The 144,179-nt window shown below is 46.2% G+C and overlaps 1 protein-coding gene across 1 annotated transcript; it reads left to right on the top strand.

The window, feature by feature from the left end:
• The first annotated feature begins 38,122 nt into the window (after positions 1–38,122).
• On the top strand, positions 38,123–40,016 carry LOC123112102 (CBL-interacting protein kinase 16). Its single transcript, XM_044533022.1, has one exon. The coding sequence runs from the start codon at positions 38,387–38,389 to the stop codon at positions 39,728–39,730; it is 1,344 nt and encodes a 447-aa protein (XP_044388957.1). The 5' UTR covers positions 38,123–38,386; the 3' UTR covers positions 39,731–40,016.
• Positions 40,017–144,179: the final 104,163 nt, after the last annotated feature.

Raw genomic sequence — 144,179 nt, forward strand, 5'->3', positions numbered from 1 at the left:
GAGCGAGAGGGTTGCTCTTCACTCGGTAGGATTTTTATAACTTAGGCGAGTGCTTGGACTGCAGCTAAGCCCCCGAGTGAGAGGGTTGCTCTTCACTCGGTAGGATTTTTATAACTTAGGCGAGCACGAGGCTGCAGCTAAGCCTCCGAGCGGGAGGATTGCTCTTCACTCGGTAGGATTTTCACAACTTAGGCGAGTGCTTGGACTGCAGCTAAGCCCCCGAGTGAGAGGGTTGCTCTTCACTCGGTAGGATTTTCACAACTTAGGCGAGTGCTTGGACTGCAGCTAAGCCCCCGAGTGAGAGGGTTGCTCTTCACTCGGTAGGATTTTCACAACTTAGGCGAGTGCTTGGACTGCAGCTAAGCCCCCGAGTGAGAGGGTTGCTCTTCACTCGGTAGGATTTTTATAACTTAGGCGAGCACGAGGCTGCAGCTAAGCCTCCGAGTGAGAGGATTGCTCTTCACTCGGTAGGATTTTCACAACTTAGGCGAGTGCTTGGACTGCAGCTAAGCCCCCGAGTGAGAGGGTTGCTCTTCACTCGGTAGGATTTTCACAACTTAGGCGAGTGCTTGGACTGCAGCTAAGCCCCCGAGTGAGAGGGTTGCTCTTCACTCGGTAGGATTTTCACAACTTAGGCGAGTGCTTGGACTGCAGCTAAGCCCCCGAGTGAGAGGGTTGCTCTTCACTCGGTAGGATTTTCACAACTTAGGCGAGTACTTGGACTGCAGCTAAGCCCCCGAGTGAGAGGGTTGCTCTTCACTCGGTAGGATTTTTATAACTTAGGCGAGCACGAGGCTGCAGCTAAGCCTCCGAGTGAGAGGATTGCTCTTCACTCGGTAGGATTTTCACAACTTAGGCGAGTGCTTGGACTGCAGCTAAGCCCCCGAGTGAGAGGGTTGCTCTTCACTCGGTAGGATTTTCACAACTTAGGCGAGTGCTTGGACTGCAGCTAAGCCCCCGAGTGAGAGGGTTGCTCTTCACTCGGTAGGATTTTTATAACTTAGGCGAGCACAGGGCTGCAGCTAAGCCTCCGAGTGAAAGTCTGGCTTACCACTCGGTAGGATTTTTATAACTTAGGCGAGCACAGGGCTGCAGCTAAGCCTCCGAGTGAAAGTCTGGCTTACCACTCGGTAGGATTTTTATAGCTTAGGCGAAACGGATTCGCAGCTAAGCCTCCGAGTGAGAGTCTGGCTCACCACTCGGTAGGATTTTTACAAACTTAGGCGAAAGGGATTCGCGGCTAAGTCACCCACTGAGGGGGAATTTTATTGTGGACAAAAATAAAAAGTGACAGAAATTATGGAGGAACTATGACACTATTATTTTGAGGTCCATGAACTACAGAAGTACTTTATTGCAACTCATCCGAGTGATAAAGCTTAAGAGTAAAATGGGCGGAGTAGCTCCGCGTTCCAAGCTCGGGGCTCGTCGATATTATGCTCGACGTTGTAAAGACGGTACGCCCCGTTGTGGAGAACCTTGGTGACGATGAAGGGGACTTCCCAAGAAGGAGCAAGCTTGTGTGGTTTGTGCTGATCCACTCGGAGAACCAAATCCCCTTCCTGGAAGGCTCGACCTCTCACATTTCGGGCGTGGAAACGGCGCAGATCTTGTTGGTAGATGGTCGACCGGATCAGAGCCATCTCCCTTTCTTCCTCTAAAAGGTCGACTGCGTCCTGCCGCGCTTGTTCAGCTTCTGCTTCGTTGTAGATTTCAACTCGAGGAGTATTGTGGAGAAGATCACTCGGCAAGACTGCTTCAGCTCCATAGACCAAGAAGAATGGAGTTCTTCCGGTCGACCGATTAGGCGTGGTCCGCAGTCCCCAGAGTACAGATGGAAGTTCGTCGACCCAAGCTCCAGCCGCGTGTTTGAGATCACGCATCAGCCGAGGCTTCAGTCCCTTGAGAATCAGTCCATTAGCTCGCTCTGCTTGTCCATTCGACTGCGGATGGGCGACTGATGCGTAGTCGACCCGTGTGCCCTGGGAGTCGCAGAAAGCTCTGAATTCCTCTGAGTCAAAGTTCGACCCATTATCCGTAATGATGCTGTGCGGGACTCCATATCTGAATATTAGTTCCCTGATGAAGCTAACAACAGTACCGGTGTCAAGGCTCTTGATTGGTTTAGCCTCGATCCACTTGGTGAACTTGTCGACTGCCACCAGTACATGCGTGAAACCGCTTCGTCCTGTTCTCAAAGGACCGACCATGTCCAGCCCCCAAACTGCAAAAGGCCAGACGAGTGGGATGGTCTTCAAAGCTGACGCAGGCTTGTGCGACATATTCGAGTAGAACTGACATCCCTCGCACTTATCTACTATCTCTTTTGCCATCTCATTCGCCTTGGGCCAGTAAAATCCGGCTCGGTATGCTTTGGCCACGATGGTCCGAGAGGACGCATGATGACCACAGGTCCCCGAGTGAATATCATTGAGGATGAGTCGACCTTCTTCTGGTGTTATGCACTTCTGACCGACTCCAGTCGCGCTTTCTCTGTATAATTGTCCTTTGATTACGGTAAAGGCCTTAGATCGACGGACGATCTGTCGAGCCTCTTCCTCATCCTCCGGAAGCTCTTTCCTCAAGATATATGCAACATACGGAATCGTCCAGTCGGGAATGACCACCAAAACCTCCATGATCAAGTCGACCACCGCTGGGACTTCAACTTCAGTCGGATCTGTGGCGCTCTTGGGCTGCGGAGTTTCTTCGGTGAAAGGATCTTCTTTGACTGACGGAGTGTGTGTATATGCTCCAAGAACACACCACTCGGAATGGCTTCTCTCTTGGAACCTATCTTTGCTAGATCATCAGCTGCTTGATTTTTCAGTCGGGGTATATGATGGAGCTCCAACCCCTCGAACTTCTTCTCCAGCTTCCTCACTGCACTGCAGTATCCAGTCATGGCTGGGCTTCTCACGTCCCACTCTTTCATCACCTGATTGACCACTAAATCCAAGTCGCCATAGACCATTAGGCGACGGACGCCGAGTGAAATGGCCATGCGCAACCCATATAGGAGGGCCTCATATTCTGCCTCATTGTTGGAGGAATCAAAGTGAATCTGGAGCACATATCTGAGCTTATCTCCTCTGGGGGAAACCAGGACAACCCCAGCACCGGAACCATTCAACATCTTAGAGCCATCGAAAAACATGGTCCAATGCTCCGAGTGGACTTCAGTCGGCTGCTGTTGTTCAATCCACTCGGCGAGGAAATCTGCTATCGCCTGGGACTTAATGGCTTTCTTTGCCTCAAACTTGATATCAAGGGGAAGAAGTTCAATCGCCCATTTGGCCACTCGACCAGTTGCATCTCTGTTGTGCAAAATCTCTGATAGTGGACCGTCGCTGACGACTGTGATGGAATGGTCAGAGAAATAATGAGCAACCTTCTTTGTGGTCATGTATATTCCATACACAAGCTTCTGATAATGAGGATATCTCTGCTTGGATGGAGTCAAGACTTCAGACAAATAATACACTGGGCGCTGAACTTTGAGAGCTTTTCCTTCTTCTTCCCGCTCGACCATTAGCACAGTACTGACGACTTGTCCTGTGGCTGCGATGTAGAGCAACAGAGGCTCTTTGCTGACTGGAGCAGCAAGCACCGGCTGGGTGGAGAGCAGAGCTTTTAGCTCGGCAAACGCTGCATCAGCTTCTGGAGTCCACTCGAACTTGTCAGCCTTCTTCATCAGTCGGTAAAGAGACAGTGCCTTTTCACCGAGTCGTGAGATGAATCGACTTAATGCGGCCAAGCATCCAGTAAGCTTCTGGACATCGTGCACTCGCACAGGGCGTTTCATTCGGAGAATAGTGCCAATCTTCTCTGGGTTAGCGTCGATTCCCTTCTTTATCCTTTACCTTCTTGGGGTTCCAGGATCCTTTTGGTTTCCCCTTAAACTTTCCTTGAGTCACGGCCAGAGCCTCTCCAGGAGCTGCCGGTTCAGCCTTCCGCTTCTGTTTCCGACTGGTGTTTCCTTTTTCCGACTGACTCGGCTTGTGCTTGCCGCTTCGGAGTCGGTCTTCTTCTTCGCCGTTGGCGTACTTGGTAGCAATCTCCATCATCCGACTCAAGGTCATGTCACCGGTTCGACCAAATTTCAAACTCAGTTCTCTGTTCTTGACGCCGTCTTTGAAGGCACATACTGCCTGATGATCAGAGACATTTTCCACAGTGTGGTGCAAAGTGATCCACCTCTGAATATACTCTCTGAGAGTCTCATTAGTTTTCTGCATGCAGACTTGCAACTCTGTCAATCCCGCTGGTCGCTTGCAAGTCCCTTCAAACGTTCTGACGAACACTCGGGACAGATCTTCCCAAGTGTAAATGCTGCTAGGAGGTAATTGAGTCAACCATGCCCTGGCAGAACCTTCTAACATGAGGGGCAAATGCTTCATGGCCACCTCGTCGTTCCCACCACCGATCTGAACTGCCACTCGGTAGTCTTCAAGCCAAGTTTCAGGCTTAGACTCACCAGTGAACTTGCTGACTCCTGTTGCCAACCTGAAATTGGGGGGGATAACCGCGGCTCTGATAGCTCTGCTGAAACATTCAGGACCAGAAACATGTACTCGACTGCTCGTGGGTACATCTCTGTCGAGTGCGCCTCGATGGGCTCTGTTCCGGTCGACCAATCCTTGCACGATAATGGATCGCGCGTCGAAGCCTGGCCCTTTGGGGTCAACTGGAACCCTACGCCCTGTACTGCACTGACGCCTATCATCTGGCTGTCGAGGAGCGTAAGACCCACCCCTCGGAGGGGAATAGGGCACTCGACGCCTATCATCTCGGTCGAGTCTGTCGCCATATTGATCTCGCCGATTCTCACGCCCTTCACGCCGCGGAGGCGATCTGGGGCTGTGAGCCGACTGAACCGTATTCACAGTGACAGATCGACTGTGAATTCTGTTGCGCGACTGAGACACGGCTGAATTCTGATCTCCTGCTGCCCGGAGCAGATCCCTGATCTGCAGCAAACCTCTGCCAGCTTCCGACTGCGAAGGCTGAATGGACTCTGCTATACGGGTCGCAGCTGCTAAATTCTGAATTGGGGTTCGATATACCTGAGTCGGCGGGAAGAGTTGACGTCGACTGGTGTCGGGAACTCGTTGCCGCGCGCGCTCGTCGAGTGCTCGCTGAAGGTTCTCCAGTCGAGTGCGTTCGGCCAAATTGGCCAGACGCGCCTCCTCCAAGGCACGAGCTTCGGGGGTTTCTCCTGCGATGGGAATACGCAGGGGATCCTCGTTCCTGCGGCGAAGCTCTTCTCTTTGCAGAGAGTCGAGTGGCTCAGGCTGGTACTCTTCGTAGTCTCGTGCAGGGTCGCCGCCGTCACCTGCTCCACCACCACGGGCGAAGCCAGGAGGGCTGTGGGGCCCGTTGACCATCAAGATTTCCGCCGCTGGATCACTGCTTCCGCACTCGGATGCAGTCTCTCCGGAGCCAGTCGACTGATCGAACAAGCCGTAGAGAGATTCGTTGGGCTCGATCGCCGCAACTTGTGTAGTGGCCGATTGGCGAGCCACCGCGTGACTCACCCATCGCTGAAGCCTCGACCGGCCTGAGCGCTTGCGCTGGCGGGAGACCGGGAGGGTGGACGATGGAGGAGCCGACCGATACTGGGTCGACGGTTGCCGCAGCAGAACGCCGCGGACACATGCGCGAAAATGCGTCGCACCGCGGACGGGGAGAGCGTCTACGTCGAGTGGAGCCTCCTGGAGCCATGCGGAGTCGTCGGCGATGAAGGTGAGAGTGCCGAGACGGATCTCTTGACCCTTGACCAAAACTCCAGCAGACACCATGACGAGAGTACTCGGAAGAATCGCAACTTCTCCACAAAATCGCTAAAACACCTGCCCCACGGTGGGCGCCAACTGTCGTGGTTCTAAGCCTGACAGTAGAGTGGGGGGTAGGTATGGAGAGGCAAGGTCCTAGCTATGGAGAGGTTGTAAGCACAAAGGATGTACGAGTTCAGGCCCTTCTCGGAAGAAGTAACAGCCCTACGTCTCGGAGCCCGGAGGCGGTCGAGTGGATTATGAATGTATGAATTACAAGGTGCCGAGCCCCTCTGCCTGTGGAGGAGGGTGGCTTATATAGAGTGCGCCAGGACCCTAGCCAGCCCATGCAGGAGAGGGTTTAAGGTGAGTTAAGTCTGGGGCGTTACTGGTAACGCCCCACATAAAGTGCCTTTACTATCATAAAGTCTACTTGATTACAGGCCGTTGCAGTGCAGAGTGCCTCTTGACCTCCTGGTGGTCGAGTGAGTCTTCGTGGTCGAGTCCTTCAGGCCAGTCGAGTGAATCCTCATTGGTCGACTGGAAGGCGACCTCTTCTAAGGATGTCCTGGGATGTCCTGGGGTAAGTTACTTGGATCAGGTCCATGACCCTACCCTAGGTACATAACCCCATCATATGCACCGTTGCGAAAGTTCTTCGTGCCGAGACACCACGTGATGATCGGGTGTGATAAGCTCTACGTTCAAATACAATAGGTGTAAGACAGTTTTGCACACGCATAATACTCAGGTTAAACTTGACGAGCCTAGCATATGCAGATATGGCCTCGGAACACTGGAGACCGAAAGGTCGAGCATGAATCATATAGTAGATATGATCAACATAGTGATGTTCACCATTGAAACTACTCCATCTCGGACATGGTTTAGTTGATTTGGATCACGTGATCATTTAGATGACTAGAGGGATGTCTATCTAAGTGGGAGTTCTTAAGTAATTTGATTAACTAAACTTGAATTTATCATGAACTTAGTCCTGATAGTATTTTGCAAATAATATTGTAGATCAATAGCTCGCGTTGTTGCTTCCCTATGTTTTATATGTGTTCCTAGAGAAAACTAAGTTGAAAGATGATAGTAGCAATAATGCGGACTGGGTCCGTGATCTGAGGTTTATCCTTATTGCTGCACAGAAGAATTACGTCCTTGATGCACCGCTAGGTGACAGACCTATTGCAAGAGCAGATGCAGACGTTATGAACGTTTGGCTAACTCAATATGATGACTACTTGATAGTTTAGTGCACCATGCTTAACGGCTTAGAATCGACTTCAAAGAAGTTTTGAACGTCATGGACCATATGAGATGTTTCAGGAGTTGAAGTTAATATTTCAAGCAAAAACCCGAATTGAGAGCTGTGAAGTCTCCAACAAGTTCTATAGCTAAAAGATGGAGGAGAATTGCTCAACTAGTGAGCATGTGCTCAGATTGTCTGGGTACTACAATTGCTTGAATCAAGTGGGAGTTAATATTCCAGATAAGATAGTGATTGACAGAGTTCTCTAGTCACCATCACCAAGTTAGTAGAACTTCGTGATGAACTATAGTATGCAAGGGATGACGAAAACGAGTCCCGAGCTCTTCGTGATGCTGAAATCGACGAAGGTAGAAATCAAGAAAGAGCATCAAGTGTTGATGATTGACAAGACCACTAGTTTCAAGAAAAGGGCAAAGGGAAAAAAAGGGAACTTCAAGTAGAATGGCAAGCAAGTTGTCACTCCCATGAAGGAGCCCAAAGCTGGACCAAAACCTGAAACTAAGTGCTTCTACTGCAAAGGAAATGGTCACTACAAGCGGAAATACCCTGAATATTTGGTAGATAAGAAGGATGGCAAAGTGAACAAGGGTATATTTTGTTGGAAATATGCCCTAGAGGCAATAATAAATTAGTTATTATTATATTTCCTTGTTCATGATAATCGTTTATTATCCATGCTATAATTGTATTGATAGGAAACTCAGATACATGTGTGGATACATAGACAACACCATGTCCCTAGTAAGCCTCTAGTTGACTAGCTCGTTGATCAATAGATGGTTACGGTTTCCTGACCAGGACATTGGATGTCGTTGATAACGGGATCACATCATTAGGAGAATGATGTGATGGACAAGACCCAATCCTAAGCCTAGCACAAAGATCGTAGTTCGTATGCTAAAGCTTTTCTAGTGTCAAGTATCATTTCCTTAGACCATGAGATTGTGCAACTCCTGGATACCGTAGGAATGCTTTGGGTGTACCAAACGTCACAACGTAACTGGGTGGCTATAAAGGTGCACTACAGGTATCTCCGAAAGTGTCTGTTGGGTTGGCACGAATCGAGACTGGGATTTGTCACTCCGTGTGACGGAGAGGTATCTCTGGGCCCACTCGGTAGGACATCATCATAATGTGCACAATGTGACCAAGGGGTTGATCACGGGATGATGTGTTACGGAACGAGTAAAAAGACTTGTCCGTAACGAGATTGAACAAGGTATCGGGATACCGACGATCGAATCTCGGGCAAGTACTATACCGCTAGACAAAGGGAATTGTATACGTGATCGATTGAGTCCTTGACATCGTGGTTCATCCGATGAGATCATCGTGGAACATGTGGGAGCCAACATGGGTATCCAGATCCCGCTGTTGGTTATTGACCGGAGAACGTCTCGGTCATGTCTGCATGGTTCCCGAACCCGTAGGGTCTACACACTTAAGGTTTGATGACGCTAGGGTTATAAGGGAAGTTTGTATGTGGTTACCGAATGTTGTTCGGAGTCCCGGATGAGATCCCGGACGTCACGAGGAGTTCCGGAATGGTCCGGAGGTAAAGATTTATATATGGGAAGTCTTATTTTGGTCGCCGGAAAAGTTTCGCACTTTATTGGTGTTGTACCAGGAGTGCCGAAAGGGGTCCGGGGGTTCACCGGGGGGGGGTCCACCTGCCCGGGGGGGCCACATGGCCTGTAGGGGGTGCGCCTTGGCCTACAGGGCCAAGGGCACCAGCCCCAAGAGGCCCATGCGCCAAGGAGACTTGGGGGGGGGGGAGAGTCCTAAAAGGGGAAGGCACCTCCGAGGTGCCTTGGGGAGGATGGACTCCTCCCCCCCCTTGGCCGCACCCCTTCCTTGGAGGAAGGGGCAAGGCTGAGCCCTCCCCCTCTCCCTTGCCCCTATATATAGTGGAGGTGAGGGAGGGCAGCCGCACCTGAAGCCCTGGCGCCTCCCTCCCTCCCGTGACACCTCCTCCTCTCCCGCAGGTGCTTGGCGAAGCCCTGCAGGATTGCCACGCTCCTCCACCACCACCACGCCGTTGTGCTGCTGCTGGATGGAGTCTTCCTCAACCTCTCCCTCTCTCCTTGCTGGATCAAGGCATGGGAGACGTCACCGGGCTGTACGTGTTGAACGCGGAGGTGCCGTCCGTTCGGCACTAGGATCTCCGGTGATTTGGATCACGACGAGTACGACTCCTTCAACCCCGTTCTCTTGAACGCTTTCGCTTAGCGATCTACAAGGGTATGTAGATGCACTCTCCTTCCCCTCGTTGCTGGTTTCTCCATAGATAGATCTTGGTGACACGTAGGAAAATTTTGAATTTCTGCTACGTTCCCCAACAGTGGCATCATGAGCTAGGTCTATTGCGTAGATTCTTTGCACGAGTAGAACACAAAGTAGTTGTGGGTGTTGATTTTGTTTAATATGCTTACCGTTACTAGTCCAATCTTGTTTCGATGGTATTGTGGGATGAAGCGGCCCGGACCGACCTTACATGTACTCTTACGTGAGACAGGTTCCACCGACTGACATGCACTTGGTGCATAAGGTGGCTAGCGGGTGCCAGTCTCTCCCACTTTAGTCGAAACAGATTCGATGAAAAGGGTCCTTATGAAGGGTAAATAGCAATTGGCATATCACGTTGTGGTTTTGCGTAGGTAAGAAACGTTCTTGCTAGAAACCCATAGCAGCCACGTAAAACATGCAAACAACAATTAGAGGACGTCTAACTTGTTTTTGCAGGGTATGCTATGTGATGTGATATGGCCAAGAAGAATGTGATGAATGATATGTGATGTATGAGATTGATCATGTTCTTGTAATAGGAATCACGACTTGCATGTCGATGAGTATGACAACCGGCAGGAGCCATAGGAGTTGTCTTTATTTATTGTATGACCTGCGTGTCATTAAACAACACCATGTAATTACTTTACTTTATTGCTAACCGGTAGCCATAGTAGTAGAAGTAATAGTTGGCGAGACAACTTCATGAAGACACGATGATGGAGATCATGATGATGGAGATCACGGTGTCATGCCGGTGACGATGATGATCATGGAGCCCCGAAGATGGAGATCAAAAGGAGCAAAATGATATTGGCCATATCATGTCACTATTTGATTGCATGTGATGTTTACCATGTTTATGCATCTTATTTGCTTAGAACGACGGTAGTAAATAAGATGATCCCTCATTAAAATTTCAAGAAAGTGTTCCCCCTAACTGTGCACCGTTGCGAAAGTTCGTCGTTTCGAAGCACCACGTGATGATCGGGTGTGATAGATTCTTACGTTCACATACAACGGGTGTAAGCCAGATTTACACACGCGAAACACTTAGGTTAACTTGACGAGCCTAGCATGTACAGACATGGCCTCAGAACACAAGAGACCGAAAGGTCGAGCATGAGTCGTATGGAGGATACGATCAACATGAAGATGTTCACCGATGATGACTAGTCCGTCTCACTTGATGATCGAACACGGCCTAGTTGACTCGGATCATGTAATCACTTAGATGACTAGAGGGATGTCTATCTGAGTGGGAGTTCATAAGATGAACTTAATTATCCTGAACATAGTCAAAAGTCTTTTGCAAATTATGTCGTAAGCTCGCGCTTTAGTTCCACTGTTTCGATATGTTCCTAGAGAAAATATACTTGAAAGTTGACAGTAGCGATTATGCGGACGGTAGAAAGCTTATGTCCTTAATGCACCGCTCAGTGTGCTGAACCCCAAACGTCGTTTGTGGATGTTGCGAACATCGGACATACACGTTTTGATAACTACATGATAGTTCAGTTAAACGGTTTAGAATTGAGGCACCAAAGACGGTTTCAAAACGTCGCGGAACATATGAGATGTTTCGAGGGCTGAAATTGGGATTTCAGGCTCGTGCCCACGTCAAGAGGTATAAGACCTCCGACGATTTTCTTAGCCTGCATACTAAGGGAGAAATGGCTCAATCGTTGAGCTTGTGCTCAGATTGTTTGAGTGCAACAATCACTTGAATCGAGTGGGAGTTGATCTTCCAGATGAGATAGTGATGTTTCTCCAAAGTCATTGCCACCAAGCTGCTAGAGCTTCATGATGAACTATAACATATCAGGGATAGATATGATGATCCTTGAGATATTCGCGATGTTTGAGACCGCGAAAGTAGAAATCAAGAAGGAGCATCAATTGTTGATGGTTAGTAAAACCACTAGTTTCGAAGAAGGGCAAGGGCAAGAAGGGATACTTCATGAAACAGCAAATCAGCTGCTGCTCTAGTGAAGAAACCCAAGGTTGAACCCAAACCCGAGACTAAGTGCTTCTGTAATAAGGGGAACAGCCACTGGAGCAGAATTACCCTAGATACTTGGTAGATGAGAAGGCTGGCAAGGTCGATAGAAGTATACTGGATATACATTATGTTAATGTGTACTTTACTAGTACTCCTAGTAGCACCAGGGTATTAGATACCGGTTCGGTTGCTAAGTGTTAGTAACTCGAAATAAAAGCTACAGAATAAACGGAGACTAGCTAAAGGTGAGCTGACGATATGTGTTGGAAGTGTTTCCAAGTTTGATGTGATCAAACATCGCACGCTCCCTCTACCATCAAGATTAGTATTAAACCTAAATAATTGTTATTTGGTGTTTGCGTTGAGCATAGACATGATTGGATTATGTCTATCACAATACGGTTATTCATTTAAGGAGAATAATGGTTACTCTATTTATTTGAATAATACCTTCAATGGTCTTGCACCTAAAGGAATGGTTTATTGAATCTCGATCGTAGTGATACACATTTTCATGCCAAAAGATATAAAGATTGTAATGATGGTACCACTTACTTGTGGCACTGCCATGTAAGTCATATTGGTGTAAAACGCATGATGAAGCTCCATGTTGATGGATCTTTGGACTCACTCGTTTTGAAAAGTTTGAGACATGCAAACCATGTCTATTGGTGTATACGCATGAAGAAACTCCATGCAGATGGATCGTTTGGACTCACTTGATTTTGAATCACTTGAGATATGCAAATCATACCACATAGGCAAGATGACTGAAAAGCCTCGGTTTCAGTAAGATGGAACAAGATAGAAACTTGTTGGAAGTAACACACTTTGATGTGTGCAGTCCAATGAGTGCTGAGGCATGCAGTGAATATCGTTATGTTTTACTTCACAGATGATTTAAGTAGATACTGTATATTTACTTGATGAAACACAAGTCTGAATTATTGAAGGGTTCAAGTAATTTCAGAGTGAAGTTGAAGGTCATTGTGACAAGAGGATAAAATGTCTATGATATGATCATAGAGATGAGTATCTGAGTTACGAGCTTTGGCACACAATTAAGACATTGTGGAAATTGTTTCACAATTAATACCGCCTGGAACACCATAGTGTGATGGTGTGTCCGAACATCATAGTTGCACCCTATTGGATATGGTGCGTACCATGATATCTCTTATCGAATTACCACTATCGTTCATGGGTTAGGCATTAGAGACAAGCGCACTCACTTTAATAGGGCACCACGTAATTCCGTTGAGACGACACCGAACTATGGTTTGGAAAAACCTAAGTTGTTGTTTCTTAAAAGTTTGGGGCTGCGACGCTGATGTGAAAAAGTTTCAGGTTGATCAGCTCGAACCCAAAGCGGATAAAATGCATCTTCATAGGACACCCAAAACAGTTGGGTATACCTCCTAATTCAGATCCGAAAGCAATAGGGATTGTTTCTTGAATCGGGTCCTTTCTCTAGGAAAGGTTTGTCTCGAGAATCTAGTAGGAGGATAGTGGAGACTTGATGAGGTTATTGAACCATCACTTCAACCAGTGTGTAGCAGGGCAGAGGAAGTTGTTCCCGTGGCACCTACACCAATTGAAGTGGAAGCTTATGATATTGATCATGAAGCTTCAGATCAAGTCACTACCGAACCTCGTAGGATGACAAGGACGCGTACTGCTTCGGAGTGGTACGGTGATCCTGTCTTGAAGGTCATGTTGCTAGACAACAATGAACCTACGAGCTATGGAGAAGCGATGGTGGGCCCAAATTCCGACAAATGGTTAGGAGCCATGAAATCCGAGATAGGATCCATGTATCAGAACAAAGCATGGACTTTGGTGGACTTGCCCAATGATCGACAAGCCATTGAGATAAATGGATCTTTAAGAAGAAGACGGACGTGGACGGTAATGTCACCATCTATGAAGCTCGACTTGTGGCAAAGAGTTTTTCACAAGTTCAAGGAGTTGGCTACGATGAGATTTTCTCATCCATAGCGATGCTTAAGTCCGTCGGAATCATGTTAGCATTAGCTGCATTTATGAAATCTGGCAGATGGATGTCAAAACGAGTTTCCTTACCAGTTTTCGTAAGGAAAATTGTATGTGATACAATCAGAAAGTTTTTGTCGATCCTAAGGATGCTAAAAGGTATGCTGGCTCCAGCGATCCTTCTAAGGACTGGAGTAAGCATCTCGGAGTTGGAATGTGCACTTTGATGAGATGATCAAAGATTTTGGGTTTATACAAAGTTCATGAGAAACTTGTATTTCCAAAGAAGTGAGTGGGAGCACTATGGAATTTCTGATGAGTATATGTTGTTGACATATTGATGATCGGAAATGATGTAGAATTTCTGAAAAGCATACAGGGTTATTTGAAAAGTGTTTTTCAATAGAAAACATGAATTAAGCTGTTTGAACATTGAGCATCAAGATCTATGAGGATAGATCAAAACGCTAAATGGTACTTTCAAATGAGCACATACCTTGACATGATATTGAAGGTGTTCAAGATGGATCAGTCAAAGGAGTTCTTGCCTGAGTTGTAAGGTATAAAGTTAAGAGTTAAAGCTCGACCACGGCAGAAGAGAGAGGAAGGACGAAGGTCGTCCCCTATGCTTCAGACATAGGCTCTATAGTATGCTATGCTGTGTATCGCACCGTAAGTGTGCCTTGCCATGAGTCAGTCAAGGGGTACAAGAATGATCCAGGAATGGATCATTGGACAGCGGTCAAAATTGTCCTTGGAGTAAATAAGGACATGTTTCTCGATTATGGAGGTGATAAAGAGTTTGGCGTAAAGGGTTACATCGATGCAAGCTTTAACACCTATCCGAATGACTCGAGTAGCAAACCGGATACGTATAGTGGAGCAACCATTTGGAATAGCTTCAAGTGGAACTTGGAAGCAGCATTTACAATATGACATAGAGAATTGTGAAGTACATACGGATCTGAATACTGCAGACCCGTTGACTAAAAGTTCTCTCACAAGGAAAACATGATCAAACCCCAGAACTCATTGAGTCTTAATCACATGGTGATGTGAACTAGTTTAGTGACACTAGTAAACTCTTTGGATGTTGGTCACATGGTGATGTGACATATCAGTGTTAATCACATAGCGATGTGAACTAGATTATTGACTCTAGTGCAAGTGGGAGACTATTGGAAATATGCCCTAGAGGCAATAATAAATTAGTTATTATTATATTTCCTTTTTCATGATAATCATTTATTATCCATGCTATGATTGTATTGATAGGAAACTCAGATACATGTGTGGATACATAGACAACACCATGTCCCTAGTAAGCCTCTAGTTGACTAGCTCGTTGATCAATAGATGGTTACAGTTTCCTGACCATGGACATTGGATGTTGTTGATAACGGGATCACATCATTAGGAGAATGATGTGATGGACAAGACCCAATCCTAAGCCTAGCACAAAGATCGTAGTTCGTATGCTAAAGCTTTTCTAATGTCAAGTATCATTTCCTTAGACCATGAGATTGTGCAACTCCCGGATACTGTAGGAATGCTTTGGGTGTACCAAACGTCACAACGTAACTGGGTGGCTATAAAGGTGCACTACAGGTATCTCCGAAAGTGTCTGTTGGGTTGGCACGAATTGAGACTGGGATTTGTCACTCCGTGTGACGGAGAGGTATCTCTGGGCCCACTCGGTAGGACATCATCATAATGTGCACAATGTGACCAAGGGGTTGATCACGGGATGATGTGTTACGGAACGAGTAAAAAGACTTGTCCGTAACGAGATTGAACAAGGTATCGGGATACCGACGATCGAATCTCGGGCAAGTACTATACCGCTAGACAAAGGGAATTGTATACGTGATCGATTGAGTCCTTGACATCGTGGTTCATCCGATGAGATCATCGTGGAACATGTGGGAGCCAACATGGGTATCCAGATCCCGCTGTTGGTTATTGACCGGAGAACGTCTCGGTCATGTCTGCATGGTTCCCGAACCCGTAGGGTCTACACACTTAAGGTTTGATGACGCTAGGGTTATAAGGGAAGTTTGTATGTGGTTACCGAATGTTGTTCGGAGTCCCGGATGAGATCCCGGACGTCACGAGGAGTTCCGGAATGGTCCGGAGGTAAAGATTTATATATGGGAAGTCTTATTTTGGTCGCCGGAAAAGTTTCACACTTTATCGGTATTGTACCGGGAGTGCCGAAAGGGGTCCGGGGGTCCACCGGGGGGGGAGTCCACCTGCCCCGGGGGGGCACATGGGCTGTAGGGGGTGTGCCTTGGCCTATATGGGCCAAGGGAACCAGCCCCAAGAGGCCGATGCGCCAAGGAGACTTGGGGAGGGGAGAGTCCTAAAAGGGGAAGGCACCTACGAGGTGCCTTGGGGAGGATGGACTCCTCCCCCCCCCCCCTTGGCCGCACCCCTTCCTTGGAGGAAGGGGCAAGGCTGAGCCCTCCCCCTCTCCCTTGCCCCTATATATAGTGGAGGGGAGGGAGGGCAGCCGCACCTGAAGCCCTGGCGCCTCCCTCCCTCCCGTGACACCTCCTCCTCTCCCGCAGGTGCTTGGCGAAGCCCTGCAGGATTGCCATGCTCCTCCACCACCACCACGCCGTTGTGCTGCTGCTGGATGGAGTCTTCCTCAACCTCTCCCTCTCTCCTTGCTGGATCAAGGCATGGGAGACGTCACCGGGCTGTACGTGTGTTGAATGCAGAGGTGCCGTCCATTCGGCACTAGGATCTCCGATGATTTGGATCACGACGAGTACGACTCCTTCAACCCCGTTCTCTTGAACGCTTCCGCTAAGCGATCTACAAGGGTATGTAGATGCACTCTCCTTCCCCGTGTTGCTGGTTTCTCCATAGATAGATCTTGGTGACACGTAGGAAAATTTTGAATTTCTGCTATGTTCCCCAACATATTTGATATACAGGTTATTGATGTGTACCTTACTAGTGTTTATAGTAACCCCTGGGTATTTTATACTTGTTCGGTTGCTAAGATTAGTAACTCGAAACAGGAGTTACAGAATAAACAGAGACTAGTTGAGGGTGAAGTGACGATGTGTGTCGGAAGTGGTTCCAAGATTGATATGATCATCATCGCACACTCCCTATATTTTCGAGATTAGTGTTGAACATAAATAAATGTTATTTGGTGTTTGTGTTGAGCATAAATATGATTATATCATGTTTATTGCAATGCGATTATTCATCTAACACACAGAATAAATTGTTATTCTGTTTACATAAATAAAACCTTCTATGGTCATACACCCAATGTTGATGGTTTATTGAATCTTGATTATAGTGATACACATATTCATAATATGATGCCAAAAGATGCAAAGTTGATAATGATAGTGCAACATATTTGTGGCATTGCCGTTTGGGTCATATCGGTGTAAAGCGCATGAAGAGACTCCATAAAGATGGACTTTTGGAATCACTTGATTATGAATCATTTGATGCTTACGAACCGTTCCTTATGGGCAAGATGACTAAAACTCCGTTCTCCGGAACAATGGAACGAGCTACTGACTTATTGGAAATAATATATACCGATGTATGCGATCCAATGAGTGTTGATGCTCATGGCGAGTATCGTTATTTTCTGACCTTCACAGATGATTTGAGCAGATATGGGTATATCTACTTAATGAAACATAAGTATGAAACATTTGAAAAGTTCAAATAATTTCAGAGTGAAGTGAAAAATCATCATAACAAGAAAATAAAGTTTCTACGATCTGATCGTGAAGGAGAATATTTGAGTTACGAGTTTGGTCTACATTTGAAACAATGCGGAATAGTTTTGCAACTCACGCCACCTGGAACACCACAACGTAATGGTGTGTCCGAACATCGTAATCGTACTTTACTAGATATGGTGCGATCTATGATGTCTCTTGCTGATTTACCGCTATGGTTTTGGGGTTATGCATTAGAGACAACTGCATTCACTTTAAATAGGGCACCATCAAAATCCATTGAGACAACGCCTTATGAACTGTGGTTTGGCAAGAAACCAAAGTTGTCGTTTCTTAAAGTTTGGGGCTGCGATGCTTATGTGAAAAAGTTTCAACCTGATAAGCTCGAACCCAAATCGGAGAAGTGTGTCTTCATAGAATACCCAAAGGAAACTGTTGGGTACACCTTCTATCATAGATCCGAAGGCAAGATATTCATTGCTAAGATGGATCCTTTCTAGAGAAGGAGTTTCTCTTGAAAGAAGTGAGTGGGAGGAAAGTAGAGCTTGATAAGGTAATTGTACCTTCTCCTGAATTGGAAAGTAGTTCATCACAGAAATCAGTTCCAGTGATTCCTACACCAATTAGTGAGGAAGCTAATGATGATGATCATGAAACTTCAGAATAAGTTACTACAGAACCTCGTAGGTCTTCCAAAGTACAGTCCGCACCAGAGTGGTACGGTAATCCTGTTCTGGAAATCATGTTACTAGACCATGATGAACCTACAAACTATGAGGAAGCGATGGTGAGCCCAGATTCTGCGAAATGGCTTGAAGGCCATGAAATCTGAGATAGGATCCATGTATGAGAACAAAGTGTGGACTTTGGTGGACTTGCCCGATGATCAGCAAGCCATAGAAAATAAATGGATCTTCAAGAGGAAGACAAACGCTGATAGTAGTGTTACTATCTACAAAGCTCGACTTGTCACAAAAGTTTTTCGACAAGTTCAAGGTGTTGAATACGATGAGATTTTCTCACTCATATCAATGCTTAAGTCTGTCCGAATCATGTTAGCAATTGCCGCATTTTATGATTATGAAATTTGGCAAATGGATGTCAAAAATGCATTCCCTAATGGATTTATTAAAGAAGAGTTGTATATGATGCAACCAGAAGGTTTTGTCAATCCTAAAGGTACTAAAAAAGTGTGCAAGGTCCAGTGATCCATCTATGGACTGGTGCAAGCATCTCGGACTTGGAATACACGCTTTGATGAGTTGATCAAAGCATATAGTTTTATACAGACTTGCGGGGAAGCCTGTATTTATAGGAAAGTGAGTGGGAGCACTACAACATTTCTGATAAAGTATATGTGAATGACATATTGTTGATCAGAAATAATGTAGAATCTTCTGGAAAGCATAAAGGAGTATTTGAAAGGAGTTTTTCAAAGAAAGACCTCGGTGAAGCTGCTTACACATTGAGCATCAAGATCTATAGAGATAGATCAAGACGCTTGATAAGTTTATCAATGAGTACATACCTTGATAAGATTTTGAAGTAATTCAAAATGGAATAGTCAAAGAAGGAGTTCTTGCCTGTGTTGCAAGGTGTGAAGTTGAGTAAGACTCAAAACCCGACTATGGCAGAAAATAGAAAGATAACGAAAAGTCATTCCCTATGCCTTAGTCATAGGTTCTATAAAGTATGATATGCTGTGTACCAGACCTATTTATACCTTGCTCTGAGTTTGGCAAGGGAGTACAATTTTGATCTAATAGTAGATCACTGGACAGCGGTCAAGAATATCCTTAGTGAGGACTAAGGAAATATTTCTTGATTATGGAGGTGCTAAAAGAGCCTGTCGTAAAGAGTTACATCGGTGCAAGCTTTTACACCGATCCAGATGACTCTAAGTCTCAATCTGGATACATATTGAAAGTGGGAGCAATTAGCTAGAGTAGCTCCATGCAGAGAATTGTAGACATAGAATATTTGCAAAATACATACGACTCTGAATGTGACAGACCCATTGACTAAACTTCTCTCACGAGCAAAACATGACCATACCTTAGTACTCTTTGGGTGTTAATCACATAGCGACGTGAACTAGATTATTGACTATAGTAAACCCTTTGGGTGTTGATCACATGACGATGTGAACTATGGGTATTAATCACATACAGATGTGAATATTGGTGTTAAATCACATGGTGGTGTGAACAAGATTATTGACTCTAGTGCAAGTGGGAGACTGAAGGAAATATGCCCTAGAGGCAATAATAAAGTTATTATTTATTTCCTTATTTCATGATAAATGTTTATTATTCATGCTAGAATTGTATTAACCAGAAACTTAGTACATGTGTGAATACATAGACAAACAAAGTGTCACTAGTATGCCTCTACTTAACTAGCTCGTTGAATCAAAGATGGTTAAGTTTCCTAGCCAAAGACATGAGTTGTCATTTGATTAACGGGATCACATCATTAGAGAATGATGTGATTGAGTTGACCCATTCTGTTAGCTTAGCACTTGATCGTTTAGTATGTTGCTATTGCTTTCTTCATGACTTAGACATGTTCCTATGACTATGAGATTATGCAACTCCCGTTTACCGGAGGAACACTTTGTGTGCTACCAAATGTCACAACGTAACTGGGTGATTATAAAGGTGCTCTACAGGTGTCTCCGAAGGTACTTGTTGAGTTGGCGTATTTCGAGATTAGGATTTGTCACTCCAATTGTCGGAGAGGTGTCTCTGGGCCCTCTCGGTAATGCACATCACTATAAGCCTTGCAAGCAATGTGACTAATAAGTTAATTGCAGGATGATGCATTACGTAACGAGTAAAGAGACTTGCCGGTAACGAGATTGAACTAGGTATTGAGATACTGATGATCGAATCTCGGGCAAGTAACATATCAATGACAAAGGGAACAAGGTATGTTGTTATGCGGTTTGACCGATAAAGATCTTCGTAGAATATGTAGGAGCCAATATGAGCATCCAGGTTCCGCTATTGGTTATTGACCGAAGACGTGTCTCAGTCATGCCTACTTAGTTCTCGAAGGTAGTTCGGAGTCCTGGATATGATCACGGACATGACGAGGAGTCTCAAAATGGTCGAGAAATAAATATCGATATATTGGATGACTATGTTCGGACACAGGAAGTGTTTCGGGAGGTTTCGGGCATATACCGGACTACCGGGGGGTTACCGGAACCCCCCGGGGGATTTAGTGGGCCTAATGGGCCCTAGTGGAGAAGAGGAGGGCGGCCAGGGCAGCCGCCCGCCCCCTCCCCCTCTAGTCCGAGTAGGACAAGGAGGGGAGCGGCGCCCCCCTTTCCTTCCTGTCCTCTCTCCCTTCCTACCCCTCTCCTACTTGGACTAGGAAAGGAGGGAGTCCTACTCCCGATGGGAGTAGGAATCCTCCCTGGCGCACCTCCTCCTGGCCGGCCGTCCCCCTCCCCCTTGATCCTTTATATACGGGGGTAGGGGGCACCTGTAGAAACAACAATTGATCTCTTAGCCGTGTGCGGTGCCCCCCTCCACCAGATTCCACCTCGGTAATATCGTAGCAGTGCTTAGGCGAAGCCCTGTGTTGGTAGCATCATCAACACCGTCATCATGCCGTCGTGCTGACGGAACTCTCCTGCAAAACTATGCTAGATCGGAGTTCATGGGACGTCATCGAGCTGAATGTGTGCTGAACTCGGAGGTGACGTACGTTTGGTGCTTGATCGGTCGGATCGTGAAGACGTACGACTACATCAACCGCGTTGTGCTAACACTTACGCTTTCGGTCTACGAGGGTACGTGGACAACACTCTCCCCTCTCGTTGCTATGCATCACCATGATCTTGCGTGTGCGTAGGAAAATTTTGAAATTACTACATTCCCCAACATGCATCATGTACCGTGGTGCGTACGAGGATTTGAACGCATGCCCGATATGCGGTGCATTGCGGTATAAGATCAGACGAGATGACCCTGGTGATGTTAACGGTGAGCACCCCGGAAGAGGGTTCCTGCCAAGGTGATGTGGTATGCTCCTATAATACCACAATTGAAATGCCTGTTCAGAAACAAAGAGCATGCCAAGTCGATTCAATGGCACAGAGATGACCGTAAGAAAGATGGGAAGTTGAGAGCACTCGTTGAAGGGTCGTAGTGGAGAAAAATTGAGAGAAAGTACTGGGAAGAGTTTGCAGGTGACGCAAGGAACGTATGGTTTGGTTTAAGCGCGGATGGCATTAATCCTTTCGGGGAGCAGATCAGCAATCACAACACCTGGCCCGTGACTCTATGTATCTATAACCTTCCTCCTTGGTCGTGCATGAAGCGGAAGTTCATTATGATGCCAGTTCTCATCCGAGGCCCTAAGCAACCCGGCAACGACATTGATGTGTACCTAAGGCCATTAGTTGAAGAACTTTTACAGCTGTGGACTGGAAAAGGTGTACATGTGTGGGATTAGCACAAACAAGAGGAATTTGACCTGCATGCGTTGCTGTTTGTTACCATCAAGGATTGGCCTGCTCTCAGTAACCTTTTAGGACAGACAAACAAGGGATACCACGCATGCACACACTGTTTAGATGACACTGAAAGTATATACCTGGACAAATGCAGGAAGAATGTTTACCTGGGGCATCATCGATTCCTTCCGACCAACCATCAATGTCGAAAGAAAGGCAAGCACTTCAAAGGCGAGGCAGATCACCGGAAGAAGACCGCCATGTGTACCGGTGATCACGTACTTGCTATGGTAAATGATTTAAAAGTAATCTTTAGAAAGGGTCCCGGCGGACTATCTGTTCCGAATGACGCTGAGGGACACACACCCATGTGGAAGAAGAAATCTATATTTTGGGACCTACCCTACTAGAAAGACCTAGAGGTCCGCTCTTCCATCGACGTGATGCACGTGACAAAGAACCTTTGCATGAACCTGCTAGGCTTCTTGGGCGTGTATGGGAAGACAAAAGATACATCGTAGGCACGGGAGGACCTGCAACATTTGCACGAAAAAGACGGCTTGCCTCCAAAGCAGTATGAAGGTCCTGCCAGCTATGCTCTTACCAAAGAAGAGAAGGAAATCTTCTTTGAATGCCTGCTCAGTATGAAGGTCCCGTCTGGCTTCTCGTCAAATATAAAGGGAATAATAAATATGCCATAGAAAAATTTCCAGAACCTAAAGTCTCATGACTGCCACGTGATTATGACGCAACTGCTTCTGGTTGCATTGAGGGGGCTTCTATCGGAAAACGTTCGATTAGCCATTGTGAAGCTATGTTCATTCCTCAATGCAATCTCTCAGAAGGTGATCAATCCAGAAATCCTACCAAGGTTAAGGAGTGATGTGGCGCAATGTCTTGTCGGTTTCGAGATGGTGTTCCCACCATCTTTCTTCAATATCATGACGGATGTCCTAGTTCATCTAGTTGACGAGATTGTCATTTTGGGCCCTGTATTTCTACACAATATGTTCCCCTTTGAGAGGTTCACGGGAGTCCTATAGAAATATGTCCGAAACCACGCTAGGCCAGAAGGAAGCATCTCCATGGGCCATCAAACAAAGGATGTCATTGGGTTTTGTGTTGACTTCATTCCTGACCTTGAGAAGATAGGTCTCTCTCAATCGCGGTATGAGGGGAGACTGGGTGGAGAAGGCACGCTAGGAGGGGACTCAATAGTATGTAGGGACGGGCATTCTTGGTCTCAAGCACACTACACGGTTCTACAGAATTCTACCTTGGTGACCCCGTATGTGGATGAACACAAGAACATTCTGCGCTCCAAACACCCGGACCAGTGTGAGGACTGGATTACATGTGAACACATCAGGAGTTTCGACAGTTGGTTCCAAACACGTCTCAGGTGTGACAACACTGTTTCGGATGACCTGTACTCGTTGGCGAAGGAACCATCTTTGACTGTAATGACCTACAAAGGGTACGAGATAAATGGGAATACATTTTACACGATCGCCCAAGATCAAAAGAGCACCAACCAAAACAGTGTTGTACGCTTTGATGCAGCAACCAATAGGGGAAAGGACACATATTATGGTTACATAGTGGACATATGGGAACTTGACTATGGAAATGATATTAAGGTCCCTTTGTTTAAGTGCAAATGGGTCAATCTGTCAGGAGGCAGGGTACAGGTAGACCCACAGTACAGAATGACATCAGTGGATCTGAACAATCTGGGGTACACAGAAGGGCCACTCGTCCTAGCCAATGATGTGGCGCATGTTTTCTATATGAAGGACATGTCTACCAAACCGAGAAAAAGAAAATATAAGGAAGCGGATACATCATACGATGAGCCAAAGCGCCACATAGTTCTTTCAAGAAAAAGAGACATCATGGGATTGGAGGGCAAGACAGACGTGTTTGAATATTATGAAAAGTTTCATCAAATTCCTCCCTTCAAAGTCAAGGCTGACCCAAGCATCCTATTAAACGATGAAGATTATCCATGGTTACGGCGCAATAAGCAAAGAACACAAGCGAAGAAAAAGTGAAGACTTTCTATCAACAACTATTATGATGCCTTTGATGTAGAATATCAATGTAGTTACATTTGAACAAATGAAATCCCTTTGTAACAGATGAGTTTTCGTCTGAAACCCTGATACTTCCAAAGAAATTGTCTGTTTTGTATCCAATTTTTGCCGTAACCCTCTCAACTTTTTACATGCTATGTGGGTGAAATGATGATACCATGCCAACTTTCAACCTTTTCAGAGTTCATTTGTAGTGCTTTTCAATTTAAGGGTCATTTAGCTCAAATAATGAACTATAATAGTAAAAAGAATGAACTAATAGCAAAAAGAATGAACTAAAAGCAAAAAAGAATGAACTAATAGCAAAAACATTGAACTAAAAATAATCAATTAAAATATTCTGTTATGATCAACTAAAACAAAACTATAATATCCTTCAATAGCAAAAAGAATCAACTAAAAAGTTTTTATAAAACTCCAATAGCAAAAGGAATCAACTAAAAAACTTTTACAAACCTCTAGTATTATTGAAACTAAAATTATATAAAATAGCAAAAAGAATTTTCATAAAGAATTTTTTTGTTAGAAAATTTAATAGCAAAAAGAATTATCATAAAGAAGTTTTGTGTTAGAAACTAAAATAACAAAAATTTGTTTTTGAATATAATGATAAAACACGGTAATATTAAATAGGAGGAAAAAGAATCACTCAAAAATCTATGTTTATAGTAAAGTTATTCAAAAACTAGTGATTCACACAAATTTCAAAAAAAAGTTCAAATTTAAACTATTCAAATTGGAAAAGAAATAGCACTAACAGAAAGTTCATGTTTTTTATTACCTAAAAGCAAAAGGAACTAAAAAATAAAGCAAAAAACAAAAGAAAATAAACAATGCAAAAAACAGAAAAAAAAACTAGAAAAAAAATGAAAAAATGCCACCTACTGGGCCACTACAGCCTGAATACGACTAGTAACCCTACCATGGGCCAGGATTCAGGCCCGCAGAAGGCCTAGTAGGCCCATCTGGCATAGCAGTGACAATTAGGCCCATAAGCCTGCGATAGAGAGGAACTTCAGAGGGGTGCGACAGTGGGGCTTATAAATCACTGCCCGCCCCTCTCAACTAGCGAGGTGGGACTAAAGTTTTGGCCACGGGCAGCACGAGGCCTTTGGTCCCGGTTGGTGGCACCAACCGGTACCAAAGGGGGGCATTCGTACCGGTTGTTGGCACCAACCAGGACCAATGCCTACCTTTAGTCTCGGTTGGTGCCACCAACCGGGACCAAAGGCCTCTTCTTCTCGCCCTTTGGGCTGCTGAAAAGAGGCCTTTGGTCCCGGTTGGTAGCACCAACCGGGACTAAAGGGGTCTTTGGTCCCGGTTGGTGCAACCAACCGGTACCAATGCTTTGCCTAGATAAACAGCACTTGTCAAATTTTCGTTTCAGTTCCTCATTCTCCCGCCGCCGACGCCGCCCTCTGCCCCGTCGCCCGTGCCCGTCGCCGTCGTAGCCGTCGCCCGCGCCCGTCTTCTCCACCCACCCCCGCACCATCGCCGTCACCCCCAACACCGTCGCTGCCCCGCGCCACCGCTGCCCCGACCTCGCCGCCTCGACACCGACCTCGAGCCCACCGTCCTCGTCGCCGACCTCTACCCCGACGCGGCCCTGCCTGCCCGACGCACCCCTGCCCCCCCGCAGGCGCCCTCGGCCCCGCCGTGCGCCCCCTGCCCCGACACCTCCCTCTGTGAGCACCACTCTGCCCCTGCCCCGCCGCCGCCGCCTCGTTCAATTTTTCTTTTTTTATATATGCTTTTTCATATATGTATGTATTTTCATATGTATGTATGTATTTTTAGATGTTCATATATGTATGCATGTATTTTTTAGATATATGTAGTTTTTAGATGTATTTTTTTGTATGCATGTATGTACTTTTTATATGTATGGAAAAGAAGAAGAAGGAAGAAAAAGAAGGAGAGGAAAAAGGGAAATAAGAAGAGGAAGAAGGAGAAGAGGAAGAAGGAGAAGAAGAAGAGAAGAAGAAGAAGAAGAGAGGAAGAAGAGGAGAGAAAAAATAAGAAGAGAAAGAAGAAGGAAAAAAAGAGGAGGAGAAGAAGGAATATAGGAGAAGAATTCTATTTTTCTTCTTCTCCTCTATTCCTTCTTCTTCGCCTCTTTTTTTTCTTCTTTTTTTCTTCTATTTTTTCTTCTTCTTCTCCTCTATTTATTCTTCTTCTTCTTCTTCTTTTTATCAGGAACGAGGGTGTCGAGGATCGCTGAGGGGTCGAGGGTCGAAAAACTAGGCTAGAGGGTCACGAGGGTCACGGAGGGGGTCGAGGGTCGCGAACTAGGGTAGAGGGTTGTGGATCGTCGAGCGGTTGAGGGTCGTCAACTAGCTAGGGTCGAGGGGTCGAGGGGTGGCCTAGTGTCAAAGTATTGGAGAAATCCATGGCTTCATCATTAGCCGGAAGTAACCGGGGCATGATGGTATGAATTTCTCCAAAGTTGTTTTGGAATGGAGTCCCGAATAGGATGATCCGCCTTTTGGTACAAATTTCAGCAAAAGCCTTCCAAATAGCGATATTCGGAAGGCTCTTGCTGTACTTTGTACCAAAAAGCGAATTATCCTATCTGGGACTCCGTTCCAAAACAACTTTGGAGAGCTTCATACCATCATGCGCCTGTTACTTTCACCTAATGATGAAGACATGGTTTTGTTTGAATCCTTTGACACTACACAAACGTTGGACAATCATGAGAGAGAGGCGGTCGATATACCCCCTCTCCGATAACTTCGACAAGAGGGGGGTCGATATATATACCCCCTCCCCGATAACATATTTTCTATGTATATGTCGTCATTGTCGATATACCCCCTCCCCGATAACTTTGATATATCCGTCTCTCATGTTTGTATATTAATTGCCATGTTGTAATATTTGCAGAAACTATGGATCATCAAAGAGACTTCAATCAATAAGGGATATTGGGGGACATAATCCGCGATGGAGGTGATGTAGTCGCGTTGTTTCTCAACGACATTGAAGAAGGTCTACAAGGAGAGGAAGCAGGCTGCGTTGATCAAACACTGGAGGGGGGTTATGATCGTGATGGTGGCTCCGGCGACCGTGATGACGGCTTCGGTGACCGAACGGAGTCGGGATCAACTGTTGCAAAGTCCAGCGACGTATATATATTAATTAATCCTGTGTTGACTAGCTAATTGTGCATTAATTGTTTTGGTATGTACATATATTAACTTTTCTTTCTTCTTTTATATAGCCCTCAGGATCAAGCAATACTTCAGTAAAGAAATGAGGCCCGAAGAAAAAGTTGCGCCAGGATGAAAGGTTCACGATCACAGAAATCGCGCACGATGGCCAACCAATTAAACCCCTCCGGAGCAAGGAAGCATTTTCTGCTCAATGCGGGGTTCTTGTTAGGGACATGATCCCGATTAGCATCGAGCTATGGAATGAGCCTAAGAAGGAAGAGCTTCTTCAAGTTTCTTTTTTCGAAGATAGACAGAAAGAAGATCTTTGGAAAGCGCTAAAGGTAAATTTCATCCTACCGGAAGAGGAGGATTCGGAGAATCCAGTTATAGAGCTATTGATCAAGTCCTATGCTCTCAGGAAGATGGCACATCTATTCAGGAGGTGGAAGAATGAGTTGAAAACAACGTATGTCGACCAAGACAAGACTCCAGAATTCACCGGCCGATTTGAGAAGATAAGATATCACTGGCCCGCATTTGTGGCCAACAAGACATCAGAGAGGAGTAAGAAGATGTCAGCGGCTAATAAGATAAATGATGCAAAGAAGGAGCATTACCATCGCATGGGGTCAGGTGGCTACCTCAAAGCCCGGCCGCTATGGGACAAGGCTGAGGAGGACCTGATTGCTAAAGGGGTCGAACTAGAGACGTCGCACTGGCCAGACCATTGTAGGACTTGGTTCTTCGGGGCTGGTGGAACATTGGACCCTGAAACAGGGAAGTGCTGCTGGACGGACGAGCAACATGCAACACCAGTCACTAAGCTTCGGAAAGCAATCAACGAAGTGCGGGAAGGGAAGTTCGTTCCCGACAGAGAGAAAGACGAGCTCACAAGGGCCCTCGGGAATCCTGAGCACCCTGGACGAACACGAGGCACGCCAGGCTCTGTTCCGTGGAAGGTTGGGTTTCCCGACGCAGGCGGTTACAAAACCCAAGAGAGGAGGAGGAAAGTGGAGCAGAGCGAACTGCAGGAGCATAAGGCAAGGGTAAGAAAGCTAGAGGAACGAGATGCTGAGAACCAGCAGCTGCAAGATCCTGCCCAAGATGCTACCCCAGAAGCTACCCTGCCATCTCAGCGGAGAAGCAGCGTGGCTTCCACCGAGCTCGTTCAACAGCCTGACTTGACGGGTCCTAGCTACCCCGTGGATTTTATCACGGATTCACACCAGTGCCACCTTATGACGCAATGGGATCAGCTCGAAGTCAAGGCGGTTGTCGGCTCTGTGTTCTCTCCTTCACCCGGAGCAACTTTTCACTGTCGTCCGATTCCACAAGGCTATGCTTTTGTGATGGTGGACGAAATAACGGAGGGATTTGAGGAGCTCCAGCTTGACCACCCTACAGGTGATGGGGAGACTCAGCTAGGTCTTGCTATGCATACTCCGTGTCTATGGTGGAAGGAGCACATCAAGCTTCTGAACTTCATGGCTCCTGCTAGTCAGCTGAGCACTTCACCTCCTCCTCCTCCTCCTCCTCCTCCTTCTCCAGCGAGTGATCACGGCAGTCTGCCTCCTGCTCCAGCGCGTGAGGATGGCAGTACTTCGCCTCCTTCTCCGCCTGCTCCAGCCCGTCCGAGCAGCCGCCTCCTCCCTCGCCGCCTCGTAAGCGACGGAGGAACACGGACGCCGCTGGTCTGGCTGCTCCGGTGCGTCGTCGCAGTCCGCCTTCGGCTGCTCCACCTCTTAACGAACGAAAGAAGACAGCCACAACCGCTCTGGCTGCTCCGGCGTCTAGCAGTACAGCCAGAGGCGAGAGGCAATACAGATACGGTCCATCATTTGTCAAGCCTCTAGAAAGGGAGGCAGTACAGCCAGAAGCAGAACGAAAAAAAGGGAAACAAATTCCCCAGCTCGGCGAACAAGCGAAGCAATCATGCCCCCCGCTCGATGTGTCTAGTGATATCATCGCTAATCTTCCGGGGGTGTTGCTTGGTACCAACCCTGGAGATTACATGGCCGACGATGATGCAATAATTTTTGGAACAATGGAGGTGGACATATCCAGATTCGAGCACGGGAAACCTCTCGTCAGACCTGATACTTCCCTAACAACAATGATGCGAAGATTCCATGATAGGTACATGGACATCTGCACGAAGTTTGGGAAAAATACTTTGTCGCTATCGGTTAAAGAGGAGCACGAGCTCGTTGGAATTGATCTGTTGTCAGTTCGATTTAAGGAGTTCTTCCAGTTCTACAATCAAATGGCCCTCGATAAAATAATCATCACTTGCTACTATCTGTAAGTACTACTTCTCTGTAATTAGTTAAGTCTCTATATATAGCTCAGCTCTTTCATTGCATGTATATATAATTATCCTCACTATATTATGTAGATTGAAGATCGCCGAATTGAAGAAAAGACAAGTAGGTGATATTGGGTTCATTAACACAAATCTCATGGATGAATGGAGTGTTAAACATGATGCCAGACAAACCGAGGCCAAGTTGCTCGCATCGTTACTTCAAAATCAAAACAAAGCTACAATACTCTTTCCTTACGAATACAAGTGAGTGTTACTGTCTTGTGCATATTCGGTTTCCCTTATTACTCGAGGTTATAGTAATGTAATCGATGAGTTATGCATGCATGCGCAGGTACCACTTTATTCTGCTAGAGATTAAGCTTGAGCAGGGACTAGTAACCGTCATAGACTCCAAACGAAAAAATCCGGAGGAGTATGCGACCATGACTAAAATGCTCGAGAAGTAAGTTCAATCGATCATTATCGCACCATATCGGCAACTTTGTTCAGTTCCTGATATCAAGTACTTGTTTTCTTTGTCTGGCAGGGTTTGGAAAAAGTTCACCGCACAAGCTCCGGGACTGCCGGCGCAACTGCGATTTGACCACCCGAAAGTAAGTACTAGCTACTAGCTAGTTCCGCGCATCTTCCATTGATTCTAGCTAGTTTCATCAATACCATTTAGCATGCTTGCTTATCAGTTTGATTGACCTCTATTTCTTGTAAAGTGGTTGTGGCAGGAACCCGTGAATGATTTGTGTGGATACTACATTTGCGAGTTCATCGACCACACCACCTGTAAGCGGGGCTACTCTAAACAACAATATGAAGTGCGTAAGCAATAATATTCACAATTTTATTTTATTACCATCATTTGTGTCCAATTTCATTCATATATATGTATTGACCCCCTTCTTGAAATTAGATGTGGCAGATGGGGGATGAAGTACTACCACAAGATCGCATACGAGCAATTCAAGAGGAATTGGTGGGATTCTTTCTTGACCACGTCATCAACAAACACGGATAATACCATGTGGAAGTTGAGTTCAGATGTTAGGGGACGTAAGAGATCTTATATTGTGTGTGTGTGTGTGTGTGTCTATATATATATATATATATATATATAGGTAAAATGGTGTCTATCATAGCTTGCCACAGAACTAGTTAAGGCTTGCTAAACATTTAAAAATATGAAATAAATAGGGTAGCCTCACTCTAATACAATAAGATGATCCAACGGTGTGATTGTAAAAATATGCATTTATGTGGCCTCAGCGAAAAAGACAAGCATTTCAGCTCACTACATGATCAATATATATTGAAACATTTATTCTTTTTGTCCAGGACACATACAGTCATATTTCTTTAATCCCTCCGTTGGATCATGTTATATTATAGGTGTGTTGGTTCAGTATTTTTTACAGAATTTTTGAGAACTTTACACCGTCAAAAACCTTAACTAGTTCTGTGGCAAGCTATTGTAGAAAATCCTACTCCTATATATATATATATAGGCAAAATTGTGTCTACCATAGCTCGCTAGGGAAATAGCTATCATAGCCACACAATGCATGCGTTGTGATCCGTGCTGGCCATGTGGGGGTTAAACTAAAGAGGTGTTTGTGGTCTGCTTTGCAGCCCATGTGTCATAGAAAAGCTATGCCACTGTCAGCATGCAGCGGTCCATGCTGTTGTACGTGAGTAGAAAGGAGGGGGCAAGGCTCCATGTGCAATGATGCTAGCAGCATCTTTGGAACCTGAAGCCAAAACGGAGAAAGCCCGGGACGTTTATAAAGTCTCTGCATGTGGAGCACATGTGGTCTCGTCCATTTTTGCTGAAGTTTCCACGCGGTACAAGTGCCATCCATTCTTCAGAGCAAGTTTAGGTGCTTCACTGCTAGTTTTTACTAAATAAATTGCAGATTTTCTTTTCACTTTTTTAGTTGCGTTTGTGGTGCTACGCCTAATCATTGCGAGCTGCCGTGTTTTGACCAATCATTGCAAGTTGTGGTTGCAGCAGCCAAATAGCAATGGACAGAGATACGACAACCATCACTCATTCTGAAGTTACCGCTTTTCTGCAGTTTCTGCACTACACAAACACGTTTATGTGAACAGAAGTAATACGGACACCGGTGGGCGTGGAGTACTAGCTAGCTATAAGTTACTGTATCAGCTAGGTAAGTTCATGTACCGGCTAGTTTAGCTAGTCAAACTTCGTGTATTCGCACAGAGACACTACGACCATCACTCCTTGTCAAAGCGACCGGGGGAGCTATTTGTCTGAACCCTGGAATCTAAAGGTAGTCAGTCTCAAAATACCAATCTGTCTATTGTCAGAGTTCTGCTCTTTATTGGATCTCCAAAGTTATATTCTCCAAAGTTCTGAACCATCATTTTTTTCCAAGATGGAGACAAGTGCATAGATGAGGTGGAAAGGTATGCATAATATTTGTTTCCCCTTGCTCTTGCGCCATCCAATCTGGACACAGGTGACTACCTGTTTCTAGAACGACACCCTTCAAACAAGACTTAGATGATTTCTGATGGGCCCGGTATGGGAACCGCCAAAAATCAGTGATGGGTCCGTCGAAGTTAACCTCGATTCATGTGCACCAGTTCGTTCGTGGAACCGATATCTGTTACGGAGGACGCCAACCGCCTTATCACACACTCGGAACCGATGAGGCAAACCATCTCAGGTTGAACCGAGGATATCAACCATGGAGCCGATGGATTTAGGGCAAGGGGGGTCGGCAACCCCGATATGGGAACCGCCAAAAATCAGTGATGGGTCCGTCGAAGTTAACCTCAATTCATGTGCACCAGTTCGTTCGTGGAACCGATATCTGTTACGGAGGACGCCAACCGCCTTATCACACACTCGGAACCGACGAGGCAAACCATCTCAGGTGGAACTGACGATATCAACCATGGAGCCGATGGATTTAGGGCGAGGGGGGCCGGTAACCCCGGTATGGGAACCGCCAAAAATCAGTGATCGGTCCGTCGAAGTTAACCTCGATGCATGTGCACCAGTTCGTTCGTGGAACCGGTATCTATTACAGAGGACGCCAACCGCCTTATCACACACTCGGAACCGACGAGGCAAACCATCTCAGGTGGAACCGACGATATCAACCATGGAGCCGATGGATATAGGGGGAGGGGGATGGTAACCCCGGTACGGGAACCGCCAAAAATCAGTGATGGGTCCGTCAAAGTTAACCTCGATGCATGTGCACCAGTTTGTTCATGGAACCGATAACTGTTTACATGTATTCAAAGACCAACCCAATCTCATGAAACTGAAGCCACAATAGAACTGATACGTACAGGCGTGTGACAAGTACAACTCTATTACACACACGTACGACTTTTTCAAACCAACAAGACCATATCACATGAGCCGTATGATGGCAGACCACATGTGTTGCACAACATGCGAGCGACGTGGACGTGTTGCACGCGAGAAGACATTCATGTGTACGTATACATAGTGTAGCAGCTTCAACACGTGGCTCACATAGGTTCCTTCCGGGCATATGCATGGACCCGTCGCGGATATCAGACAGAACCTGCGCCCGTCTCATGGTGGGCGTCACGTGCGAGAAAAACGGGACGTAACGGCGCGCCTTACACATAAGAACCTGCACGAAATGCTGCCCAGTAGTTGGAACCTGATATATACAACGCTACTGATGGCCACCCTTTCGTACGCACGCGCCCAGACAGGCTTTTCGTCAGCCAATTAGGCATAAAGCAGCCAGAACCGGCCTGCCAACAAAGCTAAATCTCAGAGCACATGGGCTTCAAATAGTATTACAACAAACAACTAGTACGAATCACAAAGCACAACCAATGGTACTGATAGCTATTTCTAGGGCAAGCTATATATACAGACGGTCTATTCTGCTTATTAGCAGAATAACTATTCTGCACGCCACTTCCGCACTGCACGCTGAACGCAAGTGCACTGCATCTTCTTGACGACGAGCACTGTAATATAGACTAGTGAACTTCGCGTCGGGAAAAACTGCACGCGTTATTATTTCGGTACTGTTTTCGCTCTAATTTTTTGATTGTTTATCGGAATGAGGCGTGTAATATACTGTTGAAAAGCTATGGATTAGGCGCAACTTCGATATGTTGAACACTTTTCGAGATTCCACACGGTTTAAGAGCAGTTTTGAAATTGGCGCGTCCCATGACGAGTGGCAGCGAGCGTTTTTTCGCGATTTCTTCTAAACCGCTCGTCGGAACGAAGCAAACGATACGCCTTGGATAGATATCGTCGAGGCGCATCTTTTTCATATATAAATTTTTCTCTAATTCGTTACGGTTTAAGAACAATTTCAAATTTTACTTAATCGCGGAACTCTGTTTTTCAAATTTTTTGAAATTTTCAGTACAGTTTTTGCTCCAGTTTTCTAACCGTTTGTCGGAACGAGACGTATAATACGCCATTGGAAAGCTATGGACAAGGCACAACTTTCATATGTTGAAATGGTTTTGAGATTCCTTACGGTTTTTAGTTAATTTTGAAAATCGTGCGGCTGACTTTGAGAGACAGCGGCTGTTTTTTCGTGAATTTTTACGAATGGCTGGTCGGCATAATTCAAATCATACGCCGTTGGAAAGATATCGACGAGACACAACTTTTTCATGTAGAACACTCTCTCTAATTCCTTACGGTTTAAGAGCAATTTCGATTTTACCGAAAAGCGGACACTTTGTTCTTCGCGAGACCAAAATCGTCGTATTTACTGCATCGGACAGAAGAACGCATTGCTTCAGACAAAATACTGCACTGCATCAGATGGGAAAGTGCACTGCATGGTTTCTTTTTGTTTAGGCATATTTTTTCTCGGACGAGGAAAGAAGAACGCACTGCTTCAGATGAAATACCGCACTTCATTAGATGGGCAAGTGCACTGCATGGTTTCTTTTTGTTTAGACGTATTTTTTCTCGGACGGGGAAAGAAGAACGCACTGCTTCAGACGAAATACCGTACTTCATTAGATGGGCAAGTGCACTGTATGGTTTTTTTTGTGGGACGTAAATTTTTCCAAACGAGGTGGAGTGCACTGCTTCAGACGAAAAACCACACTGCATCGGACGAGCAAGCGCACTTCATGATTTCTTTTGTCGGACGTAAAAAATTTCAAGAGTGTGCCATGTTTCGCTGCAATCAAACGAGTCCCTGTAATCTTTATACAAACAAAATATGCAAACACAAAAAGCAGCGTTTGCACTGCATGTGCAGATACTCCAAACTGCATTCTGAAGACATGTCTCCCCACAAACTTCATTCAGATTAGCCCCTGCAATTTTTATACATAAACTCCTCAAACACAAAATTCACCATTTTGCACTGCATACTAACATGCTCCAAACTGCACTGTAATTCACATGAACCGCAACAAAGAAAGTCGTGCAACGGCGACCACCAGGGAGGGTTGAGGACTGCATCAAGAGTCGTCGTGGTCCTCCTAGCGGAAACTGGTGAACTGCAAGCCTGAAAAATAAATCAAACACCACACATCAGATTAGCGAACTACAAGATGTCGGCAGTGAGGAAGAGATGGCTGATCTCGGATTGGGCATGTTTCCAGTGAATCCACGCAAGAGAAGAGGAGGTAGCTGCGTCGGGACCAAGGAGCAGCACCGGATCGGGAGGTGGTGGAGGAACGGGGAGGCAAGAGTCGCCGGTAACCTCCCCTAGCTTGCCGGATTCGGTGGATGGTGGTCGGTGGAGGGCGGCGAGGCGGATCCGGCAGCTAGCTGACGCAGGGCCCGACATGGACTGCGACACAGATCGGGCGACCGGAGGATGAAGGGGAGGAGGGAGAAGTGGCTGCTGTCCAGGACGGCATCGGAATCTGGCGATGCAGCGGTAGTCAGGGGTGTTGGCGGATCCAACCAGAGTAGCAGAGGAGGTGTCGTCGCGGTGCCAGAGGGCGGGGGGCGGGGTTTGCTAGACCTTGCGGACGAGGTTGGCGGAGGGGAGGGGAGGCTAGCAGGCACCGGAGAAGGTGGGGAGGGTGGGGCTGCCGGTGGGCGGGGAAGAAGGAAGTGGATCCAGGAGGTGGCGGCGATTCGGGGAGGAAGAGGAGGCGCGGCGGCGTCGGCTTGGAGGAAGTGGAGGCTTGGTGACCCCGGCCGGGAGGAAGAGGAGGCGCGGGGAGGGAGGCGACGCGGCGGAGGAGGGAGGCGGCGCTGCGGCGCGGGAGTTGGGCCGACGGTGCAGGGGGTGGGGGTTGCCCGACAGCGCGGGAAGGAAGGTGGAGGTCGTGCGGGAGTGGGAGGTGGTGCTCGACCACAGGATAAGGTGGGAGGGGAGGACTTTTTTTTCTGACCCACGCAGTTCGGTCGGGTGTTTAGCATGGTTAGTCTGTAGCTATGGGATGGGTGGAGGTGTTAGCAGAATAAGGTTCGGGTGTGCAGAATAAGGTCTTAAGGGGTGTTATCATAATAGACCCACCATATATATATATATATATATATATATATATATATATATATATATATATATATATAGCCAGTAGCATCGGATAGATATACGAAAACTTGTTGTTCGACCAATCTATCGGAGAAGGAGAGGTCGATCACTTCTCTGTGTTCATGACGATCTTTTGTACTTAATGGTTTCCTTCATTTGCTTACTAGCTAGCTAGTGTGTCGAGTCCTCTCTATATGTAGCGTCGACCAAGCACGAAGATAAGAGAGGACACTCCTCTCTATTAGCTAGCTAACACAATATATGAAACCCCTAAATTAACCCTACAAAACCCCCCAAACCCCCCTCCCTTTCAGAAAAAAACAAACCCAGACCGTGAACTGCTGACGCGTGGAGGCCTTTTGGTCCCGGTTGGTGGCACCAACCGGGACAAAAGGTCCCCCTGCCTGGGCAAGCCGCTACGGCCACGTGGAGCCCTATCTGTCCCGGTTCCCGATCGAACCAGGACTAAAGGTGGAGGGCTTTAGATACGACCCTTTAGTCCCAGTTTGTGAACCAGGACAAATGGCCCTCACAAACCAGTTCGAATAGCCCTTTTTCTCCTAGTGGCAGATAGGGCCCCGGATATAACACCAAGAACACAATTGGTAATAACACATACAATGACCTCATTGGAGACACTTAGGCCACCGTCTCTTCCCTTAAAACCTGTTGAACCTTGTAAGGGCCTTAGTTTAAGGCCGGGCGATAACCTTTTGCTAAAACATATGGCATTTCATAGCCAAATTTTGACAAAATTGCATACAATACCCTAAAAACAGAAATTGTAGCTAGGTCCCTCCTTTTTGCAGATAGGGCCCCGAATATATCACCAAGACCACAATTGGGTAGTAACACATACAATGACCTCATTAGAGACACTAAGGCCACCGACTCTGATGCAAACCTTGATGGCGACGAGTAAGGGAACAAAGGCCTCCCCGCAGGGTTGAACAAGGCACTCGGAAAGCTACCTCAAACAACACTTGATCGATGATAATAGAACCCACACCCATCGCCACCTTGACGGTGGGAGGAGCGATTATGACTCTGGGTTTAGCTACACTGGTGGCATAGTGAGCTTACTGAATAAACTCGTGTCGGATCTACAGCCCATGCCAATCCCAACCATGGACGACAACCAAAATAAACAACCCGACGTCGATCAAGTGTAGCTCACAAATGCTAAGATGAAGTGTTGACATGACATGTCGCCAAACATCATGGAGTCAAATGAAAACCTAGACCTAAACTACCTCTACTAACCACAATGATGTCCCAACCACCTCTCCCATTCCCACCATGACCATCGTCGAGGGAGGAGTGGATAGGTTTGGACGAGAAACTCGTTGCTTGAGAGCTTACCTATCAATCTCAAGCTCGACTCATTTGATCTTGTGTTCGTTTGCTAATGAACCAAGCCGAACAACAAATGTAACTTGCTAAGATTAACAAACGTAACGAGCGAGCTCGCAAGTTTCATGAGCAACTCGTTTTGCTTGTTAAAATTCACCGGGGGGGGGGGACCCATTAAGCCATTATTGCTATTAATTGCCAAGGCTCAGCCGCTTAGCCTAGTAACCCCAATTTCATGTTGCCCATCGGCCACCTTATCCCTCTTTTACACTTGGCTTGCCTAGTCGAAGTCGAATGAGTAGCCCATTATAAATTGTGTGTAATATTGTTGAGTCGTGCACTTCTATAACGAGTGCTCACGTGCTTAACGAGCATTAAAATAATCGAGTTGATCATGAATTTTATCTTGTTATAAGTACCGAGCTTTACAAACCGAGCCTTGACAATCGCGAGCTTAAAGAGTTGAGCCTTAACGAGTCGAACACCTCAGTAAAGAGGGATCATTGGACTCAAGGTGACTCTTGAAAAAGGGTTGGAGAGAGAAGCGGAAATGAAAGCATCCGTTTGAAAAATAGTTTGACCATAGCCTAGCAACCATAGAGGGGGCCATAGGAGGTCAACGATGTGCCTCCTCGGTCAAGGGATCCTCAAAGGGCAGTTAGGGGAGGAGGGTCAACAGTGGCTTCAATAGAATTGGCAAGGAAAACATTGTGTTTTTTTCCTGAGAACTAGGAAAAGAGTGGTTAAGAGGTTCGCGAAGATGAAGATTCATTGGACGTTGGACCGTTGACGCCGCGGAAGGCTGCCGGGTGTTTCGTGCAAAGCAAATGCCCGGTCCAACCAAGTTCACATGTCTGGCCGCATTCGTTAAACGTTGAACGGGTATAGTAATCGGCCCAATTAGCCGGCAGACACGCCCCCTTCACCACCTTCCGTGCTGCTGCAACCTGAAGCAACAAACCCCCCTCCACCACTGATGGGCCGTCACCGGGCTACTCTTCCTCCACCACTCCCAACCTCGCACCTCGACGCCTTCACATTTGTCCCCTCTCGCCTGCACCGCCCGGCGCGTCGTCCACCCGACCCCACACGCCCCTGACCCAGCTAGCCTGCTAGCCACCTGCACACCTCTCCTTCTCCACCGCCCCGCACCACACCGCCCTCGGCCATCACGCCAGTACAAATAAGCGACCGGCTGCGGCGTACCCCACGGTGCCGAACCAGTGTGCCGCCCTCCTCAAACCAGCAACGCCCGCGTCAAACCCATGTGCCCGCTCCCATCTACGCGCCACATCTCTGCGTGCCGAGCGCCACTAGCCACCATGACGCGTGCCAACCCCGCCTAGTTAAATCCCAGACGAGTAGCAGCAGCAGCAGCAGTGGTAGTGATTAGTGAACTTCCAAAACAAGTTAACAACTTCCGAGCAATCCTCGTGGCAGAGCAGCCGGCAATGGCGAGAGGGCGGGAGGGCGAGGTGAGGAACCTGGTGCTGGGCAAGTACGAGCTGGGGCGGATGCTGGGGCAGGGCTCATTCGCCAAGGTCTACTACGGCCGCGACCTGCGCGACGGCCAGAGCGTGGCCATCAAGGTCATCGACAAGGCCCGCCTCCGCCAGACGGACGGCATGGTGGAGCAGCTGCGCCGGGAGATCTCCATCATGCGCATGGTGCGCCACCCCAACGTCGTCGGCATCCGGGAGGTGCTCGCCAGCCGCCAGCGCGTCTTCGTCGTCATGGAGTACGCGCGCGGCGGGGAGCTCTTCGCCAAGGTCGCCCGCGGCCGCCTCACGGAGGACGCCGCCCGCAAGTACTTCCAGCAGCTCGTCGCCGCCGTCGCCTTCTGCCACAGCCGCGGCGTCGCGCACCGGGACCTCAAGCCCGAGAACCTGCTGCTGGACGAGGAGGGCCGCCTCAAGGTCACCGACTTCGGCCTCGCCGCGCTGCCCGAGCAGCTGCGCCACGACGGCCTGCTCCACACGCAGTGCGGCACCCCGGCCTACGTCGCGCCGGAGGTGCTCCGGAAGCGCGGCTACGACGGCGCGCGCGCCGACATGTGGTCCTGCGGCGTCGTGCTCTACGTCCTGCTCTGCGGCTTCCTCCCCTTCCAGCACGACAACTACGTCAAGATGTACCAGAAGATCTTCAAGGGCGAGTACCAGATGCCGCCCTGGGTCTCCGGCGAGGCACGCCGCCTCATCGGCCGCCTGCTCGCCGTCGACCCCGCCAAGCGCATCTCCATCCCGGAGATCATGCTCACGCCCTGGTTCAAGAGGGGGTTCGTGCCGCCCGTCCCCTCCTCCCCCGCCACGCCCAGGAAGTGGGACGACGACAACGCCGCCGCCCTCATCGACGGCAGCGAGGACAGCTCCGGCAACATCTCGCCGCGGACGTGCAATGCGTTCCAGCTCATATCCTCCATGTCCTCCGGGTTCGACCTGTCGGGGCTGTTCGAGAGCGAGCAGAAGGCCGCGACGGTGTTCACGTCCCGCGCGCCGGCGGCCACCGTGTTCCACAAGCTGGAGTCCGCGGGCAAGGCGCTGAGGTACAACACGACCAGAGGGAAAGGATGGAGGATCAGAATGGAGGCCAAGGCCGACGGCGCGAACGGGCGGCTCGCGGTCACCGCGGAGGTGTTCGAGGTGGCCGCCGACGTGACCGTGGTCGAGTTCGCGCACGACGGCGGCGACGCGCTCGATTTCAACAAGTTCTGCGCCGAGGACGTGCGCCCTGGGCTCGCGGACATCGTCTGGGCGTGGCAGGGCGACGTGCCCGCCTTGCCGGGCGCCGTCGCGTGATCCCAGGCCGTTCCGGCGTTCGTTTTGTCTGTGCATACAAATGGGGCAAATTAGTGATGCTGTGTAGGACTTGCCCGATCGGTGCACCAGCTTGGGCTGTAAATTTTAGTGCTACTAGTTTCTTCGGGGCAGCCAACTCTGACTAGAGTGCTAAGGCTCGGTGTAACGTGCAGAGCAACTTGAAGAGAGAGGTGTTTGTAGATGACGATACTTGCGAGGATTTGTGCGTGATGTATACGTCCGGCGATCGATGTGTACATATATGCAAAGTTTTGTTCCTGATCAATTCAGCTTTTGTTCCCGGGGATTCGATTCGATGATCACATGGTCGATGGTCCTCTCTATATTTCAGATTCTTATCAGTTGAGTTGATGTGACGAAAATGAACTGCTAGGAATCGTGCTGCGTACTGCCTTTTTGTTCTGCTATAAGTGGAGTGCATCTATGATTACTCAGCTTAGAGCATCTTCAGCCACGTGCCTCTAATTCGACCCTCCAAACATCGCGGACACGTCTGGTTAGTGATGGGGCATGTCCATTTTGAGTCCCTGTTTATTCGTCCGCGCAGCCACAATCCTCATTTCTTTCTCATATATCCGGTCACTTGCACACGATTGATAGAGATAAAGAGAGAAATAAAAGAATGAATAACGAAAGAGAAAATGTGGTCTGGGATGGGGCCCCGTCCTATGTGGCGGATTGTCCGGGCGCTTCCGGGCGTGTCCGCGAGCCCTCATATCCTTTCCATATTTGAGATGGATATTAGGGTTCGCGGACAACCCGGACATATAGGACGTGTTTGGTTACCTGGATGGCTCTAGTCTGCATGGCATGGGGGATCCTGGGTGAGCGTGGCATGTTTGAGCCGATGCAAAGACGAGTTGAGATGTGTGTTTGGTAAGCTGCATGATATGTATGCATGAGAGATGCCATATACAACAGATGTTGTTTGGTAAGCTGCATTTGAGCTTAATTATATATGAACTTTTCTCTTACAATTTCAAGCATTCCAATTGAATCTGGATGGTTCCATGGACAAAAAACAACAAGTAAAATAAGCCCGGACTTAAATCTGAAGCAGAGCTCAAGTTGTAATTTTATTTACAGTTTTGCTAGAACTCATCTACTCCCTCCTTTCCGGTTTATAAGGCTCAATTCAAAAATCTCACCAACCAAGGTAGATGGTGAGTGGTGAAATACTTTTTGTAGTTTGCAAAAGCACCCAATTAATGCTCTTGTTATCCTCAAAAAAGTATGTTTACCAATGCATTAATTGCAATGCATGCATGCATAAATTACATGCATTGATCAATTTTTTCTTAATACTTGCATGCAATGATTTAATGCACCTTGGAATCTGAACATGTGATGAGAAACAACCAAATTGAGCCTTATAAAATGGAAAAACTAAAATTTTGAGATAAGCCCTATAAATCGGAAAGAAGGGAGTAGATGAGATATAGTTTGGTCTCATTCACCTTTTATAGCCATTGGATGTGATGCTATAAGATGCGTGTATGCTGATGTGGGTTGTATTTGTTCTTGTTTTCAAAGTGAATGAGACCAAATTATATCTCATCTAGATGAGTTCTAGGCACTCCCTTTTATTTATCACAAATTTCTGAAGCCAATCAAAGCCTAAACTGAAATCTGAACCAACAAAGCTCAAACGGCGGAGAAAAGCGGCGCCCGATGGGAACTCGATGGTAGTTGCGGCTCACGGCGCTAGATGCTCCCCTCACCCCTATTTCCTCTCGATCGGTGGAGGGTAGGCTGACGAGCTCCAGCGAGCTCATCCACAGGGCAGGCCGCACGCGGCTATTGAGGAGTTCAACGGCGGAAACCGATGATGTCGAGGCAGGAAGGCGAGCCCCCGGCATGGGTGTGGAGGAGCGCCGACGGCAGAGATTGGGCCGGTGCCGGGACGAGCTCCGTCGAGCTCGTCCGCAGGGCTAGGCGCGCACGGCTATGGCGGAGTTCGGCGGTGTTGAGGCGACTACGGAAACCAACGATGTCGAGGCGGGGAGGCGAGCGCCCGCTTTGGACGTGGAGGAGCGCCGGCGACAGGGATTGGACCGGCGGCGGGCAAGGGAGCTCCGAGCTACGATGCGGGGCTTAGACGACGTCGGCGGTGGTTGGTTTCTCGAGTCGATGCGTGAGAGAAAGAAAAAGGAAAGAGAATGAGAGGTTGCGGTTGAGGCATGGATGCAGGCACAGGCCTGGCCCCCGAATATGCTGGATTCTTGCGTTCCCCTCAGCCTGGCTGAGAGGGCTCATTTTGCATGTATCAGGCCAGGCTGAGGAGGCCGCACAGGTAACCAATCACGCTGAAATTTGCATCGCGGATGCGAGCCAAGTGCGAGGCAGTCATCCAAACACGCCCATAGGGAACATATGAGGGGCCTAGTTGGGCCATGTTTTTCTTCTCTCTCCTGTCCGGTGACTGACCGGGCGCGTCCGCGGGCATAAGGGAGATGGTTTAAGGCTTCCGGCTGTAGATGCTCTTGCCTAAGCCATTTTGTATGGGTCAAGAGGATTAGGCTATTCATAATGGGAGTAACTTATAGCAAGTAAATAACTTTACTCCAAGATAAATTTGTTTATGTGGCAGCTAGTTAACAAAGCTATGTTTGTGATAACATATTATGTTACATCACATGGGACTTCCTGAAAAAATTGAGTCTACATGCTAATAGATGATAGTAACACTTTGCACTACGAAGTTAGTAGTAATATAGACTAGTGTTATATCCATTAATTAATGAGTTTGGAGTTGCTTTCACAAACAAAAGTGAAATGAAATCACAATGCATCTACTATCGTGGCATGATGTTTCCCAAGTGCTTCGCGACGACGGTGACCCAAAGCGATGCCTCATTCTTGATGTTGGAGTGAATGATAGACAGTAGCGTGGACTTGTGTTGGAGCACCCTAACATTTCACTCACACCAAAATGTCCAACAAATAAGCATTAAAACCCTAATTTTAAATATAGAACCATTTTTTGTGGTCCTCGATCTTGAAAGCCAATCCTTCTGCAATAGATTTCTTTGCCTCCTTGCTAGGCCCCAAGGCTTGTTTTTGATTTGGTGAAGATGCCCAACAAACCATGACTAAAAGAAAGTGCCCAACAAACACGGGCGGAAAAAAATGCCCAACAACTGATATGAAGTCTTCCCTTTTGTCGTTTCAAAGTGCCTGGCCTCCATACTCCTTTTAATTAAGGGCAAAGGGACCCTAATAGTTGTATTTCTAATTGCAATCATTTTGCTACTTTTTAAAGGGGCCCTAATAATTGTACTCATTGTGTATTTTTGCCTAAGGAAAACATAGGCTTGTACGCGGTCGGTATCAGCAGAATAGATACTTATATTTATGTTAGAATTATGGAGTACTATTGAACTATGCCAAAATAAATTATCAGATAAAATATTACATTATTAAGCCAGACATGATGACAAGGGCCGAAGACCGGCGGGAGCAGCACACCTTTCTCACTAACCACTTATTTATTTTTGTATGTTTGGCGATTAGCTCAAATGCTGTGGGTAGAATATGAGCCAACTCTCTTGATTAGCCATCAATTCGATTCCAGTCGAGTCGAGCTCGCTTAGTTTTAGAACACTCGTTTTAGAATAGGTGTCCCGGGAAGCATTTGGACCTTATTAGTGTTTGAGTTTTCCTTTCAAGCACGTTAATCACAGAAAAAAGGATCTCTGAGAGCTCAGACGCCCGAGTACACTCCACGAAATGACGATCAAAATTACCAAGCGGTCAGCTTGATAAGCTACCAACGAAAATTATACTCAATGAAATTACCAAGCGGCCAGCTTGGTAAGCTACCAACAAAAAATGCAATCAATGAAATGACGATTAAATTTCATTGCTCCACTGTTGCAAGCTGTTCATTCACCTCTTTGGCGCTCCCATGTCACCACCATGCGTTGCGTGCCACTGGTGAACTCCCAGCGACCGTGACACCAAATGCTGCACCAACACGTACCTGAACGGCGCCAACGTCGTCAAAGCTCCACGCAGGAGGGGAGAAAATGTGCCAAGAAAAAGGTGAACGGACGTGTTTTAGTTTTATTGGACTCCCCTTGACTGCTGCTATGTGTGCTGTTCGGGCTCTTGAAGCTTCTGTCTTGTCATTTTCACCTACGTGGTTCTGGCGGTGCTGCTGACTCTGCACTCCCAGTTTCCAGCGACGCTCCCGATCGATAGATCTCGGGGTTAACTTGCTTTGTCAGTGTCACCGGGTCGTCTCCGGTTGCTATGTTCCGGATAAGCGTTAATCCCGATTTGCATCCGAGATTGGCCAAACACTTCCGCCGCCTAATCCTAATCCTAATCCTGTTCGTCGTATCTAGCGGGGAAAGGTCGAAATGCATGTGCAGCTCGTCGTCGATTTTGACATCTTCCTAATGAATTGCAGTAGGGTGCATTGTATTTGAGCAAAGTGATGCACCACTGGCACTGGCAGGCATCTTCCGCGGATAAGGACGATGCAGTTTGGGCATGGAATGGGCGCTGCTCCGGGAGCTTTTGTCCGGCCGAGCAGGTTCAGGATGTGGGCATTTCTTGCAGGAGAGAAACTGCGTGTGGGCTCTTTTCAGACGGAGAGAGAGATGTACCTAAATCAGGGAAAACTCAAAACGGTGCCCGGGCTCATCTGCACCCACGCTTAGAAAAAAATTCAAAAAAAAATACTAGAAAAATTTAAAAAATTTAAATTTTTTGTGGTGGTAGATAATTTGATGCGTGAGGTGCGCCCCAAAATTCAACTCATTTGGACATCTGAGCAGCTCTCGGCAAATGAGTTGAATTTTGGGGCGCACCTCACGCGTCAAATTATCTACCACCACAAAAAAATTTGGAATTTTTTGAATTTTTTTAATATTTCTTTTGAATTTTTTTCTAAGCGTGGGTGCAGATGAGCCCGGGTGCAGATTAGCCGCACTCCTAAATCAGCCCCAATGCAGTTACGGCTAACGTTCGAATGCGTATGTATGGCCGCTACTGCACCGAGAATCTTTCAGTTTCAGGTGTGTCGTGTGAGCTTCAACTGGCGAGTGTCTTGTTTGCACAGGAACATTGGGATCACATTGAGATCAGGTGGCTTTGGGCATTGTGATCGGGAACCATCATGCATCGCGGGAAGGGCTCTCGCTTTGGTGGATCCGATCGGATTGGTTGTTTAGGCGAAGGAAAAGGTCCTGTCAGTGCATGCTTATCCGGTTATCCTGAGATCCTTCGCCCATGCGGTCGGAGATATGGTCCATTTTTTATGGAATGTGGCCGCTAACCACTGCTGCTATTTTTTTGCATACTGGCGAAAAGTACAGGGTAGGAACAAAAGAGCGCATGTAATGACATCGCCCCAGGAGATAAGATTAGCATGCATGTACGTAGTTCCAACACGGTTATCTCCAAATGAGTGACTTCTGTTCGTCCTAATCCATCTTTTTGGTTGATCCATAGTGCAAGATAAAACATAGTGCACATGTATTCCTGGTCACGGTGAGAGAGCGCGTATCTAATCTAGTACTCCCTTCGTAAACTAATATAAGAGCATTTGGATTACTATTTTAGTTATCTGAACACTCTAATATTAGTTTACAGAGGGAGTAATAATAATAATATAACATTTCAAGACAGGGATTCGGCGACGTGTACAGATGACCCGTCCCGTCCGTCACACAAATGGTTTCACCGTGTGCAAAAAGGAAGATGAACGGATGAACATGCCGCAAGAGGGCCACACTTTCTGTTACAAAAACGGCAGGTGCTGAACTGCTGATGCTTCCATCCAACCAGAATAAGATAAGATATGCAGATGCTCCGGAAAATATCTGGACCCCTAGCCGTTTAACAAAGCTAATAAGCTATGCGCTGACGCGAGCAGGAACCGGGAGCCGGAACGTCAACTTGGACGATTATTTAGCGGGCGGGGATGGTTAGGCCGGCACTCGTTTTCGTTAATCATCCTGCGCCTGCAGCATGATTCCATTTGGCTTGGCAGAGAGCAGCAAATTCCGGTGTCCTTTTGTTTTTGGGAATCAACAAATTCCGGTGTCTTGCGGGAACGTCGGCAACCGGCGACGCCCAAGGGCACAGGCGCAGGCACCTGATACGTGCGGGTCGCGCCCAGGGAGTCCGTGCAAGCAGAAGCAAAGCAGCTGTAACGAGTGACGGCAGCGGTCGCGTCGGAGAAGACGGATGCCGGCCGGAGTGGACGCTGGCCGGGTCGCTGGCACAGTGACAGGTAGGGATGACGTTGTTCCTGACAGGTAGGGATGATTGTAACTCAGTGGCACATCTTCTGGCTACCCATGGTGTCCATATGTCCGAGGGAGGTACCATGTATTGGCATGACGTTGTTCCTGGCATTGTATCTTCTGTGGTAGCCATCGATCTAGCTGCTTCTGCTTTTGTATGTTAATAAAGCTAGGTTATTGTTTAAAGAAAAGATCTCTCCTGTAGGTCAATACCATCAAAATTCCCAGCTTCACGGTACGTGCTACCCGTGGGCTCTCAGCTAGGTTTCTTTTTGCCTCTTGTCGGCGCCCCTGCCAGTCTGCCTCTTCTCCTATGGTCCTAGAACCATAGAGGCGCGGTGGATATCGGCCCTTGTCGGTGAGAGGACTCTGTTTTTAGATGTTTTTTTTAGTTTTGTTAGGGTATGTGTCATGCTCAGGAAGACGATGCGGAGGCGACTTCTTGAATATGTAATAAGGTTCTCCCCACCTCCTGAATCCCAATATCTGATTTTCCTCCTCTAATCGACACCTAATCGACCCCTCAAAAGCTTTAGAGCATCTACAGACGGGCACCCAAACCCGCTTCAAATGCCCGGGCGAACGTCCCGGTTACTGACCAGTCACAAAAATGCGGCCTAGACGGGCGCCTCAAACATGCCTCAAACGCCAGGGCTGACCGGCGCCCCTCATATACGGCCCAAGTATGGGCGAATAAAGGAGCGCCCGGGCGCGTCGTCCATGTCGGACCCGACAGCCCTACCCCACCTCAAAATGCACCAAATCCACCCCTCGACCTACCGAATCCATTTGCTCTCTCCTCTCTTCTTCCTCCTCCGTGACAGCTGTCTCGCCGCTCCGCCGCTGCGTGCACTCCGCAACCGCTCTTAGCCTCTACACCACCAGCACAGGCACAACAGTCCTCTCCCCCATCCTCGTCACCAGCCCGGACGCCACCGCGATACGTCCGACAACTCCCTGACTCCGCCTTGCGTTCTATGTGTTCAACACACTGTCGGACCTAGTTTTTTCTAATTTTATTAGGCAAAACGATGAATTTTGACCCTTCACCGGACAAGGAGTATGGTTGACGGAGCTTGATCAAAAGATTCAAGATGAGTTCTTCGAATCCTTGAATTTGGACGAAGAAGTGGACATGATCATGCTCATGAGCATGCAAGAGGAAATGGACTGGCAGGTGGAGCATATTCTCAACTTTAAGGGCTCAATCAAAGGAAGAAGAGTGATCAATTGGGATAGGGTATCCGGAGCACGGCTACTGCAGAGAGACTACTCTGCTCCGAACCCAACTTTCCCGGATGATCCATGGTTTCGTCGCCGTTTTCACGTGCACAAACCATTGTTTTTGCACATCGTGGAGGGAGTGGAGTGTGCAACTCCCCTTTATAATCACGCACTAACCATACACGCATCATGCACGATCACGATGACTCACGTCTAGGGATGTAAACGGATCGGATCGAATCGGATAATGCTTTTACCATATCCATTACCATATTTTTTGGTCGGATTCGGAGCGGAGCGGATAATGACCGGATGCGGATTCGAATGCGGATTATGTCGGACTACGGATTCAGAGCGGAAGCGGATAAATTCGAATCGGAAACGGACTAAAATTATCGGATGATACGCGCAAAGACATGATTTATTTCTACTAAGCAAACAATATGAAAACACTTTTTCGTCCAAGCGCATAACAGTAGAGAGTGGCATTTTAAAGTTATAAATCACCAGTATAGCAATAATATGTAGTGCCGATAAGATGTGGATAGCATTACACATAGAGTCCAAGACAAAGGTCGTACTTAAGAAATACTTAATTCAATCGAAGTTTTTATTTATTATGAAAGGCAAGTATCCGATCAAGTAGAAGCCGGTAATCATCCTTGATTTCTCTTCAACATGGTGTTCTTCCAATCCATTGGCATCACCCTGTGGGAATGATAAGAGATATTAGATGCTACACTTGACAATCAGATAAATTATTGATACTTAGCTGTGGACAATTAAGTAGTTCGAATGCACATGCGTCAATTCTGAGGTGTATATATCCACATGATTAATCTGTAACTTCTTAGTGTGTGTGTATATATAGAGAAGAGAAACATCAAGCACCAGATATTGCATTGATGCACGTACTATACATACATGACTAATTCAATTATATTGATATCTGATCGGTAACTAGCAACATACATATTCAATCATGAGTACAAATGTATATATAAATGTAAATCTAACCTGATCGGCATGTGATTCGTAACTAGCAAGTAGCAACACACATATAGAAGGCATATATTAGTAAAACTAATCCATATGTGTAAAGAGGATACATGCTGGCAATATATACTAACATACATCAGAGAATTGCCGGTATAACTGCATACCTAAACTTCTTGCTCCTGATGCAGTTTATCAGCCTCCTATTCAAGATCCGTTCCTTGATTATCCTATGTATCAGCAGCATAAAATTTAAGGAAAATATTGTTATTACTTAAAAGAAATAAAATAGCAGTAATGTTCAAGAGGCAATCAGACATACTTGCACAGCTAGCCTCTCCCCTAAAGTTGAAGTACTCATGGTATAATGGAAATTGTCATCATCACTGCCAGCTTCTGCTTGTGACTACAAAGTCCAGGAAATATATTAGCATTAGATGATGTATAGGGAATTAATGATCATGAAGGCAAGTCCCTTGAAAAATTAGTAAGAGCGGTAGAGAGGGCAGGGCCTTACCTTTTCGTCAAGCTGTTCCTCAAGACTCATATTAGCAATAAGTGTTTCCACAACCTCCAGATCGTTCACAATAGAACCAAGTCTATCCCCTCTTTTATTGTCATTTTTCCTAGATGCAGCAACCCAGTCCTTTGTACATATTAATGCTTCTACCACATGGGGGTCGAGACGACTGTGGAATGGATCAATAACATGACCACCGACACTGAAAGTTGCTTCCGAGGCAACAGTGGACACTTGTATGGCCAAAACATCACGAGCAAGCATTGATAACACAGGATATACATCTTGATGTGTTTTCCACCATGATAAGATATCAAAGTTCTCAAAAGCAACCTTTGAAAGCCTTACTGTAGCTTCTGCCATGTACTTATCCAAGTCAGTGTCGCCATCATTAGACCCATGAGTGCCCTGCTGAGACAGAAAATAATCATCTTCATCTTCTACCATAAGATCAGTCACACCTTCTTGGGAAGTGGTAGTACAGCTAGGTCCATCATTGCTCTGTGAATACTTAGAAGCATATGCTTGGTACATCTGCTTCACAGCAATAATCAACTCTTCTACTTTACCACGATACATTAGTTCCCCATGAACCTTTCTCATGTAATGTTCAATTCCACTTCTCTTGTATCTAGGGTCAAGAAAGAAGACAACCGCAAGAGCAAGATTTGACTTCCTCCAGTACTTATCAAATTTAGTTTGCATAGAAGCTGCCATCTTTTTAATAGTAGTATCACTACTTTTACGCCAACCAGAAATTAAAGCCTTGATCTCGCAGAAGCCTTTATAGAATAAGTTTGATGTTGGATATTGATTACCTGATAGTAGAGTAGTGAGATCATCAAACTTCTTCAAGCATCTACAAATAGTAAGCGCCTTGTCCCAATCATCAGCTGTTGGAGCAAACTTATTAAACTTCTTTTTGTCAATCTCATGCAACCTATCAAAGGCCTTCTTATAATGTAGGGCATCACTCAACATGTGGTATGTAGAATTCCACCTCGTTTGGACATCCAGCCGTAGACCTTTTTCTGTGGACAACCCACACTCGGATGCACACTTATAGAATTCCTCCTATTTTACTGCCAAAACAAATGCCTTAACACCCCAAACTGCATTTGAAATTTGATCAAGACCATCTCTAGCAACCAAATTAAGAACATGATTTGCACATCTCACATGAAAGAATTCACCGTCACATACTAGAGGGGAATACTCTTTCAGTTTACTAATGACATGTTTAACACAAACTTCATTTGAAGATGCATTGTCCAAAGTAAGAGAAAACATTTTTTTCTCAATAAACCAGCGCAAAATGCTAACAATAAATTCTCCAGACATGTTAAGACCAGTATGGCACCCTTCTACATGCATAAATTTGATGATCCTTTTCTGAATAATCCGTTCATCATCAATCCAATGCAAAGTGACACACATGTACCCTTTATTCTGATTTAATGTCCACATGTCCATTGTGGTGCTAAAATGACAGTTAATTGTTTTGAAATACTCATACAGCTTATCCTTTTCTGTTTCAAACATAGCCACTATTTCATTTCTAACAGTAAGGATTTGATGAAGTCATGGAAGTATTCATGCTCAACAATATTAAAGGGATATTCATGCATGATTATTGCCAAGTGGAGCTTTCTCAAGGAAGACTCTTGGTCGTACTTATAAGCCTCAACAGCAACAGAACCATGTTCCTTCTTCTCTACTTTGAGCAACTGTTAGCCTGACTTCACACTATGCATCTTAATATGGTTCAAGAAGACTGATGTCCCATTCCTGCTATTTCTCTTTGCATCATAAGTGCAGTACTTGCATTTAGCCCATGCTTCCTTAACTTTCTTGCTATCTACCACCACTATCTTGAAAAACTTATCAAAATGGTCTCAACATTCTGATGTGGTCTTCTTTTGTTTCTTCCCTACAGGCTCATCGACTCCTGCATCCTGAATATCGCCCTCCAGATCAATCACTTCATTTGCAACTTCATTTTCACTGCCAATATTCAGCGGCTCTTCATCTTGACTTTCAGCTGGGGGTGATACAACCATACTGTGAACTGAACCTGCACTTGTTCTTTCAGATGTTGATCTTTTCCCCAATATCTTATTCAGACGATCTATAAAAAGAATAACAATACAAAAGTAATCAGTCACTTTTTAATGATCAAAGGAATTAATATATGAGAAGGATTGGCAAGAAAGACATTAAACATCATAAATTCAGTGTTTTGTAGTCTATTAAGATAAAGCCTACTTGACTACTACAAACTTGCCATTGTCATGTATGGGTATCGATCATGGCCGTGAGCAACACTGATTTTGCTCCGCGCGAATCTAAACTGAATAGTACGTGGGTGCCGAAGTGAAGTGGCATGCTGCAGTTTGCCTGCAACTGAAGCCAACTTACACATGTGCCAGAATGTTTTTCTATCCTGATAAGTTGAACTAGTTGGGTGTGTCGGTTCAGTGTTTAAGTCAGGTTTGTGTTGCCAAGTGGATCTTGCATAAATGTTCAGGAATTTGTTCTACAGAAAAGGTTGGCTGAAAATTGAAGAAGAAAAGGGCAAGTGTTGGCCGGAACCAAATACTACTGTCTCTTTATGTCTCCTCTATTTTTCAGTTACTTTGTTTTTCTCTGGAAGTCTGAAGCATACATCTTTCTGAAATACAACATGTGTGTGAGTCCACAAACAGCAGACAGAGGCAAGAGAGATTGTGAGGGTCTGACCATAAATACATTGATTCAGCAAGACGTGTAAGTGCAAGAAGCTAACCCAAGGCCCAAGCAAGCAAGAAATCAGATTGATTTCTAGAGCTAGCTACTGTATTCATTGCTTCCAACCTGGTGAGTTTAGAGGAGTATGTGCGTACGTGCTAATGGTCACGTTCTATTGGCGTATTACTGATGGCGAACTGCGTCGATGCGAACCCACGTCGGATCCATGGAGACCGCCATCAAGACGGCGGACGTTGACCATCGTCGCTTCCGGGCTGCCGATCATGGCCGTGAGAAGCGCCGGCCACGCCCATCGAGGCTCTACGACGCTGGCGTGCATTTTGGCGTGGTGTGGGCGTGCAGCAGCGCATGGCGTCCATTGACAGATGACAGCCGGAAATGATCATAGATCATCGGTGCTTTACCTTGCACGGGACTATGTGCATCTACGAATTCACTTACCTCCGTTTTTGGCACCAACTGACTGGCCACGGCCACGGGCATCTTTCACCATGTTAAACCACCGGACTATCGGAGAGATCAGATATGCAGTCGGTGGCCGGGGAGAAGCAACAATGCAAGATGGCGATGGAGAGACCGAGAGAGGGATAAGTATGCGCTATCGCCGTTGTGCTACCAATTTTACAAGCGGTGATTGCGTACGAGATTATGGTAGAGTATATCCTAGGGGCGACTGCAAATCAACAATTACTAACTTAAGTTGGCATATGGACCGGGTCGTCTTGTCTGGGTCTGGGCTTATTTTATCGGATATAATCCGGTTTTCTTTCCTCGGATAATCCACAAAAAATAGCGGATAATCCACATCCGTCGGATACTAGGGATACCATATCCGCTACCATATCCGTCGGATATCCGATTGATCGAAATCCGTATCCGCATCCATATCCTGCGGATACACATAATTGCATACCATATCCTCAAAAATGGATGCGGATGCGGATTCGGCACGGAAATTATACGTACCATTTACATCCCTACTCACGTCAATATCACAACACAACTCTCTGACACGAATTAAACATAAAACTTTATATTACAAACCAGGGTCATGAGGACCCATAATATATCAGTCAAGAAAGCAAATATTATTTGAGTACACACATAGTTAGACAAGTTTTGCCTTAAGAAAGCTGAGCAAAACAATGACACTAGATCGAAAGGCAATGCCTCCTACCTGGGACCTCCGGACTACTCCTAGTCGCCGGTCTCCATGTAGTAGGCACCGTCGGGGTAACCAGCATCTGGGTCGAATGAAAAGAGTAGCAAAGCAACAGTGAGTACTCATCTGAAGTACTCGCAAGACTTACATCATATCTATACTAGACATGCATCGATATCAAAGGAAAGGGGTAATATATGTGGACTAAACTGTAGAAATGCCAGAATAAGGGGGGAGAAGCTCATCATATCAAAGACTACATCTTTCAGCAGTAGAAGATGTAGGGAAACATAGCATGCAATTTCAAAAAAAAATCCTACGCTCACACAAGATCTATCTAGGAGATGCATAGCAACGAGAGGGGGAGAGTGTGTCTACGTACCCTCGTAGACCGAAAGCGGAAGCGTTTGACAACGCGGTTGATGTAGTCAAAATTCTTCTAGTTCCGACCGATCAAGCACCGAACGTACGACACCTCCGAGTTCTGCACACATTCAGCTCGATGACGTCCCTCAAACTCTTGATCCAACAAAGTGTCGAGGGAGTGGATGAGTTCCATCAGCACGACGGCATGGTGATGGTGATGGTGTAGTGATTCACGCAGGGCTTCGCCTAAGTACCGCAAGAATATGACCGAGGGTGTAATCTGTGGATGGGGGCTCCGCACACGGCTAACAATTGTTGGTGTGTCTTCTAGGCGCCCCCTCCCCACACATGTATAGGTGGGAGGGGAGGAGAGGCAGCCAGGGGAGCCCCAAGTAGAATCCGAATCGTACTTGGGCTCCTACCCTAGTTCCCCCCCTTCCTTATATAGGCTCCAGGGGAAGGAAGGGAGAGGTGGCGCCCCCCTTTCCTTTCTCCCTTGAGGGGGGGGGGGGGGGCGAAGAAGAAGGGACTTGCCCCCCCCCCTTTTCCTTCTCTAGGGATGGCTGGCCTGGTGGAGGGGCGCACCAGCCCCTTATGGGCTGGTCTGTCCCTTCCTTGGCCCATTAAGCCCATTCTTTGCCAGGGTTGCCCCAAATCCTTTCCGGTTACTCGATAAGTACCCGGTACCCTCCGGAACATTTCCGGTGTCCGAATACCATCGTCCTATATATTGATATTTACCTCTCAACCATTTCAAGACTCCTCGTCATGTCCGTGATCTCATCTGGGGCTCCAAACAACACGCAGTCACCAAATCACATAACTCATATAATACTAAATCGTCATCGAACGTTAAGCGTGCGGACCCTACGGGTTCGAGAACTATGTAGACATGACGAAGACACCTCTCTGGTCAATAACCAATAGTGGAACCTGGATGCTCATATTGGTTCCTACATATTCTATGAATATCTTTATCGGTCGAACCGTTATGACAACATACGTTATCCCCTTTGTCCATCGGTATGTTACTTGCCCGAAATTTGATCGTCGGTATCTTTATACCTAGTTCAATCTCGTTACCGGAAAGTCTCTTTACTCGTTCCGTAATACATCATCCTGAAACTAACTCATTAGTCACTTTGCTTGCAAGGCTTCTTATGATGTGTATTACTGAGAGGGCCTAGAGATACCTCTCGGATACCCGGAGTGACAAATCCAAATCTCGATCTATGCCAACCAAACAAACACCTTCGGAGATACATGCAGAGAATCTTTATAATCACCTAGTTACGTTGTGACGTTTAATATCACACAAGACATTCCTCCGGTATCCGGGAGTTGCGTAATCTCATAGTCGAAGGAATATGTATTTGACATGAAGAAAGCAATAATAATAAAACTGAACGATCAATATGCTATGCTAACGGATGGGTCTTGTCCATCACATCATTCTCCTAATGATGTGATCCCGTTCATCAAATGACAACACATATCTATGGTTAGGAAACTTAACCATCTTTGATTAACGAGCTAGTCTAGTAGAGGCTTACTAGGGACATGGTGTTTTGTCTATGTATCCACACATGTATCAAGTTTCCGGTTAATACAATTCTAGCATGAATAATAAACCTTTATCACGAATAAGGAAATATAAAATAACAACTTTATTATTGCCTCTAGGGCATATTTCCTTCAATCTCCCACTTGCACTAGAGTCAATAATCTAGTTCACATCGTCATGTGATTAACACCCATAGTTCACATCGCCATGTGACCAATACCCAAAGAGTTTACTAGAGTCAATAATCTAGTTCACATGGCTATGTGATTAACACCCAAAGAGTACTAGGGTGTGATCATGTTTTGCTTGTGAGAGAGGTTTAGTCAACGGGTCTTCCACATTCAGATCTGTATGTATTTCACAAATTTTTATGTCTACAATGCTCTACATGGATCTACTCTAGCTAATTGCTCCCACTTTCAATACGTATCCAGATTGAGACTCAGAGTCATCTGGATCGGTGTAAAAGCTTGCATCGACGTAACTATTTATGACGAACTCTTTATCACCTCCATAACCGAGAAATATTTCCTTAGTCCTCTTAGGTAACTAATGATAACTTTGACCGTTGTCCAGTGATCCACTCCTGGATCACTATCGTACCCCCTTGCCAAACTCATGGCAAGGTACACAATAGGTCTGGTACACAACATAGCATACTTTACAAAACATATGGCTGAGGCATAGGGAATGACTTTCATTCTCTTTCTGTTTTCTACCGTGGTCGGGTTTTGAGTCTTACTCAACTTCACACCTTAAAATACAGGCAAGAACTCCTTCTTTGACTGATCCATTTTGAACTCCTTCAAAATCTTGTCAAGGTATGTACTCATTGAAAGTCTTAACAAGCTTCTTGATCTATTTCTATAGATCTTGATGCCCAATATGTAAGCAGCTTCACCGAGGTCTTTCATTGAAAAACTCTTATTCAAGTATCCTTTTATGCTATCCAGAAATTCTATATCATTTCCAATCAACAATATGTCATCCACATGTAATATTAGAAATGCTACAGAGCTCCCACTCACTTTTTTTGTAAATACACGCTTCTCCGAAAGTTTGTATAAAACCATATGCTTTGATCACCTCATGAAAGCGTATATTCCAACTTTGAGATGCTTGCACCAGTCCATAGATGGATCGCTGGAGCTTCCACACCTTGTTAGCACCTTTAGGATCGACAAAACCTTCTGGTTGCATCATATACAACTCTTCTTTAAGGAATCCATTAAGGAATGCAGTTTTGACGTCTATTTGCCAGATTTCATAATCATAAAATGCGGCAATTGCTAACATGATTCGGACAGACTTAAGCATCGCTACGGGTGAGAAGATCTCATCGTAGTCAACCCTTTGAACTTGTCAAAAACCTTTCGCGACAAGTCGAGCTTTGTAGACAGTAGCGTTACCATCAACGTCCGTCTTCCTCTTAAAGATCCATTTATTCTTAATGGCTTTCCGATCATCGGGCAAGTCCATCAAAGTCCACACTTTGTTCTCATACATGGATCCTATCACAGATTTCATGGCCTCAAGCCATCTGTCGGAATCTGGGTTCATCATAGCTTCTTCATAGTTCATAGGTTTGTCATGGTCTAGTAACATGACTTCCAGAACAGGATTACCATACCACTCTCGTGCGGATCATGTTCTGGTTGGCCTACAAGGTTCTGTAGTAACTTGATCTGAGGTTTCATGATCATCATCATTAGCTTCCTCTCTAGTTGGTGTAGGCATCACGGGAATAGTTTTCTCTGATGTACTACTTTTCAATTCGAGAGAAAGTACAATTACCTCATCAAGTTCTACTTTCCTCCCACTGACTTATTTCGAGAGAAGCTCCTTCTCTAGAAAGCACTCATTCTTAGCAACAAAGATTTTTGCCTTCGAATTTGTGGTAGAAGATAATACCCAATAGTTTCTTTCGGGTATCCTATGAAGACCCACTTCTCTGCTTTGGGTTCGAGCTGAAGGAAATATGCCCTAGAGGCAATAATAAAGTTATTATTTATTTCCTTATTTCATGATAAATGTTTATTATTCATGCCAGAATTGTATTAACCGGAAACTTAGTACATGTGTGAATACATAGACAAAACATATTGTCCCTAGTATGCCTCTACTTGACTAACTCGTTAATCAAAGATGGTTATGTTTTCTAACCATAGACATGTGTTGTCATTTGATGAACGGGATCACATCATTAGGAGAATGATGTGATGGACATGACCCATCTGTTAGCTTAGCATTATTATCATTACAGTTTCATTGCTACTACTTTCTTCACGACTTATACATGTTCCTCAGAGTATGAGATTATGCAACTCCCGAATACCGGAGGAACACCTTGTGTGCTATCAAACGTCACAACATAAATGGGTGATTATAAAGATGCTCTATAGGTGTCTTCAAAGGTGTTTTTTGGGTTGTCATAGATCGAGATTAGGATTTGTCACTCTGTGTTTCGGGGAGGTATCTCTGGGCCCTCTCGGTAATGCTCATCACTATAAGCCTTGCATGCAATGTGAGTAATGAGTTAGTTGTGGGATGAAGCATTAAGGAACGAGTAAAGAGACTTACTGGTAACGAGATTGAACTAGGTATGATGATACCGACGATCGAATCTTGGGCAAGTAACATACCGATGACAAAGGGAACAACGTATGTTGTTATGCGGTTTGACCGATAAAGATCTTCATAGAATATGTAGGAACCATATGAGCATCCAGGTTCCGCTATTGGTTAGATATGTCTCGGTCATGTCTACATAGTTCTCAAACCCGTAGGGTCCGCACACTTAAACATTCGACGACGATTGGTATTATGAGTTTATGTGATTTGATGTACCGAAGGTTGTTCGGAGTCCCGAATGAGATCATGGACATGACGAGGAGTCTCGAAATGGTCGAGACGTAAAGATTGATATATTGGAAGGCTATATTCGGCATCGAAAAGGTTCCAAGTGATTTGGGTATTTTTTGGAGTACCAGGGAGTTACGGGAATTCACCGAGAGAAGTAATGGGCCTTATTGGGATTTAGTGGAGAGAGGGGAGAAGTGCCAAGAGGTGGCGCGCGCCTCCCCCTGCCCAAACCGAATTGGACAAGGGGTGGGGGCGCAGCCCCCCTTTCCTTCTCCCTCCCCCTCTCTTTCCTTTTCTCCTACTTCGAATAGGAAAGAGAATCCTACTAGGACTTGGGAGTCCTAGTAGGACTCCCTATGCTTGGCGCGCCCCCTAGGCCGTCCGCCTCCTCCCTCCCTCCTTTATATACGGGGGAGAGGAGCACCCCAAGGACACACAAGTTGATCTTTAGCCGTGTGCAGTGCCCCCCTCCACAGTTTTCCACCTCGGTCATATCGTCGTAGTGCTTAGGCGAAGCCCTGCGCCGGTAACTTCATCATCACCGTCACCATGTCATCTTGCTGACGGAACTCTCCCTCGGCCTCAGCTGGATCTAGAGTTCGTGGGATGTCACCGAGCTGAACGTGTACAGATTGCGGAGGTGCCGTGCGTTTGGTACTTGATCGGGTGGATCGCGAAGGTGTTCGACTACATCAACCGCGTTACTTAAACGCTTCCGCTTTCGGTCTACCAGGGTACGTGGACACTCTCCCTTCTCGTTGCTATGCATCACCTAGATAGATCTTGCGTGATCGTAGGATTTTTTTTAAATTACCGCGTTCCCCAACAGTGGCATCCGAGCCAGGTCTATGCGTAGATGTTATATGCATGGGTAGAACACAAAGAGTTGTGGGCGATAATAGTCATACTGCTTACCAGCATGTCATACTTTGATTTGGCGGTATTGTTGGATGAAGCGACCCGAACCGACATTACATGACCGCGTTCATGAGACTGGTACTACCGACATGCTTATGCACATAGGTGACTGGCGGGTGTCTGTTTCTCCAACTTTAGTTGAACGAGTGTGGCTATGCCCAGTCCTTGTTGAAGGTTAAAACAGCACACTTGATGAAAAATTATTGTGGTTTTGATGCGTAGGTAAGAACGGTTCTTGCTAGAAGCCCGTAGCAGCCACGTAAAATTTGCAACAACAAAGTAGAGGACGTCTAACTTGTTTTTGCGGGCTTGCTGTGATGTGATATGGTCAAGGCATGATGTGATATAAATTGTTGTATGAGATGATCATGTTTTGTAACAAAGTTATCGGCAACTGGCAGGAGCCATATAGTTGTTGCTTTATTGTATGCAATGCAATTGCCATGTAATTGTTTTACTTTATCACTAAGCGGTAGCGATAGTCGTAGTAACAATAGTTGGTGAGACGACAACGATGCTACAATGGAGATCAAGGTGTCGCGCCGGTGGCGATGGAGATCATGATGATGCTTCGGTGATGGAGATCATGAGCTCAAGATGATGATGGCCATATCATGTCACATATTTTGATTGCATGTGATGTTTATCTTTTATGCATCTTATTTTGCTTAGTACGGCGGTAACATTATAAGATGACCCCTTACTAAATTTCAAGGTATAAGTGTTCTCCCTGAGTATGCACCGTTGCAACAGTTCTTCGTGCTGAGACACCACGTGATGATCGGGTGTGATAGGCTCTACATTCACATACAATGGGTGCAAGCCAGTTTTGCACACACAGAATACTCGGGTTAAACTTGACGAGCCTAGCATATGCAGATATGGCCTCGGAACACTGGAAACCGAAAGGTTGAGCGTGAACCATATAGTAGATATGATCAACATAGTGATGTTCACCATTGAAAACTACTCCATCTCACATGATGATCGGACATGGTTTAGTTGATTTGGATCACATGATCATTTAGATGACTAGAGGGATGTCTATCTAAGTGGGAGTTCTTAAGTAATATGATTAATTTAACTTTAATTTATCATGAACTTAGTCCTGATAGTATTTTACAAATTATGTTGTAGATCAATAGCTCGCATTATAGCTTCCCTATGTTTTTATATGTTCCTAGAGAAAACTAAGTTGAAAGATGATAGTAGCAATGATGTGGACTGGGTCCGTAATCTGAGGTTTATCCTCATTGCTGCACAAAAGAATTATGTCCTTGATGCACCGCTAAGTGACAGACCTATTGCAAGAGTATATGCAGATGTTATGAACGTTTGGCTAGCTCAATATGATGATTACTTGATAGTTTAGTGCACCATGCCATCATGCTGACGGAACTCTCCCTTGGCCTCAGCTGGATCTAGAGTTCGAGGGACGTCACCGAGCTGAATGTGTGCAGATCGCGGAGGTGCGTTTGGTACTTGATCGGTTGGACCGCGAAGACCTTCGACTACATCAACCGCTTTACTTAAACGCTCCCGCTTTCGGTCTACGAGGGTATGTGGACACACTCTCCCTTCTCGTTGCTATGCATCACCTAGATAGATCTTGCGCGATCGTAGGATTTTTTTTGAAATTACCGCCTTCCCCAACACGAGCTTATCAGGCTGAAGCCTTTTGACACAAGTGTCGCATCCCCAAACTTTTAAGAAACAACAACTTAGGTTTCTTGCCAAACCATAGTTCATACGGCGTCGTCTCAACGGATTTAGACGGTGCCCTTTTTAACGTCAATGCGGCTGTCTCTAATGCATAACCCAAAACGATAGTGGTAAATCAGTAAGAGACATCATAGAATTCACCATATCTAATAAAGTACGATTATGTTTTTCAGACACACCATTACACTGTCGTGTTCGAGGTGGTGTGAGTTGTGAAACTATTCCACATTGTTTCAAATCAAGGCCAAACTCGTAACTCAAATATTCGCCACCGCGATCAGATTGTAGAAACTTTATTTTCTTGTTACAATGATTCTCCACTTCACTCTGAAATTCTTTGAACTTTTCAAATGTTTCAGACTTGTGTTTCATTAAGTAGATGTACCCATATATGCTCAAATCATCTGTGAAGGTCAAAAAATAACGATACCCGCCGCGAGCCTCAACACTCATCGGACCGCATACATCGGTATGTATTATTTACAATAAGTCATTGGCTCGCTCCATTGTTCTGGAGAAGGAAGTTTTAGTCATCTTGCCCATGAGGCATGGTTTGTAAGTATCAAATGATTCGAGTTACTAATCTTATCAACCTTGGAATCACTTCCAACACACATCGCCACACTCTTAAGTAGTCTCTGTTCATTTTGCAACTCCTGTTTCGAGTTACTAATCTTAGCAAGTGAACCGGTATCAAATACCCTGGGGTTACTATGAACACTAGTAAAGTACACATCAATAGCGTGTATATCAAATATACCTTTGTTCACTTTTCCATCCTTCTTATCCGCCAAGTATTTGGGGGTAGTCCCGCTTCCAGTGATCATTTCCTTTGCAGTAGGAGCACTCAATTTCAGGCTTGGGTCCAGCTTTGGGCTTCTTCCCGAGAGTGACAACTTGCTTGCCATTCTTCTTGAAGTTCCCTTTCTTTCCCTTGCCCTTTTTCTTGAAACTAGTGGTCTTGTTAATCATCAACACTTGATGTTCTTTCTTGATTTCTACCTTTGCCAATTTCAGCATCGTGAAGAGCTTGGGAATTGTTTTCATCATCCCTTGCATATTATAGTTCATCACGAAGTTCTAGTAACTTGGTGATAGTGACTAGAGAACTCTGTCAATCACTATCTTATATGGAAGATTAACTCCCACTTGATTCAAGCGATTGTAGTATCCAGACATTCTGAGCACATGCTCACTCGCTGAGCTATTCTCCTCCATCTTGTAGGCAAAGTACTTGTTAGAGGCCTCACACCTCTCGACATGGGCATCAATATTATGTGTATCACTACGACCGAGATTCAATAAACCATCCACATTAGGTGTATGACCATAGACGGTTTTATTCATGTAAACAGAATAATAATTATTCTCTGTCTTAAATGAATAACCGTATTGCAATAAACATGATCCAATCTTGTTCATGCTTAATGCAAACACCAAATAACATTTATTTAGGTTCAACACTAATCCCGAAAGTATAGGGAGTGTGCGATGATGATCATATCAATCTTGGAACCACTTCCAACATACATCACTTCACCCTCAACTAGTCTCCATTTATTCTGCAACTCTTGTTTCGAGTTACTAATTTTAGCAACCGAACATGTATCAAATACCCAGGGGTTACTATAAACACTAGTAAAGTACACATCAATAACATGTATATCAAATATACCTTTGTTCACTTTTCCATCCTTCTTATCCGCCAAATATTTGGGGTACTTCTGTTTCTAGTGACCATTTCCTTTGCAGTAGAAGCACTCAGTTTCAAGCTTAGGTCCAGCTTTGGGCTTCTTTATGGGAGTGACAACTTGCTTGTCAATCTTCTTGAAGTCCCCTTTCTTTCCCTTTGCCCTTTTCTTGAAACAAGTGGTCTTGTTTAATCATTAACACTTGATGCTTTTTCTTGATTTCTACCTTCATCGATTTCAGCATCACAAAGAGCTCGGGAATCGCTTTTGTTATCCCTTGCATATTATAGTTCATCACGAAGTTCTAGTAACTTGGTGATGGTGACTAGAGAACTCTGTCAATCACTATCTTATTTGGAAGATTAACTTCCACTTGATTCAAGCGATTGTAGTACCCAGACATTCTGAGCACATGCTCACTAGCTGAGCAATTCTCCTCCATCTTTTAGGCGAAGTACTTGTCAGAGGTCTCATACCTATTTGACATGGGCATGAGTCTTAAATACCAGTTTCAGCTCTTGGAACATCTCATATGCCCCGTGGCATTCAAAACGTTTTTGAAGTCCCGGTTCTAAGCCGTAAAGCATGGCGCACTAAACTATCAAGTAGTCATCATACCGAGCTTGTCAAACATTCATAATGTCTGCATCTGCTCCTGCAATAGGCATGTCACCTAGCGGTGCATCAAGGACATAATTCTTCTATGCAGCAATGAGGATAATCCTCAGATCACGGACCCAGTCCGCATCATTGCTACTATCATCTTTCAAATTTTCTCTAGGAACATATCAAAAATATATAGGAGCTATATCGCGAGCTATTGATCTACAACATAGATATGCAAATACTATCCGGACTAAGTTCATGATAAATTAAGTTCAATTAATCATATTACGTAAGAACTCCCACTTAGATAGACATCCCTCAAGTCATCTAAATGATACGTGATCCAAATCAACTAAACCATGCCCGATCATCATGTGAGATGGAGTAGTCATCAATGGTGAACATCTCTATGTTGATCATATCTACTATATGATTCACATTTGACCTTTCGGTCTCCAGTGTTCTGAGGCCATGTTTGTACATGCTAGGCTCGTCAAGTTTAACCTGAGTATTCCGCATGTGCAAAACTATCTTGCACCCATTGTATGTGAACGTTGAGCCTATCACACCCGATCATCACGTGGTGTCTCAGCACAAAGAACTGTCGCAATGGTGCATACTCAGGGAGAACACTTATACCTTGAAATTTTAGTAAGGGATCATCTTATAATGCTACCGCTGTACTAAGCAAAAAAGATGCATAAAAGATAAACATCACATGCAATCAAAATATGTGACATGATATGGCCATCATTATCTTGTGCCTTTGATCTCCATCTCCAAAGCATCGTCATGATCTCCATCGTCACCGGCTTGACACCTTGATCTCCATCGTAGCATCATGGTCATCTCGCCAACTATTGATTCTACAACTATCGCTAACGTATAGTGATAAAGTAAAGCAATTACATGGCGTTTGCATTTCATACAATAAAGCGACAACCATAAGGCTCCTGCCAGTTGCTAGTAACTTTTACAAAACATAATAATCTCATACAATAACATATATCACATCATGTCTTGACTATATCACATCACAACATGCCCTGCAAAAACAAGTTAGACGTCCTCTACTTTGTTGTTGCAAGTTTTACCTGGCTGCTACGGGCTTCTAGCAAGAACCGTTCTGACCTACGCATCAAATCCACAACGGTGATTTATCAAGTTTGCTGTTTTAACCTTCAACAAGGACGGGCCGCAGTCAAATTCGATTCAACTAAAGTTGGAGAAATAGACACCCGCCAACCACCTTTATGCAAAACTAGTTGCATGTCTGTCGGTGGAACCGGTCTCATGAACGTGGTCATGTAAGGTTGGTCCGAGCCGCTTCATCCAACAATACCGCCGAGTCAAAATAAGACATTGATGGTATGCAGTATGACTATCACCGGCCACAACTCTTTGTGTTCTACTCGTGCATATCATCTACGCATAGACCTGGCTCGGATGCCATTGTAGGGAATGTAGCATGCAATTTCAAAAAAATTCCCATGTTCACGCAAGATCTATCTAGGATATGTGTAGCGACGAGATGGGGAGAGTGTGTCTATGTACCCTCATAGACTGAAAGCGGAAGCATTTGATAACGTGGTTAAAGTAGTCGAACTTCTTCTAGCTCCGACGATAAAGCACCGAACATATGACACCTCCGAGTTCTGCACACGTTCAGCTCGATGGCGTCCCTCGAACTCTTGATCCAGTAAAGTGTCGAGGGAGTGGATGAGTTCAGCACGACGGCGTGGTGACGGTGATGGTGAAGTGATCCACGCAGGGCTTCGCCTAAGTACCACAAGAATATGACCGAGGGTGTAATCCATGGAGGGGGGCGCCACACACGGCTAACAATTTTTGGTGTGTCTTCTAGGCGCCCCCCTCCCCACATATATATAGGTGGGAGGGGAGGAGAGGCAGCCAGGGGCGCCCCAAGTAGGATCCGAATCCTCCTGGGGCTCTTGCCCTGGTTCGGCCCCCCTTCCTTGTATAGGCGCCAGGGGAAGGAAGGGGGAAGGAAGGAGGAACTTGCCCTCCCCCTTTTTCCTTCTCTAGGGCTGGCCGGCCTGGTGGAGGGGCGCACCAGCCCCTTATGGGTTGGTCCGTCCCTCCCTTGGCCCATTAAGCCCATATCTTTGTCGGGGTTGCCCGAAACTTGTTTCAGGTGACTCGATAAGTACCCGGTACCCTCCGGAACACTTCCGGTGTCCGAATACTATCGTCCTATATATCGATCTTTACCTCTCGACCATTTCGAGACTCCTCTTCATGTCCGTGATCTCATCCGGGTCTTCAAACAACATTCGGTCACCAAATCACATAACTCATATAATACTAAATCGTCATCGAACGTTAAGCGTGAGGACCCTACAGGTTCGAGAACTATGTAAACATGACCTTGACACCTCTCCAGTCAATAACTAATAGCGGAACCTGGATGCTCATATTGGTTCATACATATTCTACGAAGATCTTTATCGGTCGAACCGGTATGACAACATACGTTATTCCCTTTGTCCATCGGTATGTTACTTGCCCGAGATTTGATCGTTGGTATCTTTATACCTAGTTCAATCTTGTTACCGGAAAGTCTCTTTACTCGTTCCGTAATACATCACCCCACAACTAACTCATTAGTCACTTTGCTTGCAAGGTTCTTATGATGTGTATTATCGAGAGGGCCCAGAGATACCTCTCCGATAATCAGAGTGACAAATCATAATCTCGATCTATGCCAACCCAACAAACACCTTCGGAGATACCTGTAGAGCATATTTATAATCACCCAGTTACGTTGTGACGTTTGATAGCACATAAGGCATTCCTCCGGTATCCGGGAGTTGCATAATCTCATAGTCGAAGGAATATGTATTTGACATGAAGAAAGCAATAGCGATAAAACTGAACGATCAATATGCTATGCTAACGGATGGGTCTTGTCCATCACATCATTCTCCTAATGATGTGATCGCGTTCATCAAATGATAACACATGTCTATGGTTAGGAAACTTAACCATCTTTGATTAACGAGCTAGTCTAGTAGAGGCTTACTAGGGACACGGTGTTTTGTCTATGTATCCACACATGTATCAAGTTTCCGATTAATACAATTCTAGCATGAAAATTAAACCTTTATCATGAATATGGAAATATAAAATAACAACTTTATTATTGCCTCTAGGGCATATTTCCTTTAGAAGATAGGAGCATAAATGGTATCATCTTCTACATACATATAGCAATATTCCTGCCCGGTGATCCTCTCCACGTCTCCATGTGGGAAAGCGATCTCCGGGTACATCTGTATGTTATCTAGGTGTGTTTTATCAAGTATCCAATTTTAGTTGTAAGAGGTCATGATACAACTCCAAGTCGTCCTGTTACCATGGACACGACTATTCAAATAGTTTAACTTCCCTGTAGGGGTGTGCTACTTGTGAGCTACGTTGGGATTTCACCAAAGAGGAGAGGATGATGCAGTGCAGTAGAGAAAAGTATTTCCCTTAGTTGTGAAACCAAGTTATCAATCTAGAGGAGAACCAAGCAACGATTAGTAAACAACACCTACACACAAACAACAAATACATGCAACCCAACGCGAACAAGGGTTTGTCAATCCCTTCACGGTTACGAGCACGATTAAATTGTATAGTTTTTTATAGATAGATTGCACAAAAATAAAAAATAAAATAAATAAAATAAAATTGCAGCAAAGTATTTCTGGTTTTAATAGATGATAACAGATAGACCCGGGGCCATAGTTTTCACTAGAGGCTTCTCTCATAAAAACAACATACGGCGGGTAAAGAAATTACTGTTGGGCAATTGATAGAAAAGCAAATAATCATGATGACATCGAAGGCAATGATCATGTATATAGGCATCACGTTCGAGACAAGTAGACCGAAATGATTCTGCATCTACTACTATTACTCCACACATCGATCGCTATCCAGCATGCATCTAGTGTATTAAGTCCATGGAAGAATGGAGTAATGCTTTAAGCAAGATGACATGATGTAGATGTTGGGGAACGTAGCAGAAATTCAAAAATTTTCCTACGTGTCACCAAGATCTATCTATGGAGAGACCAGCAACGAGTAGAAAGAGAGTGCATCTACATACCCTTGTAGATCGCTAAGCGGAAGCGTTCAAGTGAACGGGGTTGATGGAGTCGTACTCGTCGTGATTCAAATCACCGATGATCCTAGTGCCGAACGGACGGCACCTCCGCGTTCAACACACGTACAGCACGGTGACGTCTCCCACGCCTTGATCCAGCAAGGAGAGAGGGAGAGGTTGAGGAAGACTCCATCCAACAGCAGCACAACGGTGTGGTGGTGGTGGAGGAGCGTGGCAATCCAGCAGGGCTTCGCCAAGCACCATGGGAGAGGAGGAGTAGGGAGAGAGGTAGGGCTGTGCCAGAACTTCGTGTATAGCTCCCATGCGCCTCCCCACTATATATAGGGGTGGAGGGGCTGGTTTCTTGCCCTCCAAGTCCATTGGGGCGTTGGCCAAGGTGGGAGGAAAGAAATCTCATTATTTCCTTCCCCACCGATTGTTATCCCCCCTTTTTAGGGATCTTGATCTTATCCCTTCGGGATATGATCTTATTCCTTCTAAGGGGGGATCTTGGTGCGCCTTGACCAGGGGTGTGGGGCCTTGCCCCCACTACCCACGTCCATGTGGGTCCCCCCATGCAGGTGGGCCCCACTCCGGAACCTTCTAGAACCTTCCCGGTACAATACCGAAAAATCCCGAACATTTTCCGGTGGCCAAAATAGGACTTCCCATATATAAATCTTTACCTCCGGACCATTCCGGAACTCCTCGTGACGTCCGGGATCTCATCCGGGACTCCGAACAACATTCGGTAACCACATACAAACTTCCTTTATAACCCTAGCGTCATCGAACCTTAAGTGTGTAGACCCTACGGGTTCGGGAGACATGTAGACATGACCGAGACGTTCTCCGGTCAATAACCAACAGCGGGATCTGGATACCCATGATGGCTCCCACATGTTCCACGATGATCTCATCGGATGAACCACGATGTCAAGGACTTAATCAATCCCGTATTCAATTCCCTTTGTCTATCGGTATGTTACTTGCCCGAGATTCGATCGTCGGTATCCAATACCTTGTTCAATCTCGTTACCGGCAAGTCACTTTACTCGTTCCGTAACACATCATCCCGTGATCAACTCCTTGGTCACATTGCGCATATGATGATGTCCTACCGAGTGGGCCCAGAGATACCTCTCCGTTTACACGGAGTGACAAATCCCAGTCTCGATCCGCATAAAACAATAGATACTTTCGGAGATACCTGTAGTGCACCTTTATAGTCACCCAGTTACGTTGTGACGTTTGATACACCCAAAGCACTCCTACGGTATCCAGGAGTTACACGCTCTCATGGTCGAAGGAAGAGATACTTGACATTGGCAAAGCTCTAGCAAATGAACTACACGATCTTTTGTGCTAGTCTTAGGATTGGGTCTTGTCCATCACATCATTCTCCTAATGATGTGATCCCGTTATCAACGACATCCAATGTCCATAGCCAGGAAACCATGACTATCTGTTGATCACAACGAGCTAGTCAACTAGAGGCTCACTAGGGACATATTGTGGTCTATGTATTCACACGTGTATTACGATTTCCGGATAATACAGTTATAGCATGAATAAAAGACAATTATCATGAACAAGGAAATATAATAATAATACTTTTATTATTGCCTCTAGGGCATATTTCCAACAGTCTCCCACTTGCACTAGAGTCAATAATCTAGTTCACATCGCCATGTGATTAACACTCACAGGTCACATCGCCATGTGACTAATACCCAAGAGTTTACTAGAGTCAGTAGTCTAGTTCACATCACTATGTGATTAACACTCAATGAGTTTTATGTTTGATCATGTTGCTTGTGAGAGAGGTTTTAGTCAACGGGTCTGAACCTTTCAGATCCGTGTGTGCTTTACAAATCTCTATGTCATCTCCTAGATGCAGCTACCACGCTCTATTTGGAGCTATTCCAAACAACTGTTCTACTTGGAGCTATTCTAAATTATTGCTCCATTATATGTATCCGGTCTCTCTACTCAGAGCTATCCGGATAGGTGTCAAGCTTGCATCGTCGTAACCTTTACGACGAACTCTTTTACCACCTCCATAATCGAGAAAATTCCTTAGTCCACTAGTTACTAAGGATAACTTTGACCGCTGTCCTGTGAGCCATTCTTGGATCACTCTTGTACCCCTTGACTGACTCATGGCAAGGCACACTTCAGGTGCGGTACACAGCATAGCATACTGAAGAGCCTACGTCTTAAGCATAGGGGACGACCTTCGTCCTTTCTCTCTATTCTGCCGTGGTCGAGCTTTAAGTCTTAACTTCGTACCTTACAACTCAGGCAAGAACTCCTTCTTTGACTGGTCCATCTTGAACACCTTCAAGATCATGTCAAGGTATGTGCTCATTTGAAAGTATTATTAAGCATTTTGATCTATCCTTATAGATCTTGATGCTCAATGTTCAAGTAGCTTAATCCAGGCTTTCCATTGAAAAACACTTTCAAAATAACCCTATATGCTTTCCAGAAATTCTACGTCATTTCTGATCAACAATATGTCAACAACATATACTCATCAGAAATTCTATAGTGCTCCCACTCACTTCTTTGGAAATACAAGTTTCTCATAAACTTTGTACAAACCCAAAATTTTTGATCATCATCAAAGCATACATTCCAACTCCGAGATGCTCACTCCAGTCCTTAGAAGGATTGCTGGAGCTTTGCATACTTATTAGCATCTTTCGGGATTGACAAAACCTTCCGGTTGTATCACATACAACCTTTCCTCATTAAAATCGTCGAGGAAACAATGTTTTGACATCCTATCTGCAAGATTTCATAAATAATGCAGTAATCGCTAATATAATTCCAACAGACTCTTAGCATCGCTACGAGTGAGAAAATCTCATCGTAGTCAACTCCTTGAACTTGTCGGAAAACATCTTAACGACAAGTCGAGCTTTCTTAATGGTGACATTTACCATCATTGTCCGTCTTCCTTTTGAAATCCATCTGTACTCATTAGCCTTACGACCATCGAGCCGTTCTGCCAAAGTCTACACTTTGTTTTCATACATGGATCCTCTCTCGGATTTTATGGCCTCAAGCCATTTATCGGAATCCGGGCCCACCATCGCTTCTCCATAGCTCGTAGGTTCATTGTTGTCTAGCAACATGACCTTCAAGACAGGATTACGTACCACTCTGAAGTAGTACGCATCCTTGTCATCCTACGAGGTTTGGGAGTGACTTGATCCGAAGTTTCATGATCAATATCATAAGCTTCCACTTCAATTGGTGTAGGTGCCACAGGAACAACTCCCTGTGCCCTGTCACACACTAGTTGAAGAGACGGTTCAATAACCTCATCAAGTCTCCACCATCCTCCCACTCAATTCTTTCGAGAGAAACTTTTCCTCGAGAAAGGACCCGATTCTAGAAACAATCCATATTGCTTTCGGATCTGAATTAGGAGGTATACCCAACTGTTTTGGGTTTCCTATGAAGATGCATTTTATCCGCTTTGGGTTCGAGCTTATCAACCTGAAACTTTTTCATATAAGCGTCGCAGCCCCAAACTTTTAAGAAACGACAACTTAGGTTTCTCTAAACCATAATTCATACGGTGTCATCTCATCGGAATTACGTGGTGCCCTATTTAAAGTGAATGTGGTTGTCTCTAATGCCTAACCCATGAACGATAGTGGTAATTCGATAAGAGACATCATGGTACGCACCATATCCAATAGGGTGCAACTATGATGTTCGGACACACCATCACATTATGGTGTTCCAGGCGGTATTAATTGCGAAACAATTTCCACAATGTCTTAATTGTGTGCCAAAACTCGTAACTCAGATATTCATCTCTATGATCATATCATAGACATTTTATCCTCTTGTCACAATGATCTGCTACTTCACTCTGAAATTACTTGAACCATTCAATAATTCAGACTTGTGTTTCATCAAGTAAATATACTCAACATTTACTCGAATCATCTGTGAAGTAAGAACATAATGATATTCACTGCATGCCTCAGCACTCATTCGACTGCACACATCAAAATGTGTTACTTCCAACAAGTTGCTATCTTGTTCCATCTTACTGAAAATGAGGCTTTTCAGTCATCTTGCCCATGTGGTATGATTTGCATATCTCAAGTGATTCAAAATCAAGTGAGTCCGAACGATCCATTTGCATGGAGTTTCTTCATGCATATACACCAATAGACATGGTTCGCATGTCTCAAACTTTTCAAAAACGAGTGAGTCCAAAGATCCATCAACATGGAGCTTCTTCATGCGTTTTATACCATTATGACTTACATGGCAGTGCCACAAGTAAGTGGTACTATCATTACTATCTTATATCTTTTGGCATGAAAATGTGTATCACTACGACCGAGATTCAATAAACCATTCCTTTAGGTGCAAGACCATTGAAGGTATTATTCAAAAATAGAGTAACCATTATTCTCCTTAAATGAATAACCGTATTGCGATAGACATAATCCAATCATGTCTATGCTCAACGCAAACACCAATCTCGGTGGTAGAGGGAGCGTGCGATGCTTGATCATATCAACCTTGGAAACACTTCCAACATATATCGTCAGCTCACCTTTAGCTAGTCTCCGTTTATTCCGTAGCTTTTATTTCGAGTTACTAACACTTAGCAACCGAACCGGTATCCAATACCCTGGTGCTACTAGGAGTACTAGTAAAGTACACATTAACATAATGTATATCCAATATACTTCTATCGACCTTGCCAGCCTTCTCATCTACCAAGTATCTAGGGTAATGCTGCTCCAGTGGTTGTTCCCCTTATTACAGAAGCACTTAGTCTCGGGTTTGGGTTCAACCTTGGGTTTCTTCACTAGAGCAGCAGCTGAATTGCCGTTTCATGAAGTATCCCTTTGTTCCCTTGCCCTTCTTGAAACTAGTGGTTTCACCAACCATCAACAATTGATGCTCCTTCTTGATTTCTACTTTCGCGGTGTCAAACATCATGAATATTTCAAGGATCATCATATCTATCCCTGATATGTTATAGTTAATCACGAAGCTCTAGCAGCTTGGTGGCAATGACTTTGGGGAAACATCACTATCTCATCTGGAGGATCAACTCCCACTCGATTCAAGTGATTGTTGTGCTCAGACAATCTGAGCACAAGCTCAACGATTGAGCTTTTCTCCCTTAGTTTGCAGGCTAAGAAAATCGTCGGAGGTCTTATACCTCTTGACGTGGGCACGAGCCTGAAATCCCAATTTCAGCCCTCGAAACATCTCATATGTTCCGCGACGTTTCGAAAACGTCTTTGGTGCCTCTACTTAAACCATTTAATTGAACTATCACGTAGTTATCAAAACGTGTATGTCCGATGTTCGCAACATCGACAAACGACGTTGGGGTTCAGCACACTGAGCGGTGCATTAAGGACATAAGCTTTCTACTGATCGCATAATCGCTACTATCAACTTTCAACTATATTTTCTCTAGGAACATATCTAAACAGTAGAACTAAAGCGCGAGCTTACGACATAATTTGCAAAAGGTCTTTTGACTATGTTCAGGATAATTAAGTTCATCTTATGAACTCCCACTTAGATAGACATCCCTCTGGTCATCTAAGTGATCACATGATCCGAGTCAACTAGGCCGTGTCCGATCATCACGTGAGACGGACTAGTCATCATCGGTGAACATCTTCATGTTGATCGTATCTACCATACGACTCATGCTCGACCTTTCGGTCTCCGTGTTCCGAGGCCATGTCTGCACATGCTAGGCTCGTCAAGTTAACCCTAAGTGTTTTCGCTGTGTAAAACTGTCTTACACCCGTTGTATGTGAACGTAAGAATCCATCACACCCGATCATCACGTGGTGCTTAGAAGCGACGAACTGTAGCAACGGTGCACAGTTAGGGGAGAACACTTCTTGAAATTTTGTAAGGGATCATCTTATTTACTACCGTCGTCCTAAGCAAACAAGATGCATAAACATGATAAACATCACATGCAATCAAATAGTGACATGATATGGCCAATATCATTTTGCTCCTTTTGATCTTCATCTTCGGGGCTCCATGATCATCATCGTCACCGGCACGACACCATGATCTCCATCATCATGATCTCCATCATCGTGTCTTCATGAAGTTGTCACGCCAACGACTACTTCTACTTCTATGACTAACGCGTTTAGCAATAAAGTAAAGTAGTTTACATGGCGTTCTTCAATGACACGCAGGTCATACAATAAATAAAGACAACTCCTATGGCTCCTGCCGGTTGTCATACTCATCGACATGCAAGTCGTGAATCCTATTACAAGAACATGATCAATCTCATACATCACATATCATTCATCACATTCTTCTTGGCCATATCACATCACATAGCATACCCTGCAAAAACAAGTTAGACGTCCTCTAATTGTTGTTGCATGTTTTACGTGGCTGCTATGGGTTTCTAGCAAGAACGTTTCTTACCTACGCAAGACCACAACGTGATATGCCAATTGCTATTTACCCTTCATAAGGACCCTTTTCATCGAATCCGTTCCGACTAAAGTGGGAGAGACTGGCACCCGCTAGCCACCTTATGCACCAAGTGCATGTCAATCGGTGGAACCTGTCTCACGTAAGAGTACGTGTAAGGTCGGTCCGGGCCGCTTCATCCCACAATACCGTCGAAACAAGATTGGACTAGTAACGGTAAGCATATTGAACAACATCAACGCCCACAACTACTTTGTGTTCTACTCGTGCAAAGAATCTACGCAATAGACCTAGCTCATGATGCCACTGTTGGGGAACGTAGCAGAAATTCAAAATTTTCCTACGTGTCACCAAGATCTATCTATGGAGAGACCAGCAACGAGTAGAAAGAGAGTGCATCTACATACCCTTGTAGATCGCTAAGCGGAAGCGTTCAAGTGAACGGGGTTGATGGAGTCGTACTCGTCGTGATTCAAATCACCGATGATCCTAGTGCCGAACGGACGGCACCTCCGCGTTCAACACACGTACAGCCCGGTGACGTCTCCCACGCCTTGATCCAGCAAGGAGAGAGGGAGAGGTTGAGGAAGACTCCATCCAACAGCAGCACAACGGCGTGGTGGTGGTGGAGGAGCGTGGCAATCCAGCAGGGCTTCGCCAAGCACCATGGGAGAGGAGGAGTAGGGAGAGAGGTAGGGCTGTGCCAGAACTTCGTGTATAGCTCCCATGCGCCTCCCCACTATATATAGGGGTGGAGGGGCTGGTTTCTTGCCCTCCAAGTCCATTGGGGCGTTGGCCAAGGTGGGAGGAAAGAAATCTCATTATTTCCTTCCCCACCGATTGTTATCCCCCCTTTTTAGGGATCTTGATCTTATCCCTTCGGGATATGATCTTATTCCTTCTAAGGGGGGATCTTGGTGCGCCTTGACCAGGGGTGTGGGGCCTTGCCCCCACTACCCACGTCCATGTGGGTCCCCCCATGCAGGTGGGCCCCACTCCGGAACCTTCTAGAACCTTCCCGGTACAATACCGAAAAATCCCGAACATTTTCCGGTGGCCAAAATAGGACTTCCCATATATAAATCTTTACCTCCGGACCATTCCGGAACTCCTCGTGACGTCCGGGATCTCATCCGGGACTCCGAACAACATTCGGTAACCACATACAAACTTCCTTTATAACCCTAGCGTCATCGAACCTTAAGTGTGTAGACCCTACGGGTTCGGGAGACATGTAGACATGACCGAGACGTTCTCCGGTCAATAACCAACAGCGGGATCTGGATACCCATGATGGCTCCCACATGTTCCACGATGATCTCATCGGATGAACCACGATGTCAAGGACTTAATCAATCCCGTATTCAATTCCCTTTGTCTATCGGTATGTTACTTGCCCGAGATTCGATCGTCGGTATCCAATACCTTGTTCAATCTCGTTACCGGCAAGTCACTTTACTCGTTCCGTAACACATCATCCCGTGATCAACTCCTTGGTCACATTGCGCATATGATGATGTCCTACCGAGTGGGCCCAGAGATACCTCTCCGTTTACACGGAGTGACAAATCCCAGTCTCGATCCGCATAAAACAATAGATACTTTCGGAGATACCTGTAGTGCACCTTTATAGTCACCCAGTTACGTTGTGACGTTTGATACACCCAAAGCACTCCTACGGTATCCAGGAGTTACACGCTCTCATGGTCGAAGGAAGAGATACTTGACATTGGCAAAGCTCTAGCAAATGAACTACACGATCTTTTGTGCTAGTCTTAGGATTGGGTCTTGTCCATCACATCATTCTCCTAATGATGTGATCCCGTTATCAATGACATCCAATGTCCATAGCCAGGAAACCATGACTATCTGTTGATCACAACGAGCTAGTCAACTAGAGGCTCACTAGGGACATATTGTGGTCTATGTATTCACACGTGTATTAAGATTTCCGGATAATACAGTTATAGCATGAATAAAAGACAATTATCATGAACAAGGAAATATAATAATAATACTTTTATTATTGCCTCTAGGGCATATTTCCAACAGTAGACAAGATAAACTCACTTATGAAAGAAACCCCATCTTTCTACCCTTAATAGCAAAGGTGCATGTGTGTCATGTCCCTTTCTGTCACTAGGATTGAGCACCGTAAGATCGAACACATTACAAAGCTCCTCTTCCCATGGCAAGATAAATCAATCTAGTTGGCCAAACCAAACCAATAAATCGGAGAAGAAATATGAGGCTATAACAATCATGCATAAAAGAGTTCAGAGAAAACTCAAAAAAAATTCATGGATAGATCTGATCATAAACTCACAATTCATCAGATCACAACAAACACACCGCAAAAGGTCATTACATCAAATATATCTCCAAGAATACCAAGGAGAACATTATATTGAAGATCAAATAGAGAGAAGAAGCCATATAGCTACTAACTATGGACCCACAAGTCCGTGGTAAAGTACTCATGCATCATTGGAGGGCGGCAAGGATGATGTAGAGCCCCCTCCGTTATCAAATCCCCCTCCGACAGTGCCGGAAAAGGCATCCAGATGGGCTCTCATGGTTTTGGAACTTGCGGCGGCGGAAAAAGTATTTCATGGACTCCTTTGTTAGTTTCACGACTTTAGAGAATTTGTAGAGGCGGAGTTAGGTCAAACGGAGCCACATGGGTCCCACACCATACCAGGGCGCGCCAAGGTGTTTTGTGGGACCACGGTCCATCGTATAGTCTTCTCCCGAAGCTTCTAGTGTCCCTGTGGCATTTGGACTTCATTTGGTACTGATATTCTGCGAAACCAAAAACAAGCAAAAAAACAGCAACTGGCACTGGGCACTAAGTTAATAGGTTAGTACCAAAAAAATGATATATAAATGCTTGAAAGTGTATATAAAATATCCAAGACTGATAATATAATAGCATGGAACAATAAAAAACTATAAATACGTTGGAGACATATCAAGAATCCCAAACCTTAATTCTTGTTCTTGAGTAGGTAAATAATAAAAACAGAATTTTTGATGTGGAATGCTACCTAACATATTCATCATATATTCTTTTATTTGTAGCATGGATATTCGGACTTGAATGGTTCAAAGCAATAGTCTATAATTTGACATGAAGAAATCAATACTCAAGCATACTAACAAGCAACCATGTATTTCAAAATATCAACACTAAAGAAAGTTATCCCTAGCCCATTATGCTCAATCAATGATCCATTCATGAAACACACTCAACATTAGCTATATCCAATGCAAAAAGTATGACAATAGTGCTCTCTTGTTGGTGCTTTATAAGAGAAGATGGAGACTCAAATTAAAAACAAAATTACATAAAAGTAAATAGATAGGCCCTTCGCAGAGGGAAGTAGAGATTTGCGGAGGTGCTAGAGCTCAAGGCTTAAATTAGAGATAAAAATTATTTTGAGAGGCATGCTTTTCCTGTCAACGAAAGCGACCGAGAATTCCCAATATTTTTTCCATGCTAGACAAATTATAGGTGGTTCTCAAACAGAAAGTAAATTTTCTTTCCTTTCCACCATTCTTTCACAATCAATGGCTAGCCGTATCCACGGGTGCCTTCCATACCAATACTTTCCAAGGAATTTATTGTCATGGTATTTTTCATTTCAGGACTGAGCATCCCTATTACTTGCCACACTCTCATAAAATGAGAAGTGAATAAACACTCATCGTGAGAATAAAATACATAGCATGGAAAATATTGGCCACCCCCTGCCACTTCTGAGCGATACGGGTACACAAAACAGAAATTCATTTTGAAAATTAGAATTAGCACATGCAAATTTACTTGGAACAACATGGAAATACCGCATATAGGTAGGTATGGTGGACTCATATGGCACAACTTTGGGTTTTAGCAGTTGAATGCACAAGCAGCATTCCCACTTAGTACAAATTAAGGCTAGAAATAGATTGAGAAGCGACCAACAAAAAAGCGAAAACGGTCATAAGCATGCATTCAAAATAACTGACACTGAATAATGCACCATAAGTAGGATATAACCTTAACACCAATATTCTTACTAAAGCATTATTACTCACCAACATGAAGCACATATTACTATCTCCATATCACAAAACTATTGCAAGGAATCAAGTTTATCATATCCAATGATCTATATGAAAGTTTTTATTATATCCCCCTTGGATATCCATCACTTTGGGACCAAATTCATATCTTGTGCAAATTACCATTGCTATTATCAACCCTCAAAAAGATATAAGTGAAGCATGAGAGTACAAATATTTCTTCAAAATTTTCAACTCTCAAAATAATATAAGTGAAGCATGAGAGTGTATTTCTTTAAAATATAACCACCACCGTGCTCAAAAAGATGTAAGCGAAGTACTAGAGCAACTGCCTAGCTCAAAAGATTTAAGTGAAGCACATAGAGTATTCTAGCAAATTATGATAAGCGTGTGGCTATCTCAAACAAGTAAGTTCAGTAGAGATGATTATGACAAACTAAAAGGCAAACAAAGCAAAGACTCATATAACACACGACGCTCCAAGCAAAACTCATGATATGCGAAGAACAAAAATATAGCTCCAAGTAAAATTACCGATGGTCATTAGAAGAAAGAGGGGATGCCTTCCAGGGCACCCCCAAGCTTAGTTGCTTGGGAGTCCTTGAATGTTACCTTGGGGTGCCACGGGCATCCCCAAGCTTAGGCTCTTGCCACTCCTTATTCCTTCATCCACCGTGATCTCACCCAAAACTTAAAAACTTCAATCACACAAAACTCAACAAACCTCATGAGATCCATTAGTATAATAAAGCAAATCACTACTTTAAGTATTGTTGCAAACCCATTCATATATTGGTTGCATTATAGCTATTGTATTCTAACTTCATGGCTTATACCCCCCAATGTGTGGAGTAATAGTAGTAGATGCAGGCAAAAGTCGGTCTACTTGTCTCGGACGTGATGCCTATATACATGATCATTGCCTTGGATATCGTCATGATTATTTGCTTTTCTATCAATTGCCCAACAGTAATTTGTTTACCCACTATATGCTATTTTCAAGAGAGAAGCCTCTAGTGAAAACTATGGACCTCGGGTCTAATTTTTATCATATATTAAAATCAAAAATATCTTTCTACAATTTTTCTTTATTTATTTTATTTTGTGTTTTAATTATCTATCTATCATTATGAGATTTGATCCTTGCAATTAACCGCCGAGGGATTGACAGCCCCTTGTTCGCGTTGGGTGCAAGTATTTGTTATTTTATGTGTAGGTAATGCTAACAAGGTGTTGCGTGGTTATCCTACTGGATTGATAACTGTAAGTGCAAATAGTGCCCCTTAGTGATTTTGGTGTATTAAAGACTTATAGGTTAAGGGACTAATGTGTTTGTGGGTGTACACAGGTTCTATAAGTCTCTGAGGAGTTTGATATTTCCGAAGAAAGTCGACCCCTAAAAATGAATGTCTTCATTTGAAGACTTTGAAAATTTGAAAATTGGTGTGACCTTGAAGACATTGATATTGATGCGAGGATTCTGAAGCGTGAAGACCTTTGCTTTCTTAGTTTCATTTTCTCTTTCTTGAGTCATAGGAAACACCGTACTGTTAACGGGGGTCAAGGTAAAACTAAGGAAAAGTTTCCAAGTGATTCTCATCTCAAGGGCTACACATACCCAATCCTTCAAGTGAAGCCTTTGGAAATCTCATACAGTTCAGTCAATTTCTTCAGTGACAGGGATGAAGATCTTCTGTTCTCTGAGGAATTTGTTCTGACTGAAGTGTTAGGAATTCACATGTGCGGATTACGTACAAGTGAGGAACATGATAGCCCTGAGGAATTTGAGAGTTCAAATTTCCGACCGTTGTTGTGCTACGCGCCAGCTGTCCCAAACATCTTATCCACCTAACAGTCATATCATTGAAGGGCATTTATGCATTATCATGTCAGGCTGCTCCCCGGCTATAAATAGTCGCCCCCTCAACCACTAGCTGGTTGGCTGCTCCGAGAGAAACTGACACTTGTCATTTAGAGCATCCCATCCTTCGAGGACTTTGAGAGAAAACCATTAGTGAGGAAAAGCCCAAAACCCCAACACCTAAAACCCGAAGTGATTGAGCATCACTAAAGAGATTGTTCCTGTGTGGAACCGATGATTGTTACTTTTGAAAACTGTGCATCTTCCAGACGGTTAGGCGTCAAGGTCTAGAGCATCCAAGAGGAATTGTTGATCGTCGGGTGACCTAGTCTGTGAAGGTTTGGAAGTCACCTGAAGACTTACCACGAGTGATTGGGCGAGGTCTGTGTGACCTTTCCTCAAGGAGAATACGATAAGGACTGTGTGCCCTTTGTTTTAAATACCAAGCCGCTCCAACCAGACATACAACTGTCACAGCAGTTGGAACTGGTCTACCAAATCATTGTCTTCACTGAGCTATTGGTTCTATTTCCTCAACCCTTTCATTTCCTCACTCATGTCTTGATGAAATTGATCATTACTATTTGAAGACTTTGACTGAAAACTTTCTCAATTTCCTCAATCCTATTTCTTTAGTCATCTTGTCTTCTGCCTGCTTATCCTATTTACTCGCTACCTATGCTCTGTGTATGTTTCATTTCATCATGATAACCATGCTAATGTCTTGTTATGCATGCACCTGAGTACTTATTCCGCAGCTTGTAGTTCGTCACTTAGCAAATTCCTCAAGTAGTATTTCCTTAGTGACGAATTTGTAAAAATACCCTATTCACCCCCCTCTAGTCGATATAACGCACTTTCAATAACCTTGGTACTTAACTGAGGGAAATACTTATCTCTACTGTACTACATCATCCTCTCCTGTTCGAGGAAATCCAACGCAGCTCACAAAATCCCCGCATCCCTTAAGAACGTGTTGCACGATCATTCACATGGCCACACCTCAGCTACGCGAGGAAGGTGGTATTTGGGCTTCCGAGCCTCCTTAGGACTCCGGCTTGAAGATCCTCTCAACCTCCACTTGAGCATTTTCTTTTTCTGAAAATATCTGAAATTTTTAGTGACCCGAAATAAAAGTGAACAAAACTTCACAAAATTGATAACAACTACTCCTTCAAGTGTCTGGAGGCTATATCATGCATCAAAACTACTCTGGACCATATAAATTTAACATGCAAGCTCAAGAACATGGTCAACACAGCAGCAAAAATTTGCAATATATAAAGCACTAGAATAAAAGCTAATTGGACTATTGGAGGAGTCACATACTAAAGAATAATCTCCCAAAACAGTTTTGAAAACAGAGTTCCGAGCAAGGTGATCGAAATTTGCAAGCAAAGGAGCAAGAATGCGGGTTTGAACAAGCTACTGATTTTTTCTGGAGGAAGAAGGGAGTGGGCAGCTGGGATAAGTGAGTGGATCCCTGTGGGACCCACAAGCCCACTTGGCGTGCCCTAGGGGGGTGGGTGCCCTGTGAGCTCACCCCTGGGGTGTGTTTAGTGCAAAAAATTCATAAATATTCTACAAAAGATCATACTAAATTTTGAGGGCATTCCGAGAACTTTTATTTTCAGGACATTTTTTATTGCACGGAAAATTCAGAAAACAGGATAATCATGGCATTTCTACTTTATTAACTTTAAATAACAGAGTGTAAATAGTGGGTACAGTAGGTTGTGCTTACTAAATTATCGACCGCATGCCCATAAAAAAGAATCCATTAATAAGGTTGATCAAGTCTTATTAACTAACTATTTTCGAATGACACGAAACCGAAGAATCTTTGTATAACACTAGGTTACCTCAACGGGGGTATGCATCTCCCCAATAATAAGAGTTTCATATTTCTTTTTGACTGAAGGAAGAGGGAATTGAAAACCTCCAATAATAATTGTCAAAAGCTTTTCAATACAATTGATACCATTCACTTGGAATTGTTTCTTCAAAAAGTGTATCATATGCTCATTACCATTAATATGAAAAGTGATCTTGCTTTTGTTGCAATCAATAACAGCCCATGCGGTATTCAAAAAGGGTCTAACAAGGATAATTGACATGTTGTCGTCGTCGGGCATATCAATTATAACAAAGTCTATCAAGATAGCAACATTTGAAACAACAACTGGCACATCCTCGCAGATTCCAATAGGTATAGCAGTAGATTTATCAGCCATTTGCAAATATATTTTTTCGGATTTCGGGTTCCGGCAAACCCTCAAGGTTCGAACTCTGGGGTGCGCGCGGAGATCGCACCTCCTACCTACCTGCGTCTCGTCGCCTCGCAAGGATCTAAACTACACGAAGAACAACACAAGGGACACGAGGTCTATACTAGTTCGGGCCACCATTGTGGTGTAATACCCTACTCTAGTTTGTGGTGTGGTGGATTGCCTCAGGGGCTGATGATGAACAATACAAGGAAGAACAACCTCGTGAGGGGTGTTCTTGAGCTGGTGTGGAGTTCTATTTGTCCAGGATTCAATGCCTACCTAGTGTGGTGACTATCTCTATTTATAGAGCAAGGCCTTGGTCCTCTTCCCAAATATTGAGCGGGAAGGGCGCCAACAATTGGCCATTTGAAGGGGAACATCTAGTACACTTATCCTGGCTAAAGTCGGACCTCGCCTGCAAAAGACCCTAACGGTGAAGCCGGCTTGGGCTCCACAATGACCTCCATCCTGCCATTCTGCTGGTCTTGGTCTTGTTGCACCGAAATGGTTGCCTTTGCTTGATACTCTCGCATGCTCTTGCTCCCTTTGCACCAAAGAGGAAACAAGGACTCTGCGTAGGCCGGCGCCCTCCTGGCTCCCGCCTGGCTTCGGTTGTCACGGCTTGCATCACGGGCACCTCGTGAGGTACCCCGCCTTGATCTCTTTGCCTCCTCGCGAGCCAGCCTGACGAGGCTGTGCCTGAGGAAGCTTCCTGTCGTCCGCCCCATGAGGCTTGGCCCCTCACGAGGGTCTTGAGCATGTGCCGATGAAGATGGGCCGTACTGGGCCACTCCTTGAGCCACGTCGCAGGCCGCAGGCAGGGAAGTCTGGGTACCCCCATTCCCAGAACATCGACAGTAGCCCCCGGGCCCAAGGCGCGCCTGGACTTGGCTTAGCCGAGAAGCGAAGGGGCAAGTGCGAAGCGCCGCGGGCCCCAACAGCCTGCGGCCTTGGGCGCCGCATGGCGGTTGATTGGACGTGGGTGTCCCTGCTCCCCCACGACGCCTCGACAACTGCACGAATCGACAAAAGAGTGGCACCATGCCGGGCTTACCTTCTCTGCTTTCTCCAGTCGTTGCCCAGATCCCCTTTCTCGCTCTCCTCCTTCTTGCTCCCGAAATTCTCCAGATCTGCTACAAACCCGCACCTTAGCAAGCCATGGCGCCTCGCCAGACTCCGGTTGGGGCCATGTACTGGCCTGCGCTAGATTCTCCGAACGTGTCGAAGAAGAACCTGGCCCTCACACGCCTGATGATGGCGGCGCAAGGCAACGACGGGACGGCCGCGCTCAAGGTTGGCTCTGTCCTTCCCGAGGAGAAAGGAAGCACCTTCTACCCGCTCTTCGTGAGCGCCATCACCGCCGGTCTGGTGCCTCCCTTTTTCGAGTTCTTTCTTTCTGTTCTCCGCCACTACAACCTGCAAGCTCTGCACCTCCATCCCAACTCTATTCTTCTTCTGGCGATTTTCGCCTATTACTGCGAGGCTCATGTCGGGGTGAAGCCCTCTGTGGCCTTGCTGCGCCACTACTTTTACCTCCGAGTTTCTCGCGGCTCCATCACCGCGTGCGCGAGCTTTGTCGCGTACTCCAAGTCCAATGCCATCTCGAAGCCTGGGAAGAGGATTGAAGGCTTCCGGAGCAAGTGGGTCGTGGTGGATGCTGGGCGCATCCATCCCCAGCTAATCCTGCCTACGAGGCAGCCCGAGGCCGTCGACGCTTGGTCCCGTGCAGAGCTCGTTGATCCCCGTGCGAAGCCAGTGCTGGAGAGGATGGACGCGGACTTCTGGCCAGGCAACATGGCGACGGCGAAGCTGACCGGGGCGTTGCTCCTAAGGGAGTTCCTGGAGCATCGGGTGGCTCCGCTTCGGAAATATTCGCTCCCGCTGTGGAGGCTCGGGGAGGCCGATGCCGCCCTTCGCCCGAGCTCCGCAGCCCTGGCCGACGAAGATCTGGCCATGATCCTCCATGCCTTGGTTGGGGGAGACGTGGCGAGGCTGGAGGGTGCTCCTGTACCCCTGTTCCTTCGGGACGATTGTGAGCAGGTGGTGAACTCCATGCCTGTTTCAACGGGGACGGGCCTATGCCTGCGGAGGTTCCTGAGGACCTGGCGGCCCGGGCGACGGTGAACGTGTCCTCTAGCGACTCCGGCAGAGAGGAGGAAGAAGAGGGGCAGGAAAAGGAGCCCGATTCTGAGGCGACCGACGGGGAGTCGAGAGAGCCCCTCCCTCGGCGCATGTCCCGCACTCTTCGCCTCATGCCAGACGACAACGAGGATGGCGACGAGCAAGGCAGTGAGAGCTCGCCCCTGACCCCGAAGAAGGACAGGACGGGGCTGATTCTCCGTGAGCCTGCTCTGGCTCCAAGGCGATCTGCTGACGTGCCTCCTGCTCCCGAGTCTCCTGAGGTTGACCCCAGCAGCCGGCTCTCGGGCTTCAAGTTTGGTCAGAGGTTGCTTGAGCCCGCGGGCGATTACCAGTAAGTGCTTGATTCTTGTTTTGCTTCTTGCTTTGTTGCTAAGGCTTGACGTCCATATTCCTTGGCTAGGCCGGTGCCTGCGGCGAAAAGGCTGAAGGGGGCCGACGAGGCTCCGTCTGGGGCAGCACTTCTACCCGCGGGAGAAGAGGGCGGCAAGGCCCGGGCCTCTCCTGTTCGGTCATCCTCGCGAGGCCAGGCGGGGCGTGCTGGGGCGAGCTCAATCCCCGTGGCCCAAGCGGCTCTCAAGGCGCCTTCGCCTGACGCCACTTCTGCAGTCATCAGGGCGCAGAAGGTCCCGACTCATGATGCTGTGATCACGCTGTCGTCTTCTCCTCCTACTCCGCCAACCGCCATCTCCCTGACTCCTTCTACTGTCCTGGATCATGCTGCTGCTGAGCTGGAGCGGCTGCGACAAGATCTTCAGGGCACCGACCCTCGCTTAGTGGTCGGGCGCCTAGAGCTGGCATCCGGCTGGGTCCGCTCTGATGCTTCAGTTCGAGCGGCGCTGGTTCAGGCTGCGACGGCTTGCAACGAGGAGAAGCAGGCCATCCTTCAGGCCAAGGCTGCTGGTGACGCCGCCTTGGGTGAGGTTGCGGATGTCCGGGGTTCCTGCAAGGCGCTGGAGAGCGAGCTGCAAGGCCTGCACGACCAGCTCGCCAAGGAGGCCCGTGACCGCCAGGAGAAGGAGGAACAGATGAAGGCTTGCGAGACTGCCGCCAAGGACCGGGATGCCAGGCTTGATGAACGCCATGGTCACTTAGATACGCTGGAGTAGGCGTTGGAGGCGAAGAGGATCGAGCTGGACGGCAAGGCGCGGGTCCTGGCCGTGGACCAAGTGGCCTTCGCGATGCTGGAGGAGAAGGCTCGCGCCTTGCTGAAGACGCTTTATGATAGTGGCCTGGAGAGCCCGCTGGCCGGCGCCGAGGACAGCCCTGCCAAGTTGCTTCCCTTCCTAGTCCGCGCCCTTGAAGATGTCGCCATCGGCCTTGGCCCCACGACTGAGGCTGAGGCGCGCATCCTTTCTTCTGCAGCACTGACGCGCGTCTTCACCCACGTCTACCTTCGTGACCCCAATGTTGACCTTGACAGCCTGCTGGAGCCTATGAGCGGCGAGCTTGCCGCTGCTGCTGCTGAGGCTGTGAAGGGTCGAGCGGAGGCTCTGCTGGCGAGGTTCCGGGCCTTCAGTACCAAGCCAAGGCGAGGTGCTGCCGATCCCGAGGCTTCACGAGGCGAAACAGCCTAGCGCAGCTCCGCCACCAGCGATGGCACCGCCGGAAAGTGACCCCTTCGCGGCTCCTGTCCTGTTTTTAGCTCCTGCAACATGCATCGTGCCTCGTGGAGGCGTTTAAACTTGTGTTTGGCGTTGTGAAAACAATCTATGGACTGTAATATTTGCTTTTGAATTCCTTGAGATTTGCGTTTTTTATTTTTTTCTTCTTCCTACTTGCTTGTGTTCTACGTCGGCAGAGCCCGGCCCCGCGCATACCTCAGCCACCGTTAGCCCCGACAGGAAACCAGGACGGGACCAAGGAGTGAGGGGCTACATGACCAGTTAGGCTCCTGAGTCGCGATGCTCAGGAGTCCCCCTTGATGCGCGAATAGCAAGTAGGGAGGGGAGATGTAGGAGTAAATCTACCGTTCTACATCGACAGAGCCTGGCCCCGCGCATACCTCAACCGCCGTTAGCCTTTCGGAACTAAGGGGTGAGGGGCTACGTGACCAGTTAGGCTCCTGAGTCGCGATGCTCAGGAGTCCCCCTTGACGTTCAAACGGCCTTCGTACCTTGGCTCCGCTCGGGGAGAGACGTGCAACGAACCAGGCCCGAGGGGCCTGGCTGGGTGGCGTGCGTCTGGGCGTGACCCAGGCGTAGCCACCGTGCCCAGCCCCCTCGCGCGGCACTCCTGAGGGGAGGCGTTATGATGGGGCCGGACACTGAGCTCTGGGCTCCCTGAGGTTGATGCGGCCGGGGGCCACCCTTAGTTGTTTATCACCAGCACGGAGCATAGCGCTTCCATATATGTACGTGCATAGCTGCTCCTCGGCAGTGTCGTCAGCCAGCGCGGAGCATGGTGCTTCCACTGGTGTGTGGGAGGGGGCTCCCCTCCGGGAGGAGCCCTCAGGGCGTGTACAACGCCGCCCTGACACGTGGCTGTCATGGTAGGGCTTGACGAGGTGTATTTGGGCACCAGTGAGCCAGCGCGGGACTCACGGGGCCCTACCTCAAGGCGGGTTGCGCCTGGCTCTGGGCCTTTACTTGTAATGTTCTCCTGCAAATTTGGTTAGATACCGACGCTCTATGTCCTTAGGTCCCGGCCCTCGAGCGAGCTCAACCGTCGCTGGTATGCCAGGTCGTGATGCCGTGGACAAGGCCAGGAAGTGAGGGCTGAAGGGCCAGTAAGAGCCCATGAGTCGCGATGCTCAAGTACCCCCCCTTTAACGTGCAAGCAGCCGGCATGAAGGAAGAAGGGTGCCGCCACAAGTATCAAGTAATGATCATGGTGGGTCAAACGCACGACCCAAATAAACGTGAGAGGGATCCAGGCCACTGGGTCAGGCCCGAGTGGTTTGGGGATAATGCAGCCCGAGGGGCGCCACCCACAAAGCAAGCTAAAAACGTGAACAAAAGGGATACACGCCGCAGGGACGGACCCACGCGGCCTGGGAATGATGCAGCCCTGGGGGCGCTCCCAGCTGAAAATGAAACTCGAAAGATGTCACCTGATGATGCTGAATACGAAGGGATGCTGAAGTAGCGGACGGCGTGCTCTGCAGAAGCCGATCCTGACGAGCCCCCAGGCCCAGGAGCCTCGGGAGGCTCCGGAGGCGCTGGCGGCTCCTTGCGAACCATCTCCATCTCCGCCAGGACTGCGGAATGCCTGACTTCTTGAGCCTCCAGGATGCTCCTCATGAGGCGCTGGTGCACAACAGCCGCGTTCAGCAAGCCATAAGGCATGCGACCATAGCTGTGGGGTGGGCCTTTGCAGCGCCCCACGCGTGAGGGCCAGAGGCGCTCCTAAGAGGCGACTCGGTTGAGCCCTGGTATGTCGATGCAGACGCGCAGCCCACCATCCTCGCCCGGATGGGGAGCTACGGCGGGTAAGCGGCGGCTGCCACTCATGACTCTTGACTCCTGCAGCTCCTGAATGATCTCGTTGACGAACTCCTGAGGGTTTGGCCCTCCTTGCCTTGCTCCTTCCTGAGGGAAACGTGCTTTGAAACACGCCTCCAAGTGGTGCCCGAGCGCCTCCCTTGTGATCTTAGCAAAGTCGATGGCCCTCCAGAAGAGAGCCCCCAAGCCTTGCTCGAGGAGGGCGCCGGGCGCGCCTTCCTATGCGACAGTAGGAGGCGCCCCCGAAACGGGCGCGGATCCTGAGGGGCCTGCCTCCCGATGGTTCGAACCAGGCGATGTCTTCTTCTTCTTAGGGACTGCCTCGGGGAGCCTTCCGCTCCTGTGATCTGGGTCTTCGATTGACGCGGCTTGAAAAGCACGCTCCAGAGAACACACAACATCCCTCTCCTCACAAGGCACCGTGATGACTCCACCGCTTCCTGGCATCTTGAGGACATTGTAGCCGTGATGAGTCACGGCCATGAACTTGGCCAGAGCTGGGTACCCGAGGATGGCATTGTACGACAGGCGGATGTGCGCGACGTCGAAGTCGATGAGCTCGGTGCGGTAGTTGTCGCGCTTCCCGAAGGTAACAGGAAGGCGGACCTGCCCTATCGGGACAGTGGAACCATCGGTGACTCCTGAGAAAGGCTTGGTTGGCTGAAGCTGATTGTACGGCACTTGGAGATTGTTGAATGTCTCGACGGACAGGACATTGAGCCCTGCTCCACCATCGATGAGGGTCCTGGTGACTTGCACATTACTGATGATTGGGGAACAAAGCATCGGGAGGACTCCGGCTGTGGCCGCGCACTTGAGCTGATCCGCTGAGCTGAACGTGATGGCGCACGCTGACCACCTGAGAGGGCGTGTGGCTTTGAGCTTGGGGAGGACTGCATTCACTTCACGAGTGAACTGCTTGAAGATGCATTGAGAGGCTGGGGCCTGAGCGCCGCCCGAGATGCAAGTGATCGCGCGCGGCTCCTGGAAGCCCCCAGCCCCCTCGTCCTGATGATGGTTGAGGGAGTCCTGGATTAGGGGGTGTCCGGATGGCCGGACTATGACCTTTGGCCGGACTCCCGGACTATGAAGATACAAGATTGAAGACTTCGTCCCGTGTCCGGATGGGACTTTCCTTGGCGTGGAAGGCAAGCTTGGCGATACGATATGTAGATCTCCTCCCATTGTAACCGACTCTGTGTAACCCTAGCCCTCTCCGGTGTCTATATAAACCGGAGAGGTTTAGTCCGTAGGACGAACAATAATCATACCATAGGCTAGCTTCTAAGGTTTAGCCTCTCTGATCTCGTGGTAGATCTACTCTTGTACTACCCATATCATCAATATTAATCAAGCAGGAGTAGGGTTTTACCTCCATCAAGAGGGCCCGAACCTGGGTAAAAACATCGTGTCCCTTGTCTCCTGTTACCATCCGCCTAGACGCACAGTTCGAGACCCCCTACCCGAGATCCGCCAGTTTTGACACCGACAATGGTCTTCATTCCTCCTCGGTTGTGGTGGCAGAGGAGGGTGGCCCGCATTGCCTTGTGGGCGATCCTCACGATGTTGATCCCTCCAACCTCCCTTGCGAGGCTGGTCCTGCCAGCGGTCCTCGCGAGGTCGGTCACGCCACCCTTGGCGATGGCCACGGTCTTCCCATCGTCCTCCACCTCTTCCTCCTCCTCGACCATAGCCTCGGTCGCTGCGCTCGGGGTGTCGGCCGGCATGCACGTCCCACACGGCCCTGAGCTCTTGGCATTCATTGGTGTTGTGGGTGTGGAGATCGTGGTACACGCAGTACCGGCTGCCCTTGGATGACTCAGGCTGATCCCTGCCTCGCTTGGTGTCCAGCTCTGCTGCAAGCATGGCAGCCCCCTTGTGCTTCACGTCCTTGACCTTGGGCTTCTTCTCTTATGGGTCGGCAGCCGGCAGTTCAAGGAGGGAAAGGCGTCCTTCCTCAGCCCTGGTGCACCTGGTCGCCAGGTTGAACAGCTCTAGGGAGGTGCACAGGTCTTCATGGATCGCAAGCTCCTCCTTCATCTTGACGTCACGCACGCCGTCGGAGAAGGCCGAGATGATGGCCTCCTCGGACACCCTGTGGATCTTAAGGCGAGCGTTGTTGAAATGCTGGATGAACTTCTGCAGGGTTTCTCCAGGCTGCTGCTTGATGCAGCGCAAGTCGCTCATGGACGGGGGGCGGTCGCGGGTTCCTTGGAAGTTGGCGATGAATCGGGTGCGCATCTCGTCCCAGGAGGAAATCGTGCCAGGAGCCAGGTTCAGGAGCCAGGTGCGGGCACCGTCCTTGAGCGCCATGGGAAACCAGTTCGCCATGACCTTCTCGTCCCCGTTGGCGGCTTCGATGCCCATCTCATAGAGCTGGAGGAACTCCGCAGGGTCAGCCGTGCCATCATAGCACGGGGGCAGATCTGTCTTGAACTTGCCCGGCCAGGCCAGGCTGCGCAGCTCGGCGGTGAAGGCACGGCACCCTGCAGTGGCCACGGGAAGCCTTTGGTGACGGAGAGCTTGATCTTGGAAGTCTCTGTGTGCTGCCGCCAGGAGCAGCGCGGGGTCTTGACACGCTGGAGCAGGAGCGCGATCATGGCGGGCCGGTGCGGGGAGCACACGGGCAGCTTCTTGGGGACGAGGGATCTCTTGACAGATCTTCTCTTGCTGTGCCGGCGCTGGACGGAGCGGGTCCCGTCCAGGGGCCACGCGCCTTGGGGCCAAGGCGCCTTCTTGAGGGGGAGGCTGCTGAGGCACCCCCGGAGCTTTGTTGCCCGCGCAGGGCGGGGCGTGGTGCAGCGAGAGGGATGGCACAGGCGAGCCCCCAGCGGCGCTGACGAGCTCGGTGATGCAGGCGAGCCACTCGTCGTAGAGGTCGTCGATAGGACGGTAGTGCAGGAGCTCCCGCGCCAGGAGCAGCGTGGCGTGCGCGTCCGCCGGAGCGCGACGGGCGTGGGACGAGGAACCGGCCGGAGTCAGCGATGGGGTGGAGGTGCGGCCTTCTCGCCGCACCGAAGGATGTAGGGCGATGCCTGCTGCTCGTTCCCTGTCGGTCCGGTGGCGGCGTTGACGGCAGGCAACGGGGAACGTCGGCGACATCCGCCGACGGGGGCCGTCTGGGCGACATGAGTGGCGAGAGCGGCCCAGCGGTCGCTGCGGGCCCGACGAGCGTTTGACATGGATGCGAGGGACAGCGAAACAGAGGCGGCGGAAGGCAGATTCCGGTGCACCCCTACCTGGCGCGCCAAATGTCGGATTTTGGGTTCTAGCAAACCCTCAAGGTTCGAACTCTGGGGTGCGTGCAGAAATCACACCTCCTACCTACCTGCGTCTAGTCGCCTCGCAAGGATCTAAACTACACGAAGAACAACACAAGGGACACGAGGTTTATACTAGTTCGGGCCACCATTGTGGTGTAATACCCTACTCTAGTTTGTGGTGTGGTGGATTGCCTCAAGGGCTGATGATGAACAATACAAGGAAGAACAACCTCGCGAGGGGTGTTCTTGAGCTGGTGTGGAGTTTTGCTTGTCCAGGATCGATACCTACCTACTATGGTGACTATATCTATTTATAGAGCAAGGCCTTGGTCCTCTTCCCAAATATTGAGCGGGAAGGGCGCCAACAATTGGCCATTTTGAAGGGGAACATCTAGTACACTTATCCTGGCTAAGTCGGTCCTCGCCTGCAAAAGACCCTAACGGTGACGCCGGCTTGGGCTCCACGATGACCTCCATCCTGCCGTTCTGCTGGTCTTAGTCTTGTTGCACCGAAATGGCTGCCTTTGCTTGATACTCTCGCATGCGCTTGCTCCCTTTGCACCAAAGAGGAAACAAGGACTCTGCGCAGGCCGGCGCCCGCCTGGCTTCAGTCATCATGGCTTGCATCACGGGCACCTCGTGAGGTACCCCGCCTTGATCTCTCCGCCTCCTCGCGAGCCAGCCTGATGAGGCTGTGCTTGAGGAAGCTTCCTGTCGTCCGCCCCGCAAGGCTTGGGCCCTCGTGAGGGTCTTGAGCATGTGCCGATGAAGATGGGCCGTACTGGGACACTCCTTGAGCCACGCGGAAGGCCGCATGCAGGCAAGTCTGGGTACCCCCGTTCCCAGAACACCGACATATTTTGGTAGGTGTGAGCTTATTCAAATGAAGTCTTTTATATAAAGAGAAAGGCATAACACTAACACTGGCTCCTAAATCACATAGATCAGTTTTAACATAACTTCTTTTAATGGAGCATGGTATAGTGGGTATTACCGGATCTCCTAGTTTGCTAGGTACTCCACCCTTACAAGAATAATTTGCAATGATGGTGGAAATGTCAGCTTCAGGTATCTTTCTTTTATTAGTGACAATATCTTCAATATACATAGCATATGGAGGCATTTTTAATATATCAGTCAAATGAGTACACAAAAAGACTATCCTAAGCATTTCAACAAAGCATTCAAATTCTTCCTCATCTTTATTTTTAGGTGTCTTAGTACGGAAAGGCATGAGTTTTTGAACCCATGGTTCTCTTTCCTTACCATGTTTTCTAGCAATGAAACCACTTTTAACATATCTTCTATTCTTAGGAAGTGGGTTATCAAGATCAACAACATGTTATATTTCTACATCATTATCTAGTTGAGCATCAACATGATCATCATTATCATTATCACTAGGTGTATGTTCATTACCAGATTGTGTCTGAGCATCAGAAGTAGAAACGTCATTACTATTCTCAGAAGGTTTTTCTACCTCAGGTTCACTGGAAGCATGCAAAGTTCTATCATTTTTCTTTTTCTTTTTTCTTCTTAGATGGACTAGGCACATCATCATTAATTCTCTAAGAATCTTGCTCAATTATTTTAGGATGACCTTCATGATAGAGAGGTTCCTGAGTCATTCTACCTCCTCTAGTCATAACTCTAATAGCATGATCATTCATATTATTATTCATCTCATTAAGCAAATCATTTTGTGATTTGGCAACTTGTTCTAGCTGAGTTTGAACCATGTATGAATGTTTACCTTGACCCTTAACATCATTAGCAATTCTAAACATCAAGTCACTCAAACAATCAATCATGAAATCATTGCGTTTCAATTGTTTCTTAACATACGCATTGAAATGTTCTTGCTTAACAATGTAGTTATCAAATTCATCCAAGCATTGACTAGCTTATTTATTAAGGAATATCACCTTCATCAAATCTTATAAGGGAGTTTACCTCTACTACCTATGTCGGGGTATTGCTACCATGTATTTCTTCAATAGGTGGTAAATTCTTAACATCTTCAGCTTTAATACCTTTTTCTTTCATAGATTTCTTTGCCTCTTGCATATCTTCGGGATTGAGGAATATAATACCTCCCTTCTTCGGAGTTGGCATAGGCGGCGGTTCACAGAGTGTACAATCATTATCATTTCTCAATATATTATTCAATAGTTCTTCAGCCTGCTCAACAGTTCTTTCCCTGAAAACACAACCAGCACAACTATCTAGGTAGTCTCTAGAAGCATCGGTTAGTCCATTATAAAAGATATCAATTATTTCATTTTTCTTAAGAGGATGATCAGGCAAAGCATTAAGTAATTGGAGAATCCTCCTCCAAGCTTGAGGGAGATTCTCTTCTTCAATTTGCTCAAATTTAGATATTTCCCATAAGGCAGCTTGTTTCTTATGAGTAAGAAAATATTTCTTAGAGAAGTAATATAACATATCGTAGGGACTACGCACACAACCAGGAGCAAGAGTATTAAACCATATATTAGCATCACCCTTTAACAAGAAAGGAAACAACTTAGGAATATAGTAGTAGCGAAACTTTTCCTCAAGAGCAAATAGGGTGGCTATATCATTTAATTTAGTAAGATGTGCCACAACAGTTTCAGTTTCATAACCATGAAAAGGATCGGATTCAACCAAAGTAATTAACTCAGGATCAACAGAGAATTCATAATCCTTATCGGTAAAAAAGATGGGAGAAGTAGCAAACTTAGGATCATAATTCATTTTCCATCATAGATTTTTCTTTCAGCTTACGTAGTAGTTTCTTAACATCTTCTCTATTATTACAAGCAAGAATTTCTCTAGCTATCTCCTCATCCATAACATAACCCTTAGGTACCTTAGGCATTTAAATTCTAGGAGAGCTAGGTATAATAGGTGAATCATAAGTCTCATCAGTTTCATCATTTTCAAATTCTTTAGCTTTAGCAAGTTGTTCATCAAGAAATTTACCTAGTGGCACAGTTTCATCAAGCATAGTACTAGCATCATCATAAGCATCATTCATAGCAGAAGTAGCATCGTTAATTACTTGTGACATATCAAAATTAATAGCAGGTGGTGGTGTCGCAAGCCTACTCAAAACAGAAGGTGAATCAAGTGCAGAGCTAGATGGAAGTTCCTTACCTCCCCTTGTCTTAGAGGAAATGATCATGGTTCTATCATCCTTCAGATTCTTCATAGTGATCAACTGATATAAATCCCAAGTGACTAAGTAAATAGAGCTATGCTCCCCGGCAACGGCGCCGGAAAAAGGTCTTGATAACTCACAAGTATAGGGGATCACAACAGTTTTTGAGGGTAGAGTATTCAACCCAAATTTATTCATTCGGCACAAGGTGAGCCAAAGAATATTTGCAAGTATTAGTAGTTGAGTTGTCGATTCAATCATACCTGGAGAACTAAATATCTGCGACAAAGTGATCAATAGCATAGTAATATGATAGTTTGATATCAGTGGTAACAGTTGCAATAGCAACAGTAACAGTATTGTCGAATTACGGGTTCCGCAAACCCTTGAGAGGTTCGAACTCTGGGGTGCGTGCGGAGATCTCAACCTACCCAGCCTGCCTACTCATGATCCTCCTAGCCTAGCATGACGAGCTCGAAGAGACAAAGAGACACAACAGTTTATCCTGGTTCGGGCCACCTTGCAGTGTAATACCCTACTCCAGCATTTTGGTGGATTGCCTCGAAGGGCTGAGGATGAACTAGTATAGTGGATGAACTGGCCTCAGGAGGTGAGGTGTTCTTGAGCTCGAGGGAGCTGAGGGAATGTGAACTCGATCAGATCGGTGGTGGCTAAGTCCCATTTATAGTGGCCTTGGTTCTCTTCCCAAATGTTGGCGGGAAGGGATCCCACAACGGCTGGATTTGAAAGGGGACAAGTAGTACAACTTATCCTGACAAAAGTAGTCTTCTCCTGCGAAAAGCCTGTGGTCGTGAAGCTACGGTGGGCTCGGCGATGACCTCCGTCCTGCCGTCCTGGCGGTCTTGGTCTTGTTGGACAGGATGGAAACCTTTGGTTGATTCCTCGGGACTCCGCGCCTGCGGCCTGCCTCCTTTGCACCGAAGAGGAAACCTTCGCTTTGCGCCCGCCTGGCACCCGCCTGGCCTTGGTCGTCATGGCTCACGTCAGCTGAGCCTCGTGAGGTATACCTTGCATAGAACTCTCCACCCTCGGGAGCCAGCCTGAAGAGGCCGATCCCCGCGAGGGTCTTGAGTTGTTGATGCTGAAGCTGGGCCGTACCAGGCCGTTGATGGAGCCATGTGGTGGGCCGCAGGCAGGTAGTGCTAGATACCCCCATATCCAGGATGCCGACAGTAGCGCCCATGCCCAAGGCACGCTCAGACTTGGCTTCCAAGCGAAGCCAAAGGGCAAGTGCGGAGCGCCGCGGGCCCTAACCACCTGCGGCGTTGATGACGCGTGGCGATTGATGGTACGTGGGTGACTCCGCTTCCCCACACTACCTCGGCAACTATTTCCATCTGACAAATGGGGTGCCATCTGCCGCCAGGCTTTGATTGCCTCTTCTTCGTCTTCCTCTAGATCCCCTTCTCCCAGCTCCGGAAGAACTCACCAGATCTACCGATTTCCCCTCCAATCCCTCGCTCAATGGCCGCTGAGAAGACCACAACCTCATCCTCGGCTGCCGGCTCCGCCTGGTATGAGCCGGCGCTGCTTGCACCCTCCGTGGCCGGGGAGAAGCTCCAGACCGTGCTCCTCCTGACGGCGAGCGAGGACAACGAATGGAAGGGGACGACTCTCCAGGTCGCCACCACTGCACCAGAGCCCGTGAAATACACTTTCTTCCCTTTCTTCCTGCACAACGTCTACTTGGTGCTGGTGCCCCCATTCTCCCGTTTCTTCTACGCCGTTCTTCACACTTATGGCCTCCACACGCTCCACATTCATCCCAACTCCATCCTCCTCCTGTCCATTTTTGCCTTCTACTGCGAGGTGTTCGTGGGGGTGATGTCCTCCGTCGCCATGCTCTGCCACTTCTTCTTCCTCCGCATGACTGGCGACCATCCCGTTGGGTGCATCGGCTTTGTCGTGGCATGGGGCGGCAATGCGATCTCCCGCGCCGGTAAGAAGGTGGAGGATGCCCTGAAGAGGTGGGTTCTGATGGATGCCAAGTGCTCCTAGGACCTGCTGGAGCTGCCGACCGAGCTCCTCTCCTCCGGGAAGGGGTGATACTCTGAGAAGATCACCAACCCTTCCTTGAAGCTGTTGGTGAAGAAGATTGAGGAGGACCTGAAGAGCGAGAAGCTGACGGGGGCCATGTTCATCAAGGAGTTCTTGACGCAGCGCATAGCACCGCTCCAAGATCGCTCCTGCCCCCTCTGGAAGCTTGGGGGCACTGATGACAAGATCCGCCTGCGCCAGGACGCCCTTCCCGAGGAGGAACTAAGCAAGGTGTTGCTTTACTTGATGGGGAAGGACCCGAGCAATCCTCTGGAGGATTGGCTCCCGTTGTACTGTTAGGTCGACGGGGAGGAGGTCGCCGTTGCCATGCCAGTCTTCCACGAGTTTGGGCTCGTGCGGGCGGGGCCTCCTCCGCCACCTACCTCCTTGGTGGACCTGTTCTCCGCGATCAATCCTCCAAGGCCACCGAGGACGAGGTTGTGGAGGAATCTGATAACCCACAAGTATACGGGATCGCAACAGTTTTCGAGGGTAGAGTATTCAACCCAAATTTATTGATTCGACACAAAGGGAGCCAAAGAATATTCTCAAGTATTAGCAGTTGAGTTGTCAATTCAACCACACCTGGATAACTTAATATCTGCAGCAAAGTATTTAGTAGCAAAGTAGTATGGAAGTAACGGTAACAGTGGCAAAAGTAACAGTAGCGGTTTTGTAGTAATTGTAACAGTGGCAACGACAAATTAACTAAGCAAAGATCAATATGTCAAAAGCTCGTAGGCATTGGATCAGTGATGGATAATTATGTCGGATGCGATTCCTCATGTAATAGTTATGACATAGGGTGACACAGAACTAGCTCCAGTTCATCAATGTAATGTAGGCATGTATTCCTAATATAGTCATACATGCTTATGGAAAAGAACTTGTATGACATCTTTTGTCCTACTCTCCCGTGACAGCAGGGACCTATTGGAAACTAAGGGCTATTAAGGCCTCCTTTTAATAGAGTACTGGACCAAAGCATTAACACCTAGTGAATACATGAACTCCTCAAACTACGGTCATCACCGAGAGTGGTCCCGATTATTGTCACTTCGGGGTTGTCGGATCATAACACATAATAGGTGACTATAGACTTGCAAGATAGGATCAAGAACTCACATATATTCATGAAAACATAATAGGTTCAGATCTGAAATCATGGCACTCGGACCCTAGTGACAAGCATTAAGCATAGCAAAGTCATAGCAACATCAATCTCAGAACATAATGGATACTGTCGGTGTCAAAACCGGCGGATCTCGGGTAGGGGGTCCCGAACTGTGCGTCTAGGCGGATGGTAACAGGAGACAAGGGACACGATGTTTTACCCAGGTTCGGGCCCTCTTGATGGAGGTAAAACCCTACGTCCTGCTTGATTGATATTGATATTGTAGATGTTTACAAGAGTGGATCTACCACGAGATCAAGGAGGCTAAACCCTAGAAGCTAGCCGATGGTATGATTGTAATGGTTGTTGTTGTCGTGTCCTACGGACTAGAGACATCCGGTTTATATAGACACCGGAGAGGGCTAGGGTTACATAGAGTCGGTTACAATGGTAGGAGATCTATGTATCTGTATCGCCAAGCTTGCCTTCCACGCCAAGGAAAGTCCCATCCGGACACGGGACAAAGTCTTCAATTTGTATCTTCATAGTCTTGGAGTTCGGTCGATGATGATAGTCCGGCCGATGATAGTTCGGCTGATGATGGTAGTCCGGCTATCCGGACACCCCCTAATCCGGGACTCCCTCAGTAGCCCCTGAACCAGGCTTCAATGACGATAAGTCCGGCGCGTATATTGCTTGGCATTGCAAGGCGGGTTCCTCCTCTGAATGATAGAAGATTGTGAACACCAGGATAGTGTCCGGCTCTGCAAAATAAATTCCATATTCCACCATAGAGAGAATAATATATACACAAGTTCAATCTGCTGACGTTTTTTGCGGCATGATGTCATGCCACTACCAAGCCATTACTTGAATCGTTTTTTACTCTACCACCTCAGCCCATTTAGCGAAGCGGTTTCCTTGGCACGTCTTGTCGAAGCAGAGATCGTGTTCCCCCTTAATCCGGGTTTCTCATCAATACGGACGTGGGTAACCCAACCGCGCCCGTCGCCACGCCCCCTCTATCAAAGGCGAGTCCCAAACGGTCACGGAGATGGCTCTTGGTATTCTCCCTCTTTATAACGGGACCAAGGCTCGTTTCTTTTCTTCAATCCTCCATCGAATCCTCTCCCCGCTCCAAGTTCCAGCACCTAGAGCTCCAGATTCGAGCGCTTCGGACCTTCAACAATGTCCGGTTCCGACCTCCAGGGCCGGTGGATGCCCTCCTCCGTCACGGAGGAGGACGTGCTAAAGCTGCGGGAGGCCAAGTACCTGGCTTATGAGATTTCGCACAGGTTGCCTGCCGAAGGGCAGGCCATCCCCACCCCCGAGCCCGGCGAGTATGTCGTTTTTGTATCCCACCTCCGTCGGGGTTTAGGCTTCCCGATGGATCCTTTTGTGAGAGGGCTCATGTTTTACTATGGGTTGGAATTCCACGATTTGGCTCCGGAGTCCATCCTCCATATTTCCGCATTTATTGTTGTCTGCGAAGCCTTCCTCCGCGTCACCCCTCACTTCGGCCTGTGGCTGAAGACCTTCAATGTGGCGCCGAAGATGATCGGGGGGCGTCAAGCGGAGTGCGGCGGGGCGGCCATAAGTAGGAGGGCCGATGCCCCGTGGCCCGCTGGCTCCTTCCAAGAGGAGCTCGGCCCGTGGCAGCAAGAGTGGTTCTATATCACCGTTCCGAGGGGCCGCAGACAAAAGCCGCCGCCCTTATTCCGCCCGGGACCTCCACGACGGTTGATGTCGTGGGTCAACCAAGGGCTCAACTGGGGGCCGTCAAAGGACGTGCCCCTACTGCAGGGCCGGATTCGAGATCTCCAAACGAGGGAGGTCGATATGGTGGTGGTAATGCAGGTTATGCTGATTAGGCGTCTCCCGCCCTGCAAACGCCGCCCTCTCCGGCTGTGGGAGTTCAATCCGGAGGGCCCACGGATTCTTCAACACTTCATGGGTATGACACCCCTGGAGATGTACAAATTATTCTTCGGATCGCAAGAGGCGCGTCCGGAATTGACCGAGGATGCTGGCCTAAGCTGCAATCGCCCGGATACTCAAGTAAGTAGTTCCAAGTCCGGACATACCGTTTGTTTGCCTTTCGATAATTCGCCTTATGACCAACTTCCTTCTAAACAGGAGTGGATAGCGGAAGCAAAATTGATATGGTGTCCGGCCCCCCTCCCCGAGACCGCGCCGGATTCCGTGCTGGTTCGGATGCTTGAGGTTGCGCCTCCAGAGGAAGGCGAAGGGGAAAGCAGGAAAGCTACTGCCTCGCCTAAGGAGGCTCTTGAAAGAGGGGGGATCGAGAATCCCTCCCTCCAAGGGGAGAAGAGGACTGCCTCCGAGGACCCGGGGGCAAAAGCCCCTAAACGGGGGAAGAAATCTTCGCCAGAGGGTCCTGCGTCCGGGGAGGCCCCGGCCGCACAATCTCCCTTAAAGAGTCAGCCCTCCAACGAGCCGTAAGTAGAAAGAAAGGAGTTTTATAATAAGGGACATCCCTATTTGTGCTTCTGAGGATAACTAAAGTTTTTACCTTGTAGTTCGGATCTCCGTCCTTCGCAAATGAGCTCGTCTTCGGGGGACCTTCGTCCGGAGATGATGGAGAGCGAGACGCCTCCGTCCGGGGCGCCGTCGGATAGGGCGGACGAGCCTGAAGTGTCGTCACGGAGGGAGCCCCCGGGTTTGGCAAAGCCGGATAGTTCGGCGCCAACTGGTGTACGGCTGAAGGATCTGCTTGAGAAGGCGTCTATCTCAGAAGATCACCACGCATTGATGAGCATGGTGATTGAAAGGATTTCGTCCGCCGAAGGCGGGTTGCATAATGCCGTCAGGAGTTTGCTGGCGGGGTTTGAGGTACGTAAAAATGACACACCTTTTAACAGTTTTGCATATAGAATGCGCCCTGTATAGATAGTAGCCCCTGAGACTCGGTAGGTTGTCGAAATCGACAGCGTGCCGAGGATCAAAATCGCAGGTTTAAATTTCCGCCGTGCCGATGCAGGTGGCGGGTCGTCCGGGGGCCAGCCGGACTGATGGAGTTGCTGAACTAAAGCGGCAACTCGCTGTTGCGGATGCGGACATCACGCTGGTCAACAGGCGACTTGATGAGTCGCAAGGTAAGTGTTTCTGTGCGGTCACTTGGTAAGGGGGCCGAAGCCAGCTCCTTACAACATGTGCGTGAAATGCAGATAGTGCCGCTGCTGTGGAGAGCCTTCGGGCCGAACTTGCTCAAGCCAAGGAGCAGGCCAGAAGGAGTAATGCGGCAGCCTCGAGGGCGGCCGAGGAGTTAGCGGCCGAAAGGGCCGCACACTGCCGGAGCAGGGAAGAGATGGCCGAAATGGCCGTGAAGTTAAAAGATGCTACCGACCGCAATGAGGCTCTTGGGAAGGAGCGCCTAGCGGGGCAAGAAGACCTGGAGAAGGCCACCGCCGAAGCCAAGGATGCCCGCTCTGCAATGCGGGCTATAAAGGAAGAGCTGCGCCAGGCCGGAGAAATTGTAGCTGGCAAGCCTTTTCTGCTGCGCCGAAGGTTTACGGATCCAAAGTATGCTCAGCTGGGCCAACTGTGGGGTCCAGAGGACCCTTATATGGACTTAGCAGCGAGTGCGGCGGATGCCGTTGTGCATTTTCGAAGCCAGAAGGATCACAAGACGGAAGAGCTGTTTTGGTCTCAATTCCATAGTCCGGAGTGTTCACTTCCGCTGACCGACCGTTTGGCCGAGTGGGCTGAGCTAAATAGGTTGTCCGGGCTTGCTATGACGGATATAGTGACCCATGTCTGGCCGGATAGGCCCGAGCCGAAGAGTTACTTTGGCTTATTGCAGCAATTTCTTGGGGCGGTGCCGCATATCAAGGCGATGAAGCGGTCGGCCTGCATAGAGGGTGCGCGGATGGCACTCGCCCGTGTGAAGACACATTGGACAGAGATGGATGCCACCGCTGTTGCGACCCCGGGTTCGGACGATAACCGGTTACCCGCCGAGCACTATTTTGGCGAAGTGCTGCGTGGTGCTCGTGTAATAGAGTCGCAGTGCTCAAAAAATGTTACGTTCGAATGAACGTTTTTATGATGTAAAACAATATTTATGATGTAAGCGCCTTTTATACTTGTGCGTTCAAGTAATAGAATATCTCCTATGCGGCCGTTCATGTATACGTGTGTATAACCTGAAAGATGGCAGTCGTCGGCTTCAGCCCCCACGCACAAGGTGCGGGGGTGTTCGCAAAAAATAGCGCGTTTTCACACTTAATCCGACGTCTCGGTCCTGTAAAGGAGGTGGTAGCGTAGCAAACGAGGCAACCGGACTATAATGCTTTATCACTTTCACTTAGCCATGGAGTTCGAGGGTGGGGCTACGACATAGCCCCTGGGGGCACCGCGCTCTCCGAATTTGGGGCGCGTATGTGCCTGACCGGGAAACGGCCCTTCGTCAAAGCGGAGGAATTCTAAACATTCCCATGGTCGATCGAGTGGTTGACCAGTCTCTCGCTGTATCATGACAGTCAGTTTTCGGCTTTCTCTACTGAGGTGCTCGCCCAGCCGAACTGGGGCACAATCGCAGTAGTTCTCCTGGTGCCGCGTTAGCCGATGATACGGAACGTAAGGCAGCAAAACACAGGAGCCGGGCAAACCCAACATTTGACCAAAGACATGATTCGGAGCTGATGCATATAAGGCCTAACTCGAGACGCCGAACACTCCCGAAGGTGTTCGGTCTTTACAATAGCGGGCAAAACAATGCCCTAAGCCCCTTGTGTCCAGGTACGGGCAAGTTCTTCTGGCGCGGCCGATGCCAAAACGCCAGTCTCCACTCTGGTTATAATGAGAAACCAGGGGATTATAGCAACAAGAGACAGTAAGAAAGGTTTACGTAGGGTCTTAGTCTGAAAAGAGTCCTTGCAACGGGTCCCTACTGCACGTCTGCGCCTGTGTCTCCGTTGTGCCGTATCCTGGACGGGTGTGCACGCTGTTCATCTGTAAAAAGAGAGGAACTTAGTTTGAAAAGAAATCGTGCGAGAAAGTGCATAAAAAATTGAAATATAGATTAATAAAGCTGAGCCTATGCTAGCTCATTATGGCTTATATGTACAAACCCTTGTGAAGGGGTGTGTGGCTAGGTAGCCCCTAGCTTATTTATTCCGGACTCGTCCAGCCGTGTCCGGGGTCTCAGGCGACCTTTTAATGAAATGATGCCACGTGGACCGGGCATTTTAAGCGTAAGAGACGCGTAATGTGGTATTGCATTGAAGCGGACGAAAGCTTCCCGTCCCAGTGATGCTTGATAGCTACTTTTAAATGGGGCGACATGAAAGGTTAGCTTTTCTCGTCGGAAGTTGTCAGGTGACCCGAACACAACTTCTAGTAATAATGAAACTGTGCACCTGGCGTAAGGGCCTGGCGCCACTCCTTTGAAGGAAGTGCGGCTATGCCGAATTGTAGTAGGGTCTATCCCAACTTGCGGATTGTGTCCGGATATAGCAGGTTTAAGTCACTGCCGCCGTCCATCAAAACCTGCGTGAATTGCAGTCCGTCTATTATGGGATCCAATATCAGGGCAGTCTATCCTGCGTTCCGGATACTTCTGGACTAATCCAGATGGTCGAAAGTGATTGGTTTTGACATCCAATCTCGGTGTTCCGCTGGGGTGGACCGTGCGACACTTGTCTTAGCGAGTGCCGTGTTGGTTTTCCGTACTATCACATGAAGTGAGTTTACTGTTTTGACTTCTTGTGGGAAAGTCTTTTGACTTCCGGTGCTCTGCTGGTGGGGTTCGTCATCGTCCTCGCTTGGCGCATCGAGCCCCTTGTGTCCGGCGTTGAGTCTGCCGGACTGTTTAAAAACCCAACAATTTCGGTTGGTATGGTTTGCAGGCCTTCCGGAGGTACTGTGGATTTGACATATCCGATCTAAAATTTTGTTTAAATTTGATAGCTCGTCGCTGTTGTCCTTAAGAGGCAGTGTTTTATTGTTTGGCCGCGAGCTTTTGAATCCGGCGTTGACCGCCGTGCCCTTTGGGCTTTTTTCTTTATTCCGGCGCTGATCTTTCCTGCGCCGTGATTTTCCGTTTCCATCTCTGATCTCGGATGTACTCGGGTCGCTGGTGCTGCATCTTGCTAGCCAGCTGTCTTCTCCTGCGCAAAAGCGCGTCATGAGGCTTGTTAGCGCGGCCATTGTTCTTGGCTTCTCTTGGCCGAGGTGTCTGGCGAGCCATTCGTCTCGGACGTTGTGTTTAAAAGCTGCTAAGGCTTCCGCGTCCGGACAGTCGACTATTTGGTTCTTTTTGGTAAGGAACCTGTTCCAGAATTTGCGCGCTGACTCTCCGGGCTGTTGGGTTATATGACTCAGATCGTCTGCATCCGGAGGGCGGACATAAGTCCCTTGAAAATTTGCTCTAAACGCGTCCTCAAGCTCTTCCCAACTTCCAACAGTGTTTTCTGGGAGGCTTTTGAGCCAATGCCGAGCTGGCCCTTTGAGCTTGAGGGGTAGGTATTTTATGGCGTGGAGATCATCTCCTCTAGCCATGTGTATGTGTAGTATGTAATCTTCTATCCAGACTCCTGGGTCTGTTGTGCCGTCGTATGCCTCTATGTTTATGGGTTTGAACCCTGCTGGAAATTCATGATCCAGCACCTCATCGGTAAAACATAGCGGGTGTGCGGCGCCCCTGTATTTGGGTGTGCCGCTGTCTTCGAACACTTGTCGTGTTGTGTTACTTCCTGGGGCCCTCCTTTTTGGCCCGTAGATGGACCTAGTTGGGCCGTCCGTTTTCCCAGGATCATAAGTCGGCTTGTGTGCGGCGCCGCTTGTCGCTTTTGGCCTGTCATCTGGCCGTCTATCCGGCCAGGCGGCCTCTTTATTTTTTGACTGTGAGGGCTCTATGGCTTCCTCGTCAAATTCTGGCAGCAGCTTGCGCTTCGGGTAGCTCTTTGTTTGATGGCCATTGCCATATTTGTCTGCGGTCTTGAGTATTTTGCTCCACTTCATTCTGAGTATGTCTTCCGCTGTTTTGAGCTTCCGTTTTTCCTTCTTCAAACTTCTTGCAGTGGCGACGAGTCTTTTGTGAAGGTTCTTATGCTCCGGTGGTGTGTCCGGACTGTTGATTGCTCCGTGAAGGGGTTGATTATCCGGTTCGTCCTGTTCGGATGGTTGCTTGGTTGTATGTTCGTCGTCCGCTGGTTTGCCCTGCTCTATCGCTGGGTCGTTAGGAATGCTGCTTTGATCGAGGCGGGACTTAGGGCGGCGTCTACGTCGCCGTTTTGGTTGTTTATCGGCGGGATTATCCTCTGCCGCGTCCCGTTGTTCCTCGGTATCGCTTCCCTTTGGGGTGTCCACCATATGTATGTCATGTGACGAGGTGGCCTTCCAGTGCCCTGTAGGCGCTGGTTCTTGATCGTCTCCGGCATCGTCGTCCATACCGTTGATGTCTTCGGAGTCGTAGTTTAGCACGTCGGTTAGATCGTCGACGGTGGCTACGAAGTGGGTGGTGGGTGGGCTCTGAATTTCTTCATTGTCCGCGTCCCGACCATCCTGGCCGTAGTTCGGCCAGGGCTCTCCGGATAGTGAGAGATGCTTCAGCGAATTTAAGATATCGCCGAAGGGTGAGTGCTGAAAGGTGTCCGCAGCGGTGAATTCCATGATCGGCGCCCAATCGGATTCGACTAGCAGGGGCGCAGGAGGTTCGGAGTCCGGCAGAGAGTCCGGCACCTCGGAGTCATGAGCTTTATGCGGGACAAGGTAAGTGTTCGGCTCCATCGCCGTAGAAGTTGCAGCTCCCGAGGCGGTGTCCAGCCATCCGTCCTCGATCTGAGCGATCGGCTCCGGACTATGGGTCGGAGCGGATTCGTGTGCGGCCTCCAAGGTGCTGTCCGGCGGCAGAGTTAGGTCGTGCCCATCGTGACAGCGCGGCACGCTCGGCTGTGGCTCAGATCCATCGAAGATCAAGTCCCCGCGGATATCGGCCGTGAAGTTTAGGCTTCCAAACCTGACCTGACGGCCAGGGGCGTAGCTTTCGATCTGCTCCAGATGGCCAAGTGAGTTGGCCCGCAGTGCGAAGCCGCCGAATACGAAGATCTGTCCGGGGAGAAAAGTCTCACCCAGGACTGCGTCGTTGTCGATTGAAGAGGCCATCAAGCCTATCGGTGACGACACAGAGGAACTCTCAATGAAAGCACCAATGTCGGTGTCAAAACCGGCGGATCTCGGGTAGGGGGTCCCGAACTGTGCGTCTAGGCGGATGGTAACAGGAGACAAGGGACACGATGTTTTACCCAGGTTCGGGCCCTCTTGATGGAGGTAAAACCCTACGTCCTGCTTGATTGATATTGATATTGTGGATGTTTACAAGAGTGGATCTACCACGAGATCAAGGAGGCTAAACCCTAGAAGCTAGCCTATGGTATGATTGTAATGGTTGTTGTTGTGTCCTACGGACTAGAGCCATCCGGTTTATATAGACACCGGAGAGGGCTAGGGTTACATAGAGTCGGTTACAATGGTAGGAGATCTACGTATCCGTATCGCCAAGCTTGCCTTCCACGCCAAGGAAAGTCCCATCCGGACACGGGACGAAGTCTTCAATCTTGTATCTTCATAGTCTTGGAGTCCGGTTGATGATGATAGTCCGGCCGATGATAGTTCGGCTGATGATGGTAGTCCGGCTATCCGGACACCCCCTAATCCGGGACTCCCTCAGATACCAAGGATCAAACCCTAACAAAACTAACTCGATTACATGGTAAATCTCATCCAACCCATCACCGTCCAGCAAGCCTACAATGGAATTACTCACACACGATGGTGAGCATCATGAAATTGGTGATGGAGGATGGTTGATGATGACGATGGTGACGGATTCCCCTCTCCGTAGCCTCGAATGGACTCCAGATCAGCCCTCCCGAGGGAGTTTAGGGCTTGGCGGTGGCTCCGTATCATAAAACGCGATGAATCCTTCTCTCTGATTTTTTTTCTCCCCGAACGTGAGTATATGGAGTTGGAGTTGAGGTCGGTGGAGCTCCAGGGGGTCCACGAGGCAGGGGGCGCACCCAGGGGGGTAGGCGTGCCCCCACCCTCGTGGACTGAGTGTGGGCCTCCTGGCCTTGGTTCTTTTGCCAATATTTTTTTATTAATTCCAAAAAGTTGCTCCATGGATTTTCAGGTCATTCCGAGAACTTTTATTTCTGTACAAAAATAACACCATGGCAGTTCTGCTGAAAACAACGTCAGTTCGGGTTAGTTCCATTCAAAGCATGCAAGTTGGAGTCCAAAACAAGGGCAAAAGTGTTTGGAAAAGTAGATACGATGGAGACGTATCAACTCCCCCAAACTTAAACCTTTGCTTGTCCTCAAGCAATTCAGTTGATAAACTGAAAGTGATAAAGAAAAACTTTTACAAACTCTATTTGCTCTTGTTGTTGCAAATATGTAAAGCCAACATTCAAGTTTTCAGCAAAGATTATGAACTAACCATATTCACAATAACACTTAGGTCTCATTTTTACTCATATCAATGGCATAATCAACTAGCAAGCAATAATAATAAATCTCGGATGACAACACTTTCTCAAAACAATCATAATATGATATAACAAGATGGTATCTCGCTAGCCCTTTCTGAGACCGCAAAACATAAATGCAGAGCACCTCTGAAGATCAAGGACTGACTAAACATTGTAATTCATGGTAAAAGATATCCAGTCATAGTCATACTCAATATAAATTAATAGTAATGCATGAAAATGACAGCGGTGCTCTCCAGCGGGTGCTTTCAATAAGAGGGTGATGACTCAACATAAAAGTAAATAGATAGGCCCTTCGCAGAGGGAAGAAGGGATTTGTAAAGGTGCCAGAGCTCGATTTTGAAACAGAGATAAATAATATTTTGAGCGGTATACTTTCATTGTCAACATAACAACCGAGAGATCTCTATACCTTCCATGCTACACACATTATAGGCGGTTCCCAAACAGAATGGTAAAGTTTATACTCCCCCTCCACCAACAAGCATCAATCCATGGCTTGCCCGAAACAAAGAGTGCCTCCAACTAACAACAATCCTGGGGGAGTTTTGTTTGCAATTATTTTGATTTGATTTGAGATTGGGACTGGGCATCCCGGTTACCAGCCATTTTCTCGTGAGTGAGGAGCGGAGTCCACTCCTCTTGAGAATAACCACCTAGCATGGAAGATACAGACAACCGTAGTTAATACATGAGCTATTCGAGCATACAAAACATAATTTCATTTGAAGGTTTAGAGTTTGGCACATACAAATTTACTTGGAACGGCAGGTAGATACCGCATATAGGAAGGTATGGTGGACTCATATGGAATAATTTTGGGGCTTATAGATTTTGGATGCACAAGTAGTATTCCCGCTTAGTACAAGTGAAGGCTAGAAAGAGACTGGGAAGCGACCAACTAGAGAGCGACAACAGTCATGAACATGCATTAAAATTAATTAACACTGAGTGCAAGCATGAGTAGGATATAATCCACCATGAACATAAATATCGTGAAGGCTATGTTGATTTTGTTTCAACTACATGCGTGAACATGTGCCAAATCAAGTCACTCGAATCATTCAAAGGAGGATACCACTCTATCATACCACATCACAACCATTTTAATAGCATGTTGGCATGCAAGGTAAACCATTATAAACTCCTAGCTAATTAAGCATGGCATAAGAAACTATAATATCTAATTCTCATTGCAAACATGTTTATTCATAATAGGCTGAATCAGGAACGATGAACTAATCATATTTACAAAAACAAGAGAGGTCGAGTTCATACCAGCTTCTCTCATCTCAAAAATTTCATCATATATCGTCATTATTGCCTTTCACTCGCACGACCGAACGGTGTGGATAATAATAATAGTTCACGTGCATTGGACTAAGCTGGAATCTGCAAGCATTCAATATAGAGGAGAAGATAAGGTAATATGGGCTCTGGTTAAATCAACAATAATGCTCTTCCCCTCTCGACCCCCAAAGGAAAGAAAAGAAATAAAACTATTTACACGGGAAAGCTCCCAACAAGCAAAAGAAGAACAAGAAATCCTTTTGGGTTTTATTTTAATTAGTACTACTATAGGCATGGAAAGTAAACTAGCTAAAAGTTGCAACTATTTTTTTTGGTTTTTCTTAAGGTTATTCAAACACACATGAAGAAAGCAAGAAAAGGAGAATAAACTAGCATGGATAGTACAATGAAAAAGTATGAGCACCGACAACTAGAATGAGTGTGTGAACATGAATGTAATGTCGGTGAGAAATACGTACTCCCCCAAGCTTAGGCTTTTGGCCTAAGTTGGTCTATGCCCATGGATCAGAGCTACTCTCTCCGGTGTACCGAGGAGTGTCATCTGAGTGCCACTGGTTGGCGATCTCCTCCAAATCCCACTGATAAAAGGACTGTCGATAAGGGTCAAGTGGTGGTTCCGGCTCAGGCTCTGGAGCTGATGTCTGGCTCCGGTATGCGTAAACGGCCTCCGGCAAGACGAGGTACGTGCCTGAAGATAAGTCAAACAAAGAGGGTGCAGGCAAGATAATAGTCTCACTATGAGTTTTATTAAATCTCAAATTATACTTAAGCATCATCTCATCATTTTTAGCAATATATTCATGTGCTACCATACTCTTATAATCTAGAAAAATAGGGGGTAGCAACTTTTCCTCTTTATCATAATGCCTAATAGGTATCCTAAAGTGTTTAGCAAGGCGTTAAACATAGATGCCTCCAAAGATGGGGCCCTTTGTACGGTTTAGACTTAATCGTTTAGCAATAATAGCACCTAAGCTAACAGTGTTATCACGATACAAAGCATGGCACAAAATAATAATATCAGGGGCACTAAGGTTTCCACAGTTCCCGTGACCAATTAAGCATCTACTAGCAAATATTGCAAAGTGACGCAGAACATGAAAGTGTATGCTAGTGATTCTTGCATCGAAACCTTCTGAAAGATCGAGGATGTCGCCTAGAGGGGAGGGTGAATAGGCGCTTTAAAATAATTACAGTTTAGGCTTGAACAAATGCGGAATAAACCTAGCAGTTAATTTGTCAAGCACAAAACCTACAACAACTAGGCTCACCTATGTGCACCAACAACTTATGCTAAGCAAGATAAGCAACTATGTGATAGCGAGATATAAGACAAAGAACAATATGGCTATCACAAAGTAAAGTGCATAAGTAAAGGGGCTCGGGTAAGAGATAACCGAGGCACGCGGAGACGACAATGTATCCCGAAGTTCACACCCTTGCGGATGCTAATCTCCGTTTGGAGCGGTGTGGAGGCACAATGCTCCCCAAGAAGCCACTAGGGCCACCGTAATCTCCTCATGCCCTCGCACAATGCAAGATGTCGTGAATCCACTAAGGGACCCTTGAGGGCGGTCACCGAACCCGTACAAATGGCGACCCTTGGGGGCGGTCACCGGACCCGTACACTTTGGCAACCCTTGGGGGCGGTCACCGGTACCCGTCAAATTGCTCGGGGCGATCTCCACAACCTAATTGGAGACCCCGACGCTTGCCCGGAGCTTTACACCACAATGATTGAGCTCCGAACACCACCAACCGTCTAGGGCGCCCAAGCACCCAAGAGGAACAAGCTCAAGGGTACCAAGCACCCAAGAGTAATAAGCTTCTCAACTTGTAACTTCCACGTATCACCGTGGAGAACTCAAACCGATGCACCAAATGCAATGGCAAGGGCACACGGAGTGCCCAAGTCCTTCTCTCCCAAATCCCACCAAAGCAACTAATGCTAGGGAGGAAAATGAGAGGAAGAACGAAAGAAGAACACGAAGAACTCCAAGACCTAGATCCAAGGGGTTCCCCTCACTTAGAGGAGAAAGTGATTGGTGGAAACGTGGATCTAGATCTCCTCTCTCTTTTCCCTCAAAAACTAGCAAGAATCCATGGAGGGATTGAGAGTTAGCAAGCTCGAAGAAGGTCAACAATGGGGGAAGAACACGAGCTCAAAGGATAAGGTTCAATGGGGAAGAAGACCCATTTATATAGTGGGGGAACCAATCCAACCATTACCCCACTGAACAGCCACGCACAGAGCGGTACTACCGCTTGGGCAGGGCGGTACTACCGCTGCGGGCGGTACTACCGCTCTCACCCAGCGGTACTACCGCGCTGACGAGGAGGACAGGGCCCTGGCCACAGAGCGGTACTACCGTGAGAGTAGGAGCGGTACTACCGCTTGGAGCGGTACTACCGCCACTACTACCGCACTTAGTACCGCAAAACCCGACACGAAAAACGACGGTCTCGAATCGAGGCGGTAGTAGCTCGGAACCACTGCGGTACTACGGCCGAAGACCACAAGCGGTACTACCGCTCGGAGAGCGGTACTACCGCTTGGGGAGCGGTACTACCGCTCTGGGAGCAGTACTACCGCTTGAGTGCTTCGGCGGTACTACCGCTGTGGACCATGGTACTACCGCTGGCGCCATCCTCAAGCCACTACCGCGAAAACAAAGAATACTCCAAGGAAACCAGAACTGCCATAACTTCTGCAAATGAGCTCCGAATTGAGCAAACTCAAGCTTGTTTGAAACAAGACAACGAGTAGCATCAAAACAGCGAGTGACACCTCCAACAGAGAAGAACCGGCATACCCTCCAACATTGAAAACATCATAGAAGATGCATGTGAACTCCGTTTTTGATGAACTCGAGCTTGTCATGAACATGACCAAAAGCTCCAAATCTCACAAGGAGAAGAACCAAACAAGAACCAATAAAGATGATGCAAGGATGCAATGGTTTGAGCTCTCTACGAACGATACGATCAAGCAACTCATCGAGAGCCCCCCTTGATAGTACGGTAGACGATCCTATAACCCGGTCTCCCACAACTACCATGAGACCGGTAAAATAGAAAACCTATCAAGGGCAAACCTTTGCCTTGCACATGGTCCACTTGAGCTAAATGATGATGATCTTGACTCCCTCAAGTTGGACCACCTTTCTTGATTGCGTTGGCTTGATGAAGACTAGTTGATTGATCCCCCATTCTCCACTGTGGGTGAGCCTCTCTTCCGCTCATCTTCACAAGTCCATTATCACCACAATGGACGGCAAGCTTCAACCACTTGATCTCTTCGTGATGCATCACTTGAACTTGCACACCGCAACCTAACCCCACAAAGAACTCTCACGAAGACCATGGGTTAGCACACAAAGCATAATGGACAATCCTTACCATACCATGGGATCACTTGATCCCTCGGTACATCTTGTGCGCTTTGTGTGTTGAATCTTTCCAACTCTCTTCATTTGGATGATGTCTTGAAGGTGGACATGAATGATCACACAATCTTATTCTTCAAGACATGCTTGTAATAAGCTCAACACTCACATGTCCAATCTTTGGATAATTCCTTAATAGCACCTTGGTCAACTCCTAAACTCCTTGAAACCAACACATGGAATTCAAGAAAAGCCTATGGACAGATCCTTTAAATATAACTCAAGACAACCATTAGTCCATAGAGATTGTCATCAATTACCAAAACCACACATGGGGGCACCACATGTCCTTTCACCTTCCTCGTTTCCCCTACAGTAATCATATCAATAAATCCATCCATATCACTACGATGTGGTTCCTCTATGTTGCCCTCGAAGGGTATCTTGCAAACCCCACAGAAATCATATAGTGACATCTCCCTAACCTCATCATATAAATGAAACTCCATTGAAGGTGGTGATTTCTTAGCATGAAAGTAAAAAATTTGCACGAGAGTATTAGTGAGTAGGAGATACTGATCAAGCTGGTCGTGGAGGAAGTTGGTGAGGCCTGCATTATCAGCCAAAGAATAAAAATCATCATGAATCCCGAATGCTCTCAAGAACTCATCACAAGGCCATTCACATGGTCGAACCTCCGTGACGCGAGGGAGATTATATTTGGCCTTTTTATTCTCCTTATTTTGTTTATCCTTTGAGCTTTGGCTCAAAGAGCCCCTCAAAAATCTCTTCATCATTTTCTGAAATTTTGAGGAACTCAAAATAAAAGTGAACCAAACTCAACAAAATTGATGGCAACTACTCCCACAAGTGTCTAGAGACTATATCATGCATTAAAACTACTTGGGACCATATAAATTTGACATGCATGCTCAAGAACAGGGTCACGTTAGCAGCAAAAATTGCAATGAATAAAGCACTAGAACAACTACTGATTGGACCATTGGAGGAGTCACGTACCAAAGAACAATCCCCCAAAGCAATTTTGTGAGTGGAGCTTTGAGCAAGGAGATCGAAAATGGCAACAAGATGAGCTAGAACTCGTGCTTGAGCTGGATGGTGATTTTTTGGGAGGAAGAAAAAGTGTGTGGGTGCAGGAATGAGTGGAGGGGGCCCACCAGGGGGCCATGAGGCAAGCGGCGCACCCAGGGGGTAGGGCGCGCCCTGGAGCCTCGTGGCTAGGTGCTGGCTCCCCCTGCTGTGTTCTCAGTGCCAAATATTCTCAAATATTCTAGAAAAAAAATCATATTTCATTTTCAGGGCATTTGGAGTACTTTTATTTCTGGGGTATTTTTTATTGCAAGGATAATTCAGAAAACAGAGAGAAAATACTATTTTTGCTTTACTTAATCTAAATAACAAAAAGTAAAAGGAGGATACAGAGAGTTGTGCGTTCTAACTTCATCCATCTCATGCTCATCAAAAGGAATCCACTAACAAGGTTGATCAAGTCTTGTTAACAAACTCATTCCGAATCGCATTAAACCGGAGAAATTTTGAATAACACTAGGTTACATCAACGGGGATATGTACATCCCCAATAATAGAATATCATATTTCTTCTTGACAATAGGAAGAGGAAATTCAAAACCTCCAATAATGATTGATGGAATTTTTCCAATAGAATTGATACTGTGAACTTGAGGTTGTTTCCTCGGAAAGTGTACCGTATGCTCATTACCATTAACATGAAAAGTGACATTGCCTTTGTTGCAATCAATAACAGCCCCTGCAATATTCAAAAAGGGTCTACCAAGGATAATCGACATACTATTGTCCTCGGGAATATCAAGAATAACAAAGTCCATTAAGATAGTAACATTTGCAACCACAACAGGCACATCCTCACAAATATCGACAGGTATAGCGGTTGATTTATCGGCCATTTGCAAAGATATTTCAGTAGGTGTCAACTTATTCAATTCAAGTCTACGATATAAAGAGAGAGGCATAACACTAACACCGGCTCTAAGATCACATAAAGCAGTTTTAACATAGTTTCTTTTAATGGAGCATGGTATAGTTGGTACTCCTGGATCTCCTAGTTTCTTAGGTATTCCACCCTTAAAAGTATAACTAGCAAGCATGGTGGAAATTTCAGCTTCCGGTATCTTTCTTTATTCGTAACAATATCTTTCATGTACTTAGCATAAGAATTCATTTTAAGCATATCAGTCAAACGCATACGCAAAAAGATAGGTCTAATCATTTCAGCAAAGCGCTCAAAATCCTCATCATCCTTTTTCTTGGATGGTTTAGGAGGAAAAGGCATGGGTTTCTGAACCCATGGTTATCTTTCTTTACCATGATTCCTAGCAACGAAGTCTCTCTTCTCATAATGTTGATTCATTGATTGTGGGTTATCAAGATCAACAACAGGTTCAATCTCTACATCATTGTTATTGCTAGGTTGAGCATCAACATGAACATCATCATTAACATTATCACTAGGTTCATGTTCATCACCAGATTGTGTTTCAGCATCAGAAATAGAAATATCATTGGGATTCTCAGGTGTGTCAACAACAAGTTCACTAGAAGCATGCAAAGTCCTATCATTTTTCTTCTTCTTCTTAGAAGGACTCGGTGCATCAACATTATTTCTCTGAGAGTCCTGCTCAATTCTCTTAGGGTGGCCCTCAGGATACAAAGGTTCCTGAGTCATTTTACCCCATCTAGTCATAACTCTAACATCATTATCATTTTTCTTATTATTTAATTCATTGAGCAAATCATGTTGAACTTTAAGCACTTGTTCTACTTGAGTGGTAACCATAGAAGCATGTTTACTAATGAGTTTAAGTTCACCCTTAACTCTAGACATATAATCACTCAAGTGTCCAATCATATAAGCATTACTTTACAATTGTCTACCAACATAAGCATTGAAGTTTTCTTGTCTAGCCATAAAGTCATCAAACTCATCCAAGCATTAGCTAGCAAACATAGTAGATGGGATTTCAACTTTATCATATCTATAGAGGGAATTTACCTTCACTACCTGTGTCGGGTTATCAAGACCATGTATTTCTTCAATAGGTGGTAAATTAAGGTCATGTATTTCTTCAACAGGAGGTAAATTCTTAACATCTTCAGCTTTAATACCCTTTTCTTTCATAGATTTCTTTGCCTCTTGCATATCTTCAGGTCTTAGAAATAGAACACCCCTTTTCTTCGGAGTTGGCTTAGGAGTTGGTTCAATAAGTGACCAATTGTTTTCATTAGTCAACATATTATTCAATAATAGTTCAGCTTGATCAACAGTTCTTTTCCTGAAAACACAACCAGCACAACTATCCAGGTGGTCTCTGGAAGCATCGGTTAGTCCATTACAAAAGATATCAATTATTTCATTTTTCTTGAGAGGATGATCAGGCAAAGCATTAAGTAATTGGAGAAGCCTCCCCCAAGATTGTGGGAGACTCTCTTCTTCAATTTGCACAAAATTATATATTTCCGTTAAAGCAACTTGTTTCTTGTGAGTAGGGAAATATTTAGCAGAGAAGTAATAAATCATATCCTGGGGACTACGCACACAACCAGGAGCAAGAGAATTAAACCAAGTTTTAACATCACCCTTTAATGAGAACGGAAATAATTTAAGGATATAGTATTAACGAGTTTTCTCATCATTAGTGAATAGGGTGGCTATATCATTCAACTTAGTAAGATGTGCCACAACAGTTTCAGATTCATAGCCATAAAAAGGATCAGATTCAACCAAAGTAATTATCTCAGGGTCGACAGAGAAATCATAATCCTTATCAGTGACACAGATAGGTGAAGTAGCAAAACCAGGGTTATATTTCATTCTAGCATTCAGAGACTTTTCTTTCAGCTTAGCTAATAATTTCTTAAGATTGGATCTATCATTGCAAGCAAGAAAATCTCTAGCAGTTTCTTCATCCATAACATAACCCTCTGGCACAACAGGCAATTCATATCTAGGGGGAGAATCTTCATCATCACTTCCATCAATATTATCAGTTTCAGTAATTTCATTTTGTCTAGCCCTAGCAAGTTGTTCATCAAGAAATTCACCTAATGGCACAGGAGTATCAAGCATAGAAGTAGTTTCATCATAAGTATCATGCATAGCAGAAGTGGCATCATCAATAACATTAAACATATCAGAATTAATAGCAGAAGCAGGTTTAGGTGTCGCAAGCTTACTCAAAACAGAAGGTGAATCAAGTGCAGAGCTAGATGGCAGTTCCTTACCTCCCCTCGTAGTTGAGGGAAAAAACTTAGTTCTTTCATCTTTCAAGTTCCTCATAGTGATCAGCAGATATAAATCCCAAATGACTCAAAGAATAGAGCTATGCTCCCCGACAGCGGCGCCAGAAAATAGTCTTGATAACCCACAAGTATAGGGGATCGCAACAGTTTTCGAGGGTAGAGTATTCAACCCAGATTTATTGATTCGACACAAGGGGAGCCAAAGAATATTCTCAAGTATTAGCAGTTGAGTTGTCAATTCAACCACACCTGGATAACTTAATATCTACAACAAAGTATTTAGTAGCAAAGTAGTATGGAAGTAACGATAATAGTGGCAAAAGTAACAGTAGCAGTTTTGTAGTAATTGTAACAGTGGCAACGACAAAGTAACTAAGCAAAGATCAATATGTGAAAAGCTCGTAGGCATTGGATCAGTGATGGATAATTATGCCGGATGTGATTCCTCATGTAATAGTTATAACATAGGGTGACACGAAACTAGCTCCAATTCATCAATGTAATGTAGGCATGTATTCCGAATATAGTCATACGTTCTTATGGAAAAGAACTTGTATGACATCTTTTGTCCTACCCTCCCGTGGCAGTGGGGTCCTATTGGAAACTAAGGGATATTAAGGTCTCCTTTTAATAGAGTACCGTACCAAAGCATCAACACTTAGTGAATACATGAACTCCTCAAACTACGGTCATCACCGAGAGTGGTCCCGATTATTGTCACTTCGGGGTTGTCGGATCATAACACATAACAGGTGACTATAGACTTGCAAGATAGGATCAAGAACTCACATATATTTATGAAAACATAATAGGTTAAGATCTGAAATCATGGCAGTCGGGCCCTAGTGACAAGCATTAAGCATAGCAAAGTCATAGCAACACCAATCTCAGAACATAGTGGATACTAGGGATCAAACCCTAACAAAACTAACTCGATTACATGGTAAATATCATCCAACTCATCACCGTCCAGCAAGCCTACGATGGAATTACTCATGCACGACGGTGAGCATCATGAAATTGGTGATGGAGGATGGTTGATGATGATGATGGTGACGGATTCCCCTCTCCGGAGCCCCGAACGGACTCCAGATCAGCCCTCCCGAGAGAGTTTAGGGCTTGGCGGCGGCTCCGTATTGTAAAACGCGATGAATCCTTCTCTCTGATTTTTTTCTCCCCGAACGTGAATATATGGAGTTGGAGTTGAGTTCGGTGGAGCTCCAGGGGGCCCACGAGGCAGGGGGCATGCCCAGGAGGGTAGGCGCGCCCCCACCCTCGTGGACAGGGTGTGGGCCCCCTGGCCTTGGTTCTTTCGCCAATATTTTTTATTAATTCCAAAAGATTGCTCCGTGGATTTTCAGGTCATTCCGAGAACTTTTATTTCTGCACAAAAATAACACCATGGCAGTTCTGCTGAAAACAACGTCAGTCCGGGTTAGTCCCATTCAAATCATGCAAGTTAGAGTCCAAAACAAGGGCAAAAGTGTTTGGAAAAGTAGATACGATGGAGATGTATCAGAATCCTCTGCCCCGCGGCAGAGGGAGCTCCTCCGTGACTTCCCTGATGATGATGATGATGATGATGATGATGCGCCTCTGGTGGTCGAGATGCCTCGCCCCTCTGGAGTCACCACGAGATCCGGGGTGTCATCCTCGAAGCAGCCCAAGCAGACGGCCACGAAGAAGGGCAGGACCGTGCTGATTCCTCCGGGCAGCGTTCCACCTTCACCAATGGCGTCCCGAGGGGCGCCAACCGCGAGTTCTCCTGCTCCCAAGAGTTCAGCTCTAGCTGCCCCGTCTCGGCGCCCGCTGCTGGGCCTGAAGAGGAGCTATGTCTTCGCCGACCAGTAAGTCTTCTCCTTGGCCTTGTTTGTTGATTCTTGAAGTGATGCTTAGTGTCTTCATCTGTCATTAGGCAGCAGTCGTCGAAGAAGCAGAAGGAGGGCGCGGAAGTCACCATGGTCGAAGGCGCTGAATCGGCCACCATGGCCCTGGCGAAGGAGAGTGTTGTGGCCCCTGCAACTCCGGTGGTGATGTCGTCTCCCCAGGGCGTGGAAGCCTGTCCTCAGGAGGTGCCGGCGCTTTCGGCGAGGCTGACCCCGCCGGCGCCCATCCTCGCTACGGGTGCTGAGGTTGCCCAGCCTCCGGATTCCCCGGTCCTTCCTGAGGCTGAGGCTTCTTCTGTCTTGGCCCCGAGGATGTCCTCTCCCCTGCCCAGCACACAGCCGGGCCATGGCGCTCCTGCCACCTCCGGGGCCCTGGAGGAGGCAAGGGCGGCACTGAACCTCCTTCAGGGTGAACTTCGGGGCCCGGACCGACGCTCGGCGTTAGGACGCCTGGGGCTGATTTCTGGTTGGCTCCAGGCTGACACGTCTGTCTGCGCGGCATGGGGCTCTGCGGAGGAAGCCTAGAAGGTGCTCGGGATGGTTGCCACCGAGCACGACCTTGCGCGGAAGGAGGCTGCGGAAGCCAAGGATCGGTGCCACATGGTGGAGGCTGAACTAAAGGCTCTTCAGGATCAGCAGGCTGCCCAGGCCAGCCAGCTCTAGGAGCATGAGGAGAATTTGAAGGCCGAGGAGGCTACCGTTGCCGATTGAGATACCGAGGCGAAGAAGGCGGCCTTGGAGCAGGCTGCAGAGCGCGACCACCTAACGAGGCTGAACAAAGGCGGCCCAGGCGGCCCTTGTCGAGGCCAAGAAGGTGGCCGCCATGGAGCGCAACACCCTTGCCTCCCTTGAGGCGAGGTTCCACAAGGCTCAGCGAATGCTCTTTGGGGACAATCCCTTGAAGAAGGCGACGGTGACGACCCCGAGGGAGAGCCCTGCTGCTCTGCTCCCAGAAGTCTTGGCAGTGCTCGAGGATGTTGTTGACGGGTTTGGTTCTTCGATGGAAAGTGAGACGCGCTCGCTTTATTCCTTAGCCCTTACGTGCGTCTTCAGCCATCTCTATCTCCAGGACACTGGCTTTGACTTCTCCTCCTTCCTTGCTCCGGTGGACTCTGACTCCCGGAACACTGCTGCCATCGTCGTGAAGAGCTCCGTGGACGCCATGCTGAGTAAGTTCCTGGTTGTGGGTCCTCTGACCGAGGCAGAGGGGACAGGCGACACGCCTGGCGACAAGGCTCCGCTGGCGGGTGACGGCGGCACCCAGGTCTGAAGAGGTGGCTTGGCGACTCTGCTCTTCCCTGTTCGTCTTGTATCACGTAGCATGCCTCGGGGAGGCGTTTAAAACTGTTTGTTTGGAACAATATGTTTTGTAATAATTAGGTTATGGTCCCTCAACTTTTCCGTTTGCTTTGTTGTTCTGCGTCGGCAGAGCCCGGCCCCGCGCATACCTCAGCCGCCATTGGGTCGTCCGGCGCGCCAGGACGAGCCCAAGGGGTGAGGGGCTACGTGACCAGTTAGGCTCCTGAGACGCGATGCTCACGAGTCCTCCTTGACGTGCAACAACTTAGGAAAAGGTGCGGAGGTAAGCCTTGATGTTTTGTGCCGGAAGGGCCCGGCCCCGCGCATACCCCAGCCATCGTTGGGTCGTACGGATCGCCAGGATGAGCCCAAGGGGTGAGGGGCTACGTGACCAGTTAGGCTCCTGAGATGCGATGCTCAGGAGTCCCCCTTGACGTACGGACGGCTTGAAAAGGAAGGGTGAAAGTCATGCCTTGGTGTTCTGTGTCGGCAGGGCCCGGCCCCGCGCATGCCTCAGCCACAGTTGGGTTGTCCGGATCACCAAGACGAGTCCAAGGGGTGAGGGGCTACGTGGCCAGTTAGGCTCCTGAGACGCGATGCTCAGGAGTCCCCCTTGATGTACGAATCGACCATCATACCTTTTCCTCGCCGAGCTCTTGCTTGGGAGGGGTGCGCAAAGACCAGGCCCGTGAGGCCTGGCGAGGTGGGGTACGCCAGGTGTGACCTGAGCATAGCCCCCGTGCCCAGCCCCCTTGCGCTACCTTCCCGAGGGAGAGCAACGCGGTGAGGCTGGTCACTGAGCCCGAAGGCTCCCTGAGGTTAATGCAGCCGCGAGGCCACCCCTAGTTTATCACCAGCGCGGAGCATAGCGCTTCCGCTCTTGCATGGGCATAGCCGCTCCTCGGCAGAGTCGACGGCTAGCGCGGAGCATGGTGCTTCCACTGGTACGTGGTAGGGGGCTCCCTTTGAGGAGAGCCCTCAGGGCATGTACAGCCCCGCTGCCGACACGTGGCTTGCACGGCAGGGCTGGAGGAGGTGTATATGGGCACCCGTGAGCCAACGCGGGACTCACGAGGCCCTACCTCAAGGCGGGTTGCGCCTGGTCTTGATTGGGGGTGCTTGTATTAGTCCTGCGAGATGGTTAGGCAGCCTGCACCAAATGAGTCTCCTGAGGCTATTGCATGAGAAGGCCAGACACCAACGACCCCAGGAGGTGACGTGAACGGGGCCGGCCTGCCAGACAGAGCTCAGCCATTGGGTTTATTGACGCTGCAGGGATGGACCGGAGCACAGACGTCGTGCCCAGTCTTCTCATGCAAAGATTTTGAAGAAAAACAACCGGCGCGCGGTTCCCGTGGCCACGGGGGCACCAGGTCGCGCGCCCTTACTCATCCACTCATGATTAGCTCATGTGAGAACAAGGCACCAAGGGCCATGGGAGGTGACGTACACGAGGACTGGTCCGTGATCCAGAGCTCAGCCTCTTGGATTTAGCGACGCTGTAGGGACGGACGCGAGCACAGACGCCGTGCCAGTCCTTAATCATGAGGCGGTCACGGGAGGGCTCATAAGGGCACGAGGCATTCTTAGCGATGAAGCGTCGGTCATGCAATTAATAATTCAAAGGTAGCTTGCGAAGGATGGTAAACTAGCTCTGATAGATGCAAAAGGGATACACGCCGCAGGGGCGGACCCACGCGGCCTGGGGATGATGCAGCCCGAGGGGCGCCCCCAAACTGAACGAACTAGAGAGATGTCACCTGGTACCGTCACTGAAGAAGTGTTGAGGTAGCCAAAAACGCATGCTGCTGGAGTTGTTCCTCCCGAGCCGCTCTGGCGCCGAGCCTCGGGAGGCTCCTGGAGGTGCTCCTCCATCTCCGCCTAGATCGCCCGATTCCTGGCCTTGCGAGCCGCCAGGGTGTCCCTCATGTAGCGTTGGAACACCACAGCTGCGCCAGGCAGGCCAAGGGGCATGCGGACGTAGTTGTGGGGTGGTCCCTCGCATTGGCCGACACGAGACGGCCAAATGAGCTGCCGAGATGTGGCCTTGTTTATCCCAGGTATGACGATGCAGACGGGGAACTCCTTACCCTCATCGGGGCAGTGAGCCGCACCCCGTGGCAGGCGACGATCGCCTTGCAGAACCCTTGCCTCTTGAATCTCCTCGATTGCCTTGCTGATGAACTCCTGAACGCCTGGTGCCTTCCGCTTGATGCCTTTTCCTGGGAAGCGTGCTCTAAAGAGCGCCTCCACATGGTGCCCGAGCGCCTCCCTCGTGATCCTAGCTAGGTCTGAGGCCCTCCCGAGGAGAGCCCCCGAGCCCAGCCTAAGGGGGGTGCCGGGCGTGCCTTCCTATGTGATGGGTGAAGGTGCCGCGTCTAGGGACGCGAGGCTCAGCATGACGTCTTCAGACGGTGCTCCTTCATGAGACCCATGTACCTGCTGCAGCTTCCTCGTCTTGGGGTCGACCTCAGGAGGGAGGGCGTCACCCTCGTCTTCAGGGTTCTCGACCGCTGCAGCCTGGAAGGCGCACTCGAGGGAGCACACCACATCCTTCTCTTGACACGCGACCGTGATGACGCTGCCGCTTCCTGGCATCTTGAGGACGTTGTAGCCGTGGTGCGTAGCTGCCATGAACTTGGCCTGTGCTGGGTACCCTAGGATGGCGTTGTAGGGTAGGCGGATGTCGGCAACGCCGAAGTTGATGAGCTCGGTGCGGTAGTTGTTGCGCTCACCGAAGGTGACAGGGAGGTGGACCTGCCCGATCGGGTGTGTGGAACCGTTGGTCACCCCTGAAAAGGGCTTGGTTGGGTGAAGCTGGTAGTACGACACTTGGAGTCTGTCGAACGTCTGGACAGATAGGACTTGAGCCCTGCTCCGCCATCAATGAGAGTCTTGGTGACGACCACGTTGCTGATGATGGGAGAGCAGAGCATGGGGAGCGCGCCAGCAGTGGCCGCGCACTTGAGTTGGTCTAAGGAGCTGAAGGTGATGGCGCACTTCGACCACCTAAGAGGGCGAGTTGCTTCGGGCTAGGGGAGCACTGCATTCACCTCGTGAGCGAACTGCTTGAAGATGCGGTGGGAAGCCGGGACCTGTGAGCCGCCCAAGATGCAGGCGATGGCTCGAGGCTCCTGGAAGCCCCCGCCCCCCTCGTCCTGGTGGTGATCTTCGTTCCTTCTTGGCGGTGGAGGGAGAGCTGCATTTCCCTGTGGGCGCTCCTCACGAGGCTGCTCCCTCCAGGCGCCCTCGCGAGGTTGGCCCTGCCAGCAGTCCTCATGAGGCTGGTCACGCCACTCCTGATGGTGGTCGCATCCGTCCTACCATCCTCCGCCTCGGCCACCTCCACGGCCGCAGCCTCGATCGTTGCGCTCAGGGCATCGACTAAGGCGCCCTCTGTGGAGGGCCCTGAGCTCCTGGCAGTCGTTGGTGTTCTGGCTGTGAACATTGTGGATGATGCAGAATGGCCGATTGCTCTTGGATGACTCGGGGTGGTCACAACCGCACTTCGTCTCTGGCTCGGCCGCGAGCACGGCCGGCCCCTTGCGCTTCACGTCCTTGGCCTTGGCCTACCTGTCTTCTGGATCAGCATCGGGGAGCTCAGGGAGGGAGAGACACCCTTCCTCAGCCCTTGCGCACTTGTTTGCCATGTTGAACATTGATACGTCTCCAACGTATCTATAATTTTTGATTGTTCCATGCTATTATATTATTTGTTTTGGATGTTTGATGGGCTTTATTATACACTTTTATATTATTTTTGGGACTAACCTATTAACCTGAGGCCTAGTCCAAATTGTTGCTTTGTTGCCTATTTCAGTGTTTCACAAAAAAGGAATATCAAACCGAGTCCAAACGGAATGAAACCTTCGGGAGAGTCGTTTTTGGAAAAAACGCAATCCAGGGGACTTGGAGTGGACATCAAGGAAGAAACGAGGCACCACGAGGCAGGGAGGCGCGCCCAGGGGGGTAGGCGCGCCCCCACCCTCATGGGCCCCTCGTGGCTCCCCTGACCAACTTCTTTCGCCTACATATACTCATATATCCTGAAAACATCAGAGAGCACGACGAAACCCTATTTCCACCGCCGCAACCTTCTGTACCCGTGAGATCCCATCTTGGGGCCTTTTCCGGCACTCCGCTAGAGGGGGAATCGATCATGGAGGGCTTCTACATCAACACCATAGCCTCTCCGATGAAGTGTGAGTAGTTTACCTCAGACCATCGGGTCCATAGTTATTAGCTAGATGGCTTCTTCTCTCTCTTTGGATCTCAATACAAAGTTCTCCTCGATCTTCTTGGAGATCTATTCGATGTAATAATCTATGCGGTGTGTTTGTCGAGATCCGATGAATTGTGGGTTTATGATCAAGATTATCTATGAACAATATTTGAATCTCCTCTGAATTCTTTTATGTATGATTTGTTATCTTCGCAAGTCTCTTTGAATTATCAGTTTCGTTTGGCCTACTAGATTGATCTTTCTTGCATTGGGAGAAGTGCTTAGCTTTGGGTTCAATCTTGCGGTGTCCTTTACCAGTGACAGCAGGGGCAGCAAGGCACGTATTGTATTGTTGCCATCGAGGATAAAAAGATGGAGTTTATATCATATTGCTTGAGTTTATCCCTCTACATCATGTCATCTTGCCTAATGCGTTACTCTGTTCTTATGAACTTAATACTCTAGATGCATGCTGGATAGCGGTCGATGTGTGGAGTAATAGTAGTAGATGCAGAATTGTTTCGATCTACTTGTCGCGAACATGATGCCTATATACATGATCTACCTGTCGTCCTGGCGGTCTTGGTCTTGTTGCACCAGAATGGAAACCTTTGGCTAATTCCTCGGGACTCCGCGCCTGCGGCCTGCCTTCTTTGCACCGAAGAGGAAACCTGCGCTCTGCGCCCGCCTGACGCCCGCCTGGCCTTGGTCATCATGGCTCACGTCAGTTGAGCCTTGTGAGGTATACCTTGCATAGAACTCTCCCCCCCCCCTCGGGAGCCAGCCTAAAGAGGCCGATCCCCTCGGGGGTCTTGGCGTTGTTCGCCTTGCGAGGCTTGGCCCCTCGCGAGGGTCTTGAGTTGTTGATGCTGAAGCTGGGCCGTACCAGGCCGTCGATGGTGCCACGTGGTGGGCCGCAGGCTGGCATGGATGGATACCCCCATATCCAGGACACCGACAAGTATCGGTAGCAGTTTTATAATGGTTGTAGCAGCAGCAGCAGCAGCGAAAGTAACTTAGCAAAGATCAATATGCGAAAGACGTAAGCATTGGATCAGTGATGGATAACTATGTTTGATCCATTCATCATGTAACAGTCATAACCTCGGGCGACACAAAACTAGCTCCAATTCATCAATGCAATGTAGGCATGTATTCTATATAGTCATACGTGCTTATAATATTGCATGACATATTTTTTCCTACCCTCCCATGGCAGCGGGGTCCATAAGGAAATCTAAGGGGAATTAACGCCTCATTTTCATAGAGAACCGGAACAAAGCATTAGCACATAGTGAATACATGAACCACTCAAACTACGGTAATCACCAGAAAGAATCCAAATTATTGTCACCATGGGGTATGCGGATCATAACACGTAATAGGTGCATACAACTTGCAAGATACGATCAAGAACACAAATATATTCGTGAAAACATAAAAAGTTCAAATCTAAACTCATGGCAATCTGGCCCTAGTGACAAGCATTAAGCATAACAAAGTCATAGCAACATCAATTCAGAACATAGTGGATAATAGGGATCAAGCCCTATAAAAACTAACTCGATTACATGATAAATCTCATCCAACCCATCACCGTCCAACAAGCCTACGAAGGAATTACTCACTCATGTTGGTGAGCATCATGAAATTGATGATGGAGGATGGTTGATGTAGAATCCCCCTCTTCGGAGCCCCGAACGGACTCTAGATTAGCCTTCCCGGTGAAGAACATGAGGTGGCGGTATCTCCTATCGGAAAATGTGATGATTCCTTATCTCTGATTTTTTTTCTGGACGAGTAGGTACGTATGGAGTTGGAGTTAGGGTTGCGGGAGCTTCCAGGGGCCCACAAGCCTGCCAGGCGCGCCCTGGGAGGGGGGTGGCATGCCCCCGGGCTTGTGGCGCCCTGGTGGCCCCCTCTGGTATTTGTCTTCGCTAGTATTTTTATATATTCTGAAAATATTCTCCGTAAATTTTCAGCTCAATCCGAGAACTTTCATTTCTCCACAAAAACAACACCATGGCAATTTTGCTGAAAATAGTGCCGGTCTGGGTTAGTTCCATTCAAATCATGCAAAATAGAGTCCAAAATAAGAGCAAACGTGTTTTGGAAAGTCGATACGTTTGGGACGTATCAAGAGAGAGGGCTGACCTTGGGAAGGTCAATTGGGAGTTGGGTGAGGGCCGGGAAAGTGGAACGATGACGAGAGCACGGTGGACGCGTCGATGGTCGGAGCTTGAGCTACATCATACGAAGACGAGGTAGAGGATTCAATCTATGCATTGTTGCCTCTGGGGCGGATGAAGACAACAGTGGTAAGAAGAGGGACATGGCCACTCGTCATGGGGCCGCCGATGAAACGTCCTCCTCATTGGTGTTGCTCGTCTCAAGCCACAAACCACGGAGACGCATAACAAGTGTTTGACGAAATGTATAAACCAAATTCAAGTTTTAGGGAGTTAAGTTTAGAGGTTCAGTAGAGGAGCAAATATGCTTCTCTAAGAATACCCGGCCACATCCTTCTCTAAATTGTAGGGAATCGGTTATAGATGCTCTTAGTGCCCCTTCTCTGGCGAAGAGTTAAGGGCGTGAATCCCTAATTGACAATTTATTGGTCCAATTGTCGGACAAATGCACACATGCCTACACACTTGCAACTTGGGATGGTCCATTTGACAGTTTGCCTATGTTTGTTTATTCTTTTGTTCTTTTTTTATGTTTAGTTGTGTTTCTTTGATTACACTTTCTTTCCCCATCATTTATCTTCTGGTCTTTTACTTTTCCTCTCGGCCTTTTCTACTGTGCCTATATAATTATTGTAATGCCATGCATATAGAATTATTATGTGATATATGAACATTTTCTAATCAAATATACGGTGAGCCATTTTTACATAGAGGGTGAACATTTTTCAAATAGACGGTGAATATTTAAAAAATACATGATGAATATATTTTAGTACACGATAAACATTTTAAAGTACATGATAAGTCTTTTACCAGTACATGACAATATTATTAAATAAGCATAGACAATTTGGGTACTATAGTTTTGATAGTTAAACTTATTTTAAAACGTACATTATTAATATGAATATACTTTAAAAAATACAATATGTGGCTATTGGGCCGCCGTTTTTTGACGGGAAAAATGGAAATCACATTAACCTGCTCACGCAACAATATTGCTGGCTAACAGTTTTATGATGTAGCTGGGGCAGTGATCTACTAAAAGGAGTCCAGCTTCTTTGGGGGGAGGGAATTTCATTTCATTTAATCAACAATAGGGTTACAATCATTTGAAATGACAATGCTAATCTCCTGGGGGAAGTTTGCTAACCAATAGGTCGTACGCTGTTGACTATGAACCCATAGCTACCATGACATGCGCAACCTTATTCTTTGATCTACTAATTTTTGTGAACCATACGGATCTTTCTTTCATTATGGGTATGGAAAATACAGGATTTCCGATCCTAGCGGGAAAAGGAGGGAAATGGATACTCAATTTAAAGTGAGTAAACAGTATCCCATACTTGATCTCATAGATCCCTATAGAATTATGTGGAAAGCCGTATTCGATGAAAGTCGTGTGTACATATGGCTTGGAGGGAGATCTTTCATCTTTTGAGATCCACCCTACAGTATGGGATCAAAAAGCCACAAAAGGTGATTTTAGCCCTAGCCGCCACTTAAAACATGTTCCTTGATCGTTCGATTGAACCTGACTCAAGGAGGGCAGGTTAGTCTAGTGTGGCGCCAGCTTCAAGCCCTCCTCTCATGCCGCTAGCTCCGCCTCCACCGCACCCGGGCAGTTCAGCAGCCTTCTGCATGTCACAAATATAACCGTATCTGTGTGATCTCGCAGGATCAAACCAGCGCCGACCATTCCGTTCGCCTATACAAATGAGCCGTCGACATTTAGCTTTGCAACGCTGCTCGAGGGAGGTGACCAATTAGGCTTCAAGCTAGGCTCTAGAATATCGTGTTGTACAACATGGCTGGATACAATAACCATCTGCTTCCCCTTGAGGACGTCCACCTCCGGCACCTGTTTAATGAGTAGCAGGGATTCCACATAGCTACATAGGAGCTTCTTCGACGCCTCGACTGGAATCAGAGGCTTGTGATGGGCGAGTTCGTTCCGGACATGCCATATTAACCACAGTAACATGAGCAGGAGCATACGCTGAGTCTCATTTAGCTGATGGATGCTTAGAAGGAGCCATCCAGGTTCCATACCTTTAGAAGTTCATCGGTGGGTAGGTCCCAAACAGATCTCATCACCATCCAAAAGATTTTGTACATGTGGGTAGCAGACAAGTGCATGGAAATGAGTCCAGCTTGGTCAGACTTAGTGTGAACACCCAGCTTGGCATGCTCATGGGTTACAAAGTTACATGCATGCCAGCTGAACGAAAAAGAATAGCAATCAAAGTTTTTAGAAGGCAGGGCTCCTAGCTTCCTTCAACAACTTACCAATTGTTGCCATATTGTACTCGTTGCTATTCAAAGCATGCACAAGAGTTGCGAAATCGGAATCAAAGATGATTTTATTTGCCCCAATCATGTTAGCCCAACCTATAGCATTAAGACATGCCACAGATTCAGATTGCAAGGCACTTCTCTGGTTCACCCACTTGGCCGCACAAGCAACGACAAAGTCACCACTCACCACCATCATCACGGAGCCAACCCTATTGATACGTTAGTTGCGTCGTAAGGTAATCGCATGTTCATATGAGCCGGCTAGTTAGGATGTTTCGTTTGACGGTTCGCTGTGTTTCTCTTGCACTTTTAGTGATTTTCCCTCATGTTTTCTTTAGTTTATTTACCAGGTTTAATCGGGTTTTTAAATTTTATTTTATGTTTTATGTTTCCCCTTTGCCTATTCCCATATTTTCATTTTATTTTGTTTTCATCTTTTCTTTTTGCCTTCATTCCTTTTATAAGAGAAATAGATTTCTTCCTTCATATGAGCATTTTCTTTCTCAAATACATGATGACCATTTACCAATTTTCAAATAGACCACGATAATTAAATTGCATAATGAAATAATTTTTTAATACACTTAGAGTTTTTATAAGCATTTATTTTTTAAAATAAAATCTTCATACATTTAAAAGATGCTTAGACTTCTTAAAATTATGTCACGCATTAAAAAATGTTTACACACTTTAAAAAAATCACATATTTAATAAGTTATTCATTTTCAAAGAAAATTCATCAATTTATGACAATAAATATTGGAGGAAAACCAATGAAAAAGCCATATGGACCCTCACACGGTGGTTATGCGTCCGGTGAGCAAACCGTCGCATTGAGCATTGTATAGGGGGACTTTTTGCGGGGAAATAGGTTGATTTAATTCTACCCACAAAAAACAGCCATCTAAATCATCAAGGTGGGCTTAGATCAAGAACCGGACGTTGAAGGTTCTATAAGAATGACGGGCCTGTTGTTAAGGGCTAAAGAGGAGCACTCCTCCTCACACACGCGCCAGATGGCCCGCGGCTCACTTGACCACTACCTGTTTCACTGTTGACCATTGGCCATTGACTTTTGAAGAAATTTAAAAAGGTTCATAAATTTGAACAAGGTTCGCAAGTTCAATTTTTTTATGTGTTTACAAAATGGTCATAAGTTTAAAAAATAGTTCACATATTTAAAAAAATCATGTACTAATAAAAATTCACAAATTTGAAAAAAGTTTGGGGATGTGAAAAAAGCTTGTGACATGTGAAAACAATGCAAGTTTAATAAGTGATTGAGAATTAAAAAATGAAGAAGAAAAAAGGGGAAAATCACACAAAACTGGGCCCAAAAGGCCAGAAAAGGGAAATAAAATAAAAAAGAACCAACTTGAAGATTTTGGAAGCTTCCCAAAACCGGAGCTTCACATAAACGAGCTCTACAAGGGGTGGACCAATAAATCTGGCAAAGGAAACAGGGCATGCATTGTGTACCATTTTACCTTTCTCGGTATCTATAAGCACCAAATAGGATTTAAAGCTAAACAACATGAAAATCGGGAAGCGGTCTTTAACTGTATGAGCATCTTTGCCGTGCAGACGAGTTGGGCGAATATGGCACATCACCATAGACCGGTCGAATAGCGTGATTAGTGGTATTCTCTAGCATTTCTTCTTTATTCTTTTGTTTCACTTTTGCTTTTCTTTCACCTATTATTTTTTAAACCCCTTATATATTTTTTTAAACCCATATATATTTCAAAATGGTCTGAAAATATTTTCCAAAACGGTTAGGTGTGAAAAATATATTAATTTATAGAACTAAAAAATGTTCATCATGTATTTAAAATAAATTTATTGTGCATTAAAGTATATTTTATATTTTTAGGAAAATATTCTTGATTCATTACAAAAAAAGTTGTTTTGAAAAATCTTCAACGTGTATTAAAAGTGTGATCAACATTCTTACATAGATTACATTTATTTTTTTAAAACTTTTCGGGTATTTTACGAAGAAACACGTTTACATTTATTTTAATGATTAAAAATAAATAAAAAAACAGAAAAGAAATCCATTAATAATAAAAATAATAGAAAAAATTATAAAAGCAAGAAAAAACCCAAAAGTAATAGTGAAAACAAAAGTAAAAATGGAAATGATAGAAAGAGTTTCAATTATTCAACTGAAAACATGGCAAACTTCTATTTGGCGCAGGAGCTCCTGTTTTTTCTCGACAACACTTCTATTTGGTGCACAGCTCCATGGGTGACATGCAAATACGCAATCCTGCTTCCAAGCGCTCGGTTCTCCGCCGGCCCATTTATTGTGCTAGATGCCCCCCCCCCCCCCCACACCCAAAAGTCATTACGTTTTTCTTTTTTCTTATTGGTTTTAGTTTTCTTTCATTTTCCTAATAATTCTGGATTTCCAAATTTTTTCCAAATTTCAATACAAATTGTGAATTTTGAAATTCATGAATTCAAAAAATTCCTGTTTTGAAATAATGTTTGGGAAATAATAATATGTTCGCAGATTCCAAAAATGTACACGTATTTCAAAAGATGTTTGCGAATCCAAAAAATGTTCGTTGAAAAAATATTTACTTACTGAAAAAATGCACACAATCTCAAAAAATGATTATGATTTCAAAAAACAATCATGAATATCAAACAATGTTCATGAGTTTGAAATAGGGAAACTCTATAGATCATCCGGCGGATCACAGCCCCGCATCCGTCACCTTGTCTGCACGCCACGTGCCCCATGGCCAGCACCACTAGTTTTTGCAACTGGCCCGTTGTTGCAATCTCTCTCATCCCAACAAACGGCTCTGCTGTAGGATTTGGATCTTGAGAGAAGTTGCCGCTCGTGCTCCTCCTAAGCTCCCGTCGAGTCGCCGCCTCCCCGCGCTGCTCCGACTATCCCAAGCTCCCGTTGAGTCGCGCGCCTCCCCGTGACGTGACCTGGTCGGAGGTTCGATGCTCGCTGGCAGCAGTGTCATGGCGGGGATGGGCGGCGAAGCTCCTTCGTAACCACCGTCCAAACGGGCTCGCGACGAACGACGACGGTGTTTTGTTTTGCAACATCCAATCTGTTGCACGACATCATTCTACAACATCAGTCATATAGAGGTGAAGACAAATAGAGAAAATTCTGCAACATCACCTCAGTTGCAAAAAAAATCTGCAACAATACCTCTTTTGCAAAAAACAAATGAAGAGAATTTTTTTGCACAACCTATGTTGCAAAAAAATAATCCTGCAACACAACCTATGCTGCAAAAAAAAATCACAACAAAATCTCTGTTACAAATATTTCCACAACAAGAGCTTTGTTGCAAAGAAGAGGAATTAGTTTAGCCGCTTAATTTTGTCACATCCAACCGTTCGCGAGGCGGCGGATCTTTTAAAAGGATCCACCGGCCGAGGCGTAGCAGCCCCCAACTTTGAAATATGTGCACGACTTTGAAAAACAATGTTTGCACGACTTTGAAAAATCTCAAATTTCAAAAACTCTCTATGAATACAAAAAATTCTCGAAATTCATAAAACACCAAAAATTCGAAAGATGATGACAAATTGAAAAGAAATGTCCATGAGTTCGAAAAGTATTATTAAATTATAAATATATTCTTAAACTTGGAAAAATATGTTTTTGAATGCAAAACTTTGCCACGAATTGCAAAAACAAATCACACTTTCAAGGAATGTTTGTGGGTTCTAAAATAGTTCATAAATTACTAAATAGTTTTTTTTGAAGTTAAGAAAGAGGAAAGTACCATAAGGAAATAAAACTTGAAAAGAAAATATAAACAAGGAAAAAAAGAAATACTAGGCGAAAAGAGAGCTATGGGCCGGCCTATACCGAGGACGTGGCGCATGGGGATGGATGCCCTTCAGCGAGTCAGCTTCTGGCTCGAGCGAGATGGGACAGCCCACGCGTTCAGCAGGCCACATCCTCTTTTTTCTATTTTTTTTCTTTTTATGTTTTGTAGGTTTTTTTTACATTTGTTTATACTTTAATTTTTTCTTAATATATATATTGCAGAAAAGTCTCTACAAAAAACATTTGAAAGATGTTGAACAAGTATTAGAAAATTGTTAATCAAGCATTGAAAAAAATGTTGAATGTGTACAGATAGAAATATTGCTGATCATGTGTTAAAAAATGTTTAAACTTTTTATCATGTAATCAAAATGTTAATCAGTCATTTTGAAAAACAATGTTGAACATTTGTTCGAAACAAGCTAATACAGAATTTAGAAAATGTTAAATGTGTCTAGAAATTTTTTAACCGTGTATTAAAAAAAATGATGAAAAATTGATCATGTAAATAAAAATATTAATCAAGCATTAGAAAAGTGCTTAATAGTATAGATGTTAATCAAGCATCTGGAAAATGTTAAATGTGTACAAAAAAATGTTGACGATGTTTTAAAAACTGATGAATTTTTTTGAGAAGGTAGATAAAATAGGTTAATCAAGCATTTAGAAAAATGTTGAATAAGTGTTAGATAATGTTAATCAACCGTTTGGAGAAGGTTAATTGTTAATAGAAAAAAATGTCGACCATGCATTAAAAAAGTTAATATTTTTATTTGAAAAGTATTAATCAAGAATTTGAAAAAATGTTGTGTATGTGTGAAAATAATGTTGATGATATATAAGAAATGTTAGTCAAGAATTTCAATTTTTAGAAAATATAGACCATATATTAGGAAATCTTAAATTTGTATTGGAGAATGTTAAAATATATTAGAAGAATATTGTTGACATATAGAAAAAAATATAGAACGAAGTCTGGAAAAGAAACAAGAATAAACCAAAGAAAAAAGGAAATGAAACATAAAACCGAAGAAACGATTGCAAAAAGGATGAAAAAACAAAGAAGAAAAAGAAAATTTACAAAAGAAAAGAAAAAAAAACCCGATGAAAACTGAATAAAACTATGAAAATGGAGAAAGGAACGAAGAAAAACTGTGAAAAAAACAGAAAACCCTATGGTTAACTGGCTCTATTCTCTTTAATTAGATAGCACCTTAGATTATTCTAGGAACCTAGCGCTAGCTACTGGTGAGGAGCACAGGCTCCCTTCTGGTGGGAATGTATCTGGTGCACCCGCACTTGTGGTGCTATCGGTGCACCTGATGCGATAGAATATTGTAAAAAATCTGGAAAAAGAATCTATCATGTTAACACAACTTCAATGTCTGGTGTCACAAAAATTTGTACAAAAAATTGAAATATTTTTTGAGATACAAAAATGTCAAATTTTGATATCAGTTTGATAATGGGCCAAATCTAGAGCACAAGTTATGTTATGTACTATTTAGCGTTGAATTTGTCATTTTTTGTTTTTCGAGTTATGTTTTGAATTTTGACTTGAAATTTTGTGACAACCTACATTGATGATGTGTGAGTGTGCTTATTTTTTCAGAATTGTTTGAACATTTTAAAAGCACAATATGAGTCCAGTGCACCGGTAGCACCACAAGCTCCGACGCACCAGATATTTTCCCCCATCTGGTAGACCTTCTTTTTCAATTCCATTACAATATTTCTTTTAAAATGTTATTGGACCGGCCCATAACTGTAGATGCTTGCGGCGAGACATTCTACCGACTCGCTTAAGGCGAGATATAGTCGCCACATAAATAGGAATCATCATTTGGCGCTTAAGGCGATACTTCTTCGTACAGAGCACGCAACCCCCCCGCCAGTAATTTTTTAAGGAGAACTACATCACTTTATTAATATAAACTGAGTAAAATACAACATATGTGGCATCTCCGAGGAGAAACCTAAAGAGAAAGCACACTAGGATATACAGGAAGCACCCACAATTGTAGAAATATGCAAAAAACAAATCTTTTGGGTCCATGCAACCACCGATCGGACAACACAAAACTTAAACCATAGTCATAGCAGCAATGCTGCGGAAAGAGCCTCTGAACAGGCGACGCCGCTCACGGCACCACACATGTTGATGTGGCTCGTCGTCCGGAGATGCACTCCACTCCTATAGGATCGCGATTCTAAAGCCCTCAAGCCGCATCGCTACCGAGGGGATTCATAAACGTCAACCATCTTCCACCACAAAACAATTGACCTTGTTTTTATAGCTTGGGATAAATGTGCCAGCTTGCGATGGCTTAACAGTGACTCGTTGTTTTTATAGTGATAGGTTTTGAATCACTTTTTAAAATCTTCACCTTGTTTCATTTCAGTTTGTTTAAAAATCATGATTTTTTTCACATTCAGAAACATTCTCAGCTTGGTTTTTTTAAATAATAAACAATTTTCGAAATTCATTATTTCTTTCCATTTCTTGCGTACTTTTTGAATATGATAAAATAAAATTTAAATCCATGAACATTTTTTAATTTGCAACTTTTTCTCAAAGTCAAGGACTTATTTGAAATCAGTGAGCTTTTTTCTAAATATACGAATATTTTTCAAGTCCACTAATCTTTCCAAATCCATGAAAATTTTCAAATTCCATAACCTTTTGTAAATTTGTAAACTTTATTTTATTTCATGGACATTTTCCAAATTCATGACCTTTTTTCGTTTCGTGAATATTTTTCAGTTTGATGACCATTTCTCAAATTCACGATCTCTTTTCGAGTTCATGGACATTTTCCAAATTCATGACCTTTTTTCAAATATATGAGCACTTTCCAAATTTATGAATTTTTTAAAATCTTTGATTTTTTTTTCAAATTCATGATCTTTTTTTCAAAATTTTTGACCATTGTTTAAACCCGTGATCAATTTTCAAATTCACGACCTTTCTTCAGTTCGTGAACTTTTTAGAATTATATGAACTTTTGATAATATACAAAAAAAATCAAATTCACAAAACAAATTCAAATTCATGAACTTTTTTGAAATTCGCGAACTTTTTTCTAGTTGGCAAACATTTTTCCAAACTCATGACCTTTTTCAAAATCCACATACATTTTTTGTTGTATTTTTGGCTTAGCTGTTTTTCACACAACAAAGATGTCAATTGATGAATATTTTTGACACAACATAGCAGCACAAAAAATAAAATTGTTGAATATGTTTTAAATTAATGATTTTTTCCAAATCCGTGTACAATTTCCAAAGTTCGTGTACATTTTCAAAAAATTGGACTTCTTCTCAATCCACAAACATTTTCTTATTCCAATCTTATGTTCAGAATAGAAAACTGTAGCCGACTTAACCATTTTTCACACAACAAAGTAGCAACAAAAGCTTATGAACTTCCAGAACCTGAGACGTAATGGGTTGGGCAACCGACCGAGCGACCCGTTCTTGCGAGCGAACGAGCAACACTGCTGAGCTGGGGCCCATCTCACACGTGTGAGCGCCAGCATGTGTTTCCAGAGCATGAAGCGCTAATGAGGAGCTCTCTGAAAACAACAGACAAAAAAAGAAGGATGAAACTAGCTTGTTGCGACAAGGTATTGGGCTCCTATAGTGTGACGGACAGTGTGTATAAGGCCAGGGAATGGATTCACCACCGTATTGCTGACTCGGCCATTACTAGCGATTGTTGCTTCATGTAGGCGAGTTGCAGCCATCAACCCGAATTGAGGACTGGTTTAAATAATTAGCTCACCCTCGTGAGATCGCGACCTTTCTTTATTATAAATGATAAGTACCTGACACCAGGTATGAGCACATGGCAAATCAAAAGTTTTTTATGGCAATTCTAGTGACGCAAGAATAGCAAGTTAGTTGACACACACGATAATTTTTCTAAGAAAAAAACCGAATCATGAAGTTATCATGCTTGCCAACTAAAGTTGCCATCCTCGCATCACTACACTTGCCATAAGAAAATGTTCGATTTGCCATGAGCTCGTACTTGACGTTCGGGCGTTATAAGATTCCTTCTTTATGCAATCTGTCTTACCTTCCTTATATGTACAACCTTTCAATCTATGTACTATTTCAATCTACATATTAATAAAATCTATAATATTCATATAGAATAAGAATAAACATTGAGACAATATACCGTTGTTTCTTTCTTCCTGTTCCATAAATTTAATAAATTTAACCTAATATGCCCATTAGTGTTCTAACGTACCTCACCGGATCACTGAGATGAAGAAGCGACTTGGGTTGACTTATACAATGCGGCCCAACTTGCCACCCTCTTAGGCGGGCGTTATATACCGTGTCAAAATGCACAAGATGTGCACACGATGGGCTGATCCACCAGTACGGTTGAGTTTGTTCAGTTTTTTGTTATCTTTAGTTTTTTTCTTTCTTTTTTGTTATCATTCGTTCATTTTTTCTTCATATTTTTGCTATGCACATGAATATTTTAAAATACACGATGAACAATTAGTTCATGTATATGCACATATTTAGAAAATGTACATATCATTTTTTAAATATGAGATGAACATTTTATTTTACTAGAACATACCCCGCACATTTCCACAGGAATCACTCGAAGTATATTTTGATGATATTTGATTGTGTGAATATGAATTTTTGGATTAATAGTATGCTTAGCTTTCATCACATCATATGTGTCCTCAGTTACCACATAAAAGGGAGTTCAATAAATGTGGGATAAGAAAACTATGTATGGAGGACGTATGCATGCATGTAAGTAATTGGTAAAACTAATAAGGTTAATGTGACATAGTTAGACGTACTAAATATGTCAGTGGGGGCAAGTCACTTAGATATAAAATTGTGCGAATATGAATATTTGGATTAATAATAGATTGCTTACTCCCCCCGTTCCAAAATAGATGACCCAATTTTATACTAAAGTTAGTACAAAGTTGAGTAATCTATTTTAGAACGGAGGGAGTACCTTCGAGCACATCATATGTGCCCTCAGTTATCACTTAAAAGGGAGTTATTGCAATGCTTGTTTATGTTTTTATTTTTGTGTAATATATTGATTTTTCAATATTTAATCCTTTTTAACAATATATTAAAAAGGAATATGTTTTAAATATTTTCAAAAAGAAAAAAAATGGATGATTATTTCGGACTCGGCATCAAATACGTTTTTTTAGGGGAGGCATCAAATAGGTAGGTGTTCTGGTTATTGAGTTCTTTTCTTCTCTGGTCTTCACGGGTCACGGCCCGTCTTAGTTCACTTGCAAAATCAGTACCATCAGTGATGCCCCACTTGCCCATCCAAAATAATGCCCCACTTGCACGAACAAAACCTACGGACTCGAGGTCAAGGACGCGGCGATAGGAAATACTACTAGCCACTAGGTACACATTATACAAGAAGTAAACTAAAGTAGAAGAGTGACGAGACCGGTGTATTTTCCCTGGGATTATCATCTCGGAGAAAATCTGCGTCGCCGCCGTATAATCAACCTACGTTTCTCCACTACGTCAGGGCAATTGCAGCTGTGCGGTGGATGCATGAATACGCAGGTCAACGACGGATCTTCAACAGATAAACAACGGATGTGAAATGACCTCTGAAAATTGAATGTTTTGCGCAAGGTGCGTGTGTTCTTTTGGCGAGTGCTGCGAGGTATATTACCAGATGAAAGCACGCTCATGCACCAGCACATCCGACAATAAAATCTATGCAAGATTTGTATGGCTTCGCAGGAAAACCTATTGCATGCACTCTTGGAGTGCTCACATACGAGACAGTTTTGGGAAGAGGCGCAACAACTCTTCGATTTCAAGCTACCGCGGCTCCATCCTGTGACCTGGGCCGAAGACATCATTTGTGACGACCGCCTTACTTCCAGGGACCAAGCAGTGACCGTTTCGGTCATGTGGTCCATCTGGCACTCGAGGAACAAATTGACACATGCTGAGGATCAGCTCGATCCGGCAAGCTCGGTACGACGTACTCGGGAGGCGTTATCTCTTCTTGAGGTGCCGCGGCAACTAGCAATGATCATGCCTGGGCATGGGTGGCGGCTGCGTGACGAGGGTTTCGTCACCATTAACACTGATGCGGCAATCAAACGAGAAGATGACAAAGGAGGAGCAGGGGGCGTTGCCCGATCCTCTTGCTCTTTTCTGGGTGCATGGAGTAAGCCATACCCCAGAGTTACGGATCCCTTCATTGCAGAGGCGATGGCAGTGCGCGACGGAGTTATCTTCGCATGTCTGAGGGGTTATTCACACGTCATTGTGGAGACGGACTGCTCGGAGGTCGCCAACCTCTGGACCACTCGCCACGACTCTCGATCGGTCGTGGCACCCATTCTGTTAGAAATTGGAGAGCTCTCTCGTAGTTTCACTTTTTTTTGATATTCGCCATATTGTAAGATCGGCTAACGGTCCTGCTCATATTTGTGCTAAGCAAGCTTGCACAATTGACGTGACCGAAAGGTGGATCGAAAGTACTCCCAGCTTCCTGATCAGCAGCCTCTTGGCAGGCTGCCCAGCGAACGCTTTTAAGTAATAAAGCTCTCACTATTTCCCCCGCAAAAAAAAAAGAATACGCAGGTCAAGTCAACGGAAGAGGCAAAGACGACCGCGAAAAAGTGGGCATGGACTGGCGTTAATTCTTTTCTATATATTTTGCCCAAATACTAAAAAGTGCATGCGTGCCAATTGACACGATCGAGCACTCAGGGCGACAACCGTCGGATCGCGTCCCCGCACGCGCGATCGAGGCCAGTTTTTTTCTTGTTGGAGGATGTTTCTTGGCCTCGGTGCGACTCCTCCACGACAACTGTTCACCTGAGAGGGTCCACCACCACCCCCAGGTCCTGCCGTTGGCGCAATTTTCCAAACCGCCCAACCCAATCCATTCATCCTCGCCGCCCGCATTCTTACTTGTTCTTCGCGGGTTCAACTGCCGCCAGCAGAAATTGGAGCGCCCGACGGCTGCCAGAGACGTGGAGGTTGTGCATGGTGGCGATGTTTGAGCGGCGGAGGTGTGAGGGTGTGGTGGTGTGCGCGGGAACCGCAAAAGAAGGTGGAATGGAGTGAAACTCGCAGCGTCGTTCTCTGTCCAGGACAAAAGGGCGCGGGGTGAAGGTCGCCGACGACGCTGCATTCCCGGCGGTCGAGTCGCTGCGGGAATCCCGAGGTAAGGACCAGATGCACCCAACGCCATGCATTTCCATGTCTGCTTGTGGTAGGGTTGGTAGTCGATGTTGCATTTTGGGATTCATGGGCGCGAGGTGGAGGTAATCATGCACTCATAGATTGTACCAGTTCAATTCACGATTGTGGCGGGGACGATCGTGGTGGGGAGTCATGGGACCATGTCTGTGAGGGATTGGGGGGTGTTTTGGCAGATATGTTGTTCCAAGATGGGGATTTGCCTGATTTTTAGTGCAGGAGTTGCCTGGGAGATCTTGTGTATGACTTTCGCTGGGGATTTTTGACGAGTTGCTTCGATATTGTGTAGGAGTTCCTGATTAATGTTTGTTGGGTAGTGTTTGAAATAGAAGTTTCCTGAACTTGTGTTTCATAGTTGCCAATATGATGTAGAAATCTGCCAGACATTCATTTTTTAAATCTAGTTGTGTGAGGTTATTTTTTTGGTGTAGAAATTTGCCAGAAATCAGTATACGAGTTGCGTGGACTTATGATCCATAGTTGCCAGATCAGGGGGTGTATGTGTGTTTGTTTGTTGCTTCCTTTGCTTTTTTTATTAAGTTATTTTTATATTTGGGAATTGAGTTTTAATGGTTCATCAGCAAGCTCTAGGAAATGTCTTAGTCATTTTGTCAGGCAAACTATAGTGCTACAAGTAGAGAAGTTTTTTTTAGCATCCTAAAAATAGCATACTTTGTGTTTGCAGCGTCGACAATGTCCGAGGCAAGCAAAAAAAGTGATGGTCAGGATTTACAAGCAAACCATCATGTTGTATGAGAAACACAGGTAAGAGCTTGGGTGTGGCACGGTGGCGGTGTTGTTGCCATGTTCGAGATTTGTAACTATTTTTTTACTAAACAGATGAAGACATTTCCCCTCAGTGCAGACACACTCATCACAGCAACAAAATCCGACAATAATTAGCTACAAGCGTAGGCGCACTAAAGTAATAATTTGTCGCGGGAAGCGCCCGTCAGACATAGTTAGCAATGCAAGCGCACAAGATGATGATTTAGAAGGCAAGGAGATCACGCAGGAGGAGGAATCAAAACCAAAACGCTAGAAGACAGGCGAAAATGAGGTATTATGCATCATGCATTTCCATTTTTTTCAAAGCTGCATGATTATGCATTTTTTGAAGTTGCATGACGAATGTGTCGATTTAGTAATTATATGTTTTGTCTTTTGAAAGCATCATGCATAAGTAAGGTCAGTAGCAAATTTGAGCATGTTATCTGTATAGGTGCAGGCAACACGTAGACATCTGTATAAATGCTACAGTTATAAGAGAAATGTGTAAATGTTGAAGTTATAAGACAAATGATAGCCTACTATATATAGGACAAATATCGCATCGACACACAAACAATTTTAATAGTTGCTAATTTCTCTTTTTTCCTGGTCCCTGGTTGTTTGTTTTCCGCCACACATAGTTTAACTTAGCCACAATTTCTTGCTTGTACGGTCGCAGGAATAGGGCATCACCAGCAAGGTTGTTCAAAGTAAACCAAGATCTAGTGCAACGTCAGAAGGATGTGGTAATTGGAATAGAGTTTGGAGGTCTGCTAGACATTGCAACATGTAGCATGCCAGGAGACTTGAGTTAGTGGGTTATGAAGCATTACAACACTGAAATTTCACAACCGGTCATTCCAGAGAGGGGGAAAATTCCAGTAGATGCAGCAAGTGTTCATAGGATATGGGGTTTGCCAAACAGGGGGAGGCAAGTGTGCTATGAGAAGAGAGCGGATTACACATCTCAAATGAATACCATCTTCAACATTAATACCAAAGGCTCACCAACACAAACATCATGGTGCAAAATGATTGAGGATATGGCTGGGCGTAGATGACAATTTCATGCGTGCTTGGTTGGCGGTCGCCTTCTTGTGTTTCCTTGCTCCTACCATAAGTTCGAACATATCACCACGGTGCTATTCTGCTGTGATGCATGTGGATGCGATAACAGAGACCAATGTATGCATATTTGTAGTTGATCAACTAAATTTGGCATTTGCAGGAGCAGGTGATAAAAACGCAGTCTGCTGTTGTGTGATGCATTTAGTTGTAAGTCTAACTTGCTCTTCTTCCTTTTCCATAGGTTTTTCATTTGCTTTCTCTCATTGTTCATCTGCTCATTTTGTTTGATTTTCTTCATGTACCGGTTATACCAGGACTCACTGGATGTGGAGGAACCCATCACAAGAACAATTCCAAGAGTATTGGTTTGGAATTCTGATCTTATTGCCAAGGTTATTAAGAAGGACAAAAAGGGCCGAGGGGAGCTTGGCAAATTGCTGGTAAGTTTCTTTTTTTGTTTCTTTTGACCACTTATGTTTGCGAAGCACCCCATCAGCCAGTCACTTTAGTTTTTTTTTCATTTTAAATCTTACATGCATTTATAGAGAGAAACCCACCCCGTTGTAATGAGGTCATTGCAAAATATAAATGTCAGGCAACTTGCCAAGCAACTGTTAGGCAACACACTCTCTTTACTTAGGCAACCACATAGGAACTCACTTCATGTGTGTTGTTCTCAGGCAAAACATGTGTTTCTTGTTGTCAAGCTACTGCTCCTTCAGTCAATTTAACTTCCATTTAGTTTGATCATTGTGCTGAGGATCGAGTTTGCTCGTTGTGCTAATGAAAGCTTATTCGATTGTCTCGATCATGTCACAAAAGTTTTTAGCGGCAAGGTTTCCCAACTCATATGACCCAAATGTGAGTTACCTTCTACATTTTTGTTTTGCTTTTTTGTGTGTGCCTACTTCTTTAAATTCTTCTTTCAACTAGAAGTTCTAACATACGTGCCCCATGTGCTTTCTTTTTTGTGTGTGCATAGAAACAAAATAAGCTCATTGGGATGGTGCATGAAATCTATTCTAAAATATCACATTCAATGGGCAAGCTCGTACGGGGAATTGACAAACTTGATGACGATGATGGCACAACAAGTGCGCTAACAGCTGACAATGTTGGTGGTTCAAGCACTCAACATTCAAGGGAAAGGCGCCATGCGGGTGTGAGTGACCCCCACACGCTTCCTAGTGATGAAGAATCATACCAGTCAGAGAGTGACACAAACGATGGCCATGACGATGAAAGTGAAGGATCAGATGGTGGTGAAGGTGACTCCGACAGTGATGGGGACGATGGTGATGGTAACATGTATGGAGAGACCACACAAGCGGCGATGATGCGCATAACTAGGAGTGAGAGGAAGAACAAAGAGGAGGGGTGGAAGAAGAGGCAAAGGATGAAGAGCTTGACATAGAAGATGATGAGGAGGATGAAGATGAGGACGAAGAAGATGAGGATGATGATGATGAGAACAAAAATGAGGAGGAGTACAAGGAGGGTGATGATGACAAGGATGGGGGTGGTGGATATGGGGATGCTGGTGACCAGAGCACTAACATAGGTCATACTAGTGGCACTGACGATCATGAGGACAAGCCCGAGAGTGATGAGGCAGTTGACAACGGCTCCGAAAGCGAAGAGATTGCATCTATGCAGTTTTGGATTGAGAAAAAAAAATCAAGAGCAGGCAAGCCCAAAATCATTTTCGCTGATGGATTTTGCCAAGCTAGATACCAAAAATAAGGACAATACCCATGACATCGCTCTTCTGGAAGTTGCTTATGTGTCAGATGGTTTCTCACTTGCTTGGAAAACGAAACAGATTTTTGAAGAGCTAGTTCACAATCTGGAGTTAAAAAAACATGGGACTCCAGACTGGAAGATTTTTGCACCCACAAGACACGCATTGAACTGATGCAACAAGTTTGTGGTTTAAATTATATGGGCACGTCAGCAGAACATGCACCTCAAGTCATTGTACCAGTAGCAAAAAGTCATCCACCGAAGAAATAAAGGAAGGTGACATTTATAGATCGACCAACTATTGTAACATGCGATGTTTTGGATGAGTTGGGAGCTGAGTACATGAGCGTGAATGAAGCAAAAGGTCAAAGCATGCAAATGTCAGGAACCAGTCAGGTGGGTATAACTCAGAAGGCAACTGCAGTAGAGAATCAGGCAACCACCCTTGAAATTCAAGCAACTGTGGCCAACAGTGAGACAACCCCTGGGTATGATCAGTCAAGCCAACTAAGCAAGTCAAGGGAGGCTCCACTTGCACATTCAAGAAACTCAGGAGTGGATGCAATGAAATTGTCGATTGATGCAAAGGAATCATATGTAAAACAATTGTAAATTGGGCAAGTCTGAGCAAGAATGTTGCAACTTATTGTCATGTCCAGGCAAGTCTGCCAGGAAAGTCAGCTGCTCCGCTTCATATATCCAAGGGGACACCAAGCAAACCTCATGATGTAGAAGAGGAACACGTACGGAAAATGCAGACACACAAAGTGAAGCAAACTGCAAATCAGATGAAGGCAACTAGCTTTCCAGTTTTAGCAAGTTAGGGAAACAATGAGGCAAGGGGTGGGCACATTCAACCAAAGATTATAGTAAAACGACCTGCCCCACTTACTCTTTTAAAGGAGACAAGGCATCATGTTGCAATGGCACACAAGAGGCAAACACTTGTTGATCTCAATGGTCGCGCTCAACAAACCCCACATGTCATCGAGAACAAGGAAAAGAGTCCAAGAGCCACAACAAACAAGGGAAACCAGCCACCAGAAATGTCTAGGGCAGAATCGAGTAATGCAGCAAAAATTGATGATATTTGTGCAAAGTGCATTGCTCCAAGCAGTAAGTTGGATCAAGGACAATTATGCAACATCATAGGCATAGGGGTAAGCAAATCTGGATGCCAACAAACAGAAATGCCACCTGCAACACTAGTTTATAATGTACCTCATCAAACACAAGCTCAGAGGCCAGCAATCTTTTGCAATGAATATTGCTTTGCACCTACTTTCGATACATGTCTTGATGATATTTTTGGAACAAGCATGGTTGAAGAAGTGTAAAGGACTGTAGGGATATTCGACGACTGTTGCCCCCCAAATGGTTATGATTTGGGGTTTGTTGATATGCTGGGAACAAGCACCGATGAAGGTGTGTTGGAAGTGCAACTGTCACAGCAAATCAATGGGGCAAGCAGAAGCATTATTGACATGTGTCCGGAAGCAAAGGGGAAAACACCCATGGTCATTGAAATACCTGATGATGATTTGCATTGGGACTTAGCAGAAATTGACTTAGTATGTGAAGAAGCAGAAAAATTGTACATCATAGCATGGGTAACTTATCACCTAGCAACTTCCAAACTCTAGAGAAAACATGCTACAAGGATGGAGAAATTGGTTCCAGTAGTAGCTCAGGAGAAATCGCCAACAAATTTGAGAGGCGCATCATCAAACCAACAACATGCAAGAGGTCATATTTTGTGGACTACAACAAGAATAGGATTTCTCACTACACTCCAGGAGTAAACAGGCTATACGCATATGTCATTCCACAAGCAAGATTTAGTGAGGAGGAGACTGGAGTTGAAGACAAAGGTACAGTACTATCACTGCCTATCTCACACTCACTCTTTTTATTACAGAAAGGAAACCAACCAAATATATGTTGCAGGCAAACACCTACTGAATTTCTAGGCAACTAACGTGTAAACTTCAGGCAACTAATTCCAACAACTTTTGATATTTCTCCCCTAGGCAACATATCATTGAAACATAGGCAACTAAAAAGGAGTCATAAAATTATAACTCCTCTGTAGTTTGTTTTTACACCACCTAATTACCAATACATTTCTAACTTATATCATTCATTCTTTTTGTCCTGCAGCCCTACTATCATTGATTACGATGGCTACTATGTTTCACCCAGAGAACTGGCAGACTCAATGAAGAAGAACGGTTATGTCAAGTCTCATGTGTTCGAACTAATTATCCAGTCTATAATGCGGCACTTGCCTACAAATTCAAAGAAGATAATCATGCCCGTCAGATTTTCGGTAAATTTTTATTATACTCTCGTCATCCATTGACCTTTTTACAATCTTTTTTTGCTGGTAGAACTACTACTTTGTTGTCACAATCCATACATGTACAAGTGTTGCATCTTAAGGAGTTAGAGCAGCATTATACTTCTGTCTTTAATACAACAGATAAAACAAAGACTTTTTGCTATTTTTTGCATCATTTTCATGTGTACCTAAAAGAAAACATAGCAACTGTTCCAATTCAAAATGCTACAATTCCTTTATTTTTGCATTTTTAAGAATTCTAGAAGTTTCTGACTTTCTTATGTACTCCAGGCATTTTTCTTAGGATCCCCAAACAATCCGTTTGTTTAGAAAAAAACATTTTCCCCCCAATTGCTTGATTTTCACATATAAGTTGCCTACAAGTTCAACGAGAGTTGATATACATTAATCAAGCAAGAGTTGTTATACCATTTTGCATTAATTTATTTTTTG

Source organism: Triticum aestivum, chromosome 5B, assembly GCF_018294505.1.
Source record: "Triticum aestivum cultivar Chinese Spring chromosome 5B, IWGSC CS RefSeq v2.1, whole genome shotgun sequence".
In the NCBI taxonomy this organism is placed as follows: Eukaryota; Viridiplantae; Streptophyta; class Magnoliopsida; order Poales; family Poaceae; genus Triticum; species Triticum aestivum.

Excerpts from the sequence above, each read along its gene's own strand:
- LOC123112102 (XM_044533022.1), top strand. The coding sequence starts at position 38,387 with ATGGCGAGAGGGCGGGAGGGCGAGGTGAGGAACCTGGTGCTGGGCAAG.